Genomic DNA, 122,355 nt, shown 5'->3' with positions numbered 1-122,355 from the left:
GTTGCTTTAATTGTACCGTGCATAGAAAAGATTCTTTTGAATACAAAGAAAAGAACGAATTTTCTCAGCAGAGCACGTGCTTTTCATCAAAAGATGTCAAAACTCGAAAAACCTGAATGGCCAGTCGTGGCGCAGTCAACTCAATGAGCTGCTTTTGGGTTACTGCAATGTGTAGATTCACATTGCCACGATGTGTGTTTGCTGTGCAATATACTCCAGACAATATGTCAATGCAGATCTTAGACGGAGGCCCAATTTGCTTTGCTATATACTTTAATTGGAAAGTACAATCATGTCTTAGCCATGATTGCCACCTTTCCTTTTCCAGCAGGAGTTGTGATTCCATGAGGACCCCAGATTACACATCAGGTTCATCTGGGCAGTACAACCCAGTTCAAGAACAAAGATGGTAACCTCCCCCCCTCCCCCGCCACCCCAGATACAGGCGAGCCATTATTCTTCCATTGCAGGGATTATTTCTTGTGGTAAGATCACAGTCCAGACCACTTTTGTTATCCAATGTTATTCCATATTAAAGAAACATCTCAACCATTCTCTTCTTCATGGTATTTACATCTTATATGAAACCTCTAGAAGAGATCTGATGAGCTTGGGGTGAGGTATCATCAGCACACTTTATTCACTATTCATTACACCCCCATATTGATATTACAAAGAGCCTTGGTGGAGCGGTGGGCTAATGCCTCCTTAAGTAACACCAGCTGCCTGCAATTAGTGCAGATTCGCATCCCACCAGGCTCAAGGTTGACTCAGCCTTCCATCCTTCCGAGGTAGGTAAAATGAGGACCCAGATTGTTGGGGGCAATTAAGCTGACTTTGTAATAATGCCACTTGGGGGGGCGAAAGCCCTAATAAGCAGGCATATACATAGAATGAAGGCTACTGCTAAGCTTGTAAGCCACCCTGAGTCTTCGGAGAAGGGCGGGATATAAATGGAATTAAAATTAAAAAATAAATAAATATTAATATACTTACCCCACAGAAATGAAGGTAGACGTTTACTTCAAGTCAAACAAAATGTTGAAGAAGAAAAGCATGTATTGGCTGATTATGTAAAAGACAGCTGAAAAAGCATTTGCCAGTTAAAAATTGGAACTTGCTTAGGAATATATAGGTAATAAAAATGACTATCAAAATAAGGTAATAAAAATACAAACAGAATACTGGCAAGGAAAAGCCAATATTTGGTCAATTTCTACAAAAGATTGAGGGGAAAGTTGATAAAGATAAAACTTGGCAATGGCTTACAACTGGAACATTAAAAAGAAACTGAAACTGAATAGCTTGCCCAAACTAAGGCTAAACTAAGGCAACTAAGGCAATCAAGGCAGAACTGAAAAATGGTCAAATGATTCAAAATGCAGATGCAGAAGAAACAGTAAGTCAGATACTGAACTCATGCAAGAAGCAGCAAAAATATCTTTGGATTTCTGAAGAGACTAATAAAGTCCTGACTCATAACACCAGATATATCTGTGGTTGAAAAGAAGAAGGTATGGATAACTGATGTGGCAATACCAGGGGATAGATGAATAGAAGAAAAAGAATTGGAGAGGAACACAAACTATCAAAATCTGAAATTCAAAACTCAGAGAGTGTAGCAATAGCACTTAGAGCCTTGGTGGAGCAGTGGGCTAATGCCTCCTTAAGTAACACCAGCTGCCTGCAATTAGTGCAGGTTCGAGTCCCACCAGGCTCAAGGTTGACTCAGCCTTCCATCCTTCCGAGGTAGGTAAAATGAGGACCCAGATTGTTGGGGGCAATCAAGCTGACTTTGTAATAATGCCGCTTGGGTGTGTGTGAAAGCCCTAATAAGCAGGCATATACATAGAATGAAGGCTACTGCTAAGCTTGTAAGCCGCCCTGAGTCTTCGGAGAAGGGCGGGATATAAATGGAATTAAAATAAAAAATAAAAAATATACCATTTCACAATGCTTTATAGCCCTCTAAGCAGTTTACAGAGTCAGCATATTGCCCCTAACAATCTGGGTCCTCATTTTACCGACCTCAGAAAGATGGAAGGCTGAGTCAACCTTGAGCCAGTGAGATTCGAACTGCTGGCACCCGGAAGTCAGAAGAAGTAGCCTGCAGTATTGCATTCTAACTACTGTGCCACTAGGGCTGATAAAAACCACCTGTTGTTTTTTCTGGATAACACATAGAAAATCTGCACATTGACAAAATTTTCACCCATGAATTACAAAAGGCTAAAACTATTTGGATTTGCATATATACTGCACCAATATATTACAACATTGTAGGTTCTTGGGAAGAACTCAGTACATACAAAGGCCAACACCAGCTAAAGAATTGGAATAACTGACTTCACATTTTTCTGAGCAGATAATAAACTGAGCCAGGTAAAACTATAGGGTCACAAGGAGCCTTGCACATTGCCACAGCATGAACTGAGCAGTAACATCATGTGACAAGACTTCCCACTCAGTCAGTGCCCAGGAGCACCAAGTAATCTTTGTTGCTGCAGCCTTGCAGAGGTAGCCAAGCTGCTCCCTATCTTCCAACCTCCAGAGGGCACAAAAGAGCACTTTCCTCCCAAAAAGATGTTCCAAAAAAAGGCTTCATTAATATCTGTTGAATTGGATCACACTTAGTTGCTGTTAACTTTATTTTTTAAAAAATCAGTTTTTAAACAAACAAATAAGTTCAAAATACATGCTGAGAATGGGGAAGAAATGAAATGCATTTAAATGCATTTTGAATACTACTTTTCTGTTTAATTATTATGGTATCACATGCTAGAAAAAAAATGAAATGCTTACAAAACATTGATAGCAGTTATTAGTGATTAGGGAATTCATATTATAATCTGTGAGCACACATATGTGTAGAGTCAATATGGAGAATTGGTTAATGCACCTGGCTAGAAACCAGGAGACTGCCTCAGGTGGGGTGTGCCAGTCCCACTTGAGGCACAAACCCAGCTGGATGACCTTGGACCAGTCACTCTCTCTCTCTCTCTCTCTCTCTCAGCCCTAGAAGGGAGAAAAGGCCAACGACTTCTGAAAAATGTTGCCAATAAAACAGCAACAAGGAGCAGAAAAGGCACAACTTTTAAGCATGCATGTTGCATACTGAATTATACTTTCTGGTTTCTATACATTAACTAAAAATATGTAAACATGTAATATATTGCTATTACATGAATTTGCAATTTACTTGTATAGTCATATTGTGATACACAGATTTGTTCTTAGTTTGGGGAAAGCTGCACAACGTGATTTTTTTCTTCTACATGCAGCACGTCAGAAAATACAGAGAGCATTGCTCCCACCTGTTTTCACAATGCTTCTTGGCTCTCAAGAGCTATGTGTTTAGTATCTCTACTCCTCAGACTATGGGTGTTGTAGATATTGAGCAGATACATCCTTAGATTAATTGGCTTGGATTGCCTCCCTCGGTTTCTGGGAGGAACGTAGATGAGACTGATGTTTATACAATGTTTAAAATATTCTTTCTTTCTTGGTTATGGGACCCATTGATCAGCAACTCTGTTTCTGGGATGTTTAGATTCCTCCAGATTTGAAGCTGGAAGCAGGCCAGCACCAGTGGGGTGACACCAAAGGGATTACCCCTGTAAGGGGCACTGCATGAAGGCCTGCTATATGACATCATACAACATCATATTTCTGCTGTGTGCATTAAGAGATGTTGCTGATGGTAATCTAAGATAGAACAAACAGGTCTAACTTAAGTATCAGAAAAGAGAAGTATTGGCTTCAGGAAATTATTGCCAAAAAGATCTGTTAGATATCTTGTGCTTTTCCCCTCTTCTGAAGAATAGAATTGTGAGGATCTAAAACATGAGTCCAGCAGCCTCCTGGTATTGTTAAATATCAAGGTGGTAACAAAAATGAAGCTGTTTGTCATTGTCTTTTTTCACAATGATTCTTTATCAGTGATGATGTTTTGCAATTATTCTTTACAGAGTTATCTAGTCTACAACTTTGAGATATCTTAGTGTTCTTTCAGTCTCCCATCCAAGTACTAAATGTAAATTACCTTAGTATCATGTAGTGCACAAAAATCTATCCATGATTCATGAACATACCTCTTTTTTTTACACAGCCAGGTACAAATGGTTCAAATTATTATATTTTGGATATGAGAAGATTCAACTCCATTGAGAAATCCATAATGCTGAGAAAAGTGGAAGGAAAGAGGATAAGGACAACCACGGTTGGAAGATTTGAAAAACCAAGCTGAGGACAGATTATCCTGCACAATATCTATGTGGTCACTAAAATTCAACACTGACCTGATAGCAAATGATAATATTTAAAATAATAAAGCTCAAACAATGCAGGTCTCCCTTTAACACTTCACTTTGTCATGCTAACATCGGATATTTTTTGCTTTGACACACTTGTTCCTTCCTCAGCTCAACTTTAAATTTCTTTATACACTACCTGAAATCTTAAAAGGATCACTGTTCTCAGGCTTAGTTGATTGCCAAAGGATCTAATATGTAACCAGCAATTATGTGATTATTAATTGACAGCTATATAAATGGGGCAATGTGTGCTAAGGTAGATTAGAGGGTCTGAGGGAACACCCAGAGTAAAAGATGCTTGGGAACAAAACACCATGTTTGAATTGCATGCAGATCATGTTCAAGGGTTCTTGAAATGTCTTCATAATGCCACTTATAACCTTTGATCTCCAGGTTTCAGTGGCCTTTAATCCTGCCTCTGGTGAAGACTGTCATTTGTCAGTGCTTTGCTAAGTCCTAGGTGAAGCAAGTCAAATGTAGGCTGTGTTGTGAAAACAAGAGTCTCAGTGAAAGCATCAGAGGGAGTCTGTTAACACTTAACTGAACAATTGAAACACCATGTGATGAAGGGAACTGCAGCTCATGAAAAGGTATGCTGTTTGTTAGTCGGAAAAGGACCCCGGAGAGGAGGAAGACCTGCAGCTTAGACAATTTTGAGTTGTTAGGATTCAAAGTGAAAATTTGTCCTAAGGAGGACAGGTGGCAAAAGCCCTTCAGAATGTATTCTCCCTAGATTTTGGGAGAGTAAAAAAGAAAAAAGGAAGGGGTCCTTTCAGACTTGCAAGATTCTGATAATCAGGGCTTTTTTTCTCATAGAACGCTCAGAACGGAGTCCCGGCACCTTTTTTGGATGGAACCTTGTAGGATAGGCAAGGTGGGTTGTATGACATGTGTGAGTTCCGGCACCTTTTTCTTTTACAAAAAAAGCACTGCTCATAATATAACCTTGCAATGAAGATAGAGCTAATACTAGTTGTGCTTCTCTGGACTACCATGTAATGCTAACACTTCCTGACACATACATACAATTATAAATACGATCTATAAATTTTACAGTTTATAAGCTTAGTGTGATATCTTCTCTGCAACATTGCTTGACTCTTAAAATCCCTTACCCCTTTCAGTAAGAACCTGGCCTGGAGGTGAATTAGCCTCACAACTCAATGTGGATTCTTGATATATTTCTGATATTACAAACTATCTAGGTGAGTTGTCTCAAAAATAAATTCCACTTTATCTAAGGCATCCTCAAGAAGTCAGCTTAATATTGCGGCCTTTTTATGAGAGCTGTCCAGGCCGACAAGATTCCTTTGGATTTCTTTCAAAATAATTTCAGGCTACTTTGAAATTTAGTAATGGTTGCAGAGCAGTTTTAATGCAAATTGCTGATTTGGTTTAGAAAATTGATTCAGTCTGGTCATTTAAACCCATTTAGAAAATCAATAGGAATTGCCAAATTGGATCAACTTCCCCCCCCCAAAAAAAGCCGGTTTCTACATATGTCTAGTAAAAAAGTTCAAAAGTATCTCTTTGATCCAACATTTTGATTTGACTTTGTTTTCAAAATATCAAATCCATTTGTGGAATTTATCAAACTGCTTTCACATTAAATCTCTAAAATGAAGCACTGTAAATTCTTAAGTATGAAAGCATTCTTAGCTTCAAAGTGATACAGAATACATACGTAAGTTTTAATGTGGCAGTTTATATAAATGACAACCATTAAAATACTGACCTGCCTTGCAATGATGAAAGCTACTTGTCCTTTTCTAGATTGAGTAATCTCACAATAGCTAGATACAACTGGTTTAATGATGGGATTGTAATTCAAACAACTAAGAAGGCAAACAGAATGATCAGCTATGCCATCTCATATGAGCTGCAGAAAAAAACTCAGTGAAGGTGACATCGGGTAGTCAGGGGAAAAGGTCAGGGGGGCTAATACCAGTTGCAGCCAGGAGTCCCAAAGGTGCTTTTCCAAAAGGCAACTGGACTTTCTTGGGTTTTTCTTTGAAAACATTTCGCTTCTTATCCTTTGCTCCTAAGCTTCTTGGATAAGAAGTGAAACATTTTCATTTAAAAAACCAAGAAAGTCCAGTTGCCTTTTGGAAAAGCAACTTTGGGACAATCGTGACCTGGATGACTGAGAATCTCCATAGATGTTGCAGCCAGGATCAAGAGCTAGAGGTCCAGAATTGTGGCCATAAGAGACAAAATGAAAGGCTAGGAGGAGTTAGCCACTGTTGCACAGATCCAGAAAAATGGGACAAGGCCAGCAGCAGAGAAACAAAAGCAGTTTGCATTAGTCCATGGTTCGACTGCCATAGAGATCCACAAGCTAACCCAAGTGATAAAGCTTAGAACCTGAGACCGGAGCAAGAATCCAGGAATATAGGTCCAGCATTGGGATAACTCCAGAGGGGGGCAAGGAGCCACAAATTACAACATATCATCATGCAAATACGTAACCCAAGTCAGATGTGATGCAAATACTGTATGTAATTATCATGTTTGTGTAATGATGTCATCACACACATCATTATTTTGAACCCCTTGCAGTTTCTTATATATATATATATATATATATATATATATATATATATATATATATATATATATTAGAATCCAAATAAAATTTTAATATAGTTCCTTCCAGATCACAGTTGTTGTTTTTAAAATTTTTACAAATTTTATTGTTTAAAACTTTGGACAAGGTGTTAACGGTCTGACATTCCTTCTTGTTTTACATCATTTTTGTGTTTTATATACATATCATTTATATACAATTATACAATATTCAATCTTATCGACCACCTTATTCTAGTAATATGTGAAATCAGCATCTTGTGTATCTCTATTGAGACCTTCCTTTCTGTTCCCACCATAGGTAAAACTTATTCCAAATTTTGTAATAATCTGACTCATTATTTTTTATTTCCAAAGTTAACTTGTCCATTTCTGTGCATGCCCATATTTTATTTATCACTTCACTCTCGTCAGGTATTTCACTATCTTTCCATTTCTGGGCGAACGTCATTCTCACTGCTGTGATGATATGTATCATTATATATATATAAATCTTCTTTGGTATGTTTCTCTGTTGTTATGCCAAGCAGGAAAAATTCTGGTCTGTAATCTACTCTCCATCCTGATATTTCTTCTAGCCATGTCCATATCCTTTGCCAAAACTTTTGCGTCTTATTACAGGACCACCAAACATGAAAATAAGTACCTAGTTCTTCGGAACATTTCCAGCAACTAGGGGATATTGTTTTGTACATTTTGGCTAATCGTGCTGGAGGGAGATGCCACCGGTAAAACATCTTAGATAAATTTTCTTTGTAAGCTGAGGCCAGCGTTATCTTTTTATTTCTATCCCAAAGAGTTTGCTATATATCAAGATCAATACCATGTCCCAAATTTTTAGCCCATATCAACATTGTTTCTTTAACTTGATCCTCAAACATTTTATACCCCAATAACACTCTATACAATTTCCTTATTTGTTTCTCATCTGGCCCCAATATGATTTTATCCAATGCAGTTTCTTGAATATTTATCCCGTACTCTTTCTTATCTTTCCCACATCGTGTTTGTATCTGTAAGTAAGCCTATCATTCCAATTTTATCCCTTGTTGTTCTAGTTCCTGTCTGGATTTCAATTCTCCCACATCATTCATAATATCTTTGTACGTAGTGCTGTTCTCCAAATTGAACAAATTTGGGTAGACTATCGCCTCTAGGGTGGACAGCCAGACTGGTACTTTAATATAATTTTGTTTTCTAATTTTATTACAAATTTTGAGTAGCGCTTGTCTAATCTGATTGTTTTGAAAATGTTGGTATAGCCCTTGTTTCTCATTCCATAGGAATGCATGCCAGCCTAATTGCAAATCATGGCCTTCTAAAATTAATAATCTTTTATTCTTTAAAATTATCCATTCTCTGATCCAGGTTAGCACCGCTGCATGGTAATATGTTTCCCAGTCCGGTAGTCCAAAACCCCCATTTTCTTTAGCATCTTGCAAGTATTTCATTTTAATCCTCGGTTTTTTCCCTTGCCATATAAAATTTGGTGTCAGTTTGTTCAGATTCCTGAAAATGTTTTGAACTAGTTGTATAGGGATATTTTGGAACAGGAATAGGATTTTAGGTAGTACATTCATTTTTACAACAGCGATTCTCCCTAACAACGAAAGACTCAAGTTTCCCCATCTTTCCAGGTCTTCTTTTATTTGTTTCACTATTTAGTCATAATTGTCTTCTTTAATTGAAGTACATCTGGCCATAATAGTAATCCCTAGATATTTTATCTTCTTAACTATTTGTATGTCCATGAACCTAGCCAAGTTTTCTTTCTGTTTATTCATCATATTTTTAACAATCATTTTAGTTTTACCCTTATTTATTTTCAGCCCAGTGACTTCTCCATATTTATCTAGTTCTTCCAACAGCCTTCTGAGGGTCTAAGTTCCGGAATTTCGGTGCTCCCAGACATGCAAGGGATTCGCTTCTCGTGTCGCCTGGATTTCTTCATCGGGGGGGCCCTGTAAAGGGGTCTAAAGTTGCCCTGGAGGGGCGATGAGCGGGGGAGAGGTCTCTCCAGTCGGTAGAAGGGCGGCGACCCTCCCATCAGCTTGGAGCTACTCTCCAAACCGAAGGAGAAAGGATCGGCCACTCCCATGGCCCATCATTTAGCCGTTTCCTACGGAAGCCAAAAGCACAACAAAGCACTTGAAAACTGGGTGAGAATTGCCTTCTTGTTTTCTTAATTGTCTACTTTGCCTGTCAAAAGCTTTTTGAATTTGCTTCCCCCTGCGAGGAGAGAGGGAAGGGATTTTTTCCCCCACCCTCCTTAAGAGCGGCCTTTGTTTACATCGGGGGAGAAAAGAAACAGCCTTCTACTATATTATACTGATTTATTGGACTTACTGCCTTTCTACTTTTGGCCCAAATTTCCTATATTTATAGAAATTGACTATTTTACCTATTAGTCTAAAAAAGGGGACAAAAAAAGAAATAAATAAAAAGATACTGTCTTTTGAAGTACTTTTGAGGATATCTAGTGAATATTATTGGCAAACAAGCTTGCTTACATTTTGGACTGACCTTGGCATTAAGATAAAAACCTGAAACAGCTGGAGATGAATTTGGCTTAGACTTGTGGAGGTGGACTCTTACTGATTTTTGTTTGAAAAATAGCCTCCACCAAGGACTATTTATAATTATTACAAAATGGAGAAGGATCAGCCACAAACCTTGCTTGATTATAACCTCATACTTGAAACAATCTAAAGAGTCACTGAGATGTCTATCTCCAGATTTAATAATTTACATGCTAACCTTAAGTCACAAATTGAAACCCAGACTGCAACTAAAGAATTTACACTTCAGAATATAATAAAATTGGAAGATATTACTATTGAGACAGAGGAATATAAGCAACAACTATCCAAAGAACCGACAACTTTAAAAGTACAAGGAACTATCACTATGGCAAATAACCTTAGGGACCAACAACATACTATGGCAAAACGTAATGTGCAAGATAGTGATGTTAACATAGAGGATGTGGAAGATCAACAAAGACAGTTTCCTGAAAGCCTGGATAGCCAAGCATTAATTACAAAATTGGATAAGACTTCTATTTAAAGCAGATGAACCAAGATGGAAGAGGAATCCAGACCGAACTGAAGATAAAGTTTTTAGAGCAAATACAGAGACTAGAACTAACAGGGCAACAACATAATGATTACAAATGGTTTGGTTTTTGTGGACCACTGATGGCTAGATGGCCTTCTTCAATTCAAATAATATGTATTGGAGCGAAGGGAGACCCATCTGGCAATTCAAAGGCCTTGGTCTGGAAACCTGACTGGCAAAAAAAGAAAGCCCAAGTTAGATTTAAAAAGTGAGTTCTTAGAGAACCATTAAAGGTTATCCTTTTAGTAATCAGTGATCTATCAGGATCTAAAATAGAAAATGTTTATGAGATAGAACTAGAATGTGTTTATGTATCTATTAGGCTTATTTTAGACATTATAATTTGTGCACTGACATAATGGAAATTTGGTTTATAGATCCCACGCTTGATGTTAAAAGATGTTTGATTATTCTATTCAAGAATTAAGAATTAGCTAAAATTTAAAACAGAATCTGGTTGTATATAAATAGTTCTAGATTGATAAACATAGGCTGTGGTCCTGTCAGTAACATGTGATGTATTAGGATGTGAAACAGACAATATTTATTAGGTAGAACATAGCTACTCAGCCACTGTGTACATGTTAGATGCTATAGTTTTTGCTGTAATGAAATAAGGGAAATTTGGGTTGTGAATATTATTTGGGATGTTAAAGGCTAAATTTGAATAATATACCGGTAATTAAAATTAAAATTAGGTAAACTTTAATAACGGGACATAGATATATCTCAATAAAATTGAATTGACAAATTTTTCAACTGACCATGTTACTTCTAGAAATTTATTAGTTTAAACTGGTGGTATGAAATGTTAAAGGAAATTGAGAAGGATGTTTTGATAATGTAACCTGAATTATGTACTAAAAACTCTGTTACTGAATCTCTGATTACCCAGTCATCATGATGCTTTCTAAATACGTAGATTTTAACTGAAAAACCAATAAAACTTGTTTTTTAAAAAAACTAATAACGCCATTTGTTGTCCACTATGTATTTCTTAGTATTCTAGCATATCCAATATTATCCTAATGTTGTTTTTTAAGTTTGTCTTTGGCTAGAAATCCGTTCTGATCCACGTGTATAAAATCATTTAAAAACCTTTTTAATCGCTCAGCTATAATTGTTGTAAATATCTTATAATCAGAGTTAAGTAAAGATACTGGTCTATAGCAGGGGTGTCAAACTCAATTTCATTGAGGGCCGCATCAGCATTGCGGTTGCCCTCAAGGGGCCGGGTGGGTATGGCCAGGGTGGGCGTGGCCTACTGGGTGGGCATGGCTAGACTGTGTATGGCCTACTGGGTGGGTGTGGCCAGCTCTACATTGTTCGCATCAAGGGTGCCTCTGGGGGCCTGGGCAGGAGTGGGACAGATCTGAGGGTTTCTGGCAGAAGGAGGGTCTCTGGGCCAGGGCCAAGGCAGTGGGGGCTGTTCCCTCACTGTTTCTAGGATGGCTTCGCAGGCCACATGAAACCACTTCGCAGGCCGGATCCGGCCCCCGGGCCTTGTGTTTGACATGTCTGGTCTATAGTTTTGGATTGATGTATGGTCCGTATTATCTTTTGGGATCAGAACAATATTCGCCTCTGACCATGACTTTGGGATTTTTGCTTCATCCAGGACCACGTTAAACACATCCAATAAAGGTTGTCCTAAGATGTTTTGTTGTTGCTTATAGATTTCTGTCGGAAGGCCATCAGGACCCAATGCTTTATTATTTTTTTGTTTATTAATGGCTGTAATCACCTCTGTCATCCTAATTTCTTCATTCAACATATTTTTAATTTCATCTGTAACTTTTAGTAGTGATGCTTTTTTGAAATATTCCTCCACTTTCTCCTCATTTTCCTGGTTATCTTCCTTGTATAATTTCTCATAGAATTCCCGGGCTATGATTTTTTTTCTCCTCTTCTTGATAGTGTATTCTCCCTTTGTCAACTCGTAATTTACTGATGCAACTTTTCTCCTTTTGTTTTTTCAATTTGTGTGCAAGCCATCGACCAGGTTTGTTTGCATTTTCGAAGAAGTTCTGTTTTGTACATCTTATCTGTTGTGCTAATTTTTTTGGTAAGATTTTAAGTTTATGTTTAATTAAGTCCATTTGTTGTTTTACATCCTTTTTTGTGGTTCTTGTTGAAGTATTGTTTCTCATCTTTTGTATTCCCCTTCTAACATTTTCTGTTGTTGTTTTTCCTCCTTATTCTTTTTCACCATATATGCTATGGCTACTCCTCTCATAATTGCCTTAGCTGTGTTCCAATGATTTTGGACAGAGGTGTCTTCAGCTTTATTTTCTTTTAAAAAGAAGTCCAATTCCCTCTCCATCTTTAGTCTGAAGTCATCTTTTAGTATTGATCTTTGTATAGTCCATCTAGATGTTTTTTTGGACCCTTTCCAGCTACATTTCACAGGGTTGTGGTCTGCCCAGGTGCTTGTCTCTATACACACATCTTCAACTTCAGAGTTAATTTCCCTTGACATCCACACCATGTCGATCCTAGACCACGAGCTGCGTCGATTTGAGTAGTATGTGTACTGTCTTGCCTCACAATTCCTTTCTCTCCATATGTCCTGAATGTTTAGGTCTTTGGCCATTTTAAAGAAGGATCTTGGTAGTGTCCTTCTTTTCCTTTTCCTGGTCTTGTTACCCTTGTAATCCAAATTATTATCAATAATAGCATTGAAATCTCCTAGCACACAGATCTCGTCGTAATCTATATCACGTATCTTATTATGTAACATTTAAAAAAAACTGTTCTTGGTTTCCATTCAGAGCATATATTTCTACTATCACTACTTTCCTATGGTTTATTTCTACCTCTGCTATCAATATTCTACCTTCTCTATCTTTATAAATTTGTTTAGCTATCAGTTTCTCATTCACATACAATACCACTCCTCTTTTTTTTGTTGATCTAATGATACAAATATATTTCCTAATTTTGGCTGGTGTAACAGGTGTTTTTGTTGTTTTCTATGAACTTACTGAATTGCTATTATATCTAATTTTTGACGAATAAGTTTATTAAAGATTTTCCATCTTTTCATTGGTGAGTTTAAACCATTAATATTCAGTGACAAAATCCTGCATTCTTCTTTATTTTACTTATATCTGGGTCACATTGTATGTAATCAGTTTCGATGTCAAAAATTGGTAGCCTCGTCTCAAGTGTCTCATTCTTTTAGGTATTTGTTTGAGAATTGTTATTTGTTGCCCTCCATAATCTAGCGGTTCCTCTCTTGATCTATGTAGTAATTCATCCTGGGTCGATTTTTTAACCAATCTCACATGTACTTCTTCGGAAGGTTATGTCTCCTTGCATAATTAGTTTGGATCCTATATGTCTCATCTATTTCCACCATCATTTCATCTTTTCCTATGCCTAGTGCTTTCGCCATTAAGTCCGCCATCATGTCCAGCAAGTCTTCACCTCTTTTTTTCCTTAACATTTTGAAAGCGCAGATAGTGGGTGGTTTTCTCTGCTTCCAGGAAGATCACTGTTGTATCGAGTTCTCTGTTTGCCCAGAATAATGTTTCACTTAAGTCCTCTACCTTCTTCTCCTCCTTCTCCATTCTTACTTCCATTTCCTGTAGTCTTTGCTCATTTTTTATTAATTGCTGTTGAATCACCTCAAATTTACCATCAATCGCTTGTATTTTTTCCTTGAGCTCAGCAGTATCATTTCTCACTTGGCCTATCTCTTTCTTCATCTCTTTTTTCATTTCTTTATGGTTCTTAGTCATTGCTTCTTGCATATTTTGCAGGACTTGTAGATCTTTAAAGGAGTTTGACCTTTCCCTTTGTAACATATCATCAATGGACTTCTGACTAGAAGGGCTTGAAGATATCCCTAACCCCTGTGGCGCTGCCCTCTTTCCTGCACTGATCTTTGTTAAGTTCAGTATGCTTCTCATATTTAACCAGATGTTTGTAAAAATACTCTTTGTGGGGTATTTCCACCTTCTTTTTTCCCCTCTATCGCCCTCCACCACAACCTCCTTTTCTATTTCCTAATTCGGCAGAGATATATCGAAATCAACAGCCACCCTACCCTCTATCTCTAATCTATTGTAGCTCTTATGATATTGATAAATTCAACCAAACCCTATATATATAGGGATGCGGTGGCTCACTGGGTTAGGACACTGAGCTTGTCGACCAGGTCAGCAGTTTGGCAGGTCGAATCCCGAGTGCCGCGTAGCAGAGTGAGCGCCTCTTACTTGTCCCAGCTTCTGCCAACCTAGCAGTTCGAAAGCACGTAAAAATGCAAGTAGAAAAATAGGGACCACTACGGTGGGAAGGTAACAGTGTTCCGTGCGCCTTTGGCGTCTAGTCATGCCGGCCACATGACCACGGAGACGTCCTCGGACAAGTGCTGGCTCTTTGGCTTTGAAACAGAGATGAGCACCGGCCCCTAGAGTCGGAAACGACTAGCACGCATGTGCGGGGGAACCTTTACCTTTACCTTATGATTACAGTAATAGAATTATCAACACTTGGTTTGTGGAGAAACTAAACCTATACTTAAAAAAGGTAAAGGTTCCCCCGCACATGCGTGCTAGTCGTTTCCAACTCTAGGGGCCGGTGCTCATCTCCGTTTCAAAGCCAAAGAGCCAGCATTTGTATGGGTGGGAGATCAAAAGAATGGCAGGGCTGGAGCTTAGCTTGGAAATCTGGAGAATCATCTTGGAAGAAAGCAGTAACAACCAATGCCAAAACAGGGCATCTGGCCATGTGGCCACAAAGATTACATGGCTGACCCAAAAGAGATTTTACATTTTATGATATAAACCCATCACTATCATTTTAAGACCATTGTTCATGCTTACCATTCATCTTTGGTTTATTCAGCACACATAGTTAAGTAAAATATGGTGTTACCCAATGTGTGGACCTAGAAAATAATCTATTTCAAGTAAGTGAATAAAATTAAATGTTTGGGTCATTAACTCAACTGTCATATACTTTTAAATAGGGCACTTCCTTTACCATAAGAGCCACCCTGATTTTAGTAATCCATCCGATTAGAATCAGCATATCATGATTGCAGCATTCTCACTGTTCTCTCAGCCAGCATGAAGTATTGAAATGAAGAGTCAGATTGCAGCTCAGAGTTAGTGTCTCCCAAGGCCCTGACAAACACTCTGCTTTCATCGCCTCTTAGCATTTGGGGTTCAAATTTACATTTTCATTAATCAAGAAAAATATTTGTAGCTCAGGGTTGAAGTGAGGGGTCCTCTCTGAGCTTGTTTTCTTGCAGACATTTCATTACCCAACCTAGATAACATCATCAGTAGTACTAGCAACCAAGCAAGAAAACAACCAAGCTCAGAGAGCACTAAGGACCCCATCCTAGTTGGCTATTTATGTGTGCCTCTGTGACTGAACATGAGAGAAAATCTCTTTTATGTTTGCTCCTTCAGTGAACAATTTCTCATTATGCGACTTGTAATTACGTAAATATCGGACAAATACAGTATGTAGACCAGTGTCTCTCAACTTTAGCAGCTTTTAAGATATGTGGACTTCAACTTCCTGCAAGTTGCAAGGTTGAAAAACAGTGACGTAAACTATTCACTGGCTTATTTTGAATTGAAAGCCTAGTGTTCCCTGTGGGATCTCATGAGTCTTCTGTACATTCCAAATACAATTTGTACAAAAAAAAGGTAAGGTTTTTTTTCCTGGAGGACATGGGAAAGAAAAGTGATGGGGATGTTTTCTATGTTTAGTAATATTTGCAGCACTTTGTTTGCCATAAAGGAACATGCACACCTTGTACAAAACTGAAAAACAGCACATCTAGGCTAATTGTGTTCTCTTGCCTCATTCACTAAATAATGTGAAACTATTACGCATATAGTAGAGGTAGTCCTCAACGTACAATGATAATTGAGACTGGCAATTATGGTCCTAAGTCATGATCATCATGAAGTGTGTCACCACGCAACTGGACTGTTTTATGATCTCATTTGTGGCAGTTGTTAAGCGAACCTATTGTTCACAATAAGCTCACAGAAGTAAATGCAGGTTTCCAGCAAACTGTTGCAAATCATGGTCATGGGGCGCTACAAACAGCCACGACTGCAGACCGGTTGCTGAGCACACCAAATGTAGTCAGAAGCTGAACACTCTCACTGCGGCCCTGATGTTGGAACTTCAAAACCACATTGTAAAGTAGCTTTTGGGGAAGAGTTCCCATCATAACTTTGAACAGTCGCTAAGTAATCGATTGTAAGTCGAGGCTCACTGCTATGTCTGAGTATTGATCATGTGAAGTACTAATACTTTACAATGCCTTCGTAAAGCCACACCTGGAATACTGCATCCAGTTTTGGTTACCACAATGTAAAAAAGATGTTGAGACTCTAGAAAGGGTACAAAGAAGAGCAACAAAGATGATTGGGGGACTGGAGGCTAAAACGTATAGGGAACGGTTGCTGGAATTGGGTATGTGTAGTTTAACAAAGAGAAGGGTGAGGGGTGACATGATAGCAGTGTTCGAATATCTCAGGGGCTGCTACAAAGTAGTGGGAGTCAAGCTATTCTCCAAAGCACCTGAAAGCAGGACAAGAAGCAATGGATAGAAATTACTCAAGGAGAGAAGCAATCTAGAACTAAGAAGAAACTTCCTGACAGAACAATTAACCAGTGGAACAACCTGCCTCCACAAGTGGTGAATGCTCCAACACTGGAAGTTTTTAAGAAGAGACTAGACAGCCATTTGCCTGAAATGGTATAGGGTTTCCTGCCTGAACAGGGGGTTGGACTAGATGACCTCCAAGGTCCCTTCCAACTTCTTCTTCTTCTTCTTCTTCTTCTTCTTCTTCTTCTTCTTCTTCTTCTTCTTCTTCTTCTTCTTCTTATTATTATTATTATTATTATTATTATTATTATTATTATTATTACTATTACTATTATTATTATTATTATTATTCATTTGGAGCATTTTTAAATTAATTTAAAATTAAAAGTCAAACTTGTTAAAAATATTTGCAGGCTTTCAGCAAAGATGCTCGAATACTCAACCTATGCACATTGGAAGCATGTCCCACTGAATTCAGTGACAGGGAAGTCACACTAATTTTAGAGCTTATTTCCAAGAAAATGTGCAGTCACATTGTATACATTTTACAATATGAATTATTGCATGAATTTTATGACGATATCTCTTTTCATGAAAATAATCTAAGGTTGTATCCAGGATTTTGTTTATCAGTTGACCACCATAAATCACAACATAGACCTAATAAGCTACAAGTGTTATGTAGGTTAACTTACATTATATCTGAAAAGATCTGACAAATATCTGGCTAATTGTTTGATTTGATGGGCCACAAGTTTGGAATATTGGAATTTGACTATTATGAATTCAGAAAAGAACCTCTGTACAGCAAGCATGAGTTGATGCTCTATGTTGCAGCATCAATATTTCCAGAAAAAAACGGGGGAGGGGGCTGTTGCCTGAAAACTATTCATACCTTGCAATGAAACATTGAATCATGGCTTATTGACTAAATCACAATCAAATAATTTACACGAGAGGAACATCACCAGTCAAATAAATGTCAGCTTTAGACTGTCTGGCCCAACTATGTCTAACTTCAGAAGTAAGCAAAACTACTCCTGCTTAGTACTTAGATAGGAAATCACTAAAAAAAATGGTTGTAGATTGGACTGGGAACATGGCAAATAAGGGCAAACTTTTCTATATTTCCAAGACATCCATGAAATTACCAAGTGCCAAAACATTCTGAAAGACTTTTTTTAAATGAAGAAGGCAACAGATCAAATCTTCTTAAAAAAGAGAAACTGTAGAAGAGGCCAGACTAGTTTTGTCAATCTACCATCTCTTATTTGCGTAGGTGCTTGTCCAGTTCCCAACCCATCCTTTTGTGACTCCTCCTGCGATGTGTCAGAGCTGGAAGATTCTGCCTGACTTCTTCTACACCCATTCCTTGGGAAGGGAGTGGCATCCCCAAGGATTTCTGTGATCATAAAATATTTTAGAGAAATCAGCTGTGATTAAGTAGTGTTATACTTCAGAGTTAAGAAGTAATCCACGTTACTTCCAGGCCTTAAGGAAGTAAATCAGAACCTTTTTGAGCATTAGGACATTTATCTGTGTTTTAGTCACTTGACCATTGTGATTGTTAGGGAAGTTCAGGGAATGATAGATGCCTCTGCACAGGAAATTGTTCTTAGGGGTTGTTGTTGTTGTTGCTGTTTTGCCTTTTCTAGGACACCAGTTTTGAAAACCACCGCTGTATGTTGTATAGAAGCTATCATATGAAACACTCTGCTGTTGAGATAAATTATCTCCTTACTGAATGTAAAAGTGATCAAATTAGAACATATTTCCGTATCTCATACATGCTGGGAATATGCTTTTCTGTAACAAAAAGCACGAAACAAAATTCACAATTACTTAGAGAATTTTGTCTGACCTAAAAAATTCCCAACTATTAGCCCATTGTTCATTTGGTCTTCTTCAGGAAGACCATGATCTTCCTTTGGGGGAATTGGTTTGCAGGGTGTGTTTTTTTTTAGCACAATGAAATGTTTCCTGTATATCCAATTGATAGACTTCACACCTGCTATTACATCAATAGCAGAGCAATTCAGAGGCATGTATACTGGCCATAAAATCTGATAAATAAAATAATTAATATAGAGTATCAAGATACAATCGTGCTTAACACACTTTTCAAGTTCAATACAGGAAAAATGGAAGATGTAAATGATTATACTATATGCACAAATACTTTAATGTTAACTCTGTACTGTACTAATAATAACCAGTGATTTTCCAAAGTTAAAAGGCAATTTAAAGTGAATATATTCCCCCATGCCATGCTTTCACTTTAAATTGGGACTTTTTGCAGATGCTATTGATAGAACATTTTGACTCCTATTCATTATTTCTTCAATACGTTTTGGAGGTGGGGGTATGTGATGTCAGGAGATGTATGGTACGCTTAGGCAAAGTGTGGCCTTATCACCGTTTCTGATCACTGAACAACGGAAATAGGAGCTGACCTGAAAATTAAATAATTAAACTGCAATGCAAATTTCAAATCACAAAGGGTTATCTAAGTGATAACATAGTTAAACCAAAAATTAAATCTCCAAGCTTAATAGTAAAGACAAACCCCAAAGATGCTTTTTCATGAGGCAACTGGATTTTGGTGTTTTTTTAAGACATTTTGCTTGTCATCCAAGAAGTTTCTTCAGCTCTGGATGGTGAGGAATGGGAAGATTTATACTCCTTGCAGTCAGCTATTCATTTGCATTCTTTTAGCAAGTCATTAATGCTATCTGGAGGCTTATCTGTATCTTCAGGGTCACCTGCGTAATGCAAATGTGTGTGGAGCCTTCTTGGAACTGTTGAAAGGACTGTGTTGTAGAATGGAGATAGATGTTGTATCCCTCCCCTTCTGTTGAGAGAGGGCTGTTTAGATTTGTCATAGATGGTCTCTTTGACCCCTCTTTCAAACCAGCAGTCCTCTGTCTAAAATGTGGACTTTGCTGTCTTGAAACAAATGCAGATGGACTGGTGGATCTGGTCCTGATGGGTTTGTTCTCCTATGTTGTGCCATACGTTTATGAAGTTGTTGTTTCGTTTCCCCAATGTACAGATCTGCACACGGCTCACTGCATTGTACTACATATACCACATTGCTCAGTTTGTGTATGGGTGTTTTATCCTTGGGGTGGACAAGCTTTTGTCTTAGTGTGTTCTTGGATTTGAAGTGTGCACGTATGTTGTGTTGGCCGAAGATCCTCCTGAACTTTTCTGATATTCCTGCAATGTATGGAATGACTACATTGCTTCGTTTGTTTTCTTTGTCTGGTATGGAGGAGCTCCTGCTGGGTGTTTTTTGAGATTTGATGAAGGCCCACTTGCGATAGCCACGTGTTCTGTCTCCAGTCTACAACACAGTCCTTTCAACAGTTCCAAGAAGGCATACACATTTGCACTACTCAGGTGACTCTGAAGACACAGATAAGCCTCCGGGTAGCATTAACAACACGCTAAAAAGGTAAAGGTAAAGGTTCCCCCGCACATGCGTGCTAGTCGTTTCCAACTCTAGGGGCCGGTGCTCATCTCCGTTTCAAAGCCGAAGAGCCAGCGCTTGTCCGAGGACGTCTCTGTGGTCATGTGGCCGGCATGACTAGACGCCAAAGGTGCACAGAACGCGGTTACCTTCCCACCATAGTGGTCCCTATTTTTCTACTTGCATTTTTACGTGCTTTTGAACTGCTAGGTTGGTAGAAGCTGGGACGAGTAACAGGCGCTCACTCTGTTACGCGGCACTCGGGATTTGACCCGCTAAACTGCCGACCTTCTGATCGACAAGCTCAGCATCCTAACCCACTGAGCCACCGCGTCCCTTTTAACAACATGCTAAAAGAATGCAAATGAACAACTGTCTGCAAGGAGTATAACTCTTTCCATTCCCCACCATCCAGTCACAGCTGAAGAAGCTTCTTGGATGAGAAGCGAAAAGTCTTCAAAGAAAAAACAAGAAAGTCCAGTTGCCTCGTGAAAAAGCATCTTTGGGATAACTATCATCTGGATGATTGAGAATCTCCATAGACAGTAAAGAGGAACAGATTCGTGTGAACCAGAACAAATAGAAAATTACGATTTTAATTTCAGGATCATTAATTTGTTAAGCTTTTCAAATCAGAATATTTAATTTTTATAAGATGCGGTTTACTTAGAAACTTTGCAAGAAGATTAACAGTATGAATATCTTTTTATTTACAAAATTGAACATCAGTATCAGTAGACTGTATCATCTGTACATCAAAATCTTTCCATGGGAATATGTACAGAATAAAATAAGGTATAAAAGCAGCATAATTTGAAGTACTGCTTTTATAGTATTTACCACCAGCAAAATATGAAAAAAATGACAGCTGAATCTGATAGAAAATAATAATTGACTTGATTCTTAAAGACAGATAATTGTCCAACACTAAACTTCCTTAGTTCGTGTTAAAACAAGTCAAAATATGTCTCACAAAATAAGCAGACCAGCCTGTTACATAGCATGGATGTCCCATAATATTCATATGCAAATACTGGGAGAACAAATGATGAAAAGTATTTGTAAGTGGCAAGACAGATATATGCAGATGGGGCCAGCCTTTGCTTGGAATATCTTATTTTCATTAATATCTTTTGTAAATCAGTCCTTATTACTTTTGTTTTCCAGGTTGTCCAACTGTCAGATTTTGAAAAGCAGACACATCTAAACCTTCACCTTTGTTGCACTGCTCATATAAAGTCTGAAATTTAAAGACAAGACAAATGTATTAAATCTTTCCTCTTTCAAATCCCCTTACTTTCTTTTTTCTATGGAACATTGAGCTTAATCTTTTTTTGCTGTCATCTTTAACTAAAACAAATCCTTAATAAATATTTACTCTTCTTCCCAGCCCAAGTTTTTTATTTTTGCTTCCATTTTTTTCCAGTTCTCTCAGCCACTTAGGAGAGGATCTTTTGCTGTTCTTTCTAAAAATTTCTGCAGCAGTACTGTGTAAATGCCAGTTCAATATACACATGACCACAGTGAAAACATACAAGGGGAATTCCAATGTTACACATGTCCTGCAAAGAACAGAATTAGTAATACAATTTGGTGCAACCCTTATTTTTCTCCTCTTGTTTTCTACTTAACATACTTTTTTATTCTTCTCAAGGAGAAAAAGAAATAACCATAAAAAAAATCTGGTTGATGTTACAAATGCAGCAAAAACTAGCAAAAAAAATTCTTAGCAGGATCAAAAGAAGCTAGTGAGAAAGTTATATTTCTGAGGCTTGGCTAAAGTGTTTGTACATTTATAAAAATAAGGATTTGGCAGTATATGATTTACAATTGAATCTCATTAGTTTACATAGCCTTAGAAAGGCACAGGTAACTTGAATGAAATAAATTGCACAACTTCTGCTCACACATTTTCCTTAATCCCCTCACTGTTCCCAACACATATAGCAAATAATCTTCTGCAATTTATTTTGGCCATGCTCAGCAGTGTCAGGCTTAATATTAAATAATTACAGTATCTTCATACATTCTTATAAGAGTTCTCTACCATTTTAGTCAAAACTTCAATTTTAATTAAGATTTTATTTACATTTGTTTTGTATCAATCAGTGCCTGACAAAGGATTATTAACGTATTTTTCTGCAATTATTTTCAAAAGGAATTGAAAATTATATTCATAAATATGAATCATTACAAAGCCCCACATTGTACATTGCTTATTTTGATCAAACTAAGTAGAAACACTTTGTTTAATGAAATGCTATTTTATTTCTATATGTAAAGTCAAATTGGCATGGTGATAAATTTTCTTTAAAAGAACATCAAGCAAATCCATGAAAAATCAACTGGCTACTTCTACATTTATAAACTTAAAATAGCTTACTTGATATTTCAACTTAGATTTAACACATGAGCTGGAATTAAAGATATTCCGGAAGGTAACTATACTCATAATATTGACCCCCTCATGAGAAGAACACATACTGTAAATTTAAATACCTTCCCCCCCAAGCAACAATTTCTTGGAATAAAAGTAAAAGTTTCCCTAATTGTCCACAACTCATTTTATCTTTTCTTGCTGTGCTGCAGTGGCAGGAAAGGAGGATACTTTTAGGGCAGTGGTGGCGAACCTATGGCACAGGTGCCAGAGGCGGCACTCAGAGCCCTCCCTGTGGGCACCCGCCCCATGCCTCAGAGGTGGCAACTGTCCCTCTTCAACCAGCTGCTCCCCACAGGTGTCCCTCCCCATGAGCGTCATTGAGTTAACCACACCCACCTTTGCCACACCCACCCAATCTTCCATGACCATCACAGCCACACCCACCCAGTAGGCCACGCCCACCTGGCACCCAGTGACAAATAAATGGGTTTTGGGTTGCAGTTTGGGTACTCGGTCTCTAAAAGGTTCGCCATCACTGTTTTATAGTCTTCTGGGCAAACAGAAGCCCTGTTCAGGGCACAGAGTCTCTGGTTGGGGCATGAGAGAAGCTCTGGAAGCACCAGTGCGAAAGGAGGCACAAAGGCTACACCAGTACAGTAGTGGCACTCAGTGTGGCAATGGACAAGGCTGGGAGATTGGAGCAAGTGGACAATAGGCGATCATAAATACAGGTGGGCCAAAGTGAACCCAAATTTGGTTCATGTGACCATGAAGATAATGAAATAGCCAGAAGTTTGAGGACTGGTCATAAATCCCTTTCTTTAGCACCATCGTAATTTTGAACAGTCGCTGAATGAATAGATGTTAAGCGAGGACTAGTTTCGTAGAAGAGCATCCCACTTTGCCTAAATCAAAGTATTGATCATTATCTACTTTATAAGAGCCTCTGTTTCATCAACAACATTCCTTATCACTTACTTAGTAACTTTTGAAATCATGTCTCATTACACATTCACCACCCTGACAGCCTATTTCTCTCTTCCAAAGGAATTCTGAGCAAGAAATGTATAGTTCTAATATGATTTTATTATTTTTATTTTAATTATACTAGCAGTGATATTACTTATTTACTTACTCTAGCAGCTTTAGAAATAGAGTTAGGAGAATTCAAGCCAATAAGGTGACCAAGGATAAGCTTCATTTCTTCTGTTGTTCCTTTTGCATTTTGATGTCCTAGAAGAATTTAAAATTAAATTCTGTTTGAGATGTATGATCTATGATTTGATTTAAAGCTCTTTGAAGATTTTGGTACCGTAACACTTGGTGACCTAACTTAAGCTAACATACATACTTTAGTCTGCAAATAAACTGAGAGCATGAACATAGATCTGTTTTAAACAAAAGAACTTTGGTAAAATAAAATGAAACGCTATAGTAATATCTATTAGAAAAGCTGAATTACCTGTTTGTGAACTGGACTGTATATGTACATAAGGATGAATCAAGAGTTCAGAGATAGATATTCTTTGCTTAGGATTCCTAATTAAACAATTCTGGGGGGGAAAGACATAAAGATAAGAAAAATATAATTGAAAACAGAACCAATCATGTTAAAGGATATATACATAAAATCAAGAAATATGAAATCAAGAAACCTATTGTGCCTCCCATATTCTGGGAGAGAATATGGTGCAGAGTGCAGCTGCACGAACACTTTTGGGGGCTTCCCGATACTCCCATATCACACCTCTCCTCCGTGAGCTGCACTGGCTTCCAGTTGCCTTCCGAGTGAAATTCAAGGTGCTAGTGATGACATACAAAGCCCTACATGGCATGGGTCCGGATTACCTACGGGAGCACCTACTGCCAGCGTCAACACCCCTCCGTCCTGTGCGCTCCCACAGAGAAAGCCTCCTCAGGGTGCCACCGGTCAGAGAATGCCAGCTGGTGGCCCCCAGGGGGAGAGCATTCTCAGTGGGTGCGCCAACCCTCTGGAACTGCTTGCCTACCGAAATCCGGATGGCCCCCGACCTTCGCACCTTCCGGCGCGACTTAAAAACCTACCTGTTCCAACAGTCCGGCCTGGCCTGATAGCTCCTGGGGTTTCATTTGTTTTTTACTATTGTTTAACTGTATGCTTACCTTGCTCTGTACACCGCCCCGAGTCCCTCGGGAGAAGGGCGGTATATAAAAATAAATAAATAAATAAATAAATAAATAAATAAATAAATAAATAAATAAATAAATATTAAAATGTAATTAAAATAAATCATGTTTTGGAAACATGAACTCTGAAACAGAACTCAGCATGAATTTATTATAAAAAAGAGAGACAAAATATTACCTTTAAGACATCTAGGAGATCCTTTTCTGCAATCTCAGGAAACATTATTTCATAATTAGGATCAATTATAGCATGAAGTTTTGTTATATAATTCGTTATATTCTGAAATGGAGTTTTTCCATAAGTCATGCAATATAAAATACAACCCAATGACCATACATCACTTTTTTGGCTAATCTAAAAAGTAGAAAGAAAAACAGGCTCAATCACACAATTATTTTGATGTTCTTGTCATTCTTAACATAATCCTATCTGACACAATTGATTACACAGTAAGGGGAACCATTCGTTTTATACGATCACACATTGTGATTTTGCATGCTGCCAAAATGATGTATATTAACATCTGTACATGTCATTAATTCACAGTCAAATCAATGAAAGTGAAAGATAATTAACCAAAAATCAACACTGCTTTCAAGGTAAACAATCTAAGTGGCATTGACAGGTAGTTTTTAGGAATAAGATAAAGGAAATGCTAAAAATTTATATCCATTAAATCACAAATCAGTTACTCCAGACATGTCAAACTCACAACGTCACGTGACGTATCAGAGCTTTTTCCCCATTGCTGGCAATGGGGTGGGTGCGGTTTTGTTGTGATGCATCCGGCCCATGGACCGGCAGTTTGACACCCCTGAGTTACACCAAAGTTTCTGCGTTAAAGTCTGTAATTTTATGATCTAACCTCCTTAACAATACATTCAGCTGAATCTCAGGGATGACATAGAATAGGTGAGAGTAGGCAGAGAAAACGGGACCAGGAAAGCAGAACATCCACACTTTAGGAAGTGGTTCTGAATAACTGCAGCAGCAACAGCACAGCATGATATGAAAATCACATGGAGGTGGCAGTAGTTCTACATCATGTAACATGCCTGTGTATCAGTAGAAATGTACAGTAAAGATAAGGCCAGGGTAAAGAAATCAAGCACTATATCACCCCAATTTTATTTTTGAACCTGAAAGCAACATTGCTTGAAGTTGCAGTGGGCTAAGTTTGGACATCAAATGCCAAATAGTACAAACCAAACACTAGAGGGGGAAGAGTCCCTGTCAATCTTCCTGACATCAAGAAGCAGAGGCAGTTCATTATAGAAGGTCTGGCATGGAAGGAACACTAAGAACATAAATATGAGGACAAAAGAAAGCAATTGCCAATACCACCCATTCCATTAACCAGAGCTCAGTGGATGACAAGCTGTACTCTCAGATGCAGATTATATAACTGCTTCTTTTGCATATTTCTATGGATGTCATCAATTTGATGTCAACGTGTTGCAGATGCCTATGGGAATAATGCCCCTTACTCTCTAAGCAAATTATCTTCTATTAATATTAAATCTCTGCCTGCCTGCATGTCGCTTCTTGTTTTAGTAAGATGTCTTCCACTTCCTTAATTCAGTCTAATGTAACAAAGCATGGAGGTTTCATGCTTCATTTTTAAGGAAAGTTAATGCAACTCTTAAAGCCACAACAACCCATTTTTCTTAACTGCTGTGGAAGCCTGAAAAAGTTGGGCTACTTTTAGTACTTTTATAGGAGAGAAGAAAGCGCTGCAGTTGTTCAAGGTTGAAAGCACTTCTAAATCGTTGCTTAAAGCATGCACAGACCTCATAATTTTGTGCTGCATAAATAAATCCCATGGGTAAAATCAGTCCATCAGCAGCTGGTCACATTTAAGATGAACTTTTTCTTCCATTTTGTTTCAGAAGAAAGGAGAGATGGAAGGAATAAGGAGTTTGCCTCAGCCTTCTTCTCAAGCTTCCTTATAATTTATTTCTATCTCCTTATTCAAATAAAATTTGTCCCCAAATTGCTCCAATTTAGAAAACAATATCAACAATTGATATATGAAGAATATATTACCTTTGATCTTGACTTGCCATTTTCTGCATTGGAAGACACATCTTTGAATGCCTCTGGTGGCATGTAATTAATGGTGCCAACCTTTTAACATAAAAAATAGGATGATGTACATTTAAATAATAGTTATATTTAACACTTCTATAACTGATTTAAATATATTAGAGAGTTAGCTCCTTTTTGGGTTTTTAGAATACTTATAGATGCTACAAATCAAAATTGCTGAGATTTCAGCAATTTAATCCCAAAGATCTTACAAGCTTTTGACTGTCTTACTAAACATTTCCAGAGAACACCGACACCTCATAAGAGCTCAGCCATTTCTGGGGTTGCTATGTAGCTATACCCTGCTCTAATAAGAATCCCAGATATGATGTTGACGGATACTAATATTAACCATGCTAAAGGCTAATTAGGCTCTCTGGTTAAGAATTCTAGTAAAATAGGAATCCTAATTCACTCTAGAATCAGTAATAACTACACTAATTTAGCTACTGTATAACAAGAGAAGCTTGTTTTACTGAGACCAGTGCAGTCATACAACCCATTCATGATTGCTTAACCTTAGTTTAACAGTTGAACAATTCTATAGATAACAGCACAAGGTGTTAGTTTTTTTCCATGTTGCAATGATACGAGGCAGATATTCCACTTTTAAACCTAAAGGTGGCCATTTAGATAGTAAACCTGTTGGGAGTCTACTCATCAGCTTTAATCAGAATAGTCATCCATAAAATAATGAGAGCTAAAGCCACATCTAGAGACCAGACTATTGTCATTCAATGTTTTTAGCACCTTAGATAGATGTTTGATATACTTCATAGTCCCATACATTTACATATATAAGACTCTCCTTAAAATTTTCAGTGAAGTAACTGGAACTGTAATAGCCAGGAAAATTCACTTTTTTCTCTCATTAGAGGTCATTATGAATCCTTCAACCTAAATCTTTGGAAAAATAAGATTTAACTCTGTCCAAGCGTACCAAGAAAGTAAATGAAATACACAAATGCAACGTGTCTCTCTCTTTCTGTTTGTGTGTGTGTGTGTGTGTGTGTGTGTGTGTGTGTGTGTGTTTCCTGATTATAACATGTTCTTATCACACCCCATTATCAAACAATAATGCCAGGCAATTATTTCAGATAATTGCTTTTTTCCCCCTATGTTTAAAGGTAAAGGTTCCCCCGCACATGCGTGCTAGTCGTTTCCAACTCTAGGGGCCGGTGCTCATCTCCGTTTCAAAGCCGAAGAGCCAGCTTTGAGGATGTCTCCGTGGTCATGTGGCCGGCATGAATAGACGCCAAAGGCGCACGGAACACTGTTACCTTCCCACCGTAGTGGTCCCTATTTTTCTACTTGCATTTTTACATGCTTTCGAACTGCTAGGTTGGCAGAAGCTGGGACGAGTAACGCGGCACTCGGGATTCGACTCGCCAAACTGCCGATCTTCTGATCGACAAGCTCAGCGTCCTAACCCACTGAGCCACCGTGTCCCTTTACTATGTTTAGTAGTTCACAATTGTCTCACCTGGGAATCTTTAACAATGCTAGTCACATCTGGCTGCATCTGATTTGCAATGCCAAAATCTATTAATTTTAGCATTCCATCTACTAACAGAAAGTTTGCTGGTTTCAGATCACTATGAACAATACCTGCAAATTAAAATTTGTTCAATTAATTCAAGGTGTGTCAAGAATGATTATTATTTACCCACATATTAAAACACAAGGTAGGGAAAAAATCAAAATCCCATGTAAAGTATCTAGGCAATCAGGAAAGGAGGATTTTTGTGGCCCTGATATCACTGGATCTTTTCTGCTATATGATATTGTAGAACAGCTGGTTTAGAAAACTCTCTGGAGACACATGTGCAGTTTTGAATTATATATATTTTTTGTTCCCCAGGTTTGCCCACTACATAAATGACCATATGCCTACACAGAATACCACAATCTTCTCTACTGATTGCCTCTGAAGACATCTGGATTCCTCAAGTAGTGCAGAATATTTCTATTACAATATGCATTCCAACTGCAGTTTGAAATCCTGCCTTTTATATTTAAAATTTTAAAGTCTGTAATTGGGATCTAGTTACTTGGAAGACTGTATCCATTTCAACCTGTCCATTATTTAAGATTTGTTGCTATGAACTACGTCTCCATGTTGATGTCTTTAGAGGCTGATGATAGCATTACATAAAAAGCAATTTTGATGGCATCATCCTGAAGTGGAATTTGTTGCCTCAAGAGTTCACAATCTGCTTCCTTCCTCCCTTGGTTTCTGTGGAAATCTGATTGATTTTAAGCCTTTTTTTCCTGAGTAGTTGGTTAGTGTAAAATTTGTAAAGATTTTTCCACCCAAATCTTATTTAGCTGACAGTCTAATTAAACATATCTTTACATTATTATGGATATATAAATGTTTTCCCCTATCCCAAGCCATTGTTTTAAACGTACTGTTCTGGTGATGGCTGTTTTAGTGTTAATATTTGCTGAGTAGGTTGTTGTTAAGTTTTAAATTAATTTTATGGGATTGATTTGCAACTATTGTTTGGTTTGGTTTTGTACCGCCCTTTGATAAATAATAATGAATATAATTAATTATATTAATGAAGTTATTGATATAATTAATAATGAACTTTACAATAACAATAATAATGTACTTGCCTGTTATTTAATGACCATTGGATTTGGTTTTTCCCTTTTTGCTTGCTGTACAGGTGTTTAAATTATTTTAAATAGAATTTCTATTTAATAGAATTTAGAAATAGAATTTAGAAATTTCTATTTCTATTTATTTATTCTATTTATTTGCAAGCTACACTGCTTTTTTATGGGAAACTTCTCAAATACAGGTAGTCCTCAGCTTACAACAGTTTGTTTAGTGACCGTCTGAAGTTACAATGGCACTGAAAAAAGTGACTTATGACCATTTTTCACGCTTATGACTCTTGCAGCATCCCCATGGTCACATGATTTACATTTAGACGCTTGAAAACTTGTTCATATTTATGACGGTTGTAGTGTCCCGGGGTCATGTGATTCCCTTTTGTGACCTTCTGACAAGCAAAGTCAACAAGAAAACCAGATTCACTTAACAACCGTGCTACTAACTTAACAACAGCAGTGATTCACTTAACAACTGTGGCAAGAAAAGTTGTAAAATGGGGCAAACTCCCTTAACAAATTTCTCACTTAGCATAACATAAATTCTGGGTTCAATTGTGCTTGTAAGTCAAAAGACTACTGTCAGGACCCCTCACAATTATATTTGCTTGCTTTTGCATTCTATGTACATGTCTACCTCATCCATTTCCCTATCCTTCCCTGCTTCACTTATGTATCCATTTCCGGGGCCTGTCATTCTGTGGAGAGGGGGATGGTTGCTTGGGGAACTATTATCTGCTTTGCTCTGCTCTGTGCAAAAGGCCTCCCTCTGGGTGAGAGGAATGTGACTGAAAAACACCTGCCTTATTTCCAGACAACAAAGCCTGGGACCGTTGGGAAACAAAACCAAGAGAGACCTTGAGAAGCCCACTGAATCTCCAGCTTCTCATAACATGGCGGCACCTGTGGATTGGATGCCCTTTTGATGTAATCCTTTACGGGCCAAATCTATGCTTTACTCTCCTGTTATCACTATCTCTCAAATAAAAAGTTTATTTTGAAATAAAGCCTGTTTCAAGAGCCCTGCTTTTTTGGGAGATTTAGTTGAGACAGGTACAGTCCTTAAGTCCATTATCTAAATTAAGGCTTTTCAACCAGTGCTACGGGTACCACCTGTGGTACATTGTCACCTGGTAGGTGGTACGCGACCATCCTAGAAAAGTGGTAGCGGGGGAGAGGAATGAGCTGAACCGGTGGCAGCACCGCACAAGCCTGAGCGGAGCCTGGCGCTGGAGCTGGAGCTGCAAGGCTGTCAGGGCTCAGCGGAAGCGCCAGGATCAGCACTTCTTCAGGACAGTCAGGGCTCAGTGGAAGTGCCACGATCAGCGCCAGGCTCCAGCTGGAGCTCGGCGCTAATCCTGGCGCTTCTGCTGAGCCAGAAGAAGCGCCGATCAGCTGGAATGTTGCAGCATCTCCAGGGTCTTGTGATTTACATTCAGATGCTTGGCAACTGATTCATATTTATGAAGGTCACAGTGTTCCAGGGTCATGTGAAGTGACCAAAACCTGCTGCAACCACCCAGCAGAGGAGGGGGGGATAAAAACCAAACACCCATCCCCACCCAACCCCTGCTGCCAATCCTCAACAGAAATGCTCACAACAATGAAAACCTCGGACAGGAGGAAGAGTGCCGCCGGGCAGGCAGGCAGGTGTCTTGCTCGGCTGTGGCTTGTGGGGCACTTTTTTCAGTGCCATTGTAACTTCGAACAGTCACTAAGCGAACTGTTGTAAGTTGAGGACTACCTGTACTTCATCACTTTTTTCCTCTTTTTTTTTGGTCATCATGTTTTTGACACCTTGCTAGGCGACTGATGGTACTCTGATGTTGCCATATCCTAAAAGTGGTACAATGAGTGAAAAGGTTGAAAAGCCCTGATCTAAATACCCAGTTCAACTGTAGAATACAGCAATAGCTTTCTAAGCAATAAAAAGCTGAGGAGGTTGCTGAGAAATATTTTCACACCTGACACTATTATCTCATTAATTTGAACAAAACCTACACATGTACTTGGTATTGTGTAAATTATTGTGTCATTAGCAATACACAGTCTGACACTTAGCTCACACATGGTCAGAGGAAAACAACTTTATAGCAAATCTGGCTATTTTGAAAGCAAGATTCCCAGCCTCCCAGCCAAATAAGGCCACCTATCTCATTCTATAGCTCAATTTGGAAAAGAAGCACATAAATTTAACTTCACTACAGGACTTTATGTGAGAGGAGCAGTCACTGAATTTTTTTGTAAGAACTTCTCAGCCTTTCTACAGTTAAATTACTTATTAGACATTTGTGTACCTATATAAGTGATTTCTGTCAGGGCTGATAGAAAAAAAATCCTATCTTTAGTGTGCATGTGTATAAACATAACTAAAATGTAGCATTCTTTAATAGTTAATAATGATTCTTTTTTACAATTTATAATTTTTTCTTGAAGCTAGCTCTGGAAACCTCTTTTTTTTTAATCAGAGAAGAGTATGAATTGCTGGTCAGGCAAAATTTCACTCCGATATGCTGACAAATTGTTTTCTTTCTCCCTTCATCTTCTCAGATAGGATACTATAATTCGTTGACGTGCCCCAAATCCTCCAAAAAAACATCTTTATTCTTAACCATCACTTTTCTTTGTTTGCATAGCTGAATATTAATGACTCTAACAATGAATTATAGTACTTTCTCTTATAGCTAATTATATCTTAAGACCTGGATGGGCAATCTTTTTTGTGATACTGTGTTTCCCCATAAGTAAAACCTATCCCAAAAATAAGCCCTAGATTAACTTTTGGGGGGTGGACCTAATATAAGCCTTACCCCCCCAAAATAAACCCTAGTTTTGGGGTGAGGCACATGCCTAAAAATCAAGCTAGGGCAGGGGTGGGGGTATGAAGCTGCCCCATGTGCCCCACACCCATTTACTTTGCAGCCAGGTCAATCCTCATTGTCCCACTTCTTCTCCGGCATCCACAGGTCTACATTTCAGAGTCAGGCCCTTCCAGAAGGCCACTGCAGCCGAGAACCAAGCTATGGATTGAGCTGCAGAATGAAGCTGCTCCTTCAGCAGCAAAAGTGGGCCGCCTGGGCGGGGCTGTCGGTGCCAAAGATGAGTGGAAAAGACACCCCCACCAAAAATAAGATGTGGTGCCTCTTTTGGAGGCCAAAAAAAAAAAAAGACCCGGTCTTATTCTCGGGGAAACATGGTAGTACCCAACAATGCCTTTGTAACTAAGGCAAAGTTGAAAGGATCGGATCGTACATGTGCATGAAAGTGGGTTTAACAAGATTTTTTCTTTTTAGAAACTCTTTGAATTTTCATTTTACTCCTACCGCATCATGCATCTATTGTCTTGATGTTTTATTTTCTCTGACTATTCAGTTATACTATTCTAACTGTATTCCTTGCAATTGTTCCTGAGAAGCTATTCTAAAGAACAGAGTTCAAACATACAAACAGTAGTTACCATGTTGATGAATTGTATGTACAGCTTCCAGCATGTTTTTCCAATAACTTTTCCGTTCCCATGGATTAATTGTCTTTTTCTTTTTAAGCCAGCTATTAAGATCAATATTTCCACATTCCATCACCATATAGACATTCTTTTCACTGATTTCACTAAAACAATATAGTTGCAAAAATAAAAGTTAATCTGAGCATGCATGTTTGGGGAGGCAGAAAGAGGGATTAAACTGATTTTAAAAAGCGTTTACTTACTAGTCATAAAGTCGGATGATTTTATCACTATGTTGCTGAAGTTTGTTTAAGTGAGCAATCTCATTTTTATAGCTTTCTATGGTCTGTTTATCTGCTTCGTCTAAATTAACATGTTTGATGGCAAAAAGCTGTTTTTTTTCATCAAGTACTTGAAATACCTTTAAAATTCAATTAAAAACACATAACTAGATTCTTATAATATATTGCTATATTTACTCAATATCATTTTATTTTGGATAGATACATAACTTTACTGTGATTACTAACCAGCACAAGACTATGAATTTCAACATACAGTATAATAAAAAATACTCTATATTTAAAAGCAACAAATAGAATCCTCAGTCATGTCTGAAATAATAAATAAAACAGGCTTGGCTGAGGTCTATTTCCCATTTAATACACTATATTAATTAAAGCCAATGAACCAATATTTCACTGCTTCACTACTATCCACAATCTCCTGTTTTGAGATCTTTTTAAAAAAGCCTTTAAACAGTATATAATTATTCAAGCATTACTTTCAAAGTCTCAAAATTAACTTATTTATACCATTAAATATATGCATTATCACTAGGAGACTGACTCAAGATTATCAACATATTTGGATATTTCTGCCACCTGTAACAATGTTAAGGAGAATTAATATGGATGACCATTTAGCATTGTTAGTTTAAATGATTTGCTGAAAAAATATGTCATTTTTTTAATTTAAAAAACCTTATGAATGTACTTTACAACCAGCTTTTTATCAATGTATATACTTAGAGATCTGAGATTTTTTATCTTAAGAGACGAGTAAAATTCTAGATTAGTTTTGGCTGATGATAACTGTTTTCAATGACTCACAATTGGATGTATTTCATATGATGTATTTCCACATAATCTAGCTTTGAAGGCTTTCCAGAAGTTACACCTGGCACAGAACCCAGCTGCTAGGCTATTAAGGGGTTGGTTTTTTTTAGATAAATAGCATTATGCATGATTTCGATGGTAGAAATGTGTATATAGAAATCTCAGCCACTGAAATCACATAAAGAGTATTAATCCTGCATACCCAAGACTGCAGTTTCAGAACTACATCCAGTCATTATATTCTGGTCATATTTGGGACTTTTGTTGATATCCACTCCCTGTGCATACTCTGAACTGGAGTAGAGTCCAAACCATGCTTTCTAAAATAGATCTGGAACTTTTTCCTAGGAAAGGATACAAGCTGCTAGAACCGTCTACTCTGTGGTTGGACATATATAATCAAATATAAAAAATACATTTTCATGGTTATACACATGAAACAAGTATCTTTTCAACACAGAATATTTTAGTACCAAGAATACTTATGATTTGTTTTCAAATAATAGATAGAATAAGCCTGCAGTTCCAAACTGTGAACTGTGGCACCTTGAGGTGCTATAGTGAACTCCGCAAAATGCTATGGGATATTTTAAATTTTTGAGATCCATTTGCAATGTCATATTTTTGCAACCTCAAGGGCACCGTGAACCGAGACTTGGAAAGCTCTGATGTAATAATGTATTGATATTTTATTTTTCACACATTATCTTAGTCACTTTATAAAAAACACAGGCATATACCACTGTTGCATTGTATGTGTTAACATACCAAATTAATGAATAAATTGGCTTCTGCTAACAGAAATAATGAAGTATTGGGTAGTGGAGTCTTATGCTGATCTGCTCAAAAGCAAGCACTATTGTACTCAGAGACTGCAAGCTTGAATTACTCAATTCTCTGAACCAATGTATAAGTACTACACATTAAAATTAACTAACCATGAGATATTGTATTTGTAGCTGCTAAGATTTACTTTCCTCTTTTCCAAACTGAACCATTAGAATATGGAAATGAAGAAAAAAAAATACTGATTATCAAATTTTGATGATCTGGAAAGTTTGTACATTTTGTGTAATTTTGATTAGTCCTAATCCCCCAGTTAATGGATTTTGAACTTGAGTATTCATACCTTTTTTCTATATTAATGTGAGGTTTAACTGAATTGTATGATGAATGGTATAATAAACAATTTGAGGATGATTCAGAAACTATATAATAGAAAGGGGAGGTGTTGTATGTTTATGATTCTTAATACAGTAAACGTTTAAAGTAGGTACCTGTGGTTTTTTCACAACCATTTCTCACAAATAACAGCTTTCATCAAATCAAACTAACTGATATTACAATATTATCTTACCTTACTAGATCCTCCTCTGCCTATTTGTTTTAACACAGAGTACAATTTTCCGTTAACAAGCATGCATTCATTTGGTGGTACAGAAGCTGAAACCTATATAAAAAAGTTTGTATGTGAAAAGAAATATATATTAGAAAGAATCAAGTGAAACCTCTGGCATTTACCATATTTTATTTTTATCATTTATATTTTATGGGTTTTATTGTGATTTGATTGTTGTGAACCGCCCAGTCAATGAGAGTTGGATGGCATACAGTATGTTTAATGAATTATTTGTTGCTGTTATTAAAGGGTAGATGTACAATGAGCATCATTATTTTATGAAGATGTAAAAGGTAAAACCAAGGATGGCTCCCTTAGATCTTTTTGTGCCTCTGTGATTCAAGGTTTGGCAGCAAAATAAACATCAGAGGTGTGATTTTCCAGCTGTTTTTTTTTTAGAAAAGAACAAAATAAAGAATCTTTATTTGAACAACTAGCCTTGTGGTGCGGCAGGAACAATTTTGAACTGAACACACTCAAAACTGTAGAAATGATAGATTTTAGGCAAAACCCTCCTATTCTACCATCTCTTACAATACTAGATAACACAGTATCAACAGTAAAGACCTCCAAGTTTCTAGGTTCTATAATGTCTTAAAATTTAAAATGGATACCTAACATCAAAAATGTCATCCAAAATGCACAACAATGAATGTTCTTCCTGTGCCATCTCAGAAATCTAAGATTACCCAAGGAGCTGCTGACACAGTTCTACAAAGGAATTATTGAGTCTGTCATTTGCACAGACAAACTGTTTGGTTCGGAACTGCAACCAAACAAGACAGGCACAGACTTCAACGAATAGTTAGAACTGCAGAAAAAAACAATTGCTACCAGCCTGCCTTCCACTGAGGACCTGTATATTGCACAGGTGACAAAGAGGACTGAGAAAATATGTACAGACACCCCACATCCTGGAAATGAACTGTTTCAACTTCCCTCAAGATGATGCTATAGGCCGGGCACTGCACACCAAAACAACCAGATGTCACGGTTCCAACCGATGAAACTCTTCAAAGAACTTCGAGGCATTGTTTACCTTCAAGAATCTTTATTCAAGAGGCATAACTTCAGCACTTACATAGTCAAAGCCAAAATCTGAATTCCCCTCCCCTGTGCACATAGTATCAAAGCACAATTCCCTCCTCTAATTCACAGTCATAAATCACATTCTCCCAATTAGTTTGAAATGCAGACTCTCCCTCCAGTTCTCCAGCCTGCCAATTCTTATCATCTCTTATTTCAATAATCTTGGTTCAATACACTAGTTACAGTATTGTTATGTCTAAATAAACTCCCATGCACATTTTTCCTCCTCCCCCCTATTATCATCTAATTCTAACTCTAATTCTAAGAGTAAAATACAAGAAGGAAAATGGTTGCAACTCCATATTTTGTCAAAGCAAAAACATCCGATGTTAGCAACGTTGACATCCTCCCCCCCCCCTACAAAAAGGACAGATCCTGTAACGTAAACAAAAGCATATGTTAAGGACTGTCTCTCGATTTGTTAGGGTGTTTCCTATGGAACCTTTTGATGAGTCTGTCAGTTTTCACAGCGCTAGATTTCACCCAAGTGGCTCCCTTCCATTGTACTAGGTACTTTAATTTCCCTTTAAAAATTCTAGAATCGAGAAGACGCTTTACTTCATAGTGAGTCTGACCCGCTACCACGAGGGGTCCTGGTGCCTTCTTAGGGGGAGGTCTTAAAGTGGAGCCCCAAAAAGGTTTCAACAAGCTGCAATGGAAGACAGGGTGAATTCTCCCTAAAGCCTAGGGAGTTTTAATTCTACTGTGACCGGGTTAATGATCTTCATGATGGGGAAAGGCCCCAAGAATTTTGGTCCTAATTTCTTACTGGGTAATTTGAGGCATAAATATTTAGTCGACAGATAAATCTTTTCCCCAACTTGGAATGTTCTTTGAGGAGCCCTTTTTTTTAATCTGCCTGCTTTTTATAAGTCTCTGAAGTCTTTTTTAAGGCAGTCTTCATGGCGCTCCAAACTTCTTCCCATCCCCTCACCCATTGATCAAGTGTCTGAGAAGCGGAGGGCGCCTGGAGGGTATTCAAGTATTGGGCTGAACTGTTTTCCTGTGGCTACTCTGAAAGGCGTGAAGCCGGTGCTGCTGTGAACAGTAATTGTAAGCACCTCTGCAAAAGGAAGGAGGTTGGTCCAGTTGGTAGGAAACATAGCATCTGAGCTATTGCTCCACCATCTTATGTAAAACAAAAGAAGGAAAATGGTTGCAACTCCATATGTTGTCAAAGCAAAAACATCCGATGTTAGCAGCATTGACATCAGACACAAGGAGTTTTCCCCCATGCCGTCACTTTGCTAAACAACTAATTCCTACAACACTGTCACACTACTTAGCAAAGCTGTATTACTATTATTCTCTCATCTTTCCTATTACCTATCCTTATCTTCTTATGACTATAACTTTGTTGCTTGTATCTTACAATTTATATTATTTTATTTAGTATCCTAGTATGATTTATCTTGTTCGCTTAGCTAGTATCCTATGACTATCACTAAGTGTTGCATTTTATGATTTATGATAAATGTGTTGTATTTTATAATTTATGATGAATGTATTTATGTTGATTATGATCATGATCTATCACTATTGTTTGTATGTACACTGAGAGCTTATGCACTGGAGACAAATTCCTTGTGTGTCCAACTACACGTGGCCAATAAAGAATTGAATGCTATGCTATGCTATGCTATGCTATGCTATGCTATGCTATGCTATTCTGCCCCCGACCTTCGATCATTCCGCCGGGGCCTGAAGACCTGGCTCTTCGAGCTCTCGGGCCCAGACTGAGGAGGAATTTTTAATTTGGGGTTCTTTTTAACTGACTACAGGGTTAATTTAATATTTTTTAATTTGGTTCTTAATTTTTGTATTTTGGATTTTTAATTCCCTGTAAACCGCCCTGAGTCCTCAGGGAATAGGGCGGTATATAAATATAACTAAATAAATAAATAAATAAAATAAATATTCTTAGCTTTCAGACTGTACATGCAGGAAATCCTCGACTTATGATCAATCACTTAGCAACCATTCAAACTTATGACACCCTCCCCCCAAAAAAGCTTATGACCCAGTTTCAAAGTTCCAACATCCTCCCCTACAATCACATGACAGCATTTTGGACACTTGGCAACCAGCTCATTTACGGCTGTTTGCAGCATCTTTTGTTCACCTGGCCACGATTTATTACCATTTTGCTGGAAACCAGTGTTCACTTCCAGTTTCCGACAAAAAGTGACCCTTAGCGAACAATGGGTCACTTAACAAACATGGCATTCATTTAATGACAGTTGCATTTGTTTAACAACTGCTGCAACAATGGCTGTAAAAATCCGGTTCGGTCACATGATGTTCTGCTCTACAACCATCACCACTTATGACTATAATTGCAGGGCTCAATTACAGTTGTAACTTGAGGACCACTTGTGCACAAACATATTGATACATGTTTAAAAATCAGTCCTCTGACCACGTTAAAAAAAACTGCTTTCCTGAGAGTCCAAGATTTAAAATGAGTCTCAAAACAGCCCTAGCATTACATTTTGATGAAGTCAAAAGAGCGACTGACCTTAAAGTGATTTAGTTTCCAATGATTTTGATATGTACAATTAAGAGAACAATTTAAAGTAGACAAAAAGTCCCTTGCAACTGAACATAAACCAGCATTTGAAACTGAATTACCTGCAAATTGTGAACATGTAATTGCTAAGATGTATACGTTTTTACTGAAATTGGAAGAAGAATAAGTTAAAGAGCGTATGATAACATGGGTAAAGAGCTTTGGTTATCATATACAGATGGATTAATGGGAAAATACGTGATTGTAAAAATATTTTTTATAAACTGATATAACACTGGTATATAACATCAGAAAAACTTTCTAGAATGAACAAACACATTTCAAACTTTTGGAAATGTGGAAAACGTGAAGTGTTGTTTTATCATGCCTATGGACTTTTTAAAAAGCTAGAAAAATTTGGATTCAAATACATACAGTGATACAAAGAGTAGCATTCAAACCCAGAACTTTTTTGCTAGGACTAATGAATATACAACTAGAAAAGACCTTTAAAAGATAATTTTTGTACATGGTATCTGCAGCAAGATTATTATATGCACAAAGATGGAAAGGGTCTGAAATACCCACTACGGAGGAATGGTTGGTGAAGATGACAACATTTGCAGAGATGGCAAAACTGATTTGCTTGATTAGGGAAAGAACTACATTTGTCAGTGACAAAAGGGGAAAATGAATTTGTGATTTATGGGTTTGACAATGGAAAGAAGGGAACCCCAATGTAATTATACATACAGAAGATAAAATATAACTGCATTTCATTGCACTCATAACTGCAATAAAGAGGATTGGAAGCTGCTTTTTATATTTCTTTTCTTTCTTATCTGTTCACTAACTTACTTTCTTATTCTTTTGTTTCTAATTTATTCATTTATCTTTTTCTTTTTTTCTACAAATTTGTATTGTTTTACTCTGTAAAAATGTCTTGAATAAAAACGTAAGTTTAAGAGTTAATTAGTATGAAATCACCAGCAAAATTCTTAACTCCTTCTTGCCCAAATGAATGAAACATTATTTAGAAATCAACACTTTTTTTTTTTTAGAGTTCTCCGGGGCTGCCTGAGCTTGGAGCTTGGGCGGCTGAAGGATTGAACTCCCCCGAAGCCTGGGTTGCTCCCAGCTGGCCGGCGTCTCTGCTCCGAACTTCTTGTAGCAGAGCCAGGCGTCTGCGAACCATCCCTGCCTGAAGAAAGGACTATGATTTAAAGGAGCAGGCAGAGCGGTACAAGTGGCAAAGGTGAAGAGGATTATTTTACTATACTCTCTAGCTTGTTGGACTTTTTAAACTTTAAGTGAAAGTGCGTCATAATTGAGGACTAAAAGATGGCGGCGAAACCTCCCCCTAAAACTCTTCGGAGCGGTGGATCCTCGCCGGTGCAACAGTCATCACTACAGGCGTTGCACCCTTCTGAAGCGCTGACATCGAAGGACTTACGAGATGCTCTGGATAAACTTTTGGAATCAATCACTCAATCAATGAGTGATAAATTTGCACAGATGGAGGAGAAATTGGAGAAATTGGAGGAGAGAATGGAAGAGAGGATGGAACAGAAGTTCAGCGTGATGAAGGTAGACATTTTGTCTTCAGTGCATAAAGTGGCGGAATGTGTGGAAGAATTAGATGAAAAAATGGATGATTTGGCTCAAAGGAATGCTATATTAGAAGTAAAAGCACGGGAGAATGAAAATGCAAGAGATAAAGTGGAAAGGGAGGTAAGCCTAGCCCAATATTACCAGATGCAGTTTGCTGTCAGAATCAGAGGTTTAAAAGAGAACATTAAAGAAGATTTAAAGCAGCTGATTTCTGAGGCTCTTGAAGTGGTATTAAATCAGCCAGCATCTGAAATAAGAGCAGCTATGGATAAAGTGTTTCGGGTGAATTCATGGATTGCCAGACAGAGAAAGTTGCCTAGAGATGTGGTGGTTTATTTTGCAAAAAGAGAGATTAGAGATCAAGTTATACAAGCTGCCTATGATGCTAAAGTGGTGATTGCTGAACAAGAAGTCTTGGTTTTAAAAGAAATTCCTCCAAGGATTTTAAGGGGAAGGAAGGACTATACATTTCTCGTGCATGAGCTTAAGCAAAGAGATATAAGGTTCAGATGGGAGATTCCAGATGGGCTGATGGTGATGCATGAAGGTAAAAGGTATCGGCTGATTACTGTGAAGCAAGCGCGTGATTTCTACAATAATGTCTTAAAAGCAACCCCATTAACACTTCTGGAAGCTGGAAAGGGATCTGGAGAAGGAGAACATCAAGAGGATGAAACAGAGGAAAGTGGTGCTGGAGGAGATCAAGCTACAACTTCTTTGGATGATCCTAGAGAGCAAAGAGTAACGCGTGCTGCTTTAAAACGAGCAAAGAAAATAAAAGAACAAGATCAGCAAAAGTCTTCAGATTCTTCACAACGTACATATAGTCAAGCTGTGGGAGGAGCACGGCCTAAAGAAGTTAGTCCTATCAAAGCTGTGGTCCAAGAGCTTTTGGAGGATATGCATGGCAACTAAATTTCTAACCTGGAATGTTAATGGACTAAATTCACCGCAGAAGAGGAAGAAAGTTTTCCAATATTTAAAACAATTTAAGATAGATGTTATATGTTTGCAAGAAACGCATATTAGAGTTTTGGATCAAAAGCATTTATTGAACTCGAGACTGGGTACGCAATTTGTTGCCTCTGCAGAGAATAAGAAAAATGGAGTGGTTGTTTATGTTAAAAGTGCCTTAACAGCAGACTTAATTGAAGCAGATAAGCATGGAAGATATGTTATGATTGAGCTGTTGTTAGAAGGTAAAAAGACGCTTCTAGTTGGATTATATGCACCTAACCAACAACAAGCTGATTTTTTTAGCTTACTCCACACAAAGCTTACCCAGTTGGATTATAAATCTTTTATTTTTATGGGAGACTGGAATGGTGTTTTGGATGTACAGTTGGACAAGGCTGGAGCTTTTAAGCGCATTCCAAGTCATGCTAGACTGCCTAAATCTTTTTTTGAAATGAAGGATGACCTGGAATTGCGAGATATTTGGCGTGAGAGACACTTGCAGGAGAAGGATTATACTTTTTATTCTGACAGACACCAATCTTTTTCGAGGATTGATTTTATTTTGTTGACTAATGATTTTTTTTTGAGAACTAAAAAGGTGAAGATTTGTGCAAGAACTATTTCTGACCACAGTCCAGTTTGGTTGGAGATTGATAAGGAGAAAAGAGACAGGCGCTCGTGGCGCGTAAATGAGAATTTGTTTAGAAATCAGAGAAATGTGGAAGAATGCAAACAGCGGATGAAGGATTTTTTTGAGATTAATATGAATAAGGGTACCTCTATGGACATGGTTTGGGATGCTAGCAAGGCCTATATGAGAGGGGTGTTGATATATATGAATAATAGATATAGACGTGCAGTGGAAACTAGAAGGAAAGAACTGGAGAATTAAATAAAGGAAAAAGAAAAGGCTTTGATTTTGAACCCAGAGGATGTGAAGATCAAGGAGGCTATTAGACTGCTAAGAGGACAATTTGATAAATTAATGGCAGATCAAGTGGCAACCAATCTGCGGTTTGCTAGGCACAATACTTTTTGCAACGCTAATAAACCAGGCAGATGGTTAGCTTATAGACTGAGGAAAAAACAAAGGGCCTCTAATATAGATAAGATTGAGTATAAAGGAAGGGTTGTGTTTCAACAGAATCTTATTAAGGATGCTTTTGTGGATTTTTATTCGAAATTATATACTAAAGAGGAAATTAATGTAAAAGATATTGATATATACTTGGAGAATGCTAGCATCCCGGTTCTTACGCAAGTACAAAAAGAGGGGATTAATCAACTGATTACAGAAGAAGAAATTCTTACAGCAATTAAGGAGTTGAAGGTGGATAAAGCGCCAGGCACGGATGGCTTGACCGCGGCCTATTATAAAAATTTACAATTTGAGATGATAAAGCCGTTAAAGGAACTGTTTCAGACAATTCAGAGGGGGGGAAAGGTGCCACCGTCTTGGAGAACAGCTTTTATCTCTTTGATTCCGAAGGAAGACCAGGATGCTACTCAAGTTAAAAACTACAGACCGATATCGCTTTTAAATACAGATTATAAGATATTTGCTAAGGTTTTGGCTAATAGACTGATGAGGGTTCTGCAACAGGTGATTCATGGGGATCAAACGGGGTTTATTAGTGGCAGGCAAATGAAAAATAATGTGAGACATATAGTTGATGTGTTAGAGTTTTTGGAAAGGCACAACCAGATCTCTGCAGCGCTAATTTTTTTAGATGCTGAAAAGGCCTTTGATCAATTGAATTGGCAATTTTTGTTGAAAGTTTTAGATAAAATGGATTTTGGGGGAAAAATTTTACAGCCGATTAGGGCATTATATCAAAAACAAACTGCCCGAATCATAGTTAACAATAGCCTGACAGTAGCATGTAATATTGAGAAGGGCACAAGGCAAGGGTGTCCGTTATCGCCCTTGTTATTTGTGTTAACATTAGAGATACTATTGGTTAAGATTCGGAACTCGGAAAAAATTAAAGGGATACAAGTTGGAGATCAGGACTATAGATTGAGAGCATTTGCAGATGATCTGGTTGTTACAGTGACCCAGCCAGAGAACTCTGTTGTGGACCTGATGGAGATAATAACACAATATGGGAAGGTTTCTGGATTTAAAGTAAATACACAGAAAACTAAAATTTTGGCTAGAAATATGACAGTTTCACAGAAGGCTCTCTTAGAAGGATTAACTGGATTTGAGATTGTTAAAAGGGTTAAATATCTGGGGGTGATTTTGTCGCCCTCTAATACAAAGCTATATAAAAATAATTATGAAAAACTATGGGGGAAAATTCAAAAGGAATTGGAGAGTTGGCAAAAATTGCAATTGTCTTTGTTGGGACGGATCGCAGCAGTGAAAATGAATGTCCTGCCCAAATTTTTATTTTTGTTTCAAATGATACCGATTCTTAAGAAAGATTCTAATCTGGAGGAATGGCAGCGAGGTATCAATAAATTTGTGTGGGCAGGGAAAAAGCCACGAGTTAAACTTAAGATTATGCAGGATACTCGTGAGAGAGGTGGCCTTAAATTGCCTAATCTTAAATTATATTATGAAGCTGCTGCATTAGTAGGAATAAGCGATTGGATTAATTTGACGCAATTGAGGTTATTAAATCTTGAGGGCCATGATTTGTTGTTTGGCTGGCATGCATATTTGTTGTATGATAAGAAGGTAGATACTGTGTTTAGGATGCATATTTTAAGACAGGCATTGCTGAGAGTTTGGAAGAAGTATAGACATAAGCTAAGCAGCAAGATACCATTGTGGGCAATTCCAAAACACGCAATAGAAAATATACATGCTGGTTTCAAACATGATGTGACTACGTACAAGGAAATTTTAAGCCTGGAAAGGAATGTTTGGTGTTTGAAATCATATAGCCTCTTGCGAGAAGAGAAGGTTGTTCAAACTTGGTTTCAATATATCCAATTACAGGCCAGGTGGAAAGAAGACCAGAAAAATGGATTTACAATGACTGATGGAAATTTGATAAAGCAGATTAGAAATCAGGGATCAGCACATATTAAACGGATATATCTTGCATTGATAGAGATTGACTCGGAAACAGAGCTTGTTAAGGATTGCATGATAAAATGGGCCCAAAATATCCAGGAAGTTATTACAATGGACACGTGGGAAAAGATTTGGGTGAGGAACGTAAAATTTACTCAAGCTCAAAATTTAAGAGAGAACTTTTACAAAATGTTTTATAGATGGCATCTGGATCCTAAAAAGCTTGCAAGTATGTATCCGAATTATCAGCCTAAATGTTGGAGGTGTGGTGATGAAGATGCAACGTATTTTCACATATGGTGGACATGCAAGAAGGTTAAGGCTTTTTGGATAAAAGTCTGGTGGAATATGCAGAAGATTTTTAAACAGAGGATAAAGTTTTGTCCGCAACTTTTTTTGTTGGGAATAATTGCAGACGCTACAGTTGTGGACACCAAGCTGATGTTGAACTTAATTACGGCGGCAAGACTTTTGATAGGCCAATATTGGAAGAAAGAGGAACTGCCGACCATAGAAGAGTGGACTTTAAAGGTTTCCGACCTGGCAGAGATGGCGAAGATTTCGGCTTATTTGAAAGATCATTCGCAAGAACGTTATATTATGGAATGGAGAAAATGGATTGAGTTTATCCAGAACAAGTATAGGGTTAAGAAGTTTTATGTAGCATTCGAATAAGTCTTCTTTCGTTTTTTTTTCTTTTTCTTATTCTAGTTTTTTATATATATTTAATATTGTTAAGGTGTGTCTTATCCTATATAAGCTAGAGAGTGATGGATTTTAGAATTTATAGTTGTTAGTATATGGTTGTTTATGGTTGCCTTTTTATATATATATACCTTGTATTTAGCTCTGGGAAGTCGGGGGGGGAGGGGGGGGTGGAGGGAGGGGGGGAGGGAGGGAGGTTGGGGGGAGGTAGGGGGGGAGCAGGGAGGGGGTAGGGGGTTTTTTTAAGGGAAAACTGTATTTTAAAACTTTTCAATAAAAAAAAACACTTTTTTTTGCATTATCTTATACAATTTAGAAATAGATGATACCTGTAATCCACTCTGTAGATGGAATGGAGGTGTTGGAGTACAATGTTGCAAATATGAAAACTGATTATATGGTGTAGTTGCCTTAGCCATAGGAAGAAAATTATTTCTTACAACTGGAGTACTGAAATGGGAAGAAAAGATATAATTATAATCTATGCACAAAATACCGTATCTCCTAACAATCATATTTGTAAGTAATGAACAACCTGTTCTTTTTCTCTGAGCACTAAGATTTGAAGATATAAAGTTTGTTTTATTGAACTATTGTGGAGTATATGCCATTTCAATATTTTAAGAAATACTTTATACCAACATGAAATAAATTTCAGAATTACTTTTTTCACTTTCAACTTCATGTGAATCCCTCAGAACATATTTCAATTGTTCATTTATGTGTCTTATGTACCAAAGTGATGGGTTAAACCAGGGGTCCCCAACCTATGGGCTGCGGCCCACTACCGGGCTGTGGCCTCTTGGCTACCAGGCCACGTGAATGGCTGGCCAATGTACGCACATATGCGTGCACTCCTCCCCCACTCGTGCTAGCCCCGCCCTGAGTGTTGCTTGGGCACTAACCCTGCACAACTTCACACAGCCACTAGCCCCGCCCCCTAGCATCACACGGGCACTCGCACCGCACCTTTTTGCGTCACATGCAGCCCCAAGCCTCCCCTTTCCTTTCCCTCTGGGCCACCAACCTAGAAAGGTTGGGCACTCTGGGTTAGCGTCCAAAAGCAAATTCAAATAACCTATAAATGTGAATATAAAAATAAAATCTAGCCTCAAGTGAAATTACCAAGCCACATAATCATGAATCATGTTGTTGTGAGGTGTTCCGCCAACAAAGACCTGACTCTTTCTCTGTGAAGCAGTCTCTGGTGAAATGGTACGTGAACCTTGCTCTGACGGTGAACATCTTTTAGGAACTGGAAAAGCAGCATGCTCAAAACTTGAATTTTTTCCCTGCAAAATGGGGAACACTTTTATATGATTGGTTCTTAACAAGAACATAGTATATGTCCACTTCCACTGATTCCTAGTTGACAATATAAATTGAACTAGAAAGCAGAAATGATTACTTACTCTATACAATGAGTGCAACTATCTTCACTATTGGAAAAAAAGTCATTGGAGAAATCATAGAATCATAGTCCTGGAAAGGGCCTTGGAGGTCTTCTAGTCCAACCCCCTATCAAAGGCAGGAGTGCTTATTCCATTCCAGACAAATGGCTGTCCTATCTTTTCTTGAAAACCTCCAGTGATGGAAGTAAAAGCAAATTGAAATCACAAGTTTATTTTGCTTTTCTAGATGATTAAATGCACTTTTTATGACTTAAACAAACAAGGTTAAAATGAACACAATATTGTGCAATATGCAATCAAAGCCAGTCCTCCACTGGAATTTTCCCCCCTGAATGCAAACAGTTATGCTTTCAGTTTTGCAAATCTAACCAGAATGTGTGCATAATTTAGATTCTGGTATATTTTTCTGCTGAGAGTGCTGCAAATGCTTGGCTATAACTAATCAATCTATCTAGTAAGCTTGTGTCAGTCTGAAAAGTGCCCCTGTTCTCCATTTTGAGTAGAAACTCAACCAATATTCAGGCGTATTAGCAGTGATCATAATCTGAGTAACAGCTCCAGGATTATCTGTTCTATAGGTTAACTTGAAACTATTTAATTGTGGGAAGGGAATATAAAAGCGCAAAAGAAAATTTGTTTTTTTCCTACAAAGGAAGTTGCTGTAGACCAGGGTGGATAATAATCGATGATTTTTTTAAAAAAAATATCAAAAAACATTTTTTAATTTAAATCAGACTTATTTTTATCAAATTTATTTCAATAAAATGCTTTTGGAGTAAAAATCTATCTAAATATAGTTATGTAGTATGAGGCTGTATATTCTGCAATATTTACATTTTTGGTAAACTCATTCAATGAATCCAAGCTCTACGAGCTGAGATAACATACACTGCATTGATGCATTCACACAATTTCACAGTAACCATTAGATAAATCATAAAACAAAGTTCAGGAATATTACTTTATCCCATTGTTTTGTAAATCTATGTACAGTACAAACTGTATGATTTTTTGAAGAGAAATGCATCTGTACCAGGCTCCAAGTGCTTTAATTAAATAAAAGAATTTGAGTAGTTCTCCAACTATGCGTGATTAACCTGTTAACCTGATATCGGTTCTGATATCGCTGTTTTACTAACCTGACAGCTTATTATTTTAAATAGGAAACCTTCATTTTGTTTGCAAATAATGTTAAAGATTCTAACTACCAGCAAGAATGAGTCCTTACATTTAAAGAGCACCTGTCATTTCAGATCCATCATGGCAGCGCCTGTTAGCGGGCATCCACTCACCTGCTGCCCGCCACATCCCTCACCTTGTTGTGTTACTGCCGCATTACCAGCTGTCCCATTAAAGTGAATAGCACTGTTGGTGAGTCAACAGCAATTCAGAGGAGGAGCCGCTGCAGGACAGAGATGACAGTTGCTCTTTAAAAATTATGATTTAAATCAAGTTGATTTAAATCAAGACATTTACTAGTGATTTAAATCATGATTTCAATCGTGATTTAAATCGACTTGATTTAAATCAAATCCACCCTGCTCTAAACTAAGGACTATAGTTTTAACATCTACCTTTAACAAACTTGTTGTTTATTAAAGTAGATGCTAAACTTACTTACTTCACCCTGGGCATCATGGCGACACGGATGAAAGAAACTGGAGCTCCAGTTTCCTAGTCTGATTTCACTTTGTCTGGAGACCCAAAGAGGTCAGAAAATCGCTCTGGAGAGGCAATGAGGAGGAAGGGAAACCTTGGGAGTTCGGAGCCAACAGCGGTTGGCCCAAATAACCAAGGAAAGTCTTCAAACAGGCGGCAGAAAGGCTGCCGGCAAATATGCAGACAGCCCAAGCCACAGACAGCTAGGGAAGAAGCGAAGAGCCGCAGCAGCGCCGCCAAACAGCTGACTGTCAACAATGTGTTTGATCTGAGTGAGATTATTCTTTATTTCTCTTCCCTATGGACCTTTATAGAAACTATTATAGAAACTATTTAGAGACAGGGTTTTTTTCTTTTCTTTTTTTCTCTAATATTTTTGAACTGACAAATATTTGGATTAGACTTATACAGTTGGTGTTTTTTATTTTTTTGAATTAAAGCTTAAAGTAGTTGGGTTTTTTTTTAAAAAAAAAAACAACAAACCAAACTTGGATTAGCCTAAAGCAGTTGGCTCCTTTCTAAACCTGCATTATAGCCTAAAGCAGTTGGCTTCTTTTTAAATTTGGATTACAGCCTAAAGCAGTTGGCTCCCTTTTAAACTTGAAATATAGCCTAAAATAGTTGGCTCCTTTTTAAACTTGGAATATAGCCTAAAATAGCTGGCTCCTTTTTAAACTGGGATTTTAGCCTAAAATAGCTGGCTCTTTTTAAAGTTGGATTATAGCCTAAAGCAGTTGCCTTTTTTTTTCTCTTCTCCCTGTGGATTTACAAAATTTGCCTTATTGAACATTGAGTGCACCAAACCTCACTAAAATTACAAAAAACCTGTTTCTGCACCCTCTTCTGGAACATCCAGTCCAGCAAGTTAGGGATCTATTGAAGTAATGTTACAACAAGACAAGGCAAACAACGTCCAAAAAGAGATGCATGCGACCTTACAATTAATGCAAGAAATGATGTAGAAGAATCATCAAGAAAGAAAAAGCAATCCTGATAAGCTAAACAAACAAATGCTTAACATAAAGACACAATCTGAGGTTCACCAACAAATGATCCTTAAAAATAAACAAAGAATTCAGTAGGTGGAAGATTAATCAGAAGATACTGGGGGGGGGGGAATTGAAGCACTAATGACAGAGAATGAAATGTTAGAACAAGCAAATCAAAATCTAGAAGGAGTGGTCACTGCTTTGGAAATGGAGAAGGCGGTACACTATTTGAGATTCCAGAACATACCTGAAGATAAAGAAAAAAATATAGCAGAAGTGATTATTAATCTATTAGCAGAGGCCCTAGAAATGGAAAGACTGGAGATGCAGCGAGAAGTGGATGAAATATTTAGAATGAATTCAAGTTATGCAAGGAAACACAAATTGCCCAGAGAAGTCCATGTAAGATTTATGAAGAAAACAATGAGGGATGAGATATTAAGAAGAGTGATTCATTACATATAAAGATAAAGAAATAGTAGTGCTGAAACAGATTCCCAAGAGAATAAGGGATACTCGGAGTCAATATCATTGCTTGACTACAAAGCTGATTGCAAAAGGAGTAAATTTTAGATGGCTGATGCCAAGAAGGGATTTTAATCAATTGGAATAACACAAGATATCATTTGGACTCAGTGTGGAAGGCAGAGGATTTTGATGAAAGATATAGAGCATTTCTGGGAGAAAGAACACAATATCAACAAGAGGATGGAAAAAGCCAGAAACAGACAGAACAAACAAACGATTACACAGGTGGAAGAGGAAAATGAGAAGATGACTATTAGAATGAAGTTCATAATATTCCAATGTATCTAGTATTACCCTCAAATTATTTTTATTTGTCTCTTTGGTAAAAAATCCTTTTTGATCTGGGTGTATAAATTCAGTCAAAAATCTTTTCAGCCTCTCAACTATTATTGAAGTGAAGATTTCATAGTCCACATTCAGTAGTGATATTGGTCTATAATTTTTGATCTGGGTCAGATCTGAGTCCTCTTTTGGTATCAAAGTAACATTAGCTTCTGTCCATGTATTTGGGAGTTTTGCCTCCAATAGAAGTTCATTACATACATTTTTAAATGGTGAACTTAATATACCTTGTAAACATTTATAAAACTGATGGGAGACCATCTGGTCCTGGCGTTTTTTCATTTTTTTCCTTTTTATTGCTTCTGTCAATTCCATCATTGTTATTTTTTCATTTAACATAGTCTTAAAGTTTTCTGGAATTTTTGGTAAATTATTTTCTTCCATATATTGAGTCATTCTCTCCCATGAAGTTTCTTCCTTGTCATATACAGTAGTTTCTCATAGTATTCTTTAATGATCTTTTTTATTTCTTCATTTTTAAATTGTAAACAGCCCTTTTCATCTACTAAACTGTTTATCATTTTTTTCTCCTTTTGTTTTTTAAGTTTATAAGCTAACGATCTTCCTGGTTTGTTTGCATTTTCAAAAAAGTTTTGCTTTGCCCTTTTAATTTGTTGTGCCAATTTTTCTGATTTTATTAAAGTTAATTTATGTTTTATTATTTCCGTTTGTCTTTTCAATATTTTCTTTTGTGGGTTTATTTGTAGTTCAAGTTCTAATTTTTTAAATTCTTCTCTTAACAACTGACATTGTTGTCTCTTTATTTATTTTTGTCACCATGTATGTTACGCCTCGAAAATATGCTTTGGCTGTATCCCATACATTTTGTAATGTATCTTCTTTTTTATTTTCTTTGAAGAAAAATTCCATTTCTTTTGTTGCTAAGTCTATAAATTCTTTCTCTTTTAATATAGATTGATTCAAAGTCTATCTTAATTTTTTCTGCATTCCTTTCCACACCATTTTTAAGGGGTAATGGTCTGCCCAAGTACCTAATTCTATTTCAATTTCCTGCATATTAACCCTTAATTCAGGTGTCATCCAAATTACATCAATTCTGGATGAATGGGAATGGGAATATTATGAACTTCATCCAGGGAAACAACTGGCACTAGTATTTTTAGATGCCCCAAAGGAATTTGATAAATGTTTTTTGGCAATTTATGACTCAACAACTAAAAACAATGGACTTTGGTCAAAACTTTATAAATACGATTCAGACAATATATCAGAAACAATCAGTAAAAGTAATTGTAAATAGGGATTACACAGAGAATTTTGATATACAAAAAGGCACAAGACAAGGATGTCCATTATTCCCATTGCTATTTATCTTAACTTTGGAAGTTTTAAATAGACAAGATCCAGAAATTAAAGGATTGAAAATAAAAGGTGAAACCTACAAACTGCAAGCATTTGCAGATGATTTGGTATTCATTCTAGAGGAAACTTTAGACGATTCCTAAACTGTTGGAAAAGATAGAACAATTTGGAGAGATAGCAGGATTAAAGATAGAGAAAAAACTAAAGTGATAGTTAAAAATTTTACAAATAAATAAAAAAGCAATTATCAGAAAAAATAGAATTGCTAGTAGTCAAAAAGGTCAAATATTTGGGAATATATCTGACAGCAAGATGTTCAACACTAAAAGAAAATTACATTAAACTGTTAAACCAAATAAAGCTTGATTTGGAAAAATAGAAGAATCTTCAACTGTCGATGTTAGGAAGAATTGCTACGGTAAAAATGAATATATTACCAAAAATATTATTTTTATTTCAAACAATACCTCTAAAACTGGAGAAAAAATTCTTTGAAGATTTAAACTTTCTAATTCAAAAATTTATCTGGGAAGGAAAGAAAGCTAGAATTAAACTGAAAATGTTAGAAGAAGCCAAGGGAAATGGAGGCTTTGGCTTGCCAGATTGGGTTTTATATTATCAAGCATCAGTGTTAACATGGATAAAAGAATGGATAACTATTAAAAATAAAAGATTGCTGTATCTGGAGGGACATGACCTGCAACTTGGTTGGCATGCTTTTCTATGGTACAGAAAAAGTAAAATACATAAATACTTCCAAAACCACTATATTAGAAATGCATTATTATTAATTTGGTGGGAGGAAAATGTAAAATATATTTGAAAATTCCAGGATGGCTTTTAACAATGGAAGCATTCATACATCCAAATGTAGTCAGTCTCAATAAAATATGGACATACAAAGATATTCTAAATTCTAAAGGGAACTTGAAATCCAGGCAAAAGATGGAAAATCAGGGCATCGATTTAACATGGTGGTCACATTTACAAAGGCAAGTCAGACATGATAAAGATATTAAACAGTATGGATTTTACAAAGAACAGATTAGGTTTGATCAGAGATTATTAACTTCTGATGAAAAGTTAATCAAAAAAATGTACAATTTCTTATTAAATTTCAAAATGGAAGATGAACAAGTAAAAGAGACAATGATAGTATGGGCAAAGAATTTTGGATATAATATAGACTTAGAAAAGTTTGTAGGAAAGAAACTATAAATTGACAATGTCAGCTTCATACAAAGAAAACTTATATAAAATGTTTTATAGATGGATATTTGCCACCAACAAGATTAGCCAAAATGTTTAAAAACATGTCAGAGAAATGTTGGAAATGTAAACACAAACCAGGTACTTATTATCATATGTGGTGGACATGTGTTAAAGCAAGGAGATATTGGACAATAATGCACACTTGGTTAGAAAAAAATGTTAGAGAAACACAGACTATAAACCTGAATTTTTTTTACTAGTTATAATGCCAGAAAAACTTCATAAGCAAAGTACATATTTGATTCTACGTGTGATAACAGCAGCAAGAAATATATTTGCACAATATTGGAAGAACGAAGAAATACTACCACCAGAAATGGACAGACTTACTTTAAGGTTGAAAGAAAAAGAAGAAACAGAATATTTTCAAACTTGGAACCTATTTTATCAACGGTTAGAGAAAAGATTTAGGGATTAGGAATTTAATTTGTATTAGTGAATAAGATACTCAGATAACACATTTTTGTTGAACAACTATTATTGAACTGTTAAAAAAATAATAAAACTTTTTAAAAAGTTACGATTTAAATCAAGATGATTTAAATCAAGCCTTTTTACTAGTGATTTAAATTGACTTGATTTAAATCAAATCCACCCTGCTGTAAACTAAGGACTATAATTTAACATCTACCTTTAACAAACTTGTTTATTAAAGTAGACGCTAAACTTACTTTTTAGTCTATAGCAATCTCCTTTGGAAGAAAAATCCATTTTTTTTATTCCTAGTGTTTTTTCTGCAAATGAAAAGTCCACTTATTTGGACCAATCAAGCATTGTTCCATTGGTTATGGCAGGAACTGATTAATCCGGTTGTCCCCGAGCTTGAAGTGTGACTGAATCAAAGTCACCTAGCCAGTTTTCATGCCTAAGGCAAAACTTGAACTCAGAGTCCTGTTTTGGAACTTGACATGTGACGGACGTTTGCAAAATGTGTTGCTGCTATGGTTACCATGATCAATCACAAAACAGCCATTTATCACAAGGTGGGCTATAATTCTCACCACCCCCCGATGCTGTCATCCTAGTGCCCACCTGAGTATGCCTGTGTATAAACGTGACTCTAAAAGCTTGCACTTTCCAGATTCCTCTTTACTTTTCCTGATACTTTTTAATAATCATAAGAATTTATCAAATTTGTATGTTGATTAACTCTCAAGGACTCTGGGTGGCTTACAACAATCCGAAAAAAGAAATTAAAATAAGTCAGGTAGAACGAGAAATCTGGTAAGAACTCAATGAGATATCTGGGATCCTACTAATATGATCCCAGGCACTAGACTGCATACCCTAACGTTAAGAGTAATGAGGTTTTTCCTGGACAGGAAAAGATGGGGGTCAAATAAAAAAAGACACAAAATATCACTATGTTATAATTCTAGCAAATGTACAATCTGAAAAGCCAGGTAGTTCAAGTTCCATTTTCACATTGACTAAATTAATAATTCGAATGAACAGATTTTTTTAAAAAATACCTCTGAGTTTCTTTTATACTGTGTTTCAAGATGGGGCCATTTATTTTTAGATGCAGGACAATTTAATCTGAACTGCTCCTGCTCCTTTTGGCAACTTCCAAGAGAAAGAAGGGGCTGCTGTTGTCCTTCCAGACAGGCGGATTCTATTGTTCTTGGTTCTTCCTGCACTATTTCAGTTTCTGAAACAAATAATGTAGTTATTAAAATGAATACGACAGTAGAATATCTAAATAAAAGAGCCAATCAAGAAAAGGGTGAATCCGGATTGGTTGATTGTTTTAAATATGGTATAACTGTATATAACTGATGTGTATATTATGTGTATGTGTATCTGTATATATATATATATATATATATATATATATATATATATATATATATATATATATATATATATATATATATATATATATATATATATATATGTAAATCTCAAAAATAATGTAAGACAAGAAGGTATGTCAGTCCGTTCACATCATGTCCAATGTTTTAAATAATAAAATTTATTTAAAAAGAGAAAAGGGTGGATCATATAGGAAATGTTTTGAAAATAATCTATTTGCCAATTTCTCTTGTTTTCTATGACTGAAACTCCTAAAAAGATTTGAAACTGAAAACAGAACGTATGAATTCCCTTGAATTCTGTTTCAGCAGAACATAGCCAGTTCAGAATATTCAGACAGAACATTGCAGGCACAGGTAGTCCTCAACATACAACTTCAGTTGTTTAATGACCATTCAAAGTTGCAGCAGCTCAGAAAGAGTGCTTTAGTCTGTAAACTCGTCATAAAATACTGCACCGCCACTCCTGAAGGTCACCTAATTGTGATCACTGTGCTTGGCAGCCTGTTTGCACTTATGACCAGTTGCCAAGCGCCTCCCAATCATGTAATCACCATTTGCAATCTTCTCTGAAAGTCACTTTGGGGAAGCTGGGAAGGTTGTAAGCTACTGCCACCTGCCAAGGGATTCCCCTTTTCTTTGCAATCCCTGCTTCATTTCTCCAACCCAGCATCGGAATTCCCTCCATGGATGGAGAGGAGATGAAGATCTCAATTTCATTTCGGTAGCCCATTGCAGGAATGTGCACAGAGGGCAGCTGCTTGCCCTCCTTACAAACTGTGGTCATAAGTCAAGGACTATCTATAGTTTCTGGAGAAATCAGTAAGAATCTATATTGCTATATTTTGATTTGACTCAACCGATAGTTTCTTTTTTCTTCTTCCTGTAATTCATATACCGTGTTTCCCTGAAAATAAGATCCACCCCGAAAATAAGCCCTAGCCTGATTTTTTTGGGGGGAGGCTAATATAAGCCCTACCCCAAAAATAAGCCCAGGGTGGGTGTGGCCAGCACAAATGGCAGCAAGCACACAAGAGCTGATGGTGTCCGGCAGCAGCCGCAGCCCACCAGTCCCTTGGAGAAGTCAAGTCACTACAGCGTGGAGGCAGAGGTGGGGAGAGGCAGGCGATCCAGATGTGCCATGCATTTTTTGCCCAGAGGGAGACTGGAAGTTTCATCTGCTTGCAAATGGGGCGCTTGGAAACTGAGGGATTAGCTCAGTTTCCAACTGCCCCATTTGCAAGCAGACGAAGCTTCCAGTCCCCATCATTTCTCCATCCAGGTGAAAAGTGTTTGGGTACCTATGGGGTGCTTGCAGCAGCTCCACCCCACCTGCCTCAACTTGTGGCGGCGGCACAGCACAGCGGGCTACGCAGCCTTCTGCTGCAAGTGGCCACAGAAGTGGGCCAGCAGCCACCCAGGCTCCTGCTGGATGGGGCTGTTGGCATCGACGAGGTGAGGGAGGTGTCAGGAAAAAAATAAGACATCCCCGAAAGTAAGACCTACTGCCTCTTTTGGAGGCAAAAAAAAATATAAGCCCGGGTCTTATTTTTGGGAAAACACAGTACAGATTGTGCTATGTTTATTTCTATGCTCTATTTGAGCATAGACATCTATGCATGCCAACTTAATTGCCCACAGAAAACATATTTTAAACTAGCACAGTAGAATTTTGCTTCCCTTTTAGAATTACATTTTCGATACAAAATGCAAAACCAAATTTGACAAACAATATTCAATATATGAATCATAAGCCTTTGCCGTTCTTTAAATTCAAAGGATTACTTTGGAGCGTATGGAGGCACTTAAGAAGCATCTTTTAAGCTCCTTAAAGCAGCTACCTCTTAGTCAGGATCGTGAGGCTGTGCTCCACAGATGCACTGAAATCTCACCTTGTTCCTTTTGAACCCAGAGCACTGAACAGTGCTAATAAATTATAAAAATAACAAAGTTATCATAATTCCACATCCATTGAAACAAACCTCTTTTTTTAACATAAACAGGATCCTTTTTCTCCTTTAGAGTTGAATTCATAGCACCTTCTGAATTCTCTTCATCTGAGTGCCTAAGATTTCTAATTGGCAAAGTCTAAATAAAAGAAGAAGAAAAATAAGGCTCCAGTTAATGGCTGCATGACCACACACCCCCTTCCCCATTTCCACTTGCCCCAAAACCACAGGTGAAAATGTGCAGCACAACAAGGTGGTCTGAACCATGTTAAGCAGATGTGCCCTTCAAAGAGAATTTATGGCACAGAAAACAGTTTCCCAATCTATCCTCTGTGCAAAGTACCACTGTCCTGCCGAGTTTAAAGTCTCTATTGTACAATGCAGAATGAGATATAGAGGTTACTGGCAAAATCTCTCCTGAAAAAACGTGCAGCATCAGAATCAAATCTCATCTAAATCAAAGAGTCTAACAATGAGTAGAAATTTCAAGCATGTCATAAATATTCCATTTATAGTTAGAATGTATCAGTTGAGCATTGGTTCAGATGTTCTTTTATTTCATCATCTGCTGTGTTGTTAAGGCTGAATGTGTAACATTTACTTTTTGACTGCATTCAAGGGAAAAGAGGGAGGGAAGAATGTACAGTTCACCCACATTTGTCCACACCGACTGTTTCTACTTCATTTTATTTTGCAAGATAGCACTGAATCATATCAGTGACTATGTTTTAAAAATATGGAAAAACATCTTAAAATTCAAAGCTAAGAATCAATACAGGTAGTCCCCAACTTAGAACCCTTTACTTAGTGACCGTTACAACCATTTTTCACACTTACGACTGTTGAAGAATCTCCATGGTCACATGATCAAAACTCAGGTTTTGAATACTGCCATGTATTTACGACAGTTGCACTATTCCGAGGTCATGTGACCACCATTGGTAACTTCCCAGCTGGCTTCTGACAAGCAAAGTCAATGGGGAAGGCCAGATTCACTTAATAACTGCAGTGAGGCTTAACAACTGTGGCAAAAAAAGTTGTAAAACTCACTTGACAATTCTCTTGCTTAACAATGGAAATTTTGGCTGCAATGTACCTGCAATTAATTCATCACACTAGGAAGATTCAGTGTGTAAATGCAAGTGATACCCTATTTCCTAATATTAAATCATTTTTATACTTAAACAGCATTAGCACTTAGACTTATAAACTGTTTCACGGTGCTTTACCGCCCTCTCTAAGCGGTTTACAGAGCCAGCCTATTGCCCCCAGCAATCTGGGTCTCATTTTACCAACCTTGGAAGGGTGGAAGGGTGAGTCATCCTACGACACGACTTGTTTATATAACAGGACTATCTTCTTCATTTGAATCCCGTCCCAAAATCTGCTTAGAAAAATTCCTCCCCACCCCTATCAGTATGATTCTATTACCAAATTCCTATTTTTTCTATGAGTCACTTCGGGGCAGTTATTAAGGCCCCAGGCTAAAAATCAGGAGAAGGTAAGTTCCAGTCCTGTTTTACGCACAAAGCCAGCTGGGTGACCCTGGGCCAGTCAAATTTCTCTCAGACCTAGTAAGCAGGCAATGGCAAACCACTTCTGAAAAACCTTGCCAAGAAAACTGCAGAGACTTGCCTAGGCAGCCTCCAGGAATCAGACATGACTGAACAGAAGAAAATAAATGATCTATACTGTATGCAGAATGGAGATCTCTGATGATGGGCCAACCGGTCTGCCATCAGCCAAGGGTGGCTGAAACAGAGCTCTCTTATTTGCAGTGCAAGCCACATTTAACAAGCACTCTAGTTAGAACGTCTTCAAGAGTGACTTTCCTTCAGGTACCATTCTATTTTCTTTGATAAAGGGAAGAGGCAATTGATATTACCAAGGCCCACATTCCATAGGCAATTTTATTTGGAGCACTGCAAGCACAGCTCTGCTATTTTCTCTGCAGTATTGAATGAGTTGTCCCAGTTGGTGCTACACAGAAAAAGTATTTTTCTTCTCTAGGTAGGACACAGCATGTTCCTGGGTGAAGAAAGGACATCAAGAAGCAGATTTTCCCTCCAACAGTAGAACTCTGATATCTGCCCCCTCCCCAGGGTCTCTTATTTGTATCTGTAACTCCTACATGGACACGGTGGCTCAGTGGGTTAGGACACTGAGCTTGTCGATCAGAAGGTCGGCAGTTTGGCGGGTCGAATCCCGAGTGCCGCGTAACAGAGTGAGCGCCTGTTACTCGTCCCAGCTTCTGCCAACCTAGCAGTTCGAAAGCACGTTAAAATGCAAGTAGAAAAATAGGGACCACTACGGTGGGAAGGTTACAGCGTTCCGTGCACCTTTGGCATCTAGTCATGCCGGCCACATGACCACGGAGACGTCCTCGGACAAGCACTGGCTCTTCGGCTTTGAAACAGAGATGAGCACCAGCCCCTAGAGTCAGAAACAACTAGCACGCATGTGCGGGGGAACCTTTACCTTTACCTCCTACATGCAGTTCCCCATTAGTTACACAATCAAATTCCACTTATCTCATTTCTCCTCCTCCTCCTCCTCCATTATAAACTATAACAACAGACGTGAAACAGAGTATTCTATTACCTTCAAGTCTCTGGGCAAATAAGGACCACTTTGGTTAGGTTTTGATTCAGGCTGTAGTAGCTGGATCAGATTGGTTCCAGATGTTTGCCTAGTTTCCCAGAATATTAAAATTTAGTTACAAAGTTCCAGACATAAAAGCAACAGTACTCAAAAATTAGCAAGGAGAACAAGCTAATATAATAGCTATTTTTAAAAAAAGAACAAGATATCCAAACTGTCTCAGTTTGGCACTTTTTCTTGTTAAATAAACTCAATCAATTTAAAAGAAATAGACTTCAATGTAAATTTTCCAAAACTCTGTGGCCTTGGGTTTGTCTTTACAGTCCTTTTTGCCCTTTCACAATCCTAATTCAAAATTATCTTTTAGAAGCAAATGAGTTTGGAACATTGCTCTGTAATAGATGACCCGCTTGGGCCCCAGAGTTGTACTTACATCTTAGCAAAAATTTTAAAGCCATTCAGATGTCTCGAAAGTTACCTGCTCCTTCCCTGTCTACTACTTGTGGGAAAGAAACAGAAAAACAGACCCAATTGTTCTGGTATTTTATCTTACTCATCATAAGCACTTAACACCCAATACATTATCCCAAAGAAAACTTAATTACATCTATTACATCCTTCCTCTTCCACAAACACATATCTAACTACTTTTGCAGATATCTAAAAATCTGTTTCTTATTTTGTTGTTGTTGTTAGCTGCGAAGTCGTGTCCGACCCATCGCGACCCTATGGACAACGTTCCTCCAGGCCTTCCTTTCCTCTACCATCTTCTGGAGTCCATTTAAGCTCACGCCTACTGCTTCAGTGACTCCATCCAGCCACCTCATTCTCTGTCATCCCCTTCTTCTCTTGCCCTCAATCTTTCCCAGCATTAGGCTCTTCTCCAGTGAGTCCTTCCTTCTCATTAGGTGGCCAAAGTATTTGACTGTTTCTTATTATTCTGCCTTTTTTCATCCATAACTCAAGGTTGTGAACGTATCAATACTCCTCCTTCCTCATTTTCCCCACAGCAATATCCCCGTGAGATGAATTGGGTTAAGAGAAAGTGACTGGCCCCAAATCATCCAGCCATTTTTTTCTTTCATTCCTTCATTAATTCATGGTCTTTACCATTTAGTTCAAGACCGAAGCTTTCATCTGGCCTGGTTGTCACCAAAAAGGTCTAGCAGATAATTCTGCTACCTATCCTTTACTCGGTCAATCAAGGTTTTTCAAGTAACACTTAGCTAGTAAGATAGAGAAGAGGTGTAGATTAAACTATTGGCCTTAGTTTTCTCATATTTTGGCTAACAAGCCACAAATGCAACCAAGCTTGTTCATGCTATTCTGTACAAGGTAGGAACTTTTTGTTGACTCTGTCCTATCAACTTCAAGATGCACACAGGATACTCTTTCCTGTCAAAATCCCAAAAGTTTTCTCTATAGGCAGTTTGTTTCATACCTCTTTGCAACAATAGGAATTTCCATCTTCAGTGATTCATCTGTGTCACTCTCACTTTCATTTATTAACTGAAGAGGAACTCTCCCAAAGGTACATTTCTAAGTAATCAAGCACAATGGAACTGATCAGATGCAAATAAATAAATATAACAGAAGCATAAAGAATATGTTGTTTTTGTAGAATATTTATAGAAACATAAAGCTTTCTACCTGATTAGACTTATTCAATTGTGTTAATGGTTTCCGTCCACTAAAAGCCAATTCAGTCTCTCTCGAGAAATCATTTTTTTCTCTAAAATGAAAATATGAGATATTCAGTTATACCAACTGAGGCTAGAAGAAAAAGAATGTTGTGTAATATTTTAATCCACTTACCCTGGGAAAAAATTGGGCATACTGGTAGTAACCTCATTAAAATCACTATTTTTTTTCTTATTCTGCAAGTTTCCAGTTATATTATGCAGGTGTGATCCTGTAAATAGGCAATTTATCAAGATACAAAATTAAAATATTATCTCTGCTAAATAGTGTACATTTAAACATCACAGTAAAATTCACAATATTTCAGAATACACATTTTAATATATTTTACCACAGCACCTTGAAGAACTTTAGGAAGTTTACTCATCTTTTTCTAGCAAGCAAGGCATGTTTGAATAACACTTTAGGATTAAAATTAATCTCATATCATGATTCATAACTAACTATACACTTAGAACATTCTAAATCAATCAACATTATCATCATTCTTCTAAAATTCATATTATCTATTGGAGCTATACAGTGATCGGATTCAAAGGGCAAAATGTATTTCAAAGTGCATGTGGAACAGGTGCATCTATCAGGAACACGTTAAAGCAACTGCATCTTTTCCTGAGTTGGCACATTTATATTCCACAGCTGATGCATGAAACCTGGAAAAATATGCACTTGGTTTAATGTGGGAATGAAATATTATGTGCATATCCATCTGTACAGAATCTAAAACACATATATAATACTTGCTGACATCTAGCCGAATAAAAATATCTAGTACTTGAGAGCAGGCTTCAATGCTTCCAAAGTTCTTGCTCTTTCCCCTTACTAAAATAATTTTTAAAATGATGCAGAAAAATACAGAAAATGAGAAAAATTAAACATTATTCATTTATTGGAAGTGTATGCTGCCCAACCCCCAGTAACTCTGGACAATTCATAAAATGCTAAAAACAACTTAAAGCTGAAGGTTCTGGGTGGTCTTCAAGGGTAGCCCTATGTTCAGGTGTGAGATGTCTAAGGCATGAATAGCTGCTAAAAGGATCCCTTGATCTAGCAAAAACCACAACTGACATACTAGATCAGTGGTGGCGAACCTTTTGGAGACCGAGTGCCCAAACTGCAACCCAAAACCCACTTATGTATCGTCAGGTGCTGGCTGGGCGTGGCCAATTGGATGGGTGTGGTCAATTGGCTGGGCGTGTCTACAGTGGTAACGGCAGACTGGGTGGGACTAAAAAGTTCAATCAATCAATTCCAACTTTGCGAGATCTTTTTTCCCCCGCAAGAAGTTGAAATTGATTGATTTAACCTTTTTTTTTTTGCACACGGCAGTGGAGGCCTAAAGTGAAAAGGTTTTATAAAACCCACCTGAAGACTTAGGACTGGGGCGACGGCACACATGCCCACAGAGAGGGCTTTGCGTGCCACCTGTGGTACGCGTGCCATAGGTTCGCCACCATGGTACTAGATGAAGCTGTGCAAAGGTCTTCTTGGCTACAGTTGGTAGCAACTGCTCATCAAGCAGGAGCTGAGAGTCCAGTGAGATCCCCAGATTGTACATCAAACCTAAATGGTACCTCCATGCATTGGAACATTAATCTCAACAGCCTCACTTGGCCAGCCCCGGAGTTGAAAAATATCATGGGGTGTTCATACAGATATCTGGGATCTCATACTCAGTGGCAGACTCCTCAGGAGAAAAAAAAATACTAGGAACAACTTACTGAGATGACTTGCAACTTTCTCTGCCAATATTCCCATTGACTTTGGTTGTGGGAAGCCGGCAGGGAAAGTCACAATTGGAGATCATGTGATGTGGCTCACTGTGATGCTGCAATAGGACTGGTTGCAAATCTATTTTTTTCCACTTCTGTCCTAACTTCACTGAACAGACATAAGCCAAGGACCGCCTGTATACGTTTTTCTTAAGTAAAATTTCCCCTACTATAGATTCATGCATAGTAAACAACCAATTTAATTAGGGTTAACCAAGTCACAAGCATTGTAGGTGATAAAATGAAAGCTGGAATTTTGATTGATAGATTTTAGTGAATAAATTAAAATTGTGAGTCATTTTTTCCAAACATAAAATTGTTATTTTTTAAATAGCTATAGTATGTATTAAGTGTGTAATTTCCCAGTGAAGTGAACTTCAAACTTTAAGCTTATATGAAAATGCTAAAGTCTACACAATTAGCTTAGAAAAGAGTGAGGTTACTTACCCAAGTTATAATCCCTTTAATTAAAATTCAAAAGATCAACAGTTTATGGCTCACCTGACAAATTTTCTTTTTCTTCAACTGAAAGTAGTTGTGTTTTTTGTAAGTTTAAGTTTCGTAGAGCAATTTCTAACATTTCTGCTGGAACTGCTCTTGATTCTACCCCCTTTTCAAGCAGCTGCTTGGCTTTTTTGATATTTCCTAGTAAAAGATAACAATCATTTTACTTTTCCAAGAAAAAAATCAACGACACCAAAATCATCTTCTGAGATATTCTTTAATGTCCCAGTCTAACCTAAAGGAATAGAAATCTTCATCTAACCAGAGATAATCCTGCCTGGCTCCCAAGCACAATGTAGTTAACAAAGAATTACAGCTTGTTGCAATTACTTTCAAAAGGATTATTTCTCAAAGCTTCTGCCGAATTATTTTTTCCTTTATAGCACATCTAACTGTTGTTTTTGTTTCTTATGAAACATTAATTGCAAAAGTAAAGTTTCAAAGAGAAACGTTTGTATTAATATAATAGCTTTTATCAAAGCAAATAATCCATAATTAGGCAAATAAATTAAATTTACTTGAGACAGCAGATTTTCAGTGTCACACAGATATTTAAAAAAAAATCAATGATCATGCATTTTCTCCATTTAAAATTTGCCATTATCAAAGGCAAACTAAGGGAAAACAAGGTAAAATGTCAACGTCAAATCTGATTTGATATCTATTAAAGACTGAGATAAGTAAATACAGTCCTTCCTTAATGTTCATTTGTTCATTCTAAGCTACAATGGTGCTAATGAAGGGACTTATGACTGGCTCTTTTAAGTTCCAGCCATTGTAGCACCCCTGAGGTCAACTGACCAAAATTCTGGACTATCCACATTTACAACCCCCTTTTGGCCACCCATCTACCTGGTGCCTTTCGCTACTCCCAGAGCACCTGGCCCGCCCATCACAAAGAAGGCAAAACGGCTGGTTAGCAAGCTTGAGTAGAGGTGGTAGAGCACGCCCATGCCCAGCAAGCCAAGGCCACTCCTAGTGGGGAAAGCTGGATCCCCATTGGTGCTGGGCGGGCCAGGTGCCCCAGGTGGCGGCCTAATAGACCTGCGCGAGCGGCTGGCAACTGTGGTAGGTACCAAGGGGAATGCACTCTACCAAGGGCAAGGGCAAGGGCAAGACTCTCAAGGGGACTGAGATGACCAGTGGCAACCAACTCTCCAACCCAAGAGATGGGACGGAGTAGGTGTGTCTGGAGGTCCACATCACGTGCTCCCCCGACTCCGTGTGCTGCCAGTGCCACCGCAGCGCTGCTGCTGGAGGGCCAGCCCAGTATTCACAGCGGGCTACACACCCGTTGCCGGATGCTGTCAGCCCCCATCTGCTCACCACCTCCTGGGATGCTGGCCTGGGCGGGGCCAGGGCCAGAGTGGTGGGGCCAGGGCAGTGGGGCCAGTCCCTTACCATCTCCATGGGGTCAATGCTGCTTGCTCGCTCACTTCCTGCCCCGTCGCTTCCAAATGCCATGTGCTTGCTACTCTGGCAAACTCTGCTGGGCCAACGGTGCATGTGCCCACAGAGAAGACTTTGCTGCCTCTGGCATGCATGCCACAGGTTCGCCACCACTGCACTAGGGCCTTCTTTTTGTGCCAGTGCAGCTAGGGTCTTCTCTTTACACACCAGCTGGGACTTCTCTTGCACTTTGGCTAGGGATTTCTTTCACAAATGGAGGAAAAGGTCAGCATCCAAGAAAAGGTCGCCCTCTGCACTGGCACAAAAAAATGGGGCACAAAAACAGTCAAGCAGTACAGTTGTGGCATGTTATATGGTGGGCACTGTAAGCAGGGTTGAGAAGCAGGGGAAATCAATGGAAAGGGATAGGTGGATGGAGGAAGATGAAGTGGAGACAGTACCTTACTTTCTTCCAAGAACAACCACAAGATTCATTCAAGGACAGCAACTGGGATTGCTAGAACTGCTGTCGCTAAACAGAATGGTCACATGACATTTTGCATAACGACCGCATCAGTAAGCAACAGAGTTGCTGGTCCCATCTAGGATAATTAAGTGACCATTACCTGTATTTCCTTTAATTAGGTTTAAAATGTATATATCAGTATTTTTCTAAACTCTTAATGTTGTTGTCTTGAAAATTTAATATTAAATTAAATTATTTAAATATGTGCACCAGTTTGGCAGGTGGTTAAGGGCGGAGATAGAAATTTGAAGACTTGAGTTCTAGTCCTCCGTTATGCATGAGAGCCAGTGGAGTGATTTTGGGCCAGTTAATCTTAGTCCAAACAGCTTAACTGAGTTGCTCTGGTGGAGAAAATAAGAGATGGAAGGATTATGTATAATGTATTTTAAAGTTTTTAAGAAGAGATTGGACAACCATTTGTATGAAATGGTATAGGGTCTCCTGCCTAAGCAGGGGGTTGGACTAGAAAAGGCATGTCAAACTGCCGGCCTGCGAGCTGGATGCGTCACGCCGAAACCATGCCCATCCTATTGCCAGCAATGAGGGAAAATTGCAATATGTTGCACGACGTCACATGACGTCATGAGTTTGACATGCCTGGACTAGAAGGCCTCCAAGGTCCCTTCCAACTCTGCTATTCTATTCTATTCTATTCTATTCTATTCTATTCTATTCTATTCTATTCTATTCTATTCTATTCTATTCTATTCTATTCTATTCTATTCTATTCTTCTATTCCTATATAAAATAAAGATGGGATATACATTCTGTAATGAAATAAATACAAAAAGAATTATATTAAAGAAGTATATTAAATACATTATGTAATATTTTATATATTTTATAGAAATAAATATTTTAGATTTATTTCATAAACAATCACTGTTACATAGAAATATCTTTATACCACAATTAAAAATTCATTTTGATTAACTGAACTTTCAATGCATTGAATAAGTACTGAAATGAAAAAAATACAGTGTGAGAACAGGACAATATAATGCTCAAGTTACAATAAAGGAGTAGTCTATTCTAATTTTGTCTGCTTTGGTATAAAATTTGTTGGAAACTACCTCTAAAAAGAAAAGAACCATTTAATCGTTCCATTATCAATGTGTTCTCCTACCTAACCAAATAACTGTGTCCTTAGAATAAAATACATTGAGTGTAACTACACAGTTGAATCTCTCTATATTGCTAGGATAGGCTAATAGCAGCAAATCTACATTTAACTGTAAACCTGTTCCTACAAACCTTGTGAGAGTTCAAATTGTGCAAAAGCTACATGGACAAAAGCAAATTTCTTGCAGTTCAGCCTAGCCAGATGGAATTGATCACGTGCGTCTTCTGGTTCTTCAATACTACAAATAAAAAAAACCCAAGATACCACTGATTAATTCAGAGAAAAATAATGTTACATATGGTTTTTAAAAATAAATAAAACCCTTACAGAATAGCAGACGCTATAACATTTACACAAAACTATATTCTTCATACCATAAAGGTATCTCCTTCAGGTGAAACTCAACTTTGGGTGTCTTATCAGACACATCCATCTGTGTTTCTTGGAAACAGTGCAGAACTTTCACTATTACTTTTTCTCTGGAATTTTTTTTACCTTCTTCCCTACATCCCTAGCACAGTGATCTCTAATAGAAGCATCATATCCAGTTGTGCTTAGTCAAAGGCAGCAAAGACATTTAAAATAGTAATTGAGGCTCAAGTAGAATATATTCCACAACAATTCCACATGATCAACCAAATCCAAGCATGAGCCACCATGAATTTCTAGTGGTGTTCAGGAAGCAAAAGGATTTGAACCTCTGAAAGGAAGGAATTGAGAAACAGGTAGCAAAAACAAAATGAGCAATAAGAATTTCTTTAAAAATTGACAGTAGGTTCAAGACTACCTCTTCCAATCACAATCTACCTATCAAATGCCTTCTTCCTGTGATTACCTACTAAGTCTTCTCTACTTCCATGAAGGGAAGGAAGCCAAGTAGTTTTTCCTTTTCAAAAGAGCCCTGTTGAATAGTCTCCCTCCATGAAATCAGACTTGGGGCAATTAAATGAGAAAGAAGGGAAGGATATGGAATTTTGTAACTCGTGCCTCCCCAGACTTTCTGAGAGCCTCCACAAATGTCATGCTGGGAATCACCTTATCAGTTTTGCTTACTTGAATTTTCAAAAGCATTTGAATTAGTGGATAAGGGATAGAAGATAAAGATCTTCTGAGAATTTGCATATACAGTACATAACACAAAAATACAAATGAACTGTCAAAAATATTAATGAAAGTGATTAAATGGAGTCACCAAAGAACATGTTTTGATTTTTAAATTGCTTTCAATTATCATGACTTAAAGAGTAAACAGTGAATTGGCCAAGTATGCAAATGATACCATCTCTATGGGGTGGTGAAAAGTAAGGAGATTCTGAAGAGCTCCGGAAAGATCATTTTGAACAGGGTGAATGATCAGTGAAAAAGCAAATGCCATCAATTTATGTAAAGATTAAATAATTTAAATTATGGCAAAATAACTACATAACTTTACACATGCAAAGGTTGAATGACAAATGCTCCCAATGTTATAAGTTGTCCACAGATGGCAGTACCGATGTGGCAGAATATCTGTCATGTTCTTTAGCATTGCTCCGTCACTTCATTTGATGGGAACCCGAGAGGCTTGCTTTGCTATTGTTTGGAAGTAGAAGCCTGCAGTAAGTACCAATTCCTGTGCTTTAAGTAATAGGTTGAATTTCTGTCAGTATTCTATGTCGTTGGCCCCAAACTAGGCAAAGATGGTGAGCCAAGAAAAGCTGTGCAATCATGTACAAAGTGGAGGCCGGTGACAACAACTGAAAGTGTCATATTAGGAAGGTTTATAAACTGATTAAAGACAACCAATGATTCACTCATAAGGAAATTGCTTGGCTTTTCATAAGAATGTATGTGAGACATTACTGATGTATCTCTACATTAGAAGGTTTGTGGAAGATGGATTTTACAGTACAGAAATATTTTAATTCTTAGTTTTATTGTACACACACACACCCAGAGACAATTTGGGTTAGACGGGAAACCATATAAATTTGACAAATAAAGATAAATAAAAAATAGTTGTAAAATCAATTACCATAATCATAGCCACTTACTTGGATGGCTTTAAAAGAAAACTAGATCAAATCATGAAAGACAAGCCTATCAAGATCTATTAGCCTTGATGACTTAATATCATTTCCAGTCTGAGGGAAACATGCCTCTAAACACCAGTTGTGAACGAACAATGGAAACTTATATTATCTCCACCCCCTCCTTGAGATTACTCCAGAGGCTGTATGTGTAAAATAAAATGATGAGTTAAGATGTGCCTGATCTAGCAGGACTAGTTTATGATCTAGATGGGTTCTGTGTAAAGTCAAAGCCTCTAATACAGAAATGCAAAGGCAAAAGCAAAAGGAGAAAAAAAGGAAGCAATTAAAATTAAAATCACAGTGTTATTTTGCTTTTCTAGAAGATGAACTATTTTATGACTTCAACAAAACACAGTTAAAATCAGCATGGTTTGTGTAAAACACCATTAAAATGAGTCTATTTGAATTTTTTTCCAGATTGCAAATACTTACGCTTTCAGTTCTGCAAATCTAACCAGAATATGAGCATAATTTTCATTCTGGCTATATTTTTCTGCTGACAGTTCTGCAACTGCTTGGCTGTAACGACCAATCAATCTATTTAGTAAGCTTGTGTCAATCTGAAAAGTGCCCCTTTTCTCCATTTTGAGTAAGAAACTCAACCAGTCTTCAGGATTATTAGCAGTCATCATAATCTGATTAACAGTTCCAGAATTATCTAAAACACACAGACAAAAAGTGTATTTAAGGCCGTATTAAAAAAACAAATCCATCTTCAAAATTAATATAGGAAAAGATTCCTCACAAACAGATAGCCTACAAACAGATGTGTGTGTGTGTGTCTAACTAGATATAACAGTCCACATTATATATCCATATTATAATTTATAACATAACAATATTTAGTTGAAAGAAACCCAAATTATCAAATGACTACTGTAAGTTCCTTCTGTAACTGAAGATTGAAGCATTACAAAGATGGTAACATACATGTGTTTTTCTGTACCTATCTATACTGTATTTGTGCACAAAAGAAACATCTTTTTTGTATATACATGATGAAGTATTAAAGACATGTTTGCAACATAGTGCAAAATAGGCCATTCTAGCTTAGGCCAAAGAATATTCAAACTATCACACTATTGCACTCATCTCACATGCTAATAAAGTTATGCTTAAAATCCTACAAGGTAGACTCCAGCAGTATATGGATCAAGAACTACCAGAAGTACAGACAGGATTTCGAAGAGGCAGAGGAACTAGAGATTAAATTGCCAACTGTTGTGATTCAGGGTCAGCCTGTGGGTTCGGCAGTTGGGTCGGACGACTCAGAGGAGGAGGAGGGGGGTGTTGAAGAGCTTGCTGAGGGGATTGGACAGCTTGATGAGAGCCCCCAGCAAGGCCCCTCTCATCTGGTCACGATGCAGACCCAGCTGTGTGAGCCTGACAGTGTGGATGAAGATGACCCACAGCTGGCCCTGTTCAAGGACGCCCGACGCAGGAGGCAGTCAATCAGGAGTAAACAGAGGAAGGCAATGGGGCACCTCGGAAGGAGGCAGAGAGAGGCCACGCCCTGAACTGTATTTAAGGGGAATGTGTGGGAGGGCTGGTTTGCTGAAGGCAACCGCTTGGATAGTTCCTGTTTCTTAAAGCTCCTGTTTCTTGGTTTGTCTTGTTCCGTTTGTTTTTGTAGCAATAAATTTGGCAGGCGTAATTCCAGCCTCTTGCCTTCTTGTAAAAGGGGTTGTCCTTGCCTTTTCTGCAGGGCCAGTAGCAGGCTGGTACAGAACACCAACATACGCTGGATCATGGAGAAAGCTAGGGAGTTCCAGAAAAACATCTACTTCTCCTTCACTGACTATGCTAAAGCCTTTGATTATGTGGATCACAACAAATTGTGGCAAGTTCTTAAAGAGATGGGAATACCAGACCATCTTATCTGTCTCTTGAGAAACCTATATGCGGGTCAAGAAGCAGCAGTGAGAACTGGACACGGAACCACTGATTGGTTCAAAATTGGGAAGGAGTCCGGCAAGGCTGTATACTGTCGCCCTGCCTATTGGACTTATATGCAGAGCACATCATGAGAAAGGCAGGGCTAGATGAATCAAAAATTGGAATTAAGATTGCCAGGAGAAATATAAACAACCTAAGATATGCAGATGATACCACTCTAATGGCAGAAAGTGAAGAACAACTAAAGAGCCTCTTGATGCAGGTGAAGAAGAGTGCAAAGGTTGGCTTGAAACTAAACATTAAGAAAACCAAGATCATGGCATCCAGCCCTCTCAATTCCTGGCAAATAGATGGGGAAGAAATGGAGGTAGTGACAGATTTTATTTTCCTGGGCTCCAAGATCACTGCAGATGGGGACTGTAGCCAAGAAATTAAAAGACGCTTGCTCCTTGGGAGGAAAGCCATGGCAAATCTATACAGCATACTAAAAAGCAGAGACGTCACCCTGCCGACAAAAGTGCGTATAGTCAAGGCTATGGTCTTCCCAGTTGCAATGTATGGCTGTAAAAGTTGGACCATAAGAAAGGCTGAGAGCCAAAGAATTGAGGCCTTTGAACTATGGTGCTGGAGAAGACTCCTGCGAATCCCTTGGACTGCAAGGCATTCAAACTGGTCAGTCCTTGAGGAGATCAACCCTGACTGTTCTTTAGAAGGCCAGATCCTGAAGTTGAAACTCAAATACTTTGGCCACCTAATGAGAAGGAAGGACTCACTGGAGAAGAGCCTAATGCTAGGAAAGACTGAGGGCAAGAGAAGAAGGGCTGGATGAAGTCACTGAAGCAGTAGGTGTGAGCTTAAATGGACTCCAGATGGTACAGGACAGGAAGGCCTGGAGGAATTATTATCCATGGGGTCGTGATGGGTCAGACACGACTTCGCAACTAACAACAACAAAGCTTAGGTCATTATCTGACAAATAAACAAATGTTCCTTATATTTGGCTATTAAAAATAAGGATTACTTAAATCTTTAAGAATCAGGGAACAAAGAGTTAAACAAGTATCAATACAAAAACATATAGCTGACTTAGAAAAAGGCTGGGGGGAAAATGGAAAGTAATAATTATAGAAGGGAAACTATATTTATTTTATATGTCAGAAGAAATTTAATACATGTCCACTGAACATAATTTGTTAAAAAAACAAAGAAAATAGACATTTGGAGGAATTCTATTCAGTTGATGATTAATTTACCGGTAGCTAAAACATTGCATACCTGTTGTATCAGTTGATACTTTAGTAAAGTTAAGTTCATCTGTAACGTTATCTTCATTTTTATATTTGCTTTTTAAGTCTCTAACTCTACTCATGATAGATGCGACAAACAGACCTTTTTCACTTAAATCGTCTTCCTGCATCTCTAGAAAAAGGAAATTCATATTAAATATAGAGCTTTCAAAAAATCTGAATGTTTAACTTTAGCTTTAAAAACTGGTATAACTTTGCAACCAGTATTGACACAAATAATTTAGTGCAAAAACATTGTAATGCTATACATTTCAGTAAAATAGAATAATTAAGACCTATCACATTATGCTTTATCCAGCACATATACTAAGAATTCAGTTAAAATGCAATTAAATCATATTAATTTGTACATTGAAAAATAAGTAACTTGGTAAGAAGTATTTGCATTTGCTCAGCTTAGTTTTTTTTTTATTAAAGAGTTTTACAAAAACAAAATTTTACAATATATCCCCAAATCCCTCCCACCCCAAACCCACCCACTTCCCCCCCCCACTTCCCAGAGCTAAATACAGGATTATAGTTACAATAATCATATTCTAAATAAAAATTATGCATAATATACAATTAACCAAATTCATAATGTGCTTTAACTCCCCTTTAACATAACTACAAACAACGTACCAATAACAATATCCCACTAAAATCTACTCATAAGCTAAATGGAACTTTTTAGTCCCATATTTGTTCTGAATATAATTTATCCATCTCCTCCAAACTGAAATATATCTTTCCTGTGAATGATCTTTCAAATAAGCAGAAATCTTAGACATTTCTGCAAGATTCGAAACTTTAAACACCCATTCTTCTATAGTGGGCAAACTATCCTTCTTCCAATATTGTCCCACCAGTAACCGTGCTGCCGTTATCATGTTCAACATCAAATTACCGTATATACTTGAGTATAAGCCGAATTTTTCAGCCCACTTTTTGGGCTGAAAAATTCCACTTCGGCTTATACTCCAGTCAACAAAAAAACTTACCGAGGACTTGTGCGCGGCCGAGGCTTTGGTGCTTCCGGGATCGCGCGCACCTCTCCCAAGCCACCGCCGTCCGGAGACCTGCCGAAGTTTGGGGAGGTTTGGGGAGGTGCGCGCGCACCTCCCCAAACCTCCCCAAACGTCGGCGGGTCTCCGTTCCTCTGCGCCCTGCCTGCCTGCTTCTTTCCACAGCGGAAAGAAGCAGGCAGGCAGGGCGCAGAGGTCCGGAGACCTGCCGACGTTTGGGGAGGTTTGGGGAGGTGCGCGCGCACCTCCCCAAACCTCCCCAAACTTCGGCAGGTCTCCGGACGGCGGCGGCTTGGGAGAGGTGCGTGCGATCCTGGAAGCACCGAAGCAAGTCCTCGGTAAGCTCCGGGCGGTCACTTGCTTCGCGTCTCCTGAGGGAAGGGGGGGCGACTGGAGCGGGCGTGTTTCCTCGCCTGCTGGGTGCCGCGATTTGCCCGGGGGAACGCGCGGGCCCCGAATAGCAGCGTGGAGCGAGGAAGCGGACAGCCAGGGCTTCCCGGAGAGCCAAGGCCACACAGGGTATTCCTGTGTATTCAGGCTTGCAAAATGGCGGATCGAGCCTCTGCTGGCGGCAGAGGCTTGCAGAACGGCGGATCGGCTTATACTCGAGTCAACAACTTTTTCCAGTTTTTGGGGGTGAAATTGGGGGTCTCGGCTTATACTCGAGTCGGCTTATACTCAAGTATATACGGTAGTTTCTTTAACATCACAATCTACAATACCCAATAAAAACAATTGCGGGGAAAACTTTATCTTTCTCTTAAAAATCTTTTGAATGTTCCACCAAATTTTAATCCAAAAAGCTTTTATATTTCTACAAGTCCACCACATGTGAAAATAAGTAGCTTCTAAACTACCACACCTCCAACATTTAGACTGTAAATTAGGATACATGTTGGACAACTTCTTGGGATCCAGATGCCATCTATAAAACATTTTATAAAAATTTTCTCTTAAGTTTTGAGCCTGAGTAAATTTAACATTTCTGACCCAAATTATCTCCCAGGTGTCCAACGAAATTGGTTCCTGAATATTTTGTGACCACTTTATCATACAGTCTTTAACCAGTTCCGTTTCCGAATCCAATTCAATTAAAGCATTATATATCCTCTTTATATGTGCACAATTTAAATCTCTAATTTGCTTTACTAAATTTTGATCTGTAATTGTGATGCCAACCTTTTGATCTGACTTCCACCTAGCTTTCAATTGGGTATATTGAAACCAAGAGTAACTTATGTTTTCTTGTCTTAACTCCTCTAATGGTTTAGGTTGTCAATCATTCCCTTGCAATCTAAGTAGTTCCTTATAAGAAACCATATCCATACTCACTCCCATAGATACGCCCTCTATAGAGCTCAGCTTAGTTTTTAATGCAATATTTTCTCTGTTCCCACAAAGCCAGCCAAGCAACTTTTCTGAAAATGTGACATAATCACGTGTAGCATATACATTCAGGTTTCCTGGCAGGGGAGCACATTAACTATCTAGTCATGACATACAGAGATGGGAAAAGTTCCAAAAGCAACCAGTTGAAGCAGTACAAAGCCACCTCACAAAATTTCGACATTTGCCTCTCCCCAGTCCATCCTCATTCTGAGTCTAAACCAAAAATATACAATCTAGAATGTAAGATGTCATTTTTTTATCTACTAGTAAATGCATTGGTGATATTTTGCTAGGAAAAACATTCAAATCTTCCTTTATTTCTACTTCTTTGTAACATTTCTGTGAACCAGATTAATTTAAAGAATTCTGCTCTCAAAAATAAATTGTTTCTAGTCCCCCTGTTCCTTTTTAGTGGTGTAGCTAACGTCTGCATACATCTGTTCTGAAGGAAGGGGACAGGGGCTCTGTTTAATAAACACCTCAAACTTTCATTCTCTTAAATGAAGCACATTTATCTCCAAGCACATGTTTTCCACCAATCCTGCTGTACGTGAAGGTATGTAAGTGGAAGGAGAATGCTGAACCATTACAGAAAAAGTATCTGACAGGAAAAATAGAAAGCCTGAAAAAGAAAAATGAAAAACAGCTCCACTTTGTTTTGGTTAAGTATAACTGGAAATAGAAAGGGCCTTTGACAAGCTTTCCAGTGTCTGTTGCAATAATCTAAACCAGGACTTCTCAACCGGTGGTACGTGTACCACTGATGGTACACGAGCACCGGGCTGGTGGTACGCGGTGTCGCCTTCCTGCCCTCCCCCCCGGCACGCCCATGCACCGGCCTTGCGGCGTCGACCCACCGGGAGCTCTCCGTGGACTGGAGCCCGTTGGCGGAAGTCGGGGCTGGCCGTACGCTCCAATCAGCTGGTGACTCTGTACGGCCGGCCCAGACCTCCACCGATGGGCTCCAGTCCACGGAGAACTCCTGGCGGGTTGATGGCTTCCTGGCGGCAGCCACAGCCAGTGAGGAATCTGGGAGGGAGGTGGCGGCCCAGTGCTGGGGCTGCCAGGGCTCAAGCGCTGGGATCAGCACCGCTTTGCAGTTGATCGCTGCTTCTTTGGGGCTGCCAGGACTCAAGCGCCAGGATCAGCGCTGCTTTCCAGCTGTTTGGTGCTTCTTTGGGGCAGCCAGGGCTCAAGCGCCGGGATCAGCGCCATTTTCCAGCTGGTCGGCACTTCTTCGGGGCTGTCAGGGCTCAGCGGAAGCACCAGGATCAGCACCAGGCTCCAGCTGGAGCTCAGTGCCGATCCTGGTGCTTCTGCTGAGCCCCAAATAAGCACCAATCACCTGGAAAGCAGCAGTGATCCCGGCGCATCTGCTGAGCTCCAAAGAAGCATTTATCACCTGGAAAGCAGCATTGATCCCTGCTCACACACACACAAACACGTGTGAGGAGTTACAGCTGAAGGCGTTTCAGCCTTCAACTACGGCTCCCAGTGCTTGCCCCCTCGCAGGGCTCCTCATTGGCCCTGCCTCCGGGAGCCCCGCCCCCTGGCAGAAGCACGGCCCTAAGGCACACATGGCCGGGAAGGCGCGTCGGAGTCCCAGTTACTAGTAAGGCGATCAGCCCGATCCTCTCCCATCGCCCTTTGCAGGCCTGCCGTAGAGCTAGACGTGAAGCGCCAGAGGAGCGGTGGAGGCGGGAGGGCAGGCAGGTAGCGAGTCCCCTCCGAAGTGAGGCTGCAGAGACGCTGCATCATCCCAGACCGCACTCCATCCGTCGCCTCAGCGCCGCGCCTGTCTTCTGTGTGGCCGTTGCCACCATCCTTTTCCAACGGGCGCATCCCCGAGGCCGTTGGGCGCCACCCGCCCAACCCCAGGCTCTGCCCTTCTCTTCATTAAACTACACATACCCAATTCCAGCAGCCATTCCTTATATGTTTTATCCTCCAGTCCCCTAATCATCTTTGTTGCTCTTCTCTGCACTCTTTCTAGAGTCTCAACATCTTTTTTACATTGTGGTGACCAAAACTGGATGCAGTATTCCAAGTGTGGCCTTACCAAGGCATTCTAAAGTGGCACCCCACTACACACTTTCCTCCATGTAGATGCAGTTCCATTAAGGACACGAGTACGGCCGGTCAGCCCGCTGAGTATGGCTGGTCAGCCAGCTATGAATCCATCTGGTGGTGATGCTATCTAACCCACATTTTTCTATCTTATCAAGTAGTAGGTTGTGATCTACTTTATCAAATGCCTTACTGAAGTTCAAGTAAATTCTAATAACAGAGGATTGATGTATTTGATTCCATACAATGCAGAATCATTAGAACTATAATAACTGAAATACCAGACTTGATCAAAACTGGAAAAAAATAATTGCATGAAGAAGTTTTTAAAAAATGATGAAACTAAGGTTTTATTATGAACTGTTTTGATTTGAAATTTATCTAGTGTTGGATAAAATGGATTTTTATCTTCTGGATCCTTTCATACATCCATAAAATTTCTCATTAGACCCTTCCATGAGGCCAGTTCATAAGAAGCTGGGGCAGAAAATATAAGTGAATGAGGAAAATGATACCAAGCTGCAAAAAATGTGAATGGAATGGAATGGAATGGAATGGAATGGAATGGAATGGAATAGAATAGAATAGAATAGAATAGAATAGAATAGAATAGAATAGAATAGAATAGAATAGAATAGAATAGAATAGAATAGAATAGAATAGAATAGAATAGAATAGAATAGAATAGAATAGAATAGAATAGAATAGAATTTGGAAGGGACCTTGGAAGTCTTCTAGTCCAACCCCCTGCTCAAGCAGGAGAGCCTATACCATCTCAGACAAGTGACTGTCTAGTCTCTTCTTAAAAACCTCCAGTCATGGAGCGCCCACAATTTCTGGGGGCAAGCTATTCCACCGGCTCGTTGTTCTCACTGTCAGGACGTTTCTCCTTAATTCCAGGTTGCTTCTCTCTTTGGTCAGTTTCCAACCATTGTTTCTTATCCTGCCCTCTGGTGCTTTGGAGAATAATTTGCCCCTCTCTTCTTTGTGGCAACCCCTCAAATACTGGAATACTACTATCATGTCTACACTGTGTCTTCTTTTCTTTAAACTAGCCAAACCCAAGTCCTGCAGCCATTCCTAATATGTTTTAGTCTCCAGGTCTTTGATCATCTTAGTTGCTCTTCTCTGAATTTTTTCCAAGGTCTCAACATCTTTTTTGTGATACGGTGACCAAAATTGGCTGCAGTATTCCAGGTGTGGTCTTACTAGGGTTTTATAAAATGGTGATTCTATGCCTCTGTTTATACAACCCAGGATTGTATTTGCTTTTTTGGCTGCTGCTACACATTGCAGACTCATGGTTAAGTGTTCATCCACTAGAACTCCCAGGTCCCTCTCACAGTTATTGTTTTTAAGCCAGGTCTTGCCCAATCTGTACTTGTACTTTTGATTTTTCCTGCCTAAATGTAAATCTTTGCTTTCTCCACATTGAAACTCATTTTGTTGGGTAAGGCCCATTGTTCAAGTTTGTCAAGATCTTTTTGGAACCTTAGCTGGTCTTCTGGGGTGTTGGCTACTCCTGCCAGTTTGGTGTCATCTGCAAATTTGATGAGTTCTCCTTCAATTCCCTCATCTAAGTCATTGATGAAGTTAATGAAGAGAACTGGGCCTAGGACGGAGCCTTATGGTACCCCACTGCTTACTTCTCTCCGTGTGGATGTAGTGCCATTGACGACTATTCGTTGAGTTCGGTTTGCCAGCCAGCTACAGATCCATCTGGTGATGATGTTGTCTATTCTATCTTTTCTATCTTACCAAGGAGTAGGCTATGGTCTACTTTATCAAATGCCTTACTGAAGTCTAAGTGTACTGCGTCGACACTATTTTGCTGATCTATTAGTTTAGTCACTTTGTCAAAGAATGAAATAAGATTGGTTTGGCATGATCTGTTTTTAACAAACCTATGCTAGCTACTAGTTATAAGTTTGTTTGCTTCTAGTTGTTCACAGATCTGTTTTTTTATTATCTTTTCTAGGATCTTCCCAGGTATTGATGTTAAACTGATTGGTCTGTAGTTTCCTGGGTTTGTTTTTTCCCCTTTCTTGAAGATGGGAACCACATCAGCTCTTTTCCAATTCTTTGGTACCTCCCTGGTGCTCCAGGATTTTTGAAAGATGTGGTGCAATGATTCTGAGATAACATCTGCCAGCTTGAGCCGAAGCCTGTTCCTCTCCATCCAGACCCGAACCGCCTCTAGACAATGGGACATCACATCGAGGGCATCACTGGGGTGGTTTGGAGTAGAGATGAAAAGCTGGGTATCATCGGCGTACTGATGATACCCCACTCCAAAACCACGAATGATCTCACCCAGCAGCTTCATATAGATGTTGAACAGGAGAGGCGAGAGGACCGACCCCTGAGGAACTCCACAAACGAGAGGCCTCGAGGCCGACCTCTGCCCTCCTGTCAGTACCGACTGCGAACGTCCCAGGAGGTAGGAGGAGAACCACTGGAGAACAGTGCCCCCCACTCCCAACCCCGAGGCGCCGCAGTAAGATACCATGGTCGATAGTATCGAAAGCCGCTGAGAGGTCTAATAGGACTAGGACAGAGGAACAACCCCTGTCCCAAGCCCGCCAGAGATCATTCACCAGAGACCAATGCTGTCTCCGTGCTGTACCCGGGCCTAAAGCCCGATTGGTACGGGTCCAGATAATCCGCTTCCTCCAGGAACAGAGGGAGCTGATGCGCCACCACGCTCTCAACAACCTTCGCAAGAAAGCGAAGGTTGGAGACCAGATGATAGTTATTCAAAATAGCCAGGTCCTGACTGTAAGAACTGAGACTGCAGCGATGATACTTTCAAAGACATCCATAAAAGTATTACAACAAATCAGGCCTAGTTACCTTCCAATCTACAAAAGTGAAATGCAACCCACAATATGCATTGGGGTAGGTGCTTGACAATCACATCTGGTTTTACAGATTCAGTTTATCAAGCTCTGTTGATCATTAACTTGGTGGGTTAGAGCTAGGGAAATCCATAGTTAAAGGAAAAGATAGGATATATTTTTAGATTTTATCCTTCAAGTATCAACCATACTTGATCATTATCTATAACTCTGTAATTTGGCCAATAAATTCTTTTGTTTAACATAACTTTAAAGTGACTTGAAGCTTAACATATTGGCTAAGAAAACACTCCTCTCAGTTACTCGTACTGGGCAATGACAACAAGCATAACATAATCCTATAAAGAACTCCACCACTGTAAGTTGAAATAACAATTTGGAAAGCAAATGTCAACAGTATTCATTTTCTAACATAATTACATATGCACATGAAGACACAAAATCTTTCAATCTATCTTAAATAATCCTTTAAAATTAAGCAAGATTACTACTTTAGAATCTTGCTCTCAACAAGACATTCCCACACTCACACAGGAATTAAGAAACACAGTTTTATACCAACACCAGACCTAATGCCCCAAATCTCACTCAAGTGGAAGTGAGAGGAAGTGTTAAGCAACTATTCCCACTGGCAATAAAAGGTTTTGCTCAGTTTGTTCCTCTGATTAAACTGATTTTTTTTCACAAACACTCCCTTGCCTTAACTGATCCTAGGATCTTGAACAAATATGGACTTGTAAGAGTTTGGAAAGAAGCAAATGCTTTTTGAATCTCAATTGACCCACTTCTTGATGACACACTGTACACACTGTATACAATGTGTCTACCTACCTTCTAGGGAGGTAGACACATTTAGAATGCTTTCTGATACACACCTAATCCACTAGAAAGGAGAATTGCAAAAAGTTCCAATTTAATTTTTTTCTTCATGCAAACAATATTCTATAGAATATAGATTTTCATCTAACTGTTCTCCATAGCCTGTCTTCATAATATATTTCTCTGTTTTAATTTCTTCAAATATAGCTGTTCCCATTGCTGAGAATCAGAGTACACAAGTCACTGTATTATGAACTAATTGTAGTTTTTAAATTGTCTTTAAGAGCAACGCAATATACAGGTAGTCCCAAACTTACAGCCATTCGTTTAGACACTGTTCAAAGTTACAATGGCACTGAAAAAAGTGATTTATGACCATCTTTCACACTTACAACTGTTGCAGCATCCCCCTGGTCACATGACTAAAATTTGGATGCTTGGCAACTGCTTCATATTTATGATGGTTGCAGTGTCCTGGGGTCATCTGATTATCTTTTGCAACCCTCTGATAAGCAAAGTCAAAGAGGAAGATAGATTCGCTTACCAATCATGTTACTAATTTAACAACCTCAGTGATTCACTTAACAAATGTGGCAAGAAAAGTTATAAAATGGGGCAAAGCTCACTCAATAACTGTCTCACTTAGCAATGAAAATTCTGGGCTCAATTGTCATAACTGGAGGACTACCTGTAAAATGTGCTGTAATAGTGCAATTAAGTGGTGATAACAATTTTATTACAACTAAGTCCTCCTCCACTAGGCACACCAGGAGTATGATATCATCACTGACCACTCCCAGGAGTTTCACATAGATATTAAAGAGCAGAAAAGACCAACCCTTGCAGCACTGCACATATTAGAAGCCAAGGTTATCACCAAACCTCTTGTCTCCTATCACTTTAGACTAACATTGCCCCCTGAAGAGGAATAGAACCACTGCAAAACACTGCCCTCAATCCTCGACTCTGATGAGTGGGTTCTGCAAGATCGAATAATTATTGGTATCAAAGACCACCAAGAAGTCTAACAGGACCAGGAAGCTTCAATCACACACCCACACCCCATTCAACACTATTTCTATCCCATATTTTTTTTTATTTTTAATTCCATTTATATCCCGCCCTTCTCCGAAGACTCAGGGCGGCTTACAAGCTTAGCAGTAGCCTTCATTCTATGTATATGCCTGCTTATTAGGGCTTTCGCCCCCCACCCAAGCGGCATTATTACAAAGTCAGCTTAATTGCCCCCAACAATCTGGGTCCTCATTTTACCTACCTCGGAAGGATGGAAGGCTGAGTCAACCTTGAGCCTGGTGGGATGCGAACCTGCACTAATTGCAGGCAGCTGGTGTTACTTAAGGAGGCATTAGCCCACTGCTCCACCAAGGTCTGACCAAGAAAGGGCAAGATAAGTCTGACCAAGAAAGGGCAAGATAATCCACTTCTACTAGGGTGCTGCGAAGAGGATGTTGGAGATCGGATGATAGTTATCCAAATCTTCTGGATCTAGGGACAGCCTTTTCAGAAGGGTTCGTCACCGTCTGCTTCAAGACTGCTGGTTATTTCTGCCTCCAAAAGGAGCCAGGACAACCTACTGGACCTACATGGTAACCTTTCCTCCTGTTCCTTAAAACAGCCAGAGTGGTTCAAAAAACAAGTGGCAGGAAATACCACAGAACAAACTCCCAAATAATATGACAAAAGTCTGGCCATCCTCTCCACTGCCTTGGTCTCACTGAGCTTCGATGCAACTGTAGGAGAGGGCAGGGCCAAGGACCTGTGTTCCCAAATCCATTTTACAAAAAGGCATTTCATCTCCTTCTACATACAAGGTTAGGATAGCTATAAAAGTAATATATTCCATGCCTTAGTATCTTCAGAAAAAGATTTAACATAGCTTTCCAATGTTAAGGGTCCATACATACCGTGTTTCCCCAAAAATAAGACCCAACCGGCAAATAAGCCCTAGCATGATTTTTCAGGACGCTCGTAATATAAGCTCCACTCCAAAAATAAGCCCCGGTTAAGTTGGACAGATGCATTTAGTACCACATTTCCCCAAATATAAGCCCTAACCAGAAAATAAGCCCAATGCGTCTTTTGGAGCAAAAATCAATATAAGACCGATCTTATTTTGGGGGAAACACAGTATATATTCTGGCCAAACTGAAACACTGGGTGGAATTCTGATTGCTCATTTGAAAAATGAATTGGTAAAAGTACAGCAACAATCATCCCTCACACATTGGGCAGCCTGTTTAACCAAGGCAGATACATATGGTTTCTACCAGGGGACAGACCTGTCCCCATGCACGTAATCAATTCCCAACTTGTTGTGCAGGGCAAATCAAGAAAAAGATCTGTTACAGTGAGAAAGTAAATGTGTGGCAACACAGAAATTAATGTTAAAGGATTACAGAGAAGCAAGAGAAGCCAAGTATAGTATTTAACATTAGGAGGAAAGAAATGGAAACAACTGCTTCAGGGTGAGCAGACAGGACTTGCGGTTGATAAAACAAAGGAGATCACTGTAGATTTTAGAAAGAGCCGGCATACTCATACTCCACTCAGTATCAAGGATGCAGACATAGAGGTGGTCAAGAGTATTAAGTATCTAGGGGTGCAGATAACTAAAAATCTGAATTGGTCTCTCCACACGTCATCCTTAGTGAAACGTGCAAACCAGCGTCTGCATTTCATGCATCGGATGGGGAGAGCACATCTTTCTCCTTCTGTCCTGGCCACTTTTTACAGAGGCACAACTGAAAGCATTTTAACAAACTACATCATTGTCTAGTTTGGTGGCAGCAGTGCCTCAGATAAAAGCTCCATGCAGAGAGTGGTAAGGACACCTGAGAAGATTATAGGAAGCTCACTTCCTGGTATTCAGGATGCAGCTTATTTAAGCGCTATGTGCTTAGAGCTCAAAGCATTGTTAGAGATCCCACACACTCACTTTATGGACTGTTTCTATTGCTCCCCTCTGGGAGAAGCTTACGAAGTATTTCTAGCATTCTGTAATAGCTTTGTTCCCAATGCCATCCGTCTGGTAAACTTGCAAGATTCGTTTTTCTCGCCCTGCATATGTATACATAACCCAAACATATATGTGGGTATATGCATAATTCTGTATTTATTTATTTATATTTGTCATATGTAGTGTATATCAGAGGCAGTGACCCTTTGAGAGCTGTATGCAATGAAATTTCATGTATGCCAATTAGTGTACATTCAAAGTGACAATAAAGTTATTCTGTTCTATTCTATTCTGTATTTTTTATTTATTTAGCACAGGGGTCTTCAAACTTGGCTCTTTTACGACTTGTGGACTTCAACTCCCAGAATTCCTCAGCCAGTGTACCTGGGTCAGGAATTCTGGGAGTTGAAGTCCACAACTCGTAAAAGGGCCAAGTTTGAAGATCCCCGATTTAGCATATGGCATCTACAGAGGTCATGCAATCATTAATATACCAATATAGAGTAAGTTTAAATGAAACATCAGCAAATATACGTGTGTATTTAAGGACTCCAGATATTATTCTCATTGTGTCATTAACATGAACATCAATCTTGTTGGCGTGACTTCTTCCCTATAAAATAGGTGAGCAGTATTCAAGGACTAATAATAATTGTGTCACTATATGCAATGTTTCCTAATCAAGTTGTTCTTGTTTTTCAATTTTTGTCCAATTACTTCAAATGCAAGGGATCAGTCAGTGATTATTCCAAGATATTTTGGGTGGCAGTTGTGTTTTATCCTCTTTCTGCAAAAATATATGTTTAACTCTTTCTTTGTTGTACAATTGCTTAGATGGAAGGGGCATACTTCAGTTTTATATGGGTTAGGGCATAGCCTCCACTTCTAATAATATTGGCTTAGTGTCCTCAGATCCTCAGTAAGATTGTATTCCACTTCCTCAAAATCATTGGCTTGGATAACTATTGCATATTATCGGCATAGCAAAATTTTTCAGAGTTGGTTTCTGGTAAATCACTATAGTGGAGCTAGAACCGATCTCTGAGGCAAGCCTTAATAGAAACGGATTTACTAGGTGTGCCTCCAACAATGACCTTGAAGTATCGTGTGTGTTTTTTAACATGTTCTCCAGAACCCTTGTTACTTTAAGACCTGGAATAGTTTCCTTCAGCTTGAGCATCTTGCTGTATAGGAAATAAAATCACAAGTGGGACCAGAATTTTCATCACTAGCAATGTGGTGACTATGTGAAATATGTGACAGCACTGCTTAACAACAGTACTTCCAGTAGCAGTTGATCAACCAGGACAGTTCTATTTATTCACATTTATTCTGCCCTGCCGCAATCACCTTTGCTTCAACTCACCCAACCCACTGGGCTTCTAGAATTGCATCCAACATGAGCTGCAGTGTGTGTGCTGTGCCTCTGGGAAGCCTGCAGCCTTCAGCTTCCTCCAGTTATGCCACCTCCAAAACAGCCTCCACCTTTGCCCAAGGAGCCTCTGCCAGCCCCCCTGCCTTAACCATCAGAGTGCTTCACCACCCTGTTACCGTGTTTCCTCAAAAGTAAGACCTACAGTTGCAAGAAAAAGTATGTGAACCCTTTGGGATTACGTGGAGTTTTGCATGAATTGGCCATAAAATGCACTCTAAACGTCATGTAAGTCACAATAGAAAAACACAGTCTGCTTAAAATAATACTACACAAACATTAGCTGTTGTCATGTTTTAATTGAACATAACATGTAAACATTCACAATGCAGGGTGGAAAAAGTACGTGAACCCCTAGCCTAATGACTTCTCCAAGAGCTAATTGGAGCTAGGAGTGAGCCAAACGTGACTCCAATCAGTGTGATGATATTGGATGTGTTGCTGACAGCTGTCCTGCCCTTTAAAAACACACACCTGTTTTGGGTTTACTGGTCTCAAGAAGCACTGTCTGATGTGAACCATGCCTCGCAGAAAAGAGCTCTCAGAAGACCTACGATCAAGAATTGTTGACTTGCATGAAGCTGGAAAGGGTTACAAAAGTATCTCCAAAAGCGTTGATGTTCATGTGTCCACGGTAAGACAGACTGTCTACAAATGGAGAAAGTTTAGCACTGTTGCTACTCTCCCTAGACGTGGTCGTCCTGTAAAAATGACTGCAAGAGCACAGCGCATAATGCTTAATGAGGTAAAGAAGAATCCTAGAGTGTCAGCTAAAGACCTACAGAAATCTCTGGCACATGCTAACATTTTTGTTGACACATCTACAATAAGGAAAACATTAAACAAGAATGGAGTACATGGGAGGACACCACGGAGGAAGCCATTGCTGTCCTAAAAAAATATTGCAGCACGTTTGAAGTTTGCAAAAGAGCACCTGGATGTTCCACAGCACTACTGGCAAAATATACTGTGGACAGATGAAACCAAAATTGAGTTGTTTGGGAAAAACACACAACACTATGTGTGGAGAAAAAAAGGCACAGCACACCAACATCAAAACCTCATCCCCACTGTAAAACATGATGGAGGGAGCATCATGGTTTGGGGCTGCTTTGCTGCCTCAGGGCCTGGACGGATTGTTGTCATTGATGGGAAAATGAATTCCAGAGTTTATCAGGAGATTTTGCAGGAAAACGTATGACCATCTGTCCACCAACTGAAGCTCCGCAGAGGATGGGTGATGCAACAGGACAATGACCCAAAGCATACAAGTAATTCAACAAAACATTGGCTTCAACAGAACAGAATACGCCTTCTGGAGTGGCCCAGTCAGAGTCCTCACCTCAACCCGATTGAAATGCTGTGGCATGACCTTAAGAGAGCGATTCACACCAGACATCACAAGAATATTGCTACACTGAAACAGTTTTGTGAAGAGGAGTGGTCCAAAATTACTCCAGATCGTTGTGCAGGTCTGATCTGCAACTACAAGAAATGTTTGGTTGAGGTTATTGCTGCCAAAGGAGGGTCAACCAGTTATTAAGTCCAAAGGTTCACATACTTTTTCCACCCTGCACTGTGAATGTTTCCATCTTATGTTCAATTAAAACATGACAACAGCTAATGTTTGTGTAGTATTATTTTAAGCAGACTGTGTTTTTCTATTGTTGTGACTTACATGACGTTTAGAGCGCATTTTATGGCCAATTCATGCAAAACTCCATGTAATCCCAAAGGGTTCACATACTTTTTCTTGCAACTGTACCCCGAAAATAAGTCCTAGCTTGATTTCGGGGGGGGGGGGCTAATATAAGCCCTACCCCCAAAATAAGTCCTAGTTTGGGGAAAGGCACATGCCTAAAAATCAAGGTAGGGCAGGGGTGGAGGGGTGGAGCTTACCATTGCAGCCAGGCCTCCCATGGATCAACACTTGCCTCGCCTGCTCAGTTCTTCTGCAGCCGAAGGAGCAGCTTCATTCTGCAGCTGAGAATGGAGCTCCAGCCTGCATTTTTCAGTCAGAGGCCTTTCTAGAAGGCCTCTGCATTCGAGAACCGAGCTATGGATTCAATCCAGATAACTGGATGAGTAGTTGATATGAAAGAGCTAAGTAGTAGGGAGTACTTTGTGATGGGTAGATGGCATGATTTTGACAGGAGAGAACAAAAGTTGTATAGAGGATAACAAAACAACACAAAAAACAGCTAGCATTGGTCCCAGCTTAGGTCTGTTATTAATACTGCAAAAGAAACTGCTCTTGCCTAAATCATCTTGGCTTAAAAAAACCTTAGATAAAATTCAGTTCTTGGACTTCTCAATGGAAAGTCTATGCACATTAGGCTTTTATAATGCTAGAAAGCAACAAATCTGGTATACAGATTTCCAAATAAGCCTAAAAGTAAGGTATCATACACTGCCCTTCCAGCCATATATTTATCATCCATTCCAATTTTAAAGTTTCATAAGGCCTTCACTTTAGCCAGGTTGGATACAATACCCTTAGCAGTCCTTCATGAATATTTTAAAGGTACTCCTATGTATCTTTGGTTATTTCCATGTAGTGACGGTTCAACAGAAAAAACTCTCTAGGCCATATGCTCTTATACTGTTCTCTATATAAGAATTATAGACAATCTTACATATCCTATCTTGAAGAAATTTCCAGGTAGAGAGTGAGATTTCTATTTAATGTTACTACTCTCAGACAAGGACTCAAACATAATATCTCAAGTTGCACAGTTCTGTTCTACCATTTGCACAATATACCATACCACTATTAAGGATTGAAACTTTTTATAATAGTATTTTATTTGGATTTATTCTGGTAGGTATGGTATGTTACACTCCATATACTTATTTTCTTCTATAGACATATGGGTGTGCCTTTTATTTGTTCGTATATGTTGCCTTCAAACGTGAAGTATGTCCTGAGGCAGAAATTCAATAACTGAATAAGGTCTTCTGAATTGGGCAAGTTGGGGTTCCGTGGCTCAGTATCTATACGAACAAATAAAAGGCACGCCCATGGGATCAGCGATCTCAGGGGTAATTGCAGAGGCAATTTTACAAAAATTAGAAGATAAGGCGACGGCTGATTATAAGCCTAAATTTTGGGCAAGGTATGTCAATGATACATTTGTTATCATCAAATGCCAAGACAAGGCTGAATTCATGGATATACTCAATTCAATTTACCCAGATATCCAGTTAATGATAGAAGAAGAAACTAACAACAATTTGGCATTTTTAGATGCATCAATTAACCAGGAACCCAATGGTACTCTTTCCACCAGCGTCCATCGGAAGGCGACAAACATCGAACGCATTTTACACAACAATAGTAACCACCCTACCACACACAAAATCAGCTGCATCCAGACATTATTGAATAGAGTCAACACCCATTGCAGCACAGCAGCAGCAAGTGAAAGAACGGACACAATTTTACCAGGTATGTATATAGAATGGTTACTACGTAGATTTCATCCGAGGCTGCTGCCGAAACCGAGAACCACGACCAATCAATAATAGATTGACAACTGCCACCTGGACACTTCCATACATCAATGGGGTATCGGAAGCAGCTACATGGATACTCGCAGCCCATAACAACAAGGTGGCACACAAACCCAGTCAGACCCTGTGGACAAGGATGATGCACCCCAAAGAATCCTTGGCTAAAGAAGAGATGTCATCAGTGGTTTACCGAATTAATTGGAATGACTGCAAATGCAACTATGTCGGGGAAACTGCAAAACGCTTACAAACAAGGATCCATGAGCACAAGTTGGCAGTCAGGCAGAATGAGCAACGGTCCCAGGTCTGGACACATACGTTTGAGCACAATCACATGTTCAACTTCGCAGGGGCTGAGGTCATTGCCCAGGGTCCAACAAAGGGTGGCCGTTTGCTGAAGAAAGCCTGGCTGTCTGACCAACATTCGATCAATCGACATGTCGATCTGCCATTGGCCTACCAGGCGCTAAACCAGCATGAACAAATACCCAGGGGGGCAGAATGGGTAAATCGCCGACCACCCCTCACCTGCATAATTACTCAGAATGGGGAGATGGAAGATCCAGGTCACACACCAACGGAGATACCAGTGAGGCTGGAAGTCAATTAGGGATATGAAAGAATGGATCGGACCGACCACAAGGTCGAGGAGGTGGCAGAACATTAGCGGGATTAATGCAACAAACACAACTGAGAGATCACCAATAAAACCAATCATACAGAACGCTGACAGCAGGCTGAACCAGGATAGCGGGGGGGAGGGATTATTCGGCAACACCAGACAGTCAGGTGTTACATAACAAGCAGGCTCAACTGGCAAGGCGGGTGGGGAGAGGCAGAACGGAGAGCACGAAGCGGATGTCAGCCAGTATAACTGAATCAGGAGTGACACGACCAATTACAGGCAGGTGGGGGGTAGAGGGACCTATAACACGCTCAATGGCTAAATCAACAGCATGCAAATAGCTATAAAGGTGAGGCTCAAGCTACACTTTGACAACATTAGCCAACAAAAGCTCAGGGCTATAATAAATTTGAAATTTGATTGACTGCTCCTATCCAAATTCCAATACTGAGGCAGATAATAGTCATGAATAAAATTACTTTTCCTTCAGAAATAGTTTTAATTACACAAAAATGTTTCTGATGTAATTATTTATTAAATTTATATGTTGCCCATCTCATTATATAAAGTGACTCTGTTCTGAGTGGAATATTTATGCAACTCTGAACTGCAGAATGCTATTCTGCAACCTAGGTTGATACCTAGGTTGATACCTTCTTTCTCCAGCAAGTGGTTTGGACAAGGCAACAAGTAGCTTTCCAAGCAGGACTGGAAGCACTTGCTTCCTTTCCAAGGATTCAGCAGCAGGCATCAGTGATGTGTCAGCTCCAGGCTGGATCACTGTTGGGTATTTGCTCCCACTCTGCCCAGAGGAATGGTAGCAGAGTTAAGTTTTTCTGCATTGCTGCTGTGGGAAGCAAGGCTGAAAGTGAAAGTAAAAATAATGCCCTCAGGGGCTGTGCAGTAATCCTTCCCTTTAAGGAGTAGCTTTGAATTTGGCTGGGTTCCAGTTTGCTTCCTGTTGAAAGATCTTGTTTTGGAAAATAAGAGGGTTCTACCATTGTGTTAACGGACGCGGAGGCTCAGTGGGTTAGGACGCTGAGCTTGTCGATCAGGTCAGCAGTTTGACGGGTCGAATCCCGAGTGCCGCGTAGCAGAGTGAGCGCCTGTTACTCGTCCCAGCTTCTGCCAACCTAGCAGTTCAAAAGCACGTAAAAATGCAAGTAGAAAAATAGGGACCACTACGGTGGGAAGGTAACAGCGTTCCATGCGCCTTTGGCATCTAGTCATGCCGGCCACATGACTACGGAGACGTCCTTGGACAAGCGCTGGCTCTTCGGCTTGGAAACGGAGATGAGCACCAGCCCGTAGAGTCAGAAACGACTAGCACGCATGTGCGGGGGAACCTTTACCTTTACCATTGTTTTGTCTAGATACAGGTAAAGGGATGAGAGTTGCAGCACCCCTAAAGTTGAGAACCCATGGCACAACTAGAAAACCACTTTATGGGAAAGAAGAATACATCTGGACATTCAAACCCACACCACCTACAGAAATCCATGGAATCTTTCAGGAGCACTTTTCTCCCCAAACTGGACGTCTGAGCGCAGTACTCCATGCCTCGCTCTGGCTCCCTGATCCTTTTGAATGCGTCCTGGCCTCCTGTTATAAGGGTCGGTTGCAGTGGTGGGATTCAAATAGGCGAACAACAAGTTCTCTGTGCGGATGCCACTTCTGGAAGTCCCTTCTGGGCCTGGGCAACAAAACAAATTAGCCACCGGTTCCGCCGAAGTGGGGCGAACCGGCTGAATCCCACCACTGGTCGGTTGACCAACCCCTTTTTTTTTTTTTTACGGTGAGGGATTTGGAAATCAGGATCTTGCTCAGAGATCAGCGGAACCCAAACGGCGAATAGGGAGGCTCGGCCTTCAGTCAAAACCAAAAGCCCGGGGGCGAGGTCGGCAGTCGAGGAAAGGGAAACGAAATGAATATACCGAGAAGGACAGCAACTCAAGACGGGACGGAAAAAGCAGTAAAACGGACAAAAGACGCGCGAAAACGCTCCCCCCCTCCCAGCTGGAGGGAAGCTGGTGGGAAAGGCCCGGCCGTCGAAGAGGCCCGCAACCCAGAAGGGACCGCGCTCGCCTTCAGAGGAGGCCTATTCTCTAACGGAGCCAGACTCCACCGAAGCCATTTACTGAGCAACTCACCACGTTCGTGTTATTAACACTCCTCGTCACCTGAAGGGATTTGCGGGGGGGGCGAGGGGAGGGTGCCGTTTCCCGGCGTTTGAATCTCGTCACCGACAAACAACTTGCAGATGATTGGTTAACTCCAGGGCGGAAGCTACGCCGCTTCCGATTGGATCGTCGTTTGATTGGCAAGCGGCGAAGCTCGCTTCTGACCGTAGCCAACCGGGAAAAGGGAATGACGGCCGGTTCCGCTTGCTTGAAAGACGTGTTTCGGCGGGCGAATCAGTCGCCAGCAAAGCCTCAGGCGCGCGGAGAGGGATGAGCGCACGCTCAACCAATCCCGCTTGGAGACGGCATTTCAGTTCAGCGCGGGCTGCGGTCGCCTGCAGGTTCTCCTCGTTTCAGCCCAGAAGTGCGCGCGCTGCAGCGTTGCTCTGATAAAAGAAGACGGAGGCTTCCGCGCTTTCTCCCCACCCTTCCATTTCCCCATCTCTACCGATAAGCACGGGAGATTGGAACATACAAAGAGAACGGAGAACGTGCAATTATAAGACCGTAAAAAGATGGTCGTGATTAAAGTCTGTGAGAATTCAGACCTTTAGCAGGCTGGCCTCTTTCTTCTCCCAAAGCACCCCCATCTACATCGAGATTTTGCATTTATATATCCTCATAGAACGACTGGAGGCTGTGTATAATTTGAAACAAAAGGTTTTTCAAAGCCTTGAAAAACTAAAGTCGTTTCTGCAGTACGAGTTGGCAAAAGTCGCATCCAGGAGCTGCAACCTAGCCGAGTGTTGATCGTTTTTATTGTTTGCCAATAATAAAGCTGGAAGGGACCTGGGGGGTCTTCTAGTCCAACCCACTGCTCAGGCAGGAGACCCTATTGTCAACGCCTACATCACTATTGTCAACACATACCATTTCAGATAAATGGTTGTCCAATCTCTTCTTAAAAACTGCCACTGAGCACTCAACTTCTGGAGGCAAGTTGTTCCACTGATTAATTGTTCTAACTGTCAGGAAATTTCTCCTTAATTCTAGCTTGCGTCTCTCCCTGATACAATATGAAGTGAGTACTGTAATATGGACTAAATAGTTGCAAGTCTAGCACTCACCTCACTAGCCAATCTGGAGTGTGATTCCTTTCCATCCTTCCAACCCATCTGAACAATATTAAAGAACATCTCTATTTCCTTAGTTATGACTAAGGGCCTTACTAAACAAATGGTTATAAGTCAAGGGCTACCTGTATTCTGTATATTTGCTGCCTTGAAATAAAAATAATAAAAGGCAGGATATAAACAATAAGCAAACTACACAATCTATTCAGAGCATTTAATGTCTCTTACACAGTAAGCCGTGCTTTTTTTGTAAAAGAAAAAGGTGCTGGAACTCACACATGTCATACAACCCGCCTTGCCTATCCTACAAGGTTCCATCCAAAAAAAGATGCCGGAACTGTGTTCTGAGTGTTCTATGAGGAAAAAAGCCCTGACAGTAAGTATTTATTGCTGGCTAAAGCAACCCTGGGTTGGATACCAGAAAATGAATGATCGACAGAAGATGCCAGGATATTTAAAATCAATAAAGATTTATTAATTAAATCTGGATACTTAATGGGGGAAGATCCCACCCCATTAGCTGCAAAAAGAGCAGCAAGAAAGGCACACAGCTCATAAAGGGGTTTCCTTTCTTGGGTGGATCTTCAGATTCTTTGCCCCACCCTTCAGAATGCTTGTCCCAAGAACAAAGGTGTCAAACAAATGAAAAATCTGTAAGAAAGATTACTTAGTAGCACAGATTGTTCACCTTGTTAAGCCCTTAGCAGTAAGGCAGAAGCCATGCCAGAGATGACAGCAGTAAGTGATTAGCTTATTAAGGTCAGAGCGAGGAGGCTGTTAGTTTGTGGCCTGCCATTTAGCAAGCAAGTAGTGCACTGCTCAGGCAAGCACACTGGAAGAGGTGGCTTACTCAAGCAGCCTTTCTTCTTACCATTAATTAAAAGTGTGAGTCAATCACAGGACAGTGTTGATAAGAGTACAGCCTGGTCACACTGTTTAAGCTTCATTTTAATTGGATGGAAAGCCTGATACCACTGAAGCTTTGGATTACTTTATACCCGGTGGGGGCCAATAATCAGATAGTGGAGGTTATTGTCCAAAACATCTGCATAATAGTATTTACTTCTCAATAGACAGGCAAATAATATATGATCCACATCAGTGTATAAGTATCACAGTTCTGACTTTTTAAAGAGAAGAGAAGCCATGAGGGGACAAGAAAACCCATATAAATAAATATGTGTTTTGACAGGATTTTTTTAGACCATGAACATAATATTTATGGATATTTACTATTACAGATATTTAAGGCACAATCTTATGCATATTTAATGTATACGTTCACTGAACTTCAAAGGGCTTATGTTGCTTTTTAAAGACCTGAATAATATATTGGGAAAAATGTCTTAAGGAGCATCTTCTCCCATATACATACCAGCTCAATAATTGTTTATCATTCCTGGTGGCTTTACTCCATGTCATTAAATAAAATTATCTTTGTGGCTACAAGAAAGATCATCTTCTTTGCTATGGGGCTGCATTTGTGAAATGCTAACCCTAGAGTGCCCACATCATCATTCATCTTCTCCCAGGCATTTAATCTTTTATTTTGAATTGTTTACATTAATTTTGATGGTAGCTTTTCCATAGATGTGTTCTTATATCTAATCTGATTTATTTACTAATAATTGGAGGAGGGCTTTACCTTTTAATGTTTTCAACAGGTTTATAATCTACCAATAAAGTCCATATATTGGATGGGTTAAGCAAGACAGGAAGAAAATCAACTCATTTGAGCTGTGGTGCTGGAGAAGCCTCCTGCATGTTCCTTGGACAGCAAAGGCGATAAACAAGCAAGTACTGGAGTGCATAACACCAGACACATCACTAAAAGGCAAAATCATGAAACTGCGTCTCACTTACTTTGGCCATCTCATAGAGGGGAATTCACTAGAGAAAGCAATTATATTTTGAAGAGCTGGAAGCAAAAGGAAACCAGGCTGCCAAAGAATAGGGTGGCTGGACACCATCAAAGATGACACTACCCAGAATGTAGAAAAACTCAAAGAAGTAGTACAAGATCGGAAGATGTGGAGAGACCTGGGCCATAAAATCACCAAGCGTCGGACACAACCCAGTGGACAACATCATCATCAAGAGGCAGGACTTGGAAAGGGGTGCCACAATTGCATCTTGCCTGTTTTAACACTCTTGTCATTTCATATACCTGCATATATTTAAGAATCAAAAGTAGGAACATAGTTTACTACAATGTGGTACAAATTGTAGTATTTGGATATTTCAGCTGGTACGAAATGTAAATGAGTACCCCTTGACTGGCACCCATTACACTTCTGCTCTGCAAGCTCCAGTTAGGTTGCCATTTTGCTTCCAGATTCAATTCAAGGTGTTGCTAATGACCTATAAAGCCCTACATGGCATGGGACAGGGTTATATGAGAGACTTTCTATCCCCAGTTACACCTACCCATCCCATCAGGACTGACAGGAGAGTCATGTAAGCTAGTCCGTATCACTTGGCAGGGCCCGGGAAGACATGGCTTTTCTTTCATGGCTTCCAAATTATAGAACACCATCTTCCACCCTCTCCTCCCCTGGAGTTCATATCAGCCCTAATCCTGTTAACTTTTTGTAAGACATACTACTGGGACTAAAAAAAAACGTTAAGGAAAGTAGGACAGAGAAGGCATAGGCCTCTGACTTGCAAACAGTATTTCAGAACAAGATTCCAGCAGTCTTCTTAAAAAGCACTACACCTATTTTTAGAAATAGCCCTGCAGAACACCTCCATGCCTGACACTTAACACAACTCGAAAAATGGCTGAGCATCCCATTCCAGGCACATATCCACAATTGTCCTGACCCACTTCATGTTCAGAATATTTTGTGGGGGAAAGGAAAACAAAGCCAGAGGAATCAAATCACTTTCCTTCACTGGTTGCCCATTTAACTGTAAGGCCAACACTAATCACTAATTTTGTCACTGACCATCAAGACAAGTGCAATTTGTGCTGGCATACTTTCCTGCTGACTCAAGATGTTAACATCACTGTGAGGGGAAAAAAACACCCTAAATCCAGGATTTGATTTAAAGGTTTCTTTTTTAAAAATCAGATCTGAGGATGCAGTTAGATCGAAATAATTGGTAGACTGGTCACAATTGGTATGAGTTTGAGTGATGTGAGATTCTGTTTAGTATGAACTGTAAATTGTTATCAGATCATAGTTAATGCAACTCAAAATTCAGTTAATGCAAGGCTAGTGTGTGCGTGTGCGTGTGTGTAATTGAGGCTAGCACATATACTCTTACGTCTGAGGTTTCCATGCGCCTTTGGCATCTAGTCATGCCAGCCACATGACCACGGAGACGTCCTCGGACAAACGCTGGCTCTTCGGCTTTGAAACAGAGATGAGCACCGGCCCCTAGAGTTGGAAATGACTAGCACGCATGTGCGGGGGAACCTTTACCTTTAACCTTTGTATGTGCAAAATGGAGAAAAGGAAGATTCAACCAGAGAAAACAATAGATGTTTTTAAAAGAACAGGCTCATTATTACAAATAGAGCAAAAACCTGATGTAATAAGGTTTAAGAGGCACGGTGGTGCAGTGGTTAGAATGCAAGTATTACAGGCTAATTTTGCAGATTGCCAACTGCCAGCAGTTCTGCAGTTTGATACTCACCGGCTCAATGTTGATTCAGCTTTTCATCCTTCTGAAGTTGGTAAATGAGGACCCAGATTATTGGGGACAATATGCTGACTCTGTAAACTGCTTAGAGAGGGCGGTAAAGCACTGTGAAGCCGTATATAAGTCTAAGTGCTATTACTGTTGCTTTTGCTATTGCTAATTGAATGACCCAAACACGGTCATATAGTAATGCTAAAATAAGACAGGATGTTGGAATGCTTGAATCTATGGTAGAATTTGTTTTTATTTTGCTTACTATAAGTACTGAGTGACTTTGTTAACCATAAATTTAAGTTGTATTCTTTTTATAATTTATTGCAATATTTCATTAATATACAATGTATGTTTAAAAGCTTTCTTGCCTATTTCAAATAGAGCCAGAACCAATTACCATATTTTCCATAGAAATATCATTTTGAATAGTGTGAATCTGAATAATGAGACCATTTCATGGGATTCGTTATCAGCACCAGTCAAGACCCACCTGTATTTCTGGAAATTTAGATTAATTAGTAATTCCTTTCTAGCTCACTGGCTGTAGCTGGGTCTTTTGTTCTGTTCATTCTTGGCCCATTATATCCAGATTAGATTATTGTAATAGCAATAGCACTTAGACTAATATACTACTTCACAGTGCTTTATAGCCCTCTCTAAGCAGTTTACAGAGTCAGCATTGCTGTCCCCAACAGTCTGGGTCCTCATGTGCTGTATATTAAGATGAAGTTTATTTGGAAACTTTAATAAGAAATGCAGCTAACAACAACAACAACAATAATAGAGTTGGAAAGGACCTTGGAGGTTATCTAGTCCAACCCCCTGCTCAGGCAGGAAACCCTATACCATTTCAGACAAATGGCTGTCCAGTCTCTTTTTAAAAACTTTCAGTGTTGGAGCATTCACTGCTTCTGGAGGCAGGTTGTTCCACTGGTTAATTGTTCTGTCAGGAAGTTTGTCCTTAGTTCTATGTTGCTTCTCTCCTTGATTAGTTTCCATCCGTTGCTTCTTGTCCTGCATTCAGGCACTTTGGAGAATAGCTTGACTCCCTTCTTCTTTCTGGCAGCCCCTGAGATGACAAGTAGCTTGTGGATTATAAACTTCCAATATTGTGGCATTTGCTTGGTTTCCAATCTATCTCCAGGTTTTACTGTAAAGCTGCTTTTCATTCTTACCTTTAAACAGCCTACACCAGCTTCCTCTATTCATTGCCTTAATGCTAAATCTACTCTACTGGCTCTACTATGTATCCTACTACTGTTAGGAAATGGGAGGATATTGTGAAATGCAGAAAATAGGGCTGTCACTACTGTGAGATAAATATTTTCTTAGTGGAGCTAAACATTCTCCATCTCAGTTTGCATTTTAGAGAAAGAACACAATTTTTCAATGCATTTTGGGGAGTACCATTTTAATAATGACATCCTTTTTAAAAAGGGGGGGTGTAAAATAGAAATAGAACATTTCCATCTTTGTGCATTAAATCTTGCTTTGGTTATCATGCATAAATATAAAATTCCATGACCTTTTTCCAACTGTTTGTTCATCAATCACAAAAGAAAAACTTTAGATTTCAATTCTATATTAATCTTTAAAATCTTCTGAATTAATGTATTTGAATCCAGAATTTTCTAGCTTTTATACACATATGCCAAACATGATAAAATGTCCTTTCTTCTTGTTCACATTTACAACATAAATTTGAAATGCTGTTATACTTTCTAGACAATTTCTCTGATGATATGTAACAATGGTACATAATTCTTTTTTTTAAAAAAACTGCTCTTTAAGATAATAACACAATATACATTTCAATCCTTTCAGCCACAAATTTTCTCACTGTTCCGTCAGTATATTATAATCAAACTTTTTACCATAGTTTATCATACACTCCACTTGTTCTTCTGTTTCAAATGTCAAATGCCAATAAAAATTAATACATTTACTAACTTTATTAATACACGTACACAATTCCATTTCAAACCTATCTAAAAGTGTTCAGAAACATGAAATCTTTTGTCTAGTATAATTCTTTATAATAATTACGGTATAAGAAAGGCAATTTCGTGTAGTGCTCAAGGCATCAGGCTAAAAACCAGGAGTCGGTCAGTTCTGCTTCTGCCTTAGGCACACACCAACCTTGGGTGACCTTGGGCCAGTCACTCTCTTTCAAGCCTAGGAAGGAGGCAATGGCAAATCACTTCTGAAAAACCTCACCAAGAAGACTGCAGAGACTTATCCAGGCAGTCTCCAAGAATCAGATATGACTGAATGGACTATAAAAATATTGTAAATAAGAGAACCATTGACAACTGTATTATTCAGCCATAAGTTCTTCTCCTGGTTTTATTTTACATTTCCTCTTGAATGTGTTTGCCTGTTATTTCTTGTCCATAAATGCTTCATGTGGAGATATATAAAGGTGGTTTTAGGCATAACCTGGATTTGTATCTATTCCAATATTCTCAATATCACTTGTCTAATATAATGATTTTTAAAATCCATATTAACTTTGACTTTATCATATCTATACTATCCATGGTCCACAAATTTCAGGTCATGTCCTTCTAAATATAAAAGATTTATTTGTCAGCAACATCCACTCTTTTATTCAAATCAAACTGCAAAATATAATTTCAAATCAGGTAAACCCAACCCTTCTCTTTCCATTGCATCTGTGACAACTTATATTTAACTGACTGTTTTTTCTTCTACCACTCAAATTTAGATATATCTTTCTGCCACTTTTTAAATGGTGCATTAGTTGACAAAACAAATATTGTCTGAAACAAAAACACCATTGTAGGCAAGATATTGATTTTTTTTATCACAAAAATTTTCTCCAGCAAAGACAAATTGTAATTTTTCCAATCTTAATATACTCTTCTTAATTTCATACCGTGTCTTAACACAATTATTTTGAAATAACACACAGTTCATATTTGTCATAGTGACAGATACTTTACCTTCCTAATCTTAAAACTCACTTTATTAATCAGTTCTGTTTGATCTTCTATTTTCACATTTTTGATAATATCTTCATTTTCTGTTTATTAATCTTAAAATCTGTTAATGTACCATTTTAATTTGCCACTTAATATTTCAATTCCATTTAAAGGATATTCATTTTAACAGTGATGTGATGATATAGCTAGTGTTTTAATTAGATACATTTGTATATCTTTTTATTTCCCTAGGATACAAAAATGCACTGAAATGTGCCTCAATGCTCAATAGTAACTTGACTTAAATAACAACTTTTGTAAATATATATATATATGTGTGTGTGTGTGTGTGTGTGTGTGTGTGTGTGTGTTTATATATGTATACGCAGTGGGTTTTTTGAAGAAAAAAAAAAGGTGCCAGCCAGAACTCACACATGTCATACAACCCGCCTTGCCTACCCTACAAGGTGTTGTGATTCAGGGTCAGCCTGTGGGTTCGGCAGTTGGGTCGGATGACTCAGAGGAGGAGGAGGGGGGTGTTGAAGACCTTGCTGAGGGGGTTGAAGATCTTGCTGAGGGGGTTGAAGATCTTGCTGAGGGGGTTGAAGATCTTGCTGATGAGAGCCCTCAGCCAGGCCCCTCCCACTTGGTCACCACGGAGACCCAGCTGTGTGAGCCTGACAGCGTGGATGAAGATGACCCACAGCTGGCACTGTTCAAGGACGCCCGACGCAGGAGGCAGTCAATGAGGAGTAAACAGAGGAAGGCAATGGGGCTTCTCGGAAGGAGGCAGAGAGAAGCCACGCCCTGAACTCTATATAAGGGGAATGTGTGGGGAGGGCTGGTTTGCTGAAGGCAACCGCTTGGATACTTCGTGCTTCTTAAAGCTCTTGTTTCTTGGTTCGTGTCTTGTTTGTTTTTGTAGCTATAAATTTGGCAGGCGTAATTCCAGCCTCTTGCCGTTTGTAAAGGGGTCGTCCCTGCTTTTGCTGCAGGGCCGGTAGCAGGCTGGTACAGAACAGAAGGTTCCATCCAAAAAAGGGGCCGGAACTTCGTTCTGGGCGTTCTATGACAAAAAAAGCCCTGTGTATACATACATACATACATACATACATACATACATACATACATACATACATTATTTATACACATACACATATGTACAGTACATACACATACACATACAGACATATATAAGAAACATAAATAATCCCCATGTCTTGTAGAATAAAACTTCAGGCCATTCAAGTATAACTCATGGCTGACAGATGATCTCATAAATTTGTGCCTATCACATAAAAGTATATTGCAATTCTTATGTAATTTCAAAATCAAAACCCAGTAAATGTATATAATCAACATCCAGTCTCCCCACTCTCCACTATATTGCCCCAAGCCACTGAAGAAGATTAGTTTGAATATTAATGCAGAAGTCATGATGCAAAATTATTCTTGTGAACAAATACACACCTTCAACTAGGTGATACACCCACTGAGGTGGATGTGGTAACAATAGCATACACCTGCGGAGTATGGACCAGCTAAGTAACATACTTAAAATTTGATCATACTTGAGACTATAATTTCAACATAAAACTCCTCGTTTGGCATATCCTTACCTCAGAGTCAATACAATATACATATTGCAAAAATTCACCACACCTAATATACGCTTGATAGTATGATAACACAATTTTAACTTATTACTCAAAAGATATTCAGATTAATGTAATGAAATTTGTAAGATGCAAATCCATAATACTTCCAAAGAAATATATGTCCCTGTTAGTATAGATAGTCCTCAATTTACAACTGGTCATTTAACAGTTGGAGTTACAAAAGCTCCCACAGCTCAGGAAGAAAAGAGACGTTGGCTGATAGTATTGATAATCATTCCGGTGGTTACTTTCTTCATTCAAGGAACTTATCATTAAATAATCAAGGTGTACTATTCCTTCCATTTTCTGCTGGGGTTTTTTATTTTAACATAAAGCTTGGCTTGATTTGATCAAAACACTTTTTAATCTAATAATCAGGAAGAAATGGCCAATCAGTGCTTCCCATAAGGGGGAGAAATCCTGCTTATGCATATTATTCAAACCTTGTTATTCAAGGGCTGACTGCTCTTGATCTGGGAGATGATAAAGGTTTTTTTAGAATTAGGAGTACAAAAGTTCATTTGTAAAGTTTTAAGCTCCCATCCCCAATCTTTTCAGGAATAAATTTTATGTATGAATGAACAGAAGTACAGAATGAAGTTTTTTTTTCTTCTCTCCTACATTTCCCACATTTCAACAATATGCATCCTAAACAAATAATTTATTTCATGTATTATTTTGTAGAGTTTGATCTCACCTTTATTATTTTATAAATAACTCAAGGTGACAAACATACATAATACTTCTTCCTCCTATTTTCCCCACAACAACAGCCCTGTGAGGTGGGTTGGCCTGAGAGAAAGTGACAGGCCCAAAGTCACTCAGCAGACTTTCATGCCTAAGGCAGGTCTAGAATTCACAATTTCCTCGTTTCTAGGCCAGCACTTTAGTTATTGCAACACTGTTAATATTAATATTAATAATATTAAATTATATTATTATAACTAATATTGCTATTTGAATAAAACTCAAGTTTTTGAAAGATCTGATACTCCAATTTCCCTTTCCAGTTTATTTTTATCTGTTCTGTCATTTTTATTTATTTTTGTTCAAAGTAAAATAGTCTATGCTGCAGCTGTATTGTTCAGATTGTTCTTGTTCCTCCTATTGGTAGATACATTACTGGACTATGAAGTCAATATAATCTTGCAGTGACATATATTGCTTAATCAATTTGCCTGTTTCCTTATCATTTTGACAAGTATTAGCAGGATCTCTCACAGGGAAAACCATTTTTATTCATGAAGCCAGAGTATTAGTATTTAGTATTGTTGTTATTCTTTCTTTTATTATTTTAATGTGCACTGGTGTTAATGTTTGTAAACTGCCCAGAATAGTTTCTGATGAGATGGGTGGCATATAAATTTAATTAATAAATAAATAAAGTCAATCAGAATTGTTGACCCTGCATTTTTTCCCATCACCTTTGTAAAAATAAAAAATAAAAATATCTTTTACACCATCTGCAGTGTGAAGAATGTTCTAGAATCAAACTTAAGACACCCTATAGGTTGTTTGGGTAGATGTACAAATGTGTGCTTTATTATTGAACAAAGATTCTTTCTCCTTTCCTGGCACTAACAGAATCTTTACAGTAATACTATGCTGAGGTAACACAAAATAATCCAATTTATCATTCTGTTGTTGGGACAGAAAAACTGAACATTATCTGCCTTAGCGAGGAGAAGACTATCACAGACAGGAACGCAATAATGACAGTGACTTCTCTCTTTCTTTACATCAACTGTGGCAGAGTTTAAGTTGATATTGCCATCGTGCTACCTATTCGGCACCCTTTTTTGTAGCCTTGTAATAAGTTTCCCAAGGACCTGAAGGAGCAGAAAACAAGGTAGTGTTTGTGTCATGACTGAAATACTACAGTAGTTGTTCAACTTCTGCTGTTAAGATCTTCTCCCTTTGGGGAACAATTGTTGCTGTAATTAACTAAAAATTATTCAAACTAGCAGTCAGCAGCATGTGGCCCTCATTGGTTCAGAGTGGTAGTGAAGTATGATTGTTAGCTTGATCTAGTGGTACGTGGTCTGCTTTTTCTGGTCAAAAGCATTGTTGAACCCAGCATAGTTGGTAGGCAGTAATCAAGTCCTCATTAACTAGTACAATGAAGCAGGCATGAGGGAAGTGAAAGGACCATCTGCTTTAAGAACTATGAGCCTTACACCATGATCATTCTAACACCACAGAGACTGGTATAACTGAGGTTAAGAAAAATTACTGTCTCCTCATGTTTTCAATGCTAAGGGAGCAGTCTCTCTCTATGCACCTCAGCTTTTCTTTCCACACCTACATATTTCTTTTTTGTGAACCCCAGATTCCTTGCCCCCTGAGCCTGTATCTGCCATTCCTCACAGGGATTCTAGATAATATATCACATAAATCCTACGCCTTGATAATATATATGGACTTACGAATCCTTAGATTTTTATACAGTTGTGTTTTCTATTTCCTGTACTTGTTTTTAGGATGTTAAGATGCCAACATAAAAGTAGTTGCATGCTATCTCTGTAAAAACAGTTGGATTGGATTGATTTTCTGTTTTCTTTGCCATGCCAACACAAAAGAGAGCCAGTTTGGCATTGTGGCGAAGGTGCCAGCCTAGAAACCAGGAGACTCTGAGTTCTAGGTCTGCCTTAGGCATGAGAACTGGAGAGTTACTTAGTGCCATGAACTTCTCAGTCCAACCCACCTCACAGGGCTGTTGTCATGAGAAAAAGAGGAAGCAGGACTATTACCTGTGTTTGTCTCTTACCATATACTGTATATTCAAAAAAGGACAAAGTCCTGTTGGAAGACAAACAAGTTATACCAGAAAAGTCTGAGGCTAATCTGAAAGTAGATTACAAGAATGAGATGGAATGAGATTAAAAAAAGGAAGAAGAATAAAAAAAACCAGGAATGACAACTATTACTCAACAAATTAAGCTTTTATAGAGGTGACAGTCTGTGGTAAGAATGAGAGAGATTGAAATAAAGATGATCTATGCAAAACAATCAAATTTTGAACTTGCAAATAAGCCAGAAAAATGATTGGCATATAAAAAGAAAACAGAGTGATATTAAAATTACAAGAAGGAAATACTGTAATAAAAGTGTAATGTATTGGGCCTGTTTCACTTGAAATGTACCACGTGTCTTTGAATGCTGTTTGAGATTGCCTTAATCAGGGAGTCTGTGTAACGGTCGCTGGCCTCTCAGACAAGCAGTCTCCAGGACGACCATTGGTTGGCTCTAGGGTAGCAATAGGCTCCTTCAAACCTATTGGTCACTGCCTAGTGGCCAGCAGTATAAATAGCTGCATAGAAGCCTTGGTTACTAGTTCAGTTCCTGTTATTCAATAAAGCATGTTCCTGCCTGAACTCTCTCGCCTCGTCTCCTGCTTGCGAAGAACCCAGTACACAACACTAGCGACGAAGGTGGGATCCTGCTTCTTCAGAAGAGCTGAAAGTCACTAGGGGGTGAGGCCAGCCAAGTGCCTGGCAGGGAACGCATTCCCCCCCCCCGGTTGGCCTAGCATGCGACGCTAGTGACCACTAGCCCTGCGGACCAGTCCCAGGGCCCACAAAGAAGCAAGACAAGGAAGACGAGAAGCCCAAGCTGTGAAGACTTCCCAAGATGGTGAAAGTCGTAAAGCTTGAGGAGTTTGATGTCACTCACCCGGAGAGATGGGCGTCGTACATCTTGAGGGTAGAAAACTACCTCTGCGCCAACCAAGACAGCCTGAAGGCTGCAACACTCCTGTGTGTCTGCAGGCCTGCAACATTCGATATCACGGAGAACTTGGTTGCACCAGCGCAGCTGGAGTCTGTAACGTACACGGACCTGAAGAAATGGCTCGGCGACCATTTCCAGCCCAAATTATCGGTGATAGCTTGGAGGCACACCTTCGAACAGAGAGTCCAGCAGCCTGGAGAAACAGCAATGGAATTCATCGCGGCATTGAGACAAGCTTCACATCTGTGCCAATTTTCCAACTTAGAAGAAAGGCTTTGAGACTGACCTATCTGTGGATTTTGGAGCAGACAGCTGCAGCAGAAACTCTTTGCAAAAGAGACTCTCTCGCTCCAGGAAGCCTTGAAAGAGATCATGGCGGATGAAGCCACCGGCGGGGCTGTGAAAGCCATGTGGCCCGCCAGAAGCACTCAGCACAAGGAGGCCATCCACCACGAGGACGCCGAGCTTCCAGAAGACATTGACTGTAGCCACGAAGTGGACAAGCTTCAATGGTACAACGGCAAAGAACAAAGGACTACTTATAAGGCAGTTCCCTTTCCTCGATGCCTGGGTAGTGGCAGCCGCCACCAACGCATGGACTGCAGATTCCAGACAGCCATGTGTTGGGCCTGCGGGAAGACCGGCCACATTGCTTCAGTCTGTAGAGGTCGACAGAAGGACATTCCGATCAGGAGAGGTATTGGGGCCCCAGGGCAGCTTAGCATAGGGTTACAAGTGCACCATTAATAGGGCACTTAATCAGCATGCGTACCTGGTGCCAGTTGTTAGCCACATCTTGGCATCACTGCAAGGGGGTATGGTTTTTGCGAAGTTAGATTTGGCACAGGCTTATCAGCAGCTACCTGTGGACGAGGCCACAGCAGCTGCACAAACCATTGTAACGCACAGGGGGGCTTTTAAGGTAAAGCGCCTCCAATTTGGGGTTAGTGTAGCCCCTGGCATTTTTCAAAGTGTTATGGAGCGTACACTCAAGGGCATTCTGGGGGTTTGCCCCTATTTCAATGATGTGCTCATCACCAGTGAGTGACAATTTATTAATGACTATGACTTTCACTGAATGATTGAAAATAATTTTACAGATCTTTATTCATGAAGATCAATACAGACTTTTATGTAAAAGACAATTATTAGATAATATTAGAAATATGCTGGATATTTTGGAGTATTTGGAGCAATATAATGAAAAATGAGCTGCATTGACATTCTTATAGAGAGAAGGTCTTTGTGTCAGAATCCATTTATATCACATTCATAAATGTATGTTTAAAATATTGTACCTCCCCCTGGATTCTGCCATCTTCCGAGGGGGAAGGAGAAGAGCCTGCCTGTGGGCTATCTTCAAAGTCCAAGGAAAACCTTTTGAACTGGGGACAACAAGGGGGAGGGTTAGGGAAGAAGGGATCTGGTTTGTATCTCCATTTGAAACTGAAAGGATGAAAGCAATAGCAATAAAAAGCATGAGAAGATTACCCTTTCCCACGGAAGGGCCTGACACCTAAGTTTAATTAATGTGAGTCTGACCAAATGGGGTTGAAGGGAGGGGGTTGAAACGGGAATCCTTTATATAGTATCAAAATGTAACACAATGCCAGATCCTGTCTTGTATTCCCACAATCGACTACATCTTAGTAAAATCCCCTTTTTGGACAAGCCTGGTTCCAAGAGTTCCTTATTTCCTAAGATGTGAATTGGGGTGGGTCCTGACACTTTGACAATTTGAATGGGATTTTCTTGTTAAGAATTTTGGAATAGATGAACCTTCGAGATAATGTTATTAAATGAGTAAGATCCATTAATACTTCAGTGAAAGCACAAATAATTGTTAACAAAGAGCTACCAAAATCTTTTGAGATTGAAAAAGGGACAAGACAAGGACGTCTACCAACTCCACTCTTGTTTTAGTTCTTTTGGTACTTAATAGAGACATAAGACAAAAATCAGAGAATCATGGGAATAAAGATATAAAAAGAAACTTATAAGTTAAGGGTATCTAAGGATAACTTGGTGTTAGTTTTGGAAGATCCACTAGAAGTAGTAAAAACATTAATGAGAAAATTAAAAGACTTTGGTATGGTCATAGGTTTCAAGGTTAACAACAGAAAATGAAGGTCTTAACAATAATATGACAATTAGAAGACCAGCTAGAACTGATGGAAAAAAACTGGTATTAAGACTGAGAAAAAAATTAAAATACTTTGGTATTACTACGGCAAATAAGAATTGTATGTTATTTCAAAATAATTATGTTAAGGCATGGGATAAAGTCAATAAAGATATGCTAAGATGGGAGAAATTAACATTGTTGCTGTTAGGGTGAATTTCTGGAGTAAAAATGAATGTTTTGCCTAGAATGATGTTATTGTGTCAGACAAGCTAATTTGATAATTGATGCTTCATTCAAATAATGGCAAAAATATGTGTCTATTTTTTAATGGCAAGGTAAAGAACAATGAATTAAATATAAAGTGTTAACACCTGCCAAGGTAAGAGGTGAATTCAGTTAATCTGATTGTATTTTGAAGCTGTAATTTGGTCTGTGTAAAAGAATGGATTTGCCAAAAAACAAGAGACTTTTGGAGTTAGAAGGTCACTTTGGTTTGGATGGCATAGATATCTAGAGTACAATGAAGTTAAAATTAATGTGGATTTTAAAAATCTTTTTGTGCCATATTGAGAATGTGGAATAAACATAGATTGGGCCCAAAAATACATTTGTAAACCCAGTGGCGTAGCATGGGTTGTCAGCACCCGGGGCAAGGCAAGTAATTTGCGCCCCCTAACCCGTGGATTTTAGCACTCGAGTCTCTTCCACTAGATTAGTTAAAGAAACCCTTACCCCCTAAGCACATGTATTGCCGCTGCACTGTCCCTCCCCCAGATAGTCCCTCGCTCTCTCTCCGCACCGCACCGCACCGCACGCCTGACACCCCCCCTCCACAGTGGGCGGCGACCCGGTGGCTCGGATCGGATTCGCACAGCCAGAACTGCAGTGAGAGAGAGTGAGTGAGCCAGGCAGGGGCAGAGAGCTGCGAGTGCGAGCGCGCCCCCCCAGATGTTGCGCCCGGTGCGGCCAGCCCCCCCTACACCCCCCACGCTACGCCACTGTGTAAACCTCAGCACAAGTAGTATTGCAATAGAAGCAAAACATCAGGCAAAAAACAAATGGTTAATGTATCGAGAATTATTGGAAAACCATTAAGGTAATATAAAATAAAATCAAGTAAACAATTAGTGGCAGAACAATATTGTTGTTAATGGTTTTCCCATTTACAACTCTTAGAAAGATTCAAAATGGATTAAAAGATTTATGGCATGGAGAAAAGTAAGACAAAATTTGTTCAGTTGTGTACTGATGTTGAACATATAATTGCTAAAATGTATAAACTCTTGTAGAGATTTAAAACAGGAAGAAATAGATTAAAGAATGAATGATATATTTAGGTTAAGAATATAAAACAGACATGTCAAACACAAGGCCCGGGCCCGGATCTGGCCCGCGAAGTGGTTTCATGCGGCCCGCGAAGCCATCCTGGAAACAATGAGGGAACGGCCCCCACTGCCTTGGCCCTGGCCCAGAGACCCTCAGATCTGTCCCACTCCTGCCCAGGCCCCCATATGCACCCTTGATGCGAATGATGTAGAGCTGGCCATGCCCACCCAGTAGGCCATATGCACTCTAGCCACGCCCACCCAGTAGGCCATGCCCACCCAGTAGGCCATGCCTACCCAGTAGGCCACGCCCACCCTGGCCATACCCACCCTGCCCCTTGAAGGCAACCGCAATGCTGATGCGGCCCTCAATGAAATTGAGTTTGACACCCCTGGTATAAAAGATGGAACTGTTTTCAACTGGTGTTGAAAAGCAGAGATTCATTTACAAAGAGCTCTTTGGAATCTCCTGAGTGACTTTTATCTACCTGGACAGTAGTCGAAGAAGCTTCCTTCCTTCTTTCCTTCCTTTTCCCTCCTTCCCTGTTGCCATAGTAGGAATGAGCATGAGAGTATTCATAAAGTATATTTGATACAAAGAAATTAGAAAGAAATCGTGCTGTGGTCATATTACGTGGAACATTCACTCTTGCATGTCGTAAGGTTGCATATATGAGCCTTAAAAGTTTCATAATATAATTAGTGGATAATGTGGGCATTGATCCTGCTACCAATTTCTAATTTGATGTTATTCATATTTCATAATATGGGTTTAACTTGACCTGAGATGATGAGCCAGAGAGCTGGGCTGCCCCAGTTGTGTAAGGCCTCTGCCTTGCTATGACACTGCTCCATTTTATTTCTTCTCCATAACTGGATCCAGTGCTGAAGCAGGGTTCTCATCTCCATAGGGAATAATTTGGCACTATTATTTCTCAAGACTGGGAAGCTGTACATATAAATGCAACCTGAAACTGCATTTTTCCAGTCACATCAAAATGCTTACTCATATTCAACATGTAATCAATTAATATTCCGAGATTCCATATTCTAGGTTCTATTACTAGGCCATGTAGCATCCTACCTAGTATTTATATGCATTTAATATCTATTTCCTAACTAAAGAATTTCCTATCTTTCTCTATTACATTTCACTATTATTTTCAGCCCATTTGTTTAACCTATGAAAATCAATTTTCATTTTATTCTCTTACAGGAACATTAGCTATCTCACTCAGTTTTATTTCATCTGCAAATTTGATAGATGTTCCTTCCACTCTATATTTGATTTAAAAAAAGAGCTTATATTTGTGTCCACCTCACATCCCACCCCATTTTTCTTTACTTTTATCTATATAATCACAGCAAACAGGACCGTGTTCATAATTTCATGATCTGATTATTTTCTTTTCTTTAAATTGTAATTTTACAAGAAATCCATAATTTGAGCAATAGTTTTAACAGAATAACAGAGTTGGAAGGGACCTTGGAGGTCTTCTAGCCCAACCCTCTGCTCAGGAAGGAAATTCTATGCCAATTCATTCAAATGATTGTCCGATCTCTTTTTAAAAACTTCCAGTGTTGGATCTCTATGGAGATTCTCACTCATCCAGGTCATGGTTGTCCTAAAGGTGACCCTGAGGACACAGGTAAGCCTCCAAATGGCCCCAACAACTCTCTAAAAGAATGCAAATGACCAGCGGTCTGCAACAATATAAATCCTTCCACTCCCCACCATCCAGTCAGAGCTGAAGAAGCTTCTTGGATGGGAAGTGAAATATCTTCAAAGAAAAACAGATTCCAGTGTTGGAACATTCACAACTTCTGGAGGCAAGAAGTTAATTAATTGGAACATAAATTTCTCCTTAGTTCTAGGTTGCTTCTCTCCTTGATTAGCTTCCATCCACTGTTCCTTATCCAGCCTTCAGGTGCTTTGGAGAATAGTTTGACTCGTCTTTGTTTAATTTGGAACAGCTTATACTTTCAGTTAGAAGTTGTCAGGTAGGACCTAGTTAGTACTTGCCTTACAAAAGTTAAAACATCTTTAAGCAAATAAATTAATTACATTCTATTAACCTTGAAGGCTGTGAGACAGCTCCTGAAAGCCATCTGCTAGGAAACCTCTGGGCTTCTTTGTGCAGTTTGCTGGCCACTATGAGAACAGAGTGCTGGACCAGATGGATCAGGGGTCCAATCCAGCAGAGAATTGCTTTTGTTCACCACCATACACAGCATGTCACCATCATTTCATACAGAGGTATTTTTCATAAATTAATTCTTTCTGTTAGTCACACATGCAAGTTTTTACAAAATTTTCCTACTGGTTTTCGAACAGTAACACATAAAATATATTGACTCTGAAAAATATGCATTCTAAAATCTCTTTCTCTTTTACTAATATATGTAATCTTAAGTAGTGGGTTAAGTCAATAGGCAAGGAGTAACACAGTGTCAAAAGATCTCTTTATTGTCTCCCGAAACAAACTGCTCAGCTACAGGTAATGGCTGGTACTTATACACATAAGCCCTCTGGTGTTCCTCCAATTACCTGCCTGAATTCTCCCGCCCCAAATACAAATGTTCCCACCAAAACTGTTGGGACTGACCGTTAAGCTAGCCCCTGAGGGCTAGCCTTGGCTTGGCAGGAAATACCTACTTAGGCAAGGGTCCATGGCTTGCTTCACTGCATTCCAGTACATAACATGTAACACATCTCCCTCTTGTCACCAGTTAGTTATCACTAGGCCCTTTTTTTGCTGAGTGAATAGAGCTGCCCATCTTAATTTGCAGAGCATGTAAACCTCTGATTGATTTAAACCTGTCAATTTGGAAATGTCCATGCACAGATTACTTGATCAAAAACAAGATAATGTTTATTTGATGAGGTGTTCATAATAAATAATAACATGGGATGGTAATCCTTAGGATCATCACACTGATTTAGAAGTCCCTTACTAAGCTGAGATTCATCTACAAAGAGCCCTTTGGAATCTCCTCATTTTCATTCTACTTGAGAAGTAAATGAAAAAGCTTCCTTCCTTCCTTCTTTCCTTCCTCCCTCCCTCCATGTATAGTATAGTATACTATATAGTATAGTAGCAATGAGTGTGAGAATGTTCATAAGTATATTCTACAGAAAGAAATTATACATTGATTGTGCTTCAGGCATATTATGTGAAACCTGCACTATTACATGTTTTGACATTGCATGTAAGAGCCTTAAAAGTTTTGTAAGATAATTGGTGGATAATGTGGGCACTGATCCTTCTACTGATTTCTAATTCTATGTTATTCACATTTCATAATACAATTTCAATTTGACTGAGATGACAGATAACACATTTCATGTCAGTGACTGAGAGATGGGCTGCCCCAGTAGTGTAAGGCCTCTGTCCTACTATGGCTGTGTTCCAATTTATTTCATTTCTTCTCCAAGTATGGTGCCCATAACAGGATCCAGTGCTCAAGCAGGGCTCTCATCAGTGTAGAATATTATGTCATGGGCTCTGATGAGCAGGAACGAGGACACGCAGATGAGTACAGACATGCCTTGTAGAGTGGACTACAAAGAGATTAAAGAATAGCTTGTCAATGCAATAACTACAAAGAGATAAAACAACGTCTAAGTGAACATGCTTGATAGCAGTTACATTTTACCCCCAAATTCTGTAGGTAGTGGTACAGTGTCATACATTACACATCACTTTATTTTACAACATAGTCTGTAAGATATGCTGGGGTTTATGTGGTCTGAATGAACGCCTTGGGGTTCCAGTCACTTTGTGGTCTACCAGCTTACCCAGTGGGCTGGGTAGACCCATGTCCCCTTGTGCTCCTGTGTCCAGGGGAGTTGAATTGCTTTGACTGGCCTCTCCCGGTGGGCCCACCCCAGAGTCTGACTGATTAGCAGAGTAGGCACAGTGGTCACTGAGATTCGCTTGGTTCACCTGGTCAGGGGTTCCATGTTGCACTTCTGAGCTGCCATATTCCTCTTCTGAATCAAGTTCCACTGAGGAAGGAAAACCCTGGTGGTTCTGGTGTGAGCTGGCTCGGGTGCCAGCTTGAGGACCTCAGGAGGGACTTGTGTCATAGTCCTCACTTAATGACCATTCTGGGAATATTTTCCTAAGTTGGTCAATATGTCTTCTGACCAATTGCCCTCCCTCCAACCCCACTTTATAAGATAGGGGTCCAGATTCTTTGATCACGTGACCAGGAACCCACAAGTTTCCAGGTCCATAGTTCCTGGCCCAAACCCAATCACCTGTTTGCAGCCCCCTCGGGGGTTTTGGTTTAGAGGCTTTGGATGCCACTCTATCTGGATGCAACCTGTCCAGTTTAGTAATTAAGCGCCTACCCCAATGAAGCTCAGCAGGACTTTTTCCTGTAGCTGTGCAGGGTGTAATGTGTTGACAGAGCAAGAAATCTGCCAGTCTATGATGCCAGTCACCTGTGATGATGCGCTTGAGCGCTTCCTTTGTTGTCCTCACCATGTGTTCGGCTTGTCCATTCGTAGCGGGGTGAAATGGTGCAGACGTAGCATGTCTGATGAGGTTAGCCCTGAGAAAAGCCTGAAACTCAGCAGCAGTGAATTGAGCCCCATTATCAGAAACCAAAACATCAGGCAACCCATGTGTTGCAAAGAGTTTTCTCAGCACCTGGATGGTCCTAGCAGCAGTCATATTAGGGACTGGAACTACTTCCAGCCATTTTGAGTGGCTATCCACTACTATCATAAAAAGCTGCCCTTGGAAAGGTCCAGCATAGTCTATATGAACCCTAGACCAGGGGGCATGTGTTTCTTCCCACCTATGAACTGCGGCCTGAGGCATTTCAGGCCTAGACCACTGACAGGTATAACAACCATGGACTTGATCTTCCACAGCCTTATCTATGCCAGGCCACCACAGGTAGCTTCTAGCTAAGGCTTTCATCCATACAATGCCTGGATGTCCTTCATGTAAGGAATGTAAGACTCTGTCCCTCAATGATGTGGGGATAATGACTCTGTTGCCCCATAATATACAGCCCTTATGTGCAGACAATTCATGTCTTCTGACAAAATAACTTTGGAACTCAGGGCCTGGACTTTTTTTCCAACCAGCCCATGTGAACCCATGACAGTACCCTGCTTAGAATTTGATCTGTAGCAGTCTCAGCAGCAATATCCCCAGCATGGAGGGGAAACTCAGGCAAGTCCTGAATGGACAATATTTTAGCAGCAGGAGCTGGATCAGGATCCATTAGTGGCAGTGGTAGTCTGCTGAGGCCATCTGCATGGCCCATTTCCTTTCCAGGTTTGTGGACTAACTTAAATTTGTATGCAGACAAAAATATAGACCATCTCAGCATTCTTGGAGATAGTATGTGGGGAGTTTGCTTATCTGTGGTGAATAGGCCCCAAAGAGGTTTGTGGTCAGTGAAGACAGTGAAATCTCTGCCATATAAATAATCATGAAATTTTTTGACTCCAGCCACTATGGCTAAAGCTTCTTTATCAATTTGAGCATAATTACACTCAGCAGCAGATAAGGTTCTGAAACAGAATGCAATAGGAACTTGTTTCCCATTCTTCTCTATGTGACTTAAGACTGCCCCCACCCCGTAGGGAGATGCATTACATGCAAGACATACAGGTTTAGACTCAATGTAATGAGTTACAGTGGACTTTTCTGACAGAAGGGCCTTTAGATCCTGGAAACTTTTTTCAAGTAATTTAGTCCACTTCCAAGGAGCTTTTTTATCAAGTAGCCTGTGGAGAGGCTCAGCTATTGCAGCCTTATGAGGTAGAAATGTGTGATAAAAATTCAGGAGGCCCAAAAATGCTTGCAGCTCTGCTTTTGATTTTGGCCTAGGAGCCATTTTGATGGCCTTAACTTTTGACTCAGTGGGGTGAATCCCACTAGCATCGATACAGAAACCTAAGAATTCCGTTGAAGAAATCCCAATACTACATTTGTTTTTCTTTAACTTGAGGCCGGCATCGCGAAGATTTTGTAACACAGCCCTGAGCCTGTTGGCCAATACTTCTGGGGATTCCCCGGCAATGAGAACATCATCAAAATAAGGACAGACACCCTGAATTCCTTTAAGTGTGCATTCCATAATCCCTTGGGAAATACCCGGTACAACGCTAACTCCAAACTGTAAGCGTTTGACTTTAAATGCCCCTCTATGAGTCACAATTGTTTGAACCGCGGCTGTGGCCTCGTCTTCCAGCAGCTGCTGATACGCCTGCGCTAAATCAAGTTTAGCAAAAATGGTTCTCCCTTGTAAAGAAACTAGAATATGGCTGATTATCGGGACCAGGTATGCATGTTGATTTAAGGCTTTATTTAACGTGCATTTGTAGTCTGTGCAAATGCGAACCTCCCCGTTAGGTTTTAGTGGGGTGACAATAGGAGTTTCCCACTCCCCCCCCCATCAACAGGCTGCAAAACACCCTGTTCTACTAACTTATAAATTTCAGTATCGATTTTGTGTTTTAAGGCGAAAGGAACTCTCCGAGGGTTGACCCTTATCAGAACAACATTAGGATCTAATTTAAAGGAAATTGGTGACCCCGTATAAATTCCTAGTTTTGACTCGAAAACATCCGCAAATTCCTCACAAACAGCCTTGAGGTCTGCTATCTGTGTCCAGTTAATGCCTGTTATTTGAATGTCCAAAGCCTCAAACCAATTAAGTTCTATAAGATTTGTTCTAAGGCCCTTTACTACTATGACATCCAGGTGCCCCAAAAAACCTTTAAATTTCACCAATAAGGTGGCTTCACCCTTAACTTTAACCCGAGCATTCTGAAAATCTGTTAAAATAATGTCTGACGGTCTTAATGTGGCCCACTGTCTGCTGCGTCTGCACACAAGGTTGAATGTGTCCTGTGAAATAATTGAGACCGCCGAGCCGGAGTCCAATTCCATTTTGCATGGAATTCCTTGTAGCTGCACCGAGAGCTTAAGTTTAGGCTTAAGGGGGCGACGAGCCCCGGTGCAACAAACACTTCTCCAGCTCTTGAAGTACCCCACACTGACTGGACCCAGGGCCCCAGTACCTTTCCTAGTCGGTTCCTCTGAGTGGTGCTTGGGTGGCTTGTCTCTCTGGCCAGCTGTGCACACCACTGCAATGTGCCCAGTCCTTCCACAAGCTCTACATGTGGCTGAACGGAATCTGCAATTTGCGTGGGAGTGGTTGCCTCCGCACCCCTTACATATAGGTAAGAGAACTGCCTTGTAATTGTTCTCTCTTTGCTGATTGCCGCAGTTTTGCGCGCTTGGCTGTCTCTGGAGCTTGTTTATTTTGGGTTCTTTGTCTTCTGATGATTCTCCACCACATATGGCGACCTCGTGGTGGACGGAATCTTCTGTCTTTGGAGATTTGATGGGCTGTACTGTTTGTACTGCACCTTGTCTTGTGCTTCGGCGAATGTGAGATTTGGTCTGGCAAACAATCTCTGCTGCAGGGTTCTGTCTCTCAGTCCACAGATGAGTCGGTCTCTCAGACGCTCCTCTAAATTTCAAAATTTGGAGAGATGAGCGGCCTGCCTTAGGCCCGCGATAAACTCGGATGCTGTCTCACTGGGAAGCTGCACTCGTTGGTCGAATTTAAACCGCCATGCCATCTCCGACATTTTTGGCTGGAAATGCCCGGTCAGCTTCTTCTTAAGGTCAGCAAAAGATACTGCTTCGATGGGCATTGGCACGAAGAGGTTTTCTGCTAGATTGAAAGTCGCTGGCCCACACACACAACAACATTGCAGCTTTAAGACCTTCCTCTGCTATCTGGTTAGCTCGTAGGTAAGACGTAGGTGAGAGGTAAGACGGCCAATCTTCTGGATGTTTAATGTCGAATTCTCTGAGTTTGCCGACCTTTGGCATCTTTCTTCAATTCCTGCGCTGCTGTTGAATCTGGCTTCTAGACTCAGGGAACGCATCCTCTGAGCACGCGGCCGCTAGTGTAGTTTACTAGCTGGCTAGAGAGAGGGGGGGAGATGCTTCTTCCCTCCAGCAAGTAATGCCGTCCCCTTGTGACTTCAGCCCTCAGGCGGTGAAGCAGGATCCCACCTTCATCGCCACTATTATGTGGTGGGCTCTGATGAGCAGGAACGAGAGCATGCAGATGAGTACAGAAAAACTCATACTTTATTTAAGCAGAAACTGCACTGAGAGATTGGAGTCACCCTGCTTCAATATATAGCCAGGCCCTATGGTATTAACCAATCGGATTGAAGCCATGCTTGCCACCCAAAGTTGACCAATTGCAGGACCGGAGACGTCCTGTCTGAGTTGCTGGAGAACCATTAGTTCTCCAGCAACGCACGTGGTGATATTCCAAAAGCCCAGTACATAACATAGAATAAATTGGAACTATTATTTCCCAAGACTGGGAAGCTATACATCTGTTAAATGGAACCTAAAACTGCATTTTTTCAGCCACATCATAATTCTTGCTCTTACTGTATTCAACTTATAATCAATTAATATTCCAAGATTTCATATTCTAAGTGGATAGTTATAATTATGCATATCACAAGTGTAGATGTATGAGGGGTGGGGATCTGTGAATATCTGTGTGACCATGTGTATTTGTGAGGGTTATTTCTACAAACATTCCTTTGTTGTATCTCTTATTCAGCATCCTTAAGAAAGGATTACTTATCATTGGACCGAGCTACGCAGGGTGGCGGTGGTGGTGATGCAAATAGTAAGCATCACCTTCCTATGAGCATATGAGAAATAGTGCACCTCTGGTACTTTGAGCATTTCTTAGCACTTCCCTTTTTAAAACCTAAGAATATTAGTTCACCTTTCCTTGGCCACTGCTGTGTTTCCTATACTTACACATTATATATAGCAGCAGTCCCCAATCTTTTTCACAGCAGGGACTTGTTTACGGAAAAAACCGTTTTTCCACAGAGGAGGGTAATGGTTTCACACACTACCTAGATTCCATGCATGTGCAGATGCAGCTTAGCTCACTTCTGTGGTCTAATTCCTACAGGCCACAAACCAGTACCGGTCCAGTGTTGGAGGTTGGAGACCCTGATATATAGCAATCTAACTGTATAATCTTGTAAACAGTTCAGCTAGTATTTCATCTATTCTTGTAGCTTAACAGAATAACAAAGTTGGAAAGGACTTTGGAGGTCTTCTAGTCCAACCCCCTCAAGCAGGAGACCCTATGCTATTCCAGACAAGTGGTTGTCTAGTCTCTTCTTAAAGGCCTCCAGTGTTGGAGCACTCAAAACTTCTGAAGGCAAACCATTCCACCGGTTAATTGTTCTCATTGTGAGAAAGTTTTCCTTAGTTCTCAGAAGCTTCTCTCTTTGTTCAGTTTCCATCCATTGCTTCTTGTCTTGCTTTCTGGTGCTTTAGAAAATAGGTTGACTCCCTATTCTTTGTGGCAGCCCATCAAATATTGGAACACCGCTATCATGTCACCCCTAGTCCTTGTTTTCTCTAGACTGGCTATACCCAATTCCTGCAAACATTCTTCATATGGTTTAGCCTTCAGCCCCCCAATCATCTTTGTTGTTCTTTTCTGTACCCTTTCCAGAGTCTCAACACCTTTTTAAATATTGTGATGATCAAAATTGGATGCAGTATTCCAAGTGTGTTCTTACCAAGGCATTATAAAGCGATAGTGCCATGTTTCCCCAAAAATAACATTCACCCTGAAAATAAGGCCTAGCCTGATTTTGGGTGGGTAAGTCTAATATAAGCCCTACCCCAAAAATAAGCTGGGGTGGGCATGGCCTGTACAAGCAGCAGCCAGCGCATGGGGGACCAACAGTGTATGGCAGCAGCCACAGCCCGCTAACCCCTTGACCCAGAGCAGGTAAGTTTGCATGCAGAGGCAGAGGCGGGGGGAAAGTGTTTGGGCACCTAGGGGCCACTTGGGAATGAAGCAATTCACTTCATTCCCAAGCATCACATAGGTTCCCAAACTCTTTTCCCCCAAGCAGAGATCTGACAGACATTGGAAGCTCCACCTGCTTGCAAATGGGGTCCTTTGAAATGGAATGATTAGCTCTGTCTTCAAGCGCTCCATTCACAAATAGATGGAGCTTATAGTCTCCGTCAGATCTCCGTTTAGGGGGAAAGTGTTTGGGCTCCTATGGGGCACTTGGGGCAGCTACACCTCCTCCCGCACCTGCCTCGCCTCATGGCGGTAGCACTGTGCAGCAAGCCACGCAGCCTCCTGCTAGACAAGACAGGTATCAGGAAAAAAGACAACTCCCCAAAATTAGTCCTACTGCCTCTTTTGGAGACAAAAAAAAATATATAAGACCAGGTCTTATTTTTGGGGAAACACAGTATCACTTCTCATGATCTTGATTCTATCCCCGTTAATACAGCCTAGGATTGTGTTGGCTTTTTTTGACAGCTGCAGCACATTGCTGGCTCATATATAAGTGATTGTCTACCAGGACTCCAAGATCCCTCTGACAGATACTGCTGTTCAGCCAAGTTTCACCTAGTCTGTACCTGTATATTTGGTTATTCTTGCCCAAGTGCAAAATCTTCCCTTTTTTCTACACTGAATTTATTTTGTTAGATAGGATTCTGGAATGCAGCATTTAGTAGCGAAAATTCCCCCCCACTCCCCATCTATGTTGCTTTTTCCTCTCTCCTTCATTTAGTTATTTTCAATGAATCTATACAAAGTCCATTTTACAATTCAGGATGTTTTTGTTTGCTTCATCTATAACAGACATGTTAAACACAAGGCCCGGGGGCCGCGAAGTGGTTTCATGTGGCCCGCGAAGCCATCCTGGAAACAGTGAGGGAACAGGCCCCACTGCCTTGGCCCTGGCCCAGAGACCCTCCTTCTGCCAGAGACCCTCAGATCTGTCCCACTCCTGCCCAGGCCCCCATAGAGGCACCCTTGATACGAACGATGTAGAGCTGGCCACGCCCACCCAGTAGGCCATATGCACTCTAGCCACGCCCACCCAGTAGGCCACGCCCACCCTGGCCATACCCACCCGGCCCCCTGAGGGCAACCGCAATGCTGATGCGGCCCTCAATGAAATTGAGTTTGACACCCCTGATCTATAACAATATGAATTTTAGTCTAGAATTCTTCAGGTTCTCTATTGATTACATCTAATTATTTTTTAAAAAAATCTTCACCTTATGTGGTATAATCACATCAAATATGGCTGTATTCGTATCTTGGTTATCTGATTATTACTTTTTAGTTTAAATTGTAATTTTATAAGGAATTCATTATCTGAGCAGTAGTTATCACCAGGCCTTGTTTTTGCTGAGTGAATAGAGATGCTCCATTGTTTACAGAGTAGTTAGCTTGATTTAATGCTAGCCATTTGGAAATATCCATGTGTAGAATATTTGATCAAAAATAAGATAATGTTAGTTTGATGAACTCTTTGTAAGAAATAATAACATGGGATGATCAACATTAGAGATATCATATTGATCTAGATTTACTTTATAGACATGTTCTTTATGATCTGCTCTATAATTTTCTTTGGGATCAGTATCAAAGCAGCTGTACTATAATTACCTGGCTATTTCTTTTCTCCTTTTTCAATACCAAGATATTGCTTTTCTAGAGTAGAAAGGCAGAACAGAAGTGCTCTTTGAGATTTTTAAAAGTAACAGGGAAAAAATCTAGCTGAAGTATAATTCACTTGGATTGTACGGTACAATTTATCTTGCCCTGGTGATTTAAATTAATTCAATAGGCGTTTCCTTGCCATTTTACTATCAATTTTATTTTACTCTCCCCATTCATTCTGTTCTTCATTCCTGTGTTCTGCTCTAAGGAGTGTTTAAGTTTGTAGCAAAGATATATTATTAATTTGATTTGATCCACATGAGAATAACTCTGATTAACATTGGCACATATTTCTTTGCTTATTATTTATTCATCAAATTTGTGCAGCAAAACAATCATAAGATTTGGTGGATAACAAGATATAAAGATATCATGTTTAGTTGTTACATTTTTATCCCCGCTTTATTTCTTTATAAGTATATCAAGAAAGTGAAGAATCATACTACTCCTTCCTTCTACTCTTTTCCTCACCATAGCAACCTGTGTCGTGGGTTGGACTAAGAGAGAGGGACAGGTCCAAAATCACCCAGCTGGCTTTCATGCTTACATGGGACTAGATCTCACAGTCTCCTGACTTCTAGGCAAGCACCTTAACCATATACCGAACTGGCTCTCTTTTAATGTAGTATTAATTAGCTGAAGAAAGAAGAAATCTAAACAAAATATATGGCACAGGTCCCAAAAGCCCTCCACAAAAGCTTCATCATTTACTTTTTCTAGAAAGGTAGATAGTGGTAGAGGCACACAAATCTCCAATGGGAGGTTATTCCAGCGGGCCAGTTCCAAAAATAAGCACTTTCATGCCCTCCCCCTTCACCAAAATGAGGGATAACTAGCTACTTCTCCAAGCAGGAATGGTGTGGTTGGACTGACCCTATTGGGGAGATCTAGTGCTGCAGATAACAAGCATCAGGCCATAAACCCTGCATACATTAATAACAGAACTTAAAATTGTACTTGGAAGCTCCTAGGAAACCAAAGCAGGATCCTCAAAACATGTGTAACATGTTCCTTGTAGTCAACGTTTGTGGGAACCTGGCTGCTACATTTTGCAGCAACTGAAAATTCCAGGTGATAGAATAGAATAACAGAGTTGGAAGGGACCTTGAAGGGCAGCATTTGGGAGAGGGGGGTGAAGCTGCCCTCTTTTCCCCCCCCCCAGCCACAGCCAAGAAAGACACCTACCTGCCCGCCCAGCCATGCTCTTCCTCCTGTCCGAGGTTTTCGTTGTTGTGAGCATTTTTGTTGAGGATTGACAGTGGGGGTAATGGTTTTTATTCCCCTTCACATCTGCTGGGTGGATGCAGTAGGTTTTGGTCACTTCTGTCACGCTGGGAGGTTACCCAGGTTGTTTGGGGGGGATCCCCACTCCGGTTGCTAAGCTTGCTTAACTCCTCTTTCTCCACCCCCCAGAGCCCTCCTTTGTCTGCAACGGTGCAACAGGAACACCCCTGCCAGGCTGGGGATGATGGGGATCTACCCTCTGCAGATTAGGAGCAGGGCTCCAGCTGATCAGCGCTTCTTCTGGGCTCAGCAGAGGTGCCAGGATCAGTGCCAAGCTCCAGCTGGAGCTCGGCTTTGATCCTGGCACGTATGCTGAGTCCTGACAGCCCTGAAGAAGCACCGATCAGCTGGAAAAAGGCACTGATCCTGGTACTTCTGCTGAGCCCTGACAGCCCCGAAGAAGCACTGAACAGTTGGAAAGCAGCACTGATCCTGCCGCTTCCGCTGAGCCCTGAAATAGAGCTGATCAGCTGGAAAGCAGTGCTGGCGTTTCCGCTGAGCCCTGACAGCCCTGCAGCTCCAGCCGTCTCTCGCTCAGGCTTGTGCATGCTACTGCCAGTTCAACTCATTCCCCTCCCCCACTACCACTTCTCTAGGATGGTTGCGTACCACCTGCCAGGTGCCAATGTACCACCGATGGTATGCGTACCACTGGTTGAAAAGCCCTGTTCTAGTCCAATCCCCTGCTCAGGCAGGAAAACCTATACCATTTCAGACAAATGATTGTCCAATCTCTTCTTAAAAACTTCTAGTGCTGGAGCATAAGCTGTTCCATTGATTATTTGTTCTAACTGTCAGGAAATTTCTCTTTAGTTCTAGATTGCTTCTCTCTTTGATTAGTTTCCATCCATTGCTTCTTGTCCTGCCTTCAGGTGTTTTGGAGAATAGGTTGACCCCCTCTTCTTTGTGGCAACCCCTGAGATATTAGAACACTGCTATCATGTCATAGTCCTTTTCATTAAACTAGACATACCCAATTCCAGCAACTGTTCTTTATATGTTGTAGCCTTTAGCCTGATCTTTATTTCAATGTATTCTACATCAGACTACCTTTAATCAAAATATATGGTGATGAGAATATGAGGCAGTACATCAGGTTCTTTCAAATAGACGATGTATATGACTGGTTCATGATCATTCTGTGAATATCTCCACTCCAGTGAAGAAAGTGATGGGATAACACATGGAACACGCTTCCTTGATCAGTTTTCCTGCCCTATTGCAAGTTGCAGCACCTAGATCCATATGATTGGCATTAGTCATAGTAAAGGTTGAAGTGATAATAACAGGTTCCCTTAATTAATGCAGCTTTCACCTACTGCAAGTAAGGAAGGCCACTGGGTCTGATGGGATGTTCCCAGAGTTTATTTAAACATTTAGGACTACATGCTAGAAAACTTGTACAACAATTTTATACAGATGCTTTGAACACTAGAAAGATCCCCAGTTAGTTCAAAATATCCCAAACACAGAAAACCACACAATGATTCAGCGAGCTACCGCCCTTCAGCTCTACTGAACATTTGCTATAAATGTCTGGAATAATTACATTATAATAGAATGTAGCATTGAGTTCGCGAATTCAGCAGCCCCATTAGTAGACGGATGAAAAGCAGATGATAGACTTTGAGATGATCCAATTAGTTTAAGAAAACTTCTCCAAAACTTAGCTATGAACTGTGCTCCCCTGTCCGAAATTATTCATTTAAATGCGCCATGCAGCTGGTAGATGTGTTTCAAGAATATTTTGGTCAGTCGTTGGGCGTACAGGAGCCCTTTGAAGGCGATGAAGTGAGCCTGCTTTGAAAACAGATCTATCACAGTCCAGATGACTGTATTTCCTCTACTTTCAGGTAGATCTACTATAAAATCCATAGCAATTTCTTCCCATAGTTAAGAAGGGTCTGCCACCGGTTGCAATAACCCAGGGGTTTTCCCCAGAATTCTTTTCATGGTGGCACATACAGCACAACTCTGGATATAGTTTTCCATGTCCTGTTTCAATCTCGGTCATCAGAATTGCCAGTGGATGACGTGTACATTTTTTAAAATACCCAAAGTGCCCAGCCTGTTTTACGTCATGGCCACGTTGGAGAGCTTTAAGAAGATTTTCCCTCCCGGTATGTACTCTAGAGTGAATTTAAAACGATTAAAGTACTGCCCCCATCGCACTAGTTTCAGGGACAATTTGCGGGGAGTTTTCAGTGCTTCTAGATATTTATGATCAGTCCATATCTCGAAAGGCACCTTGCTCCCTTCTAGATAGTGTCTCCAGATTAATAGAGCCCAGCGGATTGCGAAAGCCTCCTTTTCCCACACAACCCACCTCCTCTTGCACTCAGTGATTTTTTTTTGAGATGTAGGCACAGGGTTGTAGGGTCCCACTCTGGTTCTTTTGCAGTAGTACAGCTCTGACAGCCATGTTGCTGGCATCGGCTTGAATTACAAAGGGCTTTCCTTGGCAGGGATGCTTTAAGACAGGTTCAACAGCAAATAGTCTTTTTAGGTTCTCCAAAGTGGTCTGGCAGCTCATAGTCCCTCCTTCTTTGCCTGTTTTTACTAATTCTGTAAGAGGTAGGGCAATTTTGGCAAAAGAGGGGATGAATTGATGGTAGAATTTGGCAATCCTAGGAAGCTCTGGAGCTTCTTGCGAGTCTTTGGGGGCTGCCATTCAATTACAGCTTTTACTTTGGTCGGGTCCATTTCAATGCCCTCATTGGAAATTCTCTAGCCAAGATAATCTAATTGGGTCTGGTGAAACT

The 122,355-nt window shown here is 39.6% G+C and overlaps 1 protein-coding gene across 1 annotated transcript; it reads right to left on the bottom strand.

Annotated features, from left to right (window-relative positions):
* Positions 1 to 21,024: 21,024 nt before the first annotated feature.
* On the bottom strand, positions 21,025 to 90,326 carry TTK (TTK protein kinase). Its single transcript, XM_081314761.1, has 22 exons — positions 90,203 to 90,326; positions 71,337 to 71,480; positions 68,598 to 68,823; positions 66,225 to 66,331; positions 63,053 to 63,196; positions 60,894 to 60,990; positions 60,729 to 60,810; positions 60,520 to 60,617; positions 59,079 to 59,166; positions 56,511 to 56,616; positions 54,187 to 54,365; positions 46,315 to 46,481; positions 45,519 to 45,639; positions 35,249 to 35,341; positions 33,037 to 33,194; positions 32,786 to 32,937; positions 28,190 to 28,314; positions 26,665 to 26,745; positions 24,796 to 24,972; positions 23,914 to 24,004; positions 23,587 to 23,684; positions 21,025 to 21,311 (listed from the first exon to the last, which is right to left on the bottom strand). The coding sequence occupies exons 2-22, from the start codon at positions 71,476 to 71,478 to the stop codon at positions 21,222 to 21,224; spliced, it is 2,622 nt and encodes an 873-aa protein (XP_081170887.1). The 5' UTR covers positions 71,479 to 71,480; positions 90,203 to 90,326; the 3' UTR covers positions 21,025 to 21,221.
* Between the last annotated feature and the right edge of the window lie 32,029 nt (positions 90,327 to 122,355).

The sequence above is a fragment of the Vipera berus genome, assembly GCF_964194415.1.
Source record: "Vipera berus genome assembly, chromosome: 1".
Lineage (NCBI taxonomy): Eukaryota > Metazoa > Chordata > Lepidosauria > Squamata > Viperidae > Vipera > Vipera berus.
Note: the sequence above shows the minus strand (reverse complement) of the source record. Positions and strands in the feature narration are given on the sequence as shown.

Coding starts and splice junctions, on each gene's coding strand:
- TTK (XM_081314761.1), bottom strand. CDS start 71,478: ATGCAGGAAGACGATTTAAGTGAAAAAGGTCTGTTTGTCGCATCTATC. Junction 68,824..71,336: donor AGTATCAACTGATACAACAG/GTATGCAATGTT, acceptor TGTGTGTTTTAG/ATAATTCTGGAACTGTTAAT. Junction 63,197..66,224: donor ACAATTTGAACTCTCACAAG/GTTTGTAGGAAC, acceptor ATCTTTTACTAG/GAAATATCAAAAAAGCCAAG.